This window comes from Zingiber officinale, chromosome 2A (genome assembly GCF_018446385.1).
Source record: "Zingiber officinale cultivar Zhangliang chromosome 2A, Zo_v1.1, whole genome shotgun sequence".
NCBI classification, from domain to species: domain Eukaryota; kingdom Viridiplantae; phylum Streptophyta; class Magnoliopsida; order Zingiberales; family Zingiberaceae; genus Zingiber; species Zingiber officinale.
This window is the reverse complement of record NC_055988.1, coordinates 157,255,679-157,399,857: the sequence shown is the minus strand read 5'-3', so window position 1 is coordinate 157,399,857 and position 144,179 is coordinate 157,255,679. Positions and strand designations below refer to the sequence as shown.

The 144,179-nt window shown below is 37.5% G+C and overlaps 3 protein-coding genes across 17 annotated transcripts; 1 reads left to right on the top strand and 2 right to left on the bottom strand.

The window, feature by feature from the left end:
• Window positions 1-9,523: 9,523 nt before the first annotated feature.
• On the top strand, window positions 9,524-24,778 carry LOC122042875 (cyclin-T1-5-like). 14 transcript variants are annotated; one of them, XR_006129380.1, is made up of 7 exons: window positions 9,524-10,175; window positions 10,302-10,383; window positions 22,441-22,575; window positions 22,689-22,864; window positions 23,327-23,380; window positions 23,512-23,663; window positions 23,755-23,913. XR_006129380.1 is itself a non-coding variant. In XM_042603249.1 (6 exons), the coding sequence occupies exons 1-6, from the start codon at window positions 9,643-9,645 to the stop codon at window positions 24,549-24,551; spliced, it is 1,104 nt and encodes a 367-aa protein (XP_042459183.1). In that variant the 5' UTR covers window positions 9,524-9,642; the 3' UTR covers window positions 24,552-24,778. The 14 variants fall into 14 exon arrangements, 7 of the variants coding, with proteins under 7 accessions (XP_042459183.1, XP_042459187.1, XP_042459184.1 ...); XR_006129382.1 differs by having other exon boundaries at window positions 23,327-23,466; window positions 23,553-23,663; XR_006129378.1 differs by lacking the exon at window positions 23,327-23,380 and having other exon boundaries at window positions 23,795-23,913.
• Window positions 24,779-31,691: 6,913 nt separating this feature from the next.
• Window positions 31,692-99,991, bottom strand: LOC122042874 (bifunctional aspartokinase/homoserine dehydrogenase 1-like). 2 transcript variants are annotated; one of them, XM_042603247.1, is made up of 12 exons: window positions 99,771-99,987; window positions 99,485-99,638; window positions 99,095-99,172; window positions 98,740-98,855; window positions 98,589-98,642; window positions 92,244-92,331; window positions 92,072-92,164; window positions 84,094-84,134; window positions 79,284-79,337; window positions 79,044-79,207; window positions 64,965-65,034; window positions 31,692-32,038 (listed from the first exon to the last, which is right to left on the bottom strand). In XM_042603247.1, exons 1-12 carry the CDS (start codon window positions 99,909-99,911, stop codon window positions 31,913-31,915), a joined length of 1,179 nt encoding a protein of 392 aa, XP_042459181.1. In that variant the 5' UTR covers window positions 99,912-99,987; the 3' UTR covers window positions 31,692-31,912. The 2 variants fall into 2 exon arrangements, with proteins under 2 accessions (XP_042459181.1, XP_042459182.1); XM_042603248.1 differs by lacking the exon at window positions 99,095-99,172 and having other exon boundaries at window positions 99,771-99,991.
• A 12,076-nt stretch (window positions 99,992-112,067) lies between these two features.
• LOC122044168 (transcription factor IBH1-like) lies at window positions 112,068-119,027 on the bottom strand. Its single transcript, XM_042604701.1, has 2 exons — window positions 118,638-119,027; window positions 112,068-112,169 (listed from the first exon to the last, which is right to left on the bottom strand). The coding sequence occupies exons 1-2, from the start codon at window positions 119,025-119,027 to the stop codon at window positions 112,068-112,070; spliced, it is 492 nt and encodes a 163-aa protein (XP_042460635.1).
• Between the last annotated feature and the right edge of the window lie 25,152 nt (window positions 119,028-144,179).

Sequence of the window (144,179 nt, the reverse complement as noted above, 5' to 3'; positions counted from 1 at the left end):
ATCTATGCAAAGAGTCTTGGATATGTTTCTCTTTTGTGATTTCATGGTGGCAAAGGTAAATACGTTCGCTCTTAGCACCTCTGCCTCTGCCAATCCGTCTCAGTGACTAACATGGAGGAGGTAAATCACGGACGGTTACTAGTCTTTGAAATAGTGACTAGCACATAAGGGAGATATTTATCTTGACTTTGTCAAGATTCGAACCCCAGAACTCATGATGACAATACTTAATATGCTAGCCACTAGACCGTCCCGAGGGGATCCTCTTTTGTGATTTCATATAATCATGGTGTGTTGTTATTTGATCCCTTTGCTAAGTTAGAAATTGTTATTTGTTAAGTTTGACAATAAGCGTGCAATGAATACAATTATCTAGCATGTGAGAATGTACCAAGAGTTGATATGGACTCAAATGTGAGCAGATGATTGAAATATTGGTCTAATCAATTGAAGGTAACTAATTAACAGGAATAATGTACACTCAATTAGCATCTTGGTTTTATAGAAGAAAAGGTTTTTATTGAGCATCAATCAACTAGATAACTTGGTTAATCAGTTGAAATATATAGAATCAGTTAAGCGAGAACATTTTTTAGCTGATTGTGAAAATCTAGTCAATTAGACTATGTTGGCAATAAAGTAGAATAGTATAGGGAAGAAATTCCTCCCACTCTTAATCATTCGACGGTTGATTATAAGTTGATCTCATGATTTACGAGACGGGTTATGAGAGATGCCTAGGTGAGCATAATCACTTTTTGCTACAATAAAATAGAATAATAAAGTTCAGATTTATTCAAGTGAAAATTAGAACATGGTACATAATCTCTTGTAGATGTTATTTTGGGCATGATTCTACTAAGCATACTCCATTTAGCTTTATGAATCATTGCTAAAATGATATCCAAAATTTTGAATCAATCTCAAAGCTTCTCATTATTCAAGCTATATCATTTACTCTTTTCTCACCCTTGTATTTCTATTACATCTTTTTACATAGAGATAGAGATTAAGGAGTTGTTTAATTTCTCGTGCTTATCTTATCCTTTTTTTTTTGTTAAGGTCGCTTATTCCTTGGGTTTTACAAACTATTTTGTTAGTATTTCTTGTGTTGTAAAGATTTCTCTAGGTCTTGAGTTCTCTACCTTGTGAAATCTTATTTTCCAATTGGAAATCATGTTAAAGTGAGTTGAGATCTCTGGCTAGTGATATTTCATTCTTGATTTATGGAGTCTTATCCCAAGTTTTTTTAAATTTCATTTAAAGATCCAAATTAGGATAATTTAAAGGTGATGCACCAAAAACATTATAGGCTATGGAGGAATAACATCTTCAAATTATGTTATATTTGTGTGTCCACATTCTTGTATTTGTATTTTGTAGTTTTTGCATTTTATATATTGATTCAGCTAACACAATCATTAATTGTCATTTGCACACACATTTTGGACTAGTTATTTCATTTAAGTGTGGTTAGTGAAAATAGTTATATAATGTTGGACCCCGTGGTAGTTTTGATGTGATCAACCAAGTTAGTTAGGTCCTGTGTTTTGTCTGACCCCTGTGTCTGAGTATGCAGGAACTTAGGAGCACAGGAAGTCGAGCGGAAGACGCAGCTAGCGAGAAGGACGGCACGGGAAGGGATCCGACGAGCTCGGTGCGTCCGAAGGACGAGAGACCTGCGGAAGAGTACTCCGGTGGAGCGAGAAGAACGTGCGCGGTGTTCGAGGGACGAGAAGCCGGACGGAAGCCTGCTCGAGGAGAAGGCCGGAAATTGGGTTCGGGTGAGCCCTATTCCGGTGGGCCACAATCACCCAAGGAGCCGAACCGGAGCAAGTCAACTGGAGTTGACTTGTCAACGGTTCGGTCGACCGATCAATACCGAACCTATTGATCGGTCGACCGAACACTAATCCTCAGAAGACCAACTGCTGGTGACACGTCAGAAGCCACGTCAGCAAGCCAGCCGTTGGAGGACTGATCGGTCGATCGAACCTCTTGATCGGTCGACCGAACCCAAGATTATCCAGAGACTGAGTCGAGCGCTTTCATCGGGCCAGCGCAGAGGAAGACTGTTGATCGATCGGTCGACCGAACAAAAGGATTGGTCGACCGAACCTGAGCTCGATCAACAGAGATTGCACTTGGATGGAAAGCTTGGCAGGTACAGCAGGTTCGGTCGACCGAACCTGGGGATCGATCGACCGATCCCTCTCGAGTCAAACCTGATCCCGAAGGATCAGGTGATCTGATAAGCTCGAGAACCCCTATATAAAGAGGGTCTCGAGTAGCTTTATAGTATATCGAATACGAATGAATTTCAACTCTTGTACTGTCTAGTTAAGCAATAGTTCTGTGCTCTACAAAGTGTAAAAGGCTTCTCCGCCTTCAGAGAAGGAGTTTCTTAGTGCGCTTTCATCGCCATGGATTAACAACCTTCTTGGTTGTAACCAGGTTAAAATAGCTGAGTCTTTCTTTTCTGTTCATACTTTAAGTTTTGTTTCATCTTGTAGCTATTGCATCTATTTCAGTTTAAATTGGTCGAGGAGGGTTTAGTTTTTACTTGCAGGCAATTCACCCCCCTCTTGCCAGTCTCCGCTGCACCAACAAGTGGTATTAGAGTCCAACAGCCTCAGAGGGACTAACCGCCATCTGGAGCACAAAGATCATAACAATGGCCGGCGTGAACATCCATCCCCCCGAAGTTCGACGGAGATTTCGCTACATGGAAGCGAAAAATGGAGGTATTCTTCAAAACAGATTTTGATATTTTAATTACTATGAAATATGGTTTTGCAGCTCCTAAAGATAAAGAAGAAAACACGTGGAGCAAGCCGACTTCGTCGCCAACGGAAAAGCGGAATTCCACCTCCTCAGCGTTCTGCCACCTCAGGAGGTAAACCGAATCGGAAGTTACGACTCCGCGAAAGATCTCTGGGAGAAATTCCTGGAGCTTCACGAAGGACATCCTAAGCGAAGCTAGCTAGGCGCGACATCCTCCGGAACCAGTTGACGAACCTCCGGATGAACCAAGGCGAGAAGGTAGCGCAACTCCAAGCAAGGATCAAAGAGCTGATCACGCAACTAACCAATCTTGGAGAAGAGGTAACGAACCGGGACTCAATCCGGTATGCGCTCAATGCCTTCCCCAGAACTCCAGAGTGGGCCTCCTTAGTAGATGCATACTACATCTCTAAGGATCTCGAGGTAAGTACTTTAGAACAATTATTTTCTACTTTTGAACTTCACGAATCTCGAGTTTCAGAGTCCAATGGAGTAGAGAAGTCCAGTCAGAACATTGCCTTAAAGGTAAAAATGAACAGTTCGGACTTCGAAGCCTCGGTCGACGAATCAGAAGCAGCACTTCTGGTAAGACGCTTCAATAAATTTTTTAATACTAATAAGTTTAGATCGCAGAGGCATCAACGAAAGAAAAGGACGATTCATTGCTACAACTGCAACGAAGAAGGGCACATCAAGGATGACTGCCCCAAATTGAAGTGCAAGCAAAAAGAGGAGACAAAGACCAAGTACAAGAAACCAAATTCCTCCAAGCACAAAAATCTGAAGGCGACATGGGACGACTCTTCATCCTCCGAGTCAGAAGTCGAAGAATTCTTGGGACTAGCACTGATGGCCAACCATCAGCTAGAAGAAACATCTAGCTCAGAAATGAGCATTGATGAAGGGGGAGGAACATCAGAAGAAGAAAGCAGCAGTGAAGGGGGAGCGTCACCAAGACAGGTAAGTAAGGTACGCAATTTAACCCCAACTCAATCTTTTAAATTTATCAAGTCTCTTTCTAGAGAGTTAGATCAATTAGAAAAAGAGAATGCTGAACTAAAGTTGAACCTAGCAAGAGCATGCCCGTTAGAAATGTATGATCATCTAAAATCAGAAAATGATAAACTAAAATTAGAAGTTGAAAAATTGAAAACTGATGCATGCTTAAATAAATTTCCAAAATCAAAAGTTAGAATTTATGGAAAATTGAATTGGTACATTAAACAACATCAGAGTCAACTTAGGAAAATTCCTAAAAGTTATATACCCCCTATGTTTTTAAAGAATCCTGTAGGAAGGAACCTTTACTGGGTTCCAAAATCTGTACTTGATTAATTTTTTCAAAAATTAAAAGCTTACCGTGAGATAATTAAACTTTGAGTTTCTTTATGGAAGCTTTGTCTAAGGAAGTGGTTGTTGCTCCAATAACCAAGAAGGCGTAGTGCCTCGCCACGACCTGGAAGCCGAAATATCGAAATAAAAATGTTTAATTAACCTTCTGATAAAAGCATTAATATTAGAATTAAACAATGCTTTAAAAAGTTTTTCCTTAGGAACTCTTTAAAGTTTTTCCTTAACTTAAAAATTTTTCCTTTAAAAATTCTGAAAAATTCATCTTAACTTAGAATTTTTTTTTTTTAACATTTAGAAATTTTTTTTAAGTTAAAACCTACTTCAACTTCTGTAACTTGTTTGCCCCCGTTTTTGCTGTGATCAAAAGGGGAGAATAAAGAAAAGTACAAGTTTAGGGGGAGTTAGGAGGAGTTAGGAAGGTTTAAATTTTTAATATTCTTTCTAAATATTGTTGCAATTTTACTTATTGCAAAACTTATGCTTAATATGCTAGTTTAGTAATTTTTCTTTAAAATTACTTCTTATGTCTGTTTTACCCTAACTTGAACTTGGGTTGATGCACATCAAAAAGGCGGAAATTGTTGGACCCCGTGGTAGTTTTGATGTGATCAACCAAGTTAGTTAGGTCCTGCGTTTTGTCTGACCCCTGTGTCTGAGTATGCAGGAACTTAGGAGCATAGGAAGTCGAGCGGAAGACGCAACTAGCGAGAAGGACAGCACGGGAAGGGAGCCGACGAGCTCGGTGCGTCTGAAGGACGAGAGAGCTGCGGAAGAGTACTCCGGTGGAGCGAGAAGAACGTGCGCGGCGTTCGAGGGACGAGAAGCCGGACGGAAGCCTGCTCGAGGAGAAGGCCGGGAATTGGGTTCGGGTGAGCCCTATTCCGGTGGGCCGCAATCACCCAAGGAGTCGAACCGGAGCAAGTCAACTGGAGTTGACTTGTCAACGGTTCGGTCGACCGAACCTATTGATCGGTCGACCGAACACTAATCCTCAGAAGACCAACCGCTGGTAACACGTCAGAAGCCACGTCAGCAAGCCAGCCGTTGGAGGACTGATCAGTCGACCGAACCTCTTGATCGGTCGACCGAACCCAAGATTATCCAGAGACCGAGTCGAGCGCTTTCATCGGGCCAGCGCAGAGGAAGACCGTTGATCGATCGGTCGACCGAACAAAAGGATCGGTCGACCGAACCTGAGCTCGATCAACAGAGACTGCACCTGGATGGAAAGCTTGGCAGGTACAGCAGGTTCGGTCGACCGAACCTGGGGATCGGTCGACCGATCCCTCTCGAGTCAAACCTGATCCCGAAGGATCAGGTGATCTGATAAGCTTGAGAACCCCTATATAAAGAGGGTCTCGGGTAGCTTTATAGTATATCGAATACGAATGAATTTCAACTCTTGTACTGTCTAGTTAAGCAATAGTTCTGTGCTCTACAAAGTGTAAAAGACTTCTCCGCCTTCAGAGAAGGAGTTTCTTAGTGCGCTTTCATCGCCCTGGATTAACAACTTTCTTAGTTGTAACCAGGTTAAAATAGCTGAGTCTTTCTTTTCTGTTCATACTTTAAGTTTTGTTTCATCTTGTAGCTATTGCATCTATTTCAGTTTAAATTGGTCGAGGAGGGTTTAGTTTTTACTTGCAGGCAGTTCACCCCCTCTTGCCGGTCTTCGCTGCACCAACATATAGTTGTCTATTCATATTGGTGCAATCATGCACAAAGTTGTAGTTTCGATGTTTGAACAAAAATTCAAGTTAGGACTATATTTTAATTAACAATGTGATACGTCAAGTATACAAGTGCAAGTTATTTGATATTGAGAGTGTAGGTTAAATGAATAAAATCCAAATGGATTGAAGTTGACTAAACACTTGTCAATTAGAAGAAGCCTAAGTAGGTCCAGAATTGAATACGTGACAAGTGAAAGTCAAACAAGATACAAATTCTATTTTTGTAGTTATGAATAAATTTTCTAAAATGACTCCTTTTATTCTTTGCAGAAAAAGAGATGAATAACCATATAGTTGATCTATTTTTAGAGATATCGTGCAACTTTATGGATTGCCAAGGAGCATTGTTTTAGATCAAAATGCCAAATTCCTAAGCTACATTTTAGAAGAGATTATGGAGCAAGTTGGGCAGATATTATGGAGCAAGTTGGGTACAAAACTTTTATTTAAGAATTTGTATACACGTACTTGTATCTTCTTGAATATTAAATCTATATTAAAACTCACACTCTTAAACATGTTAAGATTCCTTATCATCCATACATAGTGAATCATGGATTACATGACAAGGTGTCACACCTTCGTCAAGCTACTAGTCCCAGGTAGTGTTGTTTAAAGACTCACATCATTCGTTAATATGTGGACATCTCTTAGTGCATGTGTAGCCACCATTTGATTCTGATTTATAGTTCTACAAGTGAATAACATTTGAAAAATAGATGTTCTTGGGACTCCTCCATTGAACCACAGAAGGTTCATCTCTTGTCCTCAAGGTACTTATTTTGTTCAAAGGATGTCCACATATCTCTATAATGACATGATATTATCCATTTTGGGCCTAGATCCTCATAGTTTTACTCTTGAATTCTATCCAAAAGACCTCATTCCAATGAAGATATCCTATATCTTTTTAAACCTATGATCTTTACCAAATCTTTCCAATATAGGACTTTAATTGAATCCTAACGGTACTCTTGCTTATCGTGGGTAGGTCATGTGCTAACATCCATAGTATGGAAGTGTGGCTCGATTGAAGTTAGATTTTTCATATTGTGATTGCCCATAGTCCATAGTATGAAAGTGTGGCTCGATTGAAGTTAGATTTTTCATATTGTGATTGCCCATAGCTTCTTGGTACATAGACCCTGAAGAAGTTATAAGCCTTCTTAACTCCTCTTGTTGTAAACCATTAGGCCAACCACTGTCTTGCAATCTCTGAGGTACCAATTGAGGCTAAATTGATGTCCCTGATCTGTAGGAATTTTTTAATCAGTAGAGAATTGGTATGCTTTACTCACCAACCTCATAAATCAGTGAGCCTGAGGTAAGTGTGATGAACACATCTAATCTACCATGTGCATGTTTTGCTTATCTGGGATCTGTCATAGTACTCTAGTTAGCTATGTAAGATTCCAAGCTTTCAGATCTCTAAATCCCAAGTCTTCCTTCTCCTTTGGCTTATACATTTCTAACCATGCAATTAGAGGATGTTCTGTTGTTAACATAAAAGTCCTATAGACATTATAGTCTTCCTTCTCCTTTGGCTTATACATTTCTAACCATGCAATTAGAGGATGTTCTGTTGTTAACATAAAAGTCCTATAGACACTATAGATACGATCAATTATACCATGTGCTAGTGACAGAATGGACATCCAGAAACACTCATTACCTTGGATCACTGATGTGATTAGTTGAGCTTTCCTTGCATAGAAAATGGTGTTCTTTGGTTATGAATGTATCCTCTTGATCAATGAGTCCATAAGTGATGAATAATCAACAATTCTGAGCTTTTATGAGACCAGAGGGATCCTCAAGTATCTAAAAGGCACGCCTCCCCCAATAAATCCTGTGATAGACATCAATTGCCTGTTAGTATGCTTGTCTACTCCAACTATATATATGTTTGAATTTTTTGGGTTAGCTTTGATGCCAACTCTCTCTCCAAATTGCTGTATACATGTTACTAATGTGGTGACAGATGGTACATCTGCTCTAGCTAAGAGTATAAGGTTATCAACATAAGTCAAATGTGTAATCCTCAACTACTCACAGTTGGGGTAAATGAAAATCAATCCGCAAGATATGCTAGTGTAGCAAATGTGCCATATATTCCATACGAAGACTAAAAAGGTAAGGAAATAAGGGATCCCTTTGCCTTGGTAGTTAGTCCTGTCTATCTGAAATGCCCATATATCCCTTTTTTTATTGTTTGTAAAAAGGAAGTCGTAGAGATACACTCCTGAATGAACAATGTAGATCTCTTGGGGAACCGTAGATTAATTAGGATATCCTAAGGAAGTCCCAATACATAAAGTTAAATGATTTCTAGAGATCAACTTTCAGCATACATCTAGGAGAAGTATAATTCCTTAGTACTTCTTACGCTAGGTATATGTTATTTGTAATAGTTCTGCTCTTCACAAATATAGCTTGTGATGGATGGAGGTAATCAACTACATCTGCATCTGACTGTCAATAGCTTGGATGTAACCTTATAAAAGATGATGCAATGATATCAACCTATAGTCTTTTATCTTGCTTGCATGACTTGATTTCGGTCAAGGGAGTCTGAGTTTATTGTTTGAGCAACCTTTCATTATTGAAAAAAAAATTAAAGAACAATAATAAAAGAGTAAAATTAATAAAAATATATTAGTTATAGCAAAGATAAAGTTGTCACCTTAACTATTCCTTCATGATCACCCCACACTTTCTAGAAAATGATAAATCATGGAGAATATTTCTCCTAACACAACAGTCTTTCGCATAAGGAATGTTAGATATCTAATGAGATATTTTTCATCTATTAAAGGTTAATGTCAAAATTTATTGGAATAATCATCCATGACTAATTACAAATATTAGTGATTATAGTGTGATGGCATGTTAATTTTATTTTCATCTATGGCGCAACAAAAAAGTATTTAGTAGACTCCTAAATATCTATGATGCATGGTAGAATATTTTTTTTAGTGGATAAAAAATTTAAAAAGTTGACTATTTAGATGTGGATCCATTTATCCTTATCTGACGGAAGAATTTGGAGGAAAGTCGTCCCTTTCTAAGATTAATTGAGTCCAATGTCAGACACTTTGATTATTAAAAAATAATAATATGTAAATTGAAAACGAAAAAGAGAACTAAAAGAGAGCGAGTCAACCAAAAAAAAAAACCATAAAGATTAGTTAATCAAAGAAGACGTGCAAGGAATCCAAAGGAGATTATGCTAAGACGTTGGATTTAGATTTCTGTAGCTTTTATTTTACTTTTGATTTGACGTGCAATTTAATCTGGGAATGAACCGATTTGGGAGGGCGGAATGACTTGATTTGCTTTCGGAAGTTTTTGGAGAGGCATTTCGGAAAGTTGACATTGAAAATATTGTTTGAGCATTTTGATCTTCAGGTGTTCTTTCAGGTAGGTTCAAGGAATTTACCATTTGCCCCATAGATTATCCAGTTGGTTAGCAACTGTACAGACTTACTATAATTAAGTGAAATATCAATTCCCGTAACACATGCTTTCCAAAAAAAAAAAAAAAAATCCTCCATCTCTTAACTATTTAGAAGTCGGCTTTAAATTGAATCTGGAATTTATTTTTTCTCACCTAACGTGGGATCTACTACAAAGAGTTTGTCAATGTTTTTTCTCACCACCTAATCCATGCCCTCTATTTTTCTGTCACTCGTCTCCTATAAAGTTTATCCTCGCCTCGAATTCTCCTCCAATCCTTTCACCCTGTCGGACCACTCTCCAAGTCAAACCCTAATTCATGGCTGCCTCCCAGCCCTTTGACGGCGTCTATTGCCACAGATCCGTCTCGAATTGCGCTTCCACCGGACCCTATTCAAGAACCGCCTCCATCTATGCTGTCCTTCACCCTGCCGCTCCATACGACCCCTTAACGAATCTTCCCTTTTCTAGAAGGCAACGAGATCATACATTTTCAGACTTCTATGCCGCTTCAGGTGATCAGCCCCCGACAAAGAAAAGGAGGATCATGCCCGACGGACTCGTGTGGGACGCCGGCGCGGACGGTAATACGGTGTTCTCTAGTTGCTGGTCCCTCATACAGTCACCGAGGCGAGAAGAAGAAAACACGCGACGCCGTGCCCTGAGCTATGCGCAGCCCCACGAGCGATGGGAATCCGTGCGTTCGGAAGCGGAGGACGCACTGCTTGTTACCAGGAGCGAGATCGAGATGTGCTCCCCTTCAAGGAAGGACGGCATCGATTGCCTGCTTGAAACACAGTTGCGGTACTCCTACTGCTCGTACCTCCAGCATCTTGGATTCAGGCTCGACCTGTAATTTCGATGCCCTTAACTTCTCTTTGGTTATTCTTATTTCTATTTTTTATTTTAATTTTATTTTCTTTTTTAGATTATGTTGCGAGGCTGTCAAATTTCTTATGACATTTTTTTTTTTTGCAGGCCACAAACTACAATTGGTGCAGCGATGGTCCTTGGCCACCGGTTCTTTTTCCGGAGATCTTATGCCTGCAATGATAGATTTGTGAGTATCCCACATCCCATGTTTGTGCCTAAAATCTGGTGGTCTTTATCATGGTTTGCCGGAACGGTCGTGGAGGCCATCGCAGACACCACCGTTCTAGTTCCAATATCATTTCACAGTACGGTCGTGGCACGAATTTATAAAAAAATTAGAGAACTAGATAGATAACTAGTAATAAAAAAAATAAAATACATAAAGCCATACAAAATCAATACATCAGTACGTATTTATCATACAATAATATAACATAATGAGAAAAATACAATGATAGTTATACCTTATCACAAAGAGTGATGAGGAGGAAGCAAATCTTCATTATATTCTCTTTGAGTATCATGCTGATTAAATTGATCTCCAACATATGGGTGTTGATATAAATTAGCATTAGATTGTCCATATGGATATTCATTTGATTGAGTTGACGAAAGATGTTCAAAATTAGATGATTGACTTTGAAATAATGTTTCATCATGATCACGACCATGATGTCCAATAATGCTCCGATGAGATGTTGAATAATCAGGAATGACATTGTGCGCATTATCAAAATAACCCTCAAATTCATGATGTCTAATTCCACTTGTATAGGATGGTGATTAATTAGATAATCTATCAGATGAATCATATCTAGGTTGATTGATACCATAGTATCCATGTCCACTTGATTGATATCCAATTGAACCATGGACAGTATCTTGAGACTCCTAATTATAACTTCTTGATCCATAATCATCTCTTACTGGAATTTGTTGGTTCCCTTTCAAAATCAAATATTTCATATGTTAGATCCAATCAAATGTTCTTTATCATCGACATCAGGAGATTCTGATAAACTTGCCAAAAGTGACGTTGTTTCTCCATCCCAAGCCAATACGCATGATTAGCATCTTGTGTTGCATAATAATTTTCATGACCTTGTGCCCATGTCATACCTGTGTCATGTTGATCATCTTGATGACTTTGATGAACATGATGCTCACCATGACTTTGTTGATGATTTTCATCATATGAATTATCTGACATCACTTTCATCACTATCTGCACTCATCTCTTGATAAAAACCTTTTTTCTTTTCAATTGTGTTGACTTTTCTACATTATTCTTCTTTCTTGAATGACTTTGCATGCTTATAGTTGTGTTGTGTTCTTCGGCATCTGATGCTCGAAGTGCTTGATCTAACCATGCGAAATCATCATCTTCTAAAACTGGTGGTTCATTATTTGTTGTCCATTCATTTAAGTCATCATCATGAAAACCATGATTGAGGTCTATTGGGTTGTAAAAGTCATCATCTTTTTTTTTGCACATCATGTTTCGTACCCTAAGCCACATATTGTAGTGAACATAAACTAATTTGTGCAACTTTTTGATAGCAAAGCGATTACAAAGCTTTGTGTGTATAAGAAACCAGGTTCTCCAATTTCTTTCACATCCTCAAGACGAGCATGTTTGATTTAGAACCGTTATTGCAATTTTCCAAAGGTGTGGGACATCTTCACCAAAATCGCTCTGCCATTCAGTTGATACAAAAAAATCAATATCATATATATTTTTTAATTTTAATTATTTGTAAAATTTAAATTACAAACCTGGGAGAGTTTTTTTAATTGCCATTTTTGCTAGTGGAGACCTAAATTCACCTATCTGGTTTGTGAATAATTTAATCTGAAAATTATAAGAAAAAACAAATAATTATTGTTTATTTTTGGAAAAAAATATAGGAACATAAAAAAAAAATTACGTCATTGACAGTTGAAGCTTGTGCGTTAGTTTGGCTCTAATCTCTTAATTACAACTTTTAATTCTCATTTAACTTCATCATTTTAAACACAAGTTCCAAAATATTGAAGTAACGGGTTTAGGAAATACACTGAAATATCAATAAGATAAGAAATGAGGAATTTATAAATGATTTTGATGACATACTTTGTACTCTACAATTTAAATAAATAAATTATATGGTTACCTGCAACATGTAGATGTAGGTGTAATTGATTGTACCATTGATTATCAATAATATCCCAATATGATTCCAATCTCTGGTATTATCTTTTATTGCTATTTTTGCTCTATCCATTGCTTTATAGATAATTGATATTGTTGGTTTTTGATCTTGGTCAACTAATTTCAAAACTTTTACTAATGATTCAATTGCAACACAAATATCATGAGTACTTTTCCCAAAATCTTCCATCCATTATGACGCTTGCAATTTTTTCGGCTTCTTTCCTTCTTTTGCTTATGTTATTGTATGTTTTCCCATCACTAGAGGTGTACATTCTTTTTAAATCTGAAGAATGTCGAACAAGACTTTCAATTGAAATAAATTCTATTGCAAATCGAGATATTCTAGGTCTCAATAATTCACGGTCATTTGTAAATGTTTTCATTAAATTCACAATTTTATTGCTATTATATATATATGAAGATCGTTATTTGCTTGGCTTTTTCAACACAAATTTTTACTTTTGTCATCTTGCCAATATTTTCTAGCATGGGATTAATACAATGTGTTGCAAAAGGAGACCAAAACAAATGTTGCCTTTCTATCATCAATTTGGCACCGGTGGCCTTATTTGCGTCTTTTCTGTATATGACCACATACGTAATATTTTCCTCCCCGATTTCGTTAATAATTTTATTCAACAAAGATAAAATCAAATCAGCTGTCTTTGCTTCTTTGCTTTGTTGGTGCAATCAACGAAACTATGAAATACCATGTTGCAGTCATAATATATCATAAAATTTATGATTGGATGTTTGTTGTGTGTGCTCATCCATACTTTGACTATTTTGATTTTAAAGTGCTCAAATATCCATTTGTCCCATCCACCTTCTCTTGTAAATAAACACTACCAATTTGACGTCCTATGAGACCTTTTATTCCTATTCTATCCTCGACAATAATGTTTATCATGGATTGATAGTATAAACCACTATCTATTGCATTAATTGGAATACCATTATATATGCACCATTTTGATATAGCCTTATTAACATCTTTTACTTTTTCAACACGAAACTAGTTTTTGAGACTTATGTTTCATGGGAAACATAAAAGAGCTAATTCTTTTTGATGGTAATCGAGAACTGTCTCTTACACTAAAAGCTTCGAGACATCCTTTTTTCAAATCGGGATCTAAGCTAGATGAAGAACTAGAAAATCTTACAATTATAAAATTTGGAGTAGTTAAGTACATTAAATTAATAAGATATATACACACAAATTTAAAATATTATTTATATATTTTACCTTGCAATAACACATCTCCTCTTCAATGACTTATTTTACAACTTTCTTTGATGACTTTTTGTAATTCTCGATTGTTTATATCTTTGATGTCATCTCCACCACTACTACCACTTTTTGACACGTATGTTTTATGCAATTGAATCAAGGCTATTGTTTTTTCTTTGCATTGAACTTCTACTTGTCTTAGAGTCTTAAAGATGTTTTCTTAACATTGATGATATTTCCTTAGGAGCTTTGTGACATATTTCGACATTTCCAGTAATATGTGTAATATGTTGTTTTAATCTTTTAATTCCTCAAGTTATAACTTTTTTACAAAATTTGCATCGTATTATTTTATGATTATCACCCATCATTTGACGAAATTGCCGACCAATATCAGGGTTTGGTGTCATTCTAAATAAATAAATAAATAATAATGAATAATTTTGACTTAATGATACTGATAAAAATCATGAAAATGAGAAGGAAGCACATAAAAATGAACAATTCTAATTTAATATATTAAACTAAAAAATTATAAAACTTACCTATTTGCGAATATAATGGAAATGATAGAAGAAATCAATTAATCAAAAGATGCATATACTCAAATTTATTCTAGATGCTCAATTAATATGAAAAATTAGAAAACTTACCTTGTTTATGAATATGATGGAAATGATAGAAGAAATCAGTTAATCAAATGAAGGAGCTGATGATGATAGTCAAAAGATGCAAATACTCAAATTAATATTAGATGCTTAATTAATAGAACTGGAGAGTACTTATGCAGTCATGTATTATTAGCAAGGGGTTGAAAAAAAGCGTGATGTGAATAACTTAGTATATTAAACTAAAAAATTAGAAAACTTACTTGTTTGTAAATATGATGGAAATGATAAAAGAAATTAATTAATCAAATAAAGGAGCTAATGACCGTGAGTCAAAAGATGCATATGCTCAAATTTATGGTAGATGCTCAGTTAATAAACAATAACAACCAAGTCTTTTCTCACTAGGTGAGGTCGGTTATATGGATCCTTTTATACCATTGAGTTATATCTCTTACTATATCATTATTTATACTTAAATAAATTTTATCTTATTTTATTATTGCTAACTAAGTCTTATTTGGACTTTTTTTTTCCTCTTTTGATATGCGTGTTTGTCATAGTTTCACATCGCCTAACTAGAATATCTATTGGTCGTCTAAGTACATGTATACAATCTTAAATATGTCTCTCGGAGTTTTCTCTCAATAGATGCAACTACGACTTTCTCTCTAATGTTCTTATTTCTTATTCTGTCCATTCTCATATATCCACATATCTACCTATATCTTCATCTATGCAACTCTCATCTTTTGTTCATGTGCTTGAGTCATAGTCTAACATTCAACTCCATATAACATAGTAGGTCTAACTGCAGTTTTGTAGAATTTTTCTTTAAGTTTTAGAATTATTTTACGGTCATATAAAACACCCGACGCTCTCTTCTATTTCAATCATTCTGCTTGTATTCTATGTAAGACATCTCTCTCAATCCTTTCATCATTTTGTAAAAATGATCTTAAATATTTAAAGCTCTTGGTTCCGAGCAACTCGTCATCTCTTATCTTAACAATTGTCTCATTATATCTAATATTGTTAAATTTAAATTCTATATATTTTATCTTTATTCTAAAACCTTTCCCTTCTAATGTTTTCTATTAAAATTCTAGTTTAGTATTTACTCCTTCATGTTTTTCATCTACCAAAATAATATTATCTAAAAACAATATGCATTACGGTACTATGTCTTGAATGCGTGCAGTGAGTTCGTCCATAATTAGTGTAAAAAGATAGGGACTTAAAGCTTATCCTTGATGTAATTCTATCTTTATTGTAAATGCTTCAGTTACTCCGCCTGAAGTCTTTACTCTAGTCGTTACTTCTTCGTATATATCCTTAATTAGTTCAATATATGTTATGCTAACACCTTTCTTTTCAAAAATTCTCTATATAATTTCTTTTAGGACTTTATCATAAAGTTTTTCTAAGGCAATGAATACCATATATATATATATCTTATTTTTTCTCTCGATATTTTTAATTAATTGTCTAAGAAGATGTATAGTTTTTATTAATCGATCTTCTAGGCATGAACCCAAATTGATTTTTGGTCATTGTGGTTTTCTTCTTTATTTTTTTCTATTATTTTTTCCTAAAGTTTCATGGTATGACTCATTAGTTTAATACCCTTATAGTTTGCACAATTTATACGTCTCCCTTGTTCTTATATAAGGGAACTAAAGTACATATCCTCCATTAATCAGATATTTTTTCATTTTTAATATCATGTTAAATAATTTTATAAGTCATTTAATACCTTGTTTCTCTAGGCACTTCTATACCTTTATCGGAATATCATCTGATCCAATTGTTTTTTCATGGTGCATCCCATTTAAAGCTTGTTTTAAATTTGAATTGTACGATAAAAATTTAAATTTTTATACTTAAGTTACCTAAGTTAACTTGGTTATCTAAACTTTAATTAAAAAGTTGATGAAAATATCTCTTCCACCACTCTTTTATTTCTCCATCGTGTACTAGTATCCTATTACATTCATTTTTAATATATTTTATTTGGATAAGATCTCTTGTATTCCATTCTCTCATTTTAGCTATTTTATAAATGTCTCTTTTCTCTTCTTTTGTATCCAATTTTTGATATAATCATTCAAAAGTTTCGTTCTTTGCATCATTTACTACTCTTTTAGCTTCTCTCTTGGTTGTTGTATATTTTTTTAAGTTTTATTCGTTCTTACAAATATATAATTGTTTATAAACTATTCGTTTTTTTCACTTTCTCTTGTACTTTCTCATTCCGTCACCAAGATACTTTATTTAGTGGTGCATGTTTCTTTCTCATTACACTCTTAGCTACTATTTTCAACTTTGATATCATCTTATCCCATGTTATATTAGAATTATTGTGTATTTCATCTAATGTTTGTACTCTTTCCTTCTCATTAAATATATTTTGCTTTCCATCCTTTAACTTCCACCACTTAATTTTAGGAGTCGCATATATTTTCTTTTTATTGATACTATGTTTGACGCATGTATTGAACATTACTAACTTATGTTGAGTAGTTAAGTTTTCTCCAGGATGACATTACAATCTTTACAAATCTTTCTACCCTTCTTCCTAACCATAAGAAAGTTAATTTACGATTTATTATTCCCACTTTTGAACGCAACTAAGTGTTCTTCTATTTTCTTTAAAAATGTATTAGTTAATATAAGATTATATGCTATCGCAAAATCTAATATAGTTTTTCCTTCATTTATCGTTCCAAACCCATAACCCCATATATCTTCTCATATTTCTCATTTTTTACTCCGACATGCCTATTTAAATCAACTCCTATTAAAATTATTTCATTTGGCGGAATATTTTATAATATTTCATCTAAGTCATCCTAAAATTTTGATTTGATAGCTTTATCTAATCATACTTGCTGTGCATATACGCTAATTATGTTCATAGTTTTTTTCACAACTATTATCTTAAGGGCTATAATTCTATCCTCTTTCTAACTATTTCTACAATTTCATTTTTAACAAATTATCTATAACAATACTCACTTCATTTCTTGCTTTACTCTTTCCTATGTATCATAACTTAAACTCGAGTTCTCTATCAGTTTTGCTTTCTCGTCAACCCATTTTGTCTCTTGTACATACAAAATACTAATCTTTCTCCTAATCATTGTATCTACTACTTCTATTGGTTCCATGTTCTAAATATTAGATTATTAGTTTCCCTATCATATTTATTCTTATCCAACCTATGATATGAGAACTCTTGCTTATTTAACACTACGCTTAAGTTCTCATGGAGATTTAACGGTCCTTGCTGATACATTATAGTTGCAACGTGAACTCTTGCATATTTAGCAATACACTCGAGTTCTGGAGATGTAGCGGTTCTTGCTGAGACATTACAATCGGATCCTGCAACGCGTTATTCTCAGGGAACAACCTAGTATTAGCATAATAGTTTAATGGATCAATTCATTGAATATTTGTCATAGTTTTAACATGCCGACAACCTAACGCAACCCTCTTTTATCCGGGCTTGAGACTGACCATGGTTGGTTCATCACGGGCGTTTGTTAAGTTTATGATAAAAGAAATCAATTAATCAAATGAAAGGAGCTGATCACATTAGCTAAATGATGCAAAATTACAAATACTCAAATCAAATTAATAGTAGATGCTCAATTAATATAACTGAAATTAATAGTAGATGCTCAATTAATATAACTGAAGGGTACTTGTGCAGTCATGGATTACTGGAAAAAGGCTAAAAAACATGATGTGATGTTTTTTTTTTTCAATATAGACAAAACATTAAAAGATTGAATGAAAAAACAAAGTTTGTAGAAAATGGAATCCAAAGCTTCTTATCAATTAATCCAGACTTCCATTGAATGAAAAGCAAAGTCAGATAGTAAAACATGAAATCCAATGATTCTTAATTAAGTAATCAAGTCGTCCGTTGAATGAAAAGCAAAGTCACATCGTAAAAAATTGGAATACAAAAGTTCTTAATCAATCAATCAAGATGTCCGTTCCGGCCGTTTTGTTCCGGCCGTTATAACATCGAGGAACAACATCCCAAAGCAAACCATGTTATTTGCTGGAACTTTAGAACGGCGTGGGGTATTCCCGTGCAAGAACCCCCATTCCGGCTGTTCCACGTCCGTTCCGATGAACCATGGTCTTTATAGTGGTTAGCATAATTGGAAGAACAGAGGGAAACAATTCTGCACCTCTTACCTTAAGTTGAATAGCTACATTTTTAATGTCTAAAGATTGTGAACATTTAATTGAACAATAACTTTATTCAACCTGATTAAAAATGGTAAAATTTCTAGAACAATTTTGTTTAGCTGATAAAAGAAGATTTCAAGACAAGTTAGATACTTAGATTTGTATACCAGGAGATTTTTAAATAAGTTTCAACTTGCTTGTTCCTTTTAATTTGGAACTGATTTCGTTGAACTGCAAGTCACAGGTAATTAGTGTCCTTTCAGCTTGGCCCATTAGGCAAAAAGTGACATAATTACTAATTTGCTTGTTTGTATAGAGTAGCTGAGAACCTTCTCATCCTCAGATTTAAGATCTTTCAAGACTCAGGAGAGTATAAATGTAGCAGTTTGGTTTCAACCCCTTATCCATCAAGATATCTATCTTCCATGCCAATCTGTATGATGTCAGAATCTACAGCCAAGAAGAATGAATTCAAGCTGAGAGCACCGTTGTATCTTTGATAAAACTGAGAAAATTCAATATCTCATCAACTGCAATGCTGTGTTTGTATTTGAGTATTCAGCTAGATAAAGGTGACGAAAAACAATGGTTGTTCTGGCTATACTCACCGCACTGTCCAATATCACAACTGTGCCACTCTAATTGCTCCAATATAATATCTTATCTGTCACAAAAGACTTGATGACACAAGTAAAGGTTTTCGTTTGAAGGATTTATTTTCTTTTAGTGGAATACGGTGACACGTCATCAACTATTTATAACAATGATTGCTGCCACTTATGATGACAAATAGTACGTGTTTTTCAATACACTTAATCCCTTTGAGGAAGCATCATTTGGCTCTATTGCCATGTAAAAAGGGCTTGGTGGAAGAATCTTCAAGGCAAATTGGTGCTCTACATGATCTATTACACTAAGCTGCTTATTGCTTATATGGTTTCCAATGCCAAGGTGTGCTGGATGGCATGGGAAGAATTTATGATTGGCACTGAGATGACTTCGAGACATGGTGACACCTAAGAAAGGAGGACTCTGCGAGAGAAAGGAGGGAGATGAAGAAAGGAGAATAGTACGATGGAAATCAAAGAGGGAGAGGGTGAGAAGAAAGAGAGGAGTACGTGGAGGCAGGTGGGTGTCTGCGATTGGCCGCAAAAGGTGGTAGCTTGCACAACGATAGCCAGGCACAACAGTAGACAAGCACGGTGAGGTGGGTAGGGGTGGGTACAGAAATGAAGGTGCGGATATGAATTGGGCAATAGGAAAAGGAAAAGAAGAAAAAAAGAAAAAGAAAATAATTTCTAACCTTTTAAAAATACCATTATCTAATTAAATATATTGAATCATATTATTATATATACAAACTTGGATGATTTGGTTTGGAACTATCAAAATAAATGCATAGTGTTAACCATTTGACTTTAATCACCATGATTAAAGTCAAATCATCCAAGTTTGTAATTATCATTAATGGCAATTGACTTTATCAGGTATTTTATAGCCATCTTCATGGCAATTATCATTAAGTCGTTTATAATTAAATATCATTCTAGACTGTCCTCTCTTTTGTTCTGCTCCTTTATTAACAATGAAGGCTGGACTTCTATGTCTAGATTCAGATCGTTGTATGACTTTTAAAGCCAAAAGTTGAGTAATATGCATTTTGCATTCCTTTGTTTCCCAATTTGAGTATTTTAAATCTTGAGATTTGATAGTTAAGTCTGGATTAATAATATTAAGTTTAGACTTTATCTTTTTCCCGGTAATTGGTTGGATTTTCTCCAATAATTTCAAGTTTTTCTAATCTAGAGATAACATTGTCTAAAGTATCTTGTTTACTAAGAAGAGTATTTAAATAAGAAGGTTTAAAGCCATCTTGATAATAAGTTTCTGGCTCAGAATCTTCCATATCTGAGTCATTTGGGCTCTCAAAGCCAAGTATTTCTAGTTTTCCAGTAGTGATAGCGTTACTTTGGGATTTTAGGTGTACATGGACAAGCCGTAGAAGAAGATGTGGGATTACAAGATTCAGCTGGAGGGGTGCCACCACGGATCCCAGTGCGGACCTCTGATGGATAAGCAGAAAGAATAGGCGAGATAATAGGAGTGGAAAGAAAGACAGCATAGTCTTTGGTTAATAAGAGAGCACGATTTGGGGAGATCAGAAAATTAAGACCAAGGATAAAGGGAATGAATTTATGAGGCATAGGCCTAATCCAAAGTTGAGATAAATTTAATGGAGGACTGAAAGTTCCGCAATTAGTAAAGAAACGAAGATGAACATTTTTCATAAATTTATGACAACTTAATTGTTGCCCATCAAATTGTGTACTTAGAAGAGGAGTATTAGTGGTTTTAATGAGCGAAGGAGGTAGAAAAGATAGTAAAAGTGTTTCATCAATAGTGGAGGTGGTAGCTCCGCTATCTAAGAAAGCATGCAAAGTAAGTTCATGACCTTGAATATTCAGGGTACATTGGACTCGAATATCTATAGTAATTCCAGTATTACAGATACTAGGAGTTTGGACAAAGACAAATTCAGGATTGGGTGATGTTTCTTCTGTAAGAGGACTTTTACCTTTATCTAGATAAGGATCCTACAAATAAGTTGAGGGACTTGGTTCCTCCGGAAGATCTGGGCCTTCCCTTAATAAGGCTAATTCTGTTTCTAATAAATTAAGACGTGTTTCTAAAATAGAAATGCGAGATTCTAGTAAAGTATTTCTCTTACTTTTACGAATGTGTTGTGTAGGTGGAATGATAATCTGAAAAAGAGTATTAAGACATAAATTACAACATTGTTTATGGCACAATTTACAAGTGCCTCTTTGTTGTAATGAAGGATAATATCCACAAGCAAAGCAGGGAATATGGTCAGATCCTTGTTTAAGTTGCCAGTCATGAGTACAAGTTCTTTGATCAGATCTAACATCAGTAAGATTTTGTGGAATAAAATGATGATACATAAGAGTTAAGTGTTGAAAATTTTGAAGAGTATCAGCAAATAAAGGGTCTGAGAAATACTCTTCTTCCTCAGAATCAGATGTATAAGGAGTGTCTAAAAATGAGTTGATTAAAGAATAATCTTTTGGTACAGGAGCTGGTAAATCTTTAAGGTCTAAAACTGATAAGATAGAATAAATAGAAGAAGTACTAGAGACATCATCTTGAATATCAATTAAGTCTAAGTTTGTATTACCTACTACTTCAGCTTCTCTACTATATAAGTTTTTCCTTTCAGGACAAGCTGAAGATAAATTACCTAGTTTATGGCATGCAAAACAAGTAATAGTATTGGCATAAGTCTTTCTTTGTGCTAGGAGCTTTGTTTAGGGTTCAGTGAATTAAAATATGCTTTGCATCAATGCCACATGCTTACTTTGAATCAATGAAATATGCTTTCTCCTTTGGGATCATGAATGATCTATCCGCATTTAAGTGGGTTTTGTGGGCATATCCATTTAAATGGGATTTGATGACGTGGATCAAGTCCTAGAGGCCACAGCATTTTAAATGTTTCTTCTTCCATTTTCCCCTTCTTCCACAATTCCAATTTCTCCATTCACAAAATTTCAAGCATACTTGTGCTCCTATGCTTCCCTTAAGCTTTTCATGGTGCTTTTCAACATTAGTCACCCTGCATTCAAGTACATGAAGGAAAAACAGCATAGACGATGTGGAAACAACTAAGATTTTGAGGAAGACATTGACCATCTCTAAATCCTCTAAGTTCTGGTATTTCTTGTAACTCTTTTATGCTTTACTTTACTAACCAGCTTTAATGTTTTCATGGTTTCTCTTCCACCTCTCCTTCACCTTTTTGTTTTATTTTTCATATCTTTTATCTCTTTCTTATTCTATAGACAAAAGAAAAAAACATTATGTCTAAATCTTTTTTACATTGTTGTAAAAAAATTGGTTTTGTTTTCTTGTTTGGGTTGTATGCCTTATTTCTATTTCTTTTAAAAATTAACTTATAATATTCTTTATATGTTTTTCGCTTAGTTGATTGCCACAGCAGCTTTGTTCCTGGCAACTAAGTCTGAGGATACACCATGCTTATTGAATTCAGTGCTCAGGTCATCGTGTGAAGTTTCAGAACTTCTCAGAATTCCTTATTATCCATATCTACATCATAAGGTAATTGTTTTGACCTATCTTTTGCTGCTTTGAAATTATTCTCTTGACCTTTATTTAGTTTCTTTCTCATTTTTTATTCTAACGCATGTGAAACTTGGTAATCTACCATGTAGGATTGGTTTGAACATTATCGTGAACAAATTATTGAGACTGAGCAAAAGATACTGACTACTCTGGATTTTGAAATCGAAGTGGAGCATCCTTACGCTCCTCTGGCTTCTGTTCTTGGGAAACTTGGACTCTCACAATCTGTGCTTCATAATGTGGCTTGGAGTTTAGTTAGCAAAAGGTATGCCTATTAGGAACTCAGTGTTCTTTTTTGTTCTCAACGTGACCATTATTGTCTTTATTTTATTATAAAATGTCTTGCATCTAAGCATTATTATTTATTAGTCTATTTTTTAGGTTTTCTTATATTGACAATTCTTGCACCGCACCCACACGCACGTTCAATGTATAAAATGTCTTGCATCTAAGCATTATTATTTATTAGTCTGGTTTTTAGGTTTTCTTATATTGACAATTCTTGCACCCACATGCACATTGGATGTGTATTTTTGCTATCAACTGAAACCAAAATTGTCTTATTGTTTTTCTGTTCTTCAGTAATGTTAATAAATGAACTTCATATTTACAGATTTAATAAAGCATAGAGCATACTACTCCATAAAGTTAATGTTCTAGCTTCCCGCCTTAATGATAATGAAATGTTTTTTTGATTTTGTTTTCTTGTTTGCATGAACATTAACAGAGTAGGTTGTTTGCAATGTCTTGACATCTGAAAATGTTGCTTCTTCTAGTAAAGGTACATTTTTATACAGGTGAAATAATTCCTATCCTAGTTCCGAGATGTCTAATTTTCTAGTTCAAGGAAAACACGGTCATCTCCAGGTGTGTTCAGGATTGAGGTTGATTGCTAACTAAAGTTTTCTATAGATATCTGGGTTGGCTTTCAACAACTGCATGGTGATCTGCAGTTAATTTCCAAAGTGATATCTTGCCTGCAAACATTAGTCTGGCCCTTCTTACAGATACATAAGGACTGTCGGTTAAGTTAATTTATGGACTTATTGTTTTATCTAAAAGAGGTAACCATTCCTTCAGTGTATTCATGTTTCTTGGACATGTATTGACTATCCAAAAGGAGCATACGCATCTATATATTTTTGCATAATGCAGGAAACCTGATTAGTTCATCTTTGATATACACTGTAAGCAGAAGCTACAAGCATCAAGGAGAGAATTGTTCTCTTCTTTGTTTCCCAAATTTATACTATCCTGATTGAATAATGGATTATGGGAGGGGGATACTGGAGTATTCCTGGTTACGGGAATTGGTGCATGATTCAAAAAGACATGCTATAGTTTAGCACTAATACAGAATTTCAACTGAAGATTCTCAGACCATGTATCAGATGGACTGCTGCTTTGATTTTGGTAAGGAGTCTTTGTATGTAGGATCGTATGCTGTGCTTTTTCATCCTGTTTTTCTTGTATCTTTCTATTTGCCATCTCATCTTATATGTTTATTTGAATTCACTGAGTAAAGTCACGTAGCATTGCCAATTATACTGCTAGGGAAAACATGTTGGCTGTTAGCTATGTTAGTTTCATTCGATGGTACTTGGATTATAGCAGCGACTTAACTATCCAATGCACTACTTACATCTTTTTTTTTTTTCTTTTTGGAACTGCAGTTATCGAAGTTCACTTTGCCTTCAGTTTAAGCCTCGCCATATTGCTGCTGGAGCTGCATTTCTTGCTGCCAGGACCCTAAACTTCGACGTAATTTTACATCCAAGTATTCTGTACGAGTTTCAAACTACACCATTTATCCTCCAAGGTAGCTAGCTTAACTCTGTTATCATATGATTGCTTTGATGTTTTATACCTTTATGGGTTGGCGACTAATCTTATGTTTCATTCCTTTTGTTGGAGCTGCAGATGTTGCCCAACAGTTGATGGAGCTTTCCTGACTGGCGGCAAGACGTCTTATTCTGCTTTATAGAGGCTGTATCAGGAAAAGCTTTTGCCTTCACTTCTAGGCTGTCTAATTGTCTATCAAGGTTGCTCGCGTACTTTCCCCTAGGGAGGAGGCGCTATTAGTTGCTAAGTTGAATTCTAACTTCACTTTCTTGTGTTAATATCCCTCTGCTAAATTGTAATCAGAATTCTATATGTATTTGGTTAAGATTTTTTTTTAGATTGTCTTTTAAAATAACATTTAAAATACAAAAAGTTAGATAAACAAATATTTAGAATTGATTTTTTTAACACCTAATATTTATTAAAAGTGTCATTAGATATTTATTTTTTTAATTTTAATAATTAGTAAAAATTGTTTTATTTATAAAATTAGCAAATAGAGTATGTTTTGAATTTTTAAACTGGCATTCTATAAATACCAACATCCGAATTTATATCATAACTTTGTCAACGCTTACTATTTTAAAAGTTTGGGATGCGTGATAATTTGTAGGCGTATCAACAAAACTTTCCAGAAGATAAAAGCAGTTTGGTACGAAGACTTGTTAATTATTTTATATATTGGGTTTGTAATTATTTTACTTGTATATATATATATATATATATAATTATATATCTCTTAAAAAAAACTTTTTCTTCACATACGTTTATCCATCTGACAAGTGATAACACATTTAAAATTTTAAAAAAATAGATTATGTTTTATAGGGGTTTAAAAATATTGATTTTTTTTTCTTTTGAAAAAAAGTTAAAATTTCACAGCGTGGTAAATACAAGTTGGAATTAAGATTGGAAAAATATGATTACATTTAGCAGAGTCTCAAGAATATATTGCTTTTAATTTGGATCAAATTTTGATAAGTTTTAAGTTATTAGTAAGTTTTGGTTAAAATTTACTTATAGTGATTTGGATCAAATTTTCAAATCAAGGTAAGAGTTTTTTGAATTTCATCATGTTTTCTAAATTTAGTTTTTGCTAGATAGACTGTTATGATTTGAGTATATAATATTCACTCAGTAACAATATTAATGTGTTATTAGAACTCTTCTGATTTTGACCATATCTAAAAATTTAAAACCTGGGCACTTTATTATCATAAATGAGTTTTAGTTAAAATTCACTAATAACTTTGTCTACATCCAAATTATTCTAAATTAGGATCAATGAACACCTAGTAGTCTTTCAAGTTCCATCCTCTCCAAATTTGGTTTCACACCCTATATATAAGTTATTGTGATTTTTAAAATTTATATAATTTTAAATAAATTTGTCACAAACTTATTATAAGACTTAGACACATCATATTCATTTATCAATAACACCAAGTCTTGAGATTCTCTTAGCTTTGACAGTTCCTAAAATTTTTTTAAAAAATCTGGATATTATCAATTATCGATGAATTTTGATCAAAATTCATTAATGACTTTAGCCACATTTATATAATTTTTAATAAATTTGGCACAAGCTTACTCTAAATTTGGCACAAATATAGGTTAGGTGTCTATAATCATTGAGGTGAAACTGTAATCTAAAATCCCCTTGTCCCCATCATACTTTCTCTAAAATCAAACCCCACTCTTCTCTTTTTAACTCTTGGAAGTCTCCTTTCCTTTATTTTTCTTTCCTTTTGGACAACTCACAACCCTAATGTTTAGTCTAGATAGTAGATTGGCTTAGTAGACTACTATTTGAATATCAGTTCTTATGAGATCAATATCCTTTTTTACTTGACAATAACAGCGCACTTGCTATTTATACTGATCAAGTTTTGACGTCGTTGTCGAGGACCGGTTTAGTTGATCTTAGTTGAACTATAAATTGATTGGATTAGACTTCTTAGTTTAAAATGGAGCTTTTGTAGAGGCTGTAAGTTGATATTGTTCCCATTTTCTTTGCGACATAAAGCCAAGACTTAGACTTCATTTACTTCCATCTGAGAGCATTGTGACATGGGACCAATGTGAGTTACAATTCTTGAACAAGTTTGTTCCTCCCAACAAAACCGCCCACATGCGACACCTTATTACCAACTTTGTGTAAAAGGATGGAGAATCGCTTTTTGGAGCATGGGAAAGATATAAGAGCTTGCTTCAACAATGCCCATGCCATAAACTTGAAAGGTGGTTAGTCATTCACACGTTTTACAATGGAATCTCATATGCTACAAAAGACTAGACTCTGCAACCAGTGGAGCACTTATGAACAAGACTCTAGATGAGGCTGGGATATAATTGAGAGCATGATATTTAATCATCACCAATGGATTACTGAGTGAAGTGTTCCAATTCAAGATCCCGGGAAATACTCGGTAAACTCTATTGATTTGTTAGCTGCAAAGATGGATGCGATAAGCAATCATTTGGATTTGCTGAACATAAATACTGTTAATGTTGCTAGTGTTTCTTGTGAAATATGCAGGATGACTGCACATATGGGAAAGAATTTCTCTGCATTAGCAACCATTTAGAGTGGCCCAAATGAACAAATGAATGTTATTAACAATTTTAACTCGCAATCAAGCAACCCATATTCCAACACTTGTACTTCTGGATGGCATAACCATCCTAACTTCTCATACCAAAGTAATCAAGATCAATTTCAGAATCAGGGGAAGTATGTGAAGAATTCCGGACCACAACAACCTCCACATAAATCAAAATTAAAGCAAATGATGGAGCAATTTATAGCATACCAGAACGAGTTTACTAAGGAGCTCCGACAGCAATATTCATCGCACGATGTGATGTTAAAGGAATTGAAGTATTTGGTTGAGTCCCTTACAAATCACCAAGATGCTGGAAATTCAGATAGCCCAAGTGACAAATTGAATAAAAAGCTCCATAGTAGTTGACTGACGTCTAAAGGAGCATAATAAGTTCAAGAATTGACTTGGACAGTCAATTTAGATATAGAGCAGTCAACAAATGGTTCAGATTAGTCAACTATTGCTACATTTACATTTGAAATGGAGTCAAAGATGGAAAGATCAACGACACGATGCAGATAGAATTTGAATATCAAATAACTTGTGGGTGATAAAGAGTTGATTTATGGTTGCCAAATCAACCAACAAAGCAGAAGGCTATATAAAGGACTCGAGAGGCTACTAGAAGAATAAGTCTTGATCAAAAACAATCTCGTCCAAGCTCTAGTCTTTTAGCTTTCATTGATATTCTTTTATTATATTTACTTGACTAATTGTAAAAGATTTTTCTATCTTCGATGGTTTATCAAAAAAGGAGAAAAGTAGTAGAGCATGGGTGCATAGGCCTAGATTTAGCAACCTTTGGGAGTCATGAACTAAATAAATCAATAGTGTTTCACTGGTGTGTTTATCTCAATCTTTGTATGATCATTATTCTAAAGGTTAGTAGTCGTTCGTGATTTACCTCCTCCGTATTAGTCCTAAGGCGGGTTGGCGGGAGCGTTGAGGGCGTTGGGGGCGAACGTATTCGCCTTTTACCACCATAACTTATTTTATTATCTCTAGAAAACTAACAATGTAGGCAAAGAGTGGTATTCACCCCACTCTACCATATAGACATCCAACGATCTAACACTTCCTAAATGAATTTACTAACCACATGGAGAAAGAGTTTAAGATGTGTCTTATAGAAGAACTTACTTTATTCCTTGGGCTTTAGATTAAATACACTAAAGAATGAATATACATACATCAAACTAAGTACGTTATGGAAATAATTAAGAAGTTTTGAATGAAAAATGCAAAGGAAATAGTTACCCTAATGTATACAAATACTAAATTAGACAATGCCCCTAAGGAAATGAAGATTGATCCTAAACTATATAGGAGTGTCATAGGAAGAATGTGTATGACTGAATCAACGCTAGAGGGAATATCATATCTTCTTTTTCATATTGTTCTTATCTACAAAGTTAGTTAAGCAATGGAAATATATGTTGAACCCCGTGGTTATTTTGATGTGATTAATCAAGTTGGTTAGGTCCTGCTTTGTGTTTGATCCCTGTTCCCTGTGTCTGAGTGTGCAGGAGCTTAGGAGCGCAGGAAGTCGAGCGGAAGACGCAGCTAACGAGAAGGACGACACGGGGGGAGCCGACGGGCTCAGTGCGTCCGAAGGACGAGAGAGCTGCGGAAGAGTACACCGGTGGGCGAGAAGAATGTGCGCGGCGTTCGAAAGACGTTAAGCCGGGGAGGAAGACTGCTCGAGGAAAAGGCCGGGAATTGGGTTCGAGTGAGCCCTATTCCGATTGGCCGCAATCACCCAAGTTATCGGAGCATCGGAAGCTGAAACAAAGTCAAAAGGAGCTAAAGAGCAAGCTGTAGGCGCCTTAAAGCAAGTGCTGGAGGCGCCTGCGCAGTCCTCCACATTGGAGGCGCCTTCAACAAGTGTTGAAGGTGCCTTCAACAATGGAGGCGCCTCCAACACTGTTGGAGGCGCCTCCAAGCTGGTCAAACTGACCGTTCGAGCACAGGATAGAATTCTATTCACTCACCGAGCTGGAGGCGTCTTGAATCTTATTGGAGGCGCCTTGGACCCTCAAGATAGACTTTCCATGAGCTATATAAAGGCCCCTGGAGCTAGAAAATAAGAAACAACTCAAGCAATCAACTGTGTAGTCTTTCCTAGCAATAGTTCTAAGCTTCCAAAGTGTAAAAGGCTTCTCCGCCTTCAGAGAAAGAGATTCTTCAGTATGCTTTTTCTTACTGTCTTGGATTAACAACCTTCTTGGTTGTAACCAAGTAAATAGCTGAGTCCTTTTTCGTTTCTGTTAATTTATCTGTTATTATTTTACTATTGCATTTTGAGTTGAAAGAACGAGGAGGGTATACTTTATTTTTTTCAAGCAATTCACCCTCCTCTTGCCGGTCTCCGCTGCACCAATAATATATAACAAATAATGGAGAAAGACAATAACAATACCAACTTTTTACTTGGTTCATAACCCCCCATAGTTGTTAAGTCGAAGGCTATAACTCAACGTGAGTCGTATTATTTTTTCCTTTCCGGACACCTTTCGATAGTGGAGAAACCTCTTACAAGCTTATAATCTACAAGCACACAAACACAATAATAATGAAGATAAGAAAAGATCATAAAAACAAGTTTGAAGTCGTAAATCTCTTCTGGACATCCTGAGTGCAACCGCACTCTTCCCATAACCTCCTAGATCATACGAGAAGAATGACATTTCGAGAGCACTAAAGGCGAGTATGAGAATTGATTTGATTGTAATTAAGTGAAGAAACCTCGAGCCTCTGCCTCCCTTTTATAGAGATTAGTTGAGACTTTTCCAATCGCCTAGAAGCTCATATGATGGCCTGGACCTTCGGTGAGTCGGCTGCTGGTATGATCCTCTTCGTCTCTGGAACAGGCTAAGTTTGACATAAGACTCAACTCGATGTGGAATAAGATAGCGTCTGTGATTAGGTGACTAATATTCTTCTCGCTCCCTATACTGAGCGGCGCAGTCCAGAATTGAACATCCTACCCGGTTATAAAGTAGAAGACACCTGGCTCGGACATTTTTCACATGAAAGAAGCAATGGGATAGCTCAACGGTTAGGTAGAGCTTGGACAGGCGAGGGAAAAAAAAAACTGGCCAAAAACCACTAAAGGTTGGGAGTCAATTGGTTCGATGGAAGAGAAAAGTAGGAGGTTACCTCATCAAGAAGGGGTGGAGGGGAAATCCAAGGCCACCCTAGAGCTGGCCTATGAAGAAGGCCACAACTCGATCGAGTGGAAGAGAAAGCAGGGATCATTGTGAAGCGGCAGGAACACTAGCCCAACAAACAAAGGTCCCTACTCTCACACTTATAGGGGCAAGGGGAGAGAGGTGCAACATTTCAAATGTCGAGCAACGAACGACCAAGATTTCACACGCTGATTGGTGCGTGATCTGACAGGTGATGACACAGCCACTTGAAGGGGTGACATCAACCTTGCTCGTGTGTGTTTCAATTAGTGTGTGGGCGAACAGTGTGACACCATTCGACCCATGGACAAACATAACTGAAGCGACATCGGCATGAGCGATTACGTTACAATCGTCAGACAGAGCCCCGCACGGTGAGCAAGTGAGGTCGTTGTTCAATTCCACTCGAGCCTTGTCATTCTTAAGTGGCTCAACTAGGTAGGGGGGCATGATATACCGAGAGATATGCGGGTCTTGCCAAAATCAGGTGATGATCCATGATCTTTGGGAACATCGACACAGCCCCAACGCACACTATAAAAACATCCTCGCAGTTCTAACACACTATGGGAGCATCCTAGGCTAGGAATATCCTGCAGCTCTAGTACACACTATGATAGCATCTTCGACTAGGAACATCTCTGCCAAGTTAGACCCCTCCGAAATAAACATATGCAACCAACAACAAAACAACTTCAAGTAACTAACACCAGATACTGCCAAGTGGCAGTCAACAAAGCTCATCATGATGACAAGAGTACAATGATAGCGCCATCGCCTTTGCCACCGGGCAAAGCCCCATCATCAACGCGGGCAACAAATCAAGGTGGCATTCTAAATGGATGATCAAGAACCCTAGTATAAAGGGGTAGGTAATGGCAAAAATAGGTACTCACTTGCATGAACAAACTCTCATTTCCTTTCATCCCTTCCATCAGTGCGTGAAAGAGGTCACACCACCTATTGCCGACATCCTTTTAATAAATGTTAGATGCAACAAACCCTATGGGAGGCAAAGTGAGATTCCAACTCTACCGGTCAGGAAAAAGTGGTATAACAACCCCATCAGCAAGTATTTTGTAGCCAAAACAAAACATTTTAGACCGTAACTGACCTGGTCATTAGGCTGGTCAAAAGTAGTTCAGCCCACAAGCACCCTAGATGCCAACCCTAGCCTATCTATTTTTTTTTAGAAAAAAAATATATATATCAGAAAAATATAAAAAAATCAATATATTTGATTTTAAAATACTCTATTGTTTTTATTTTTTATGTAAACTTTTTAATAAAATATCAACATTTAGATTTTTTTCCCCCTAATATTTTTCTATTTTTATTATTTTCTATAAAAAGTAGATTAAACTCAAGCTCAAACTTGAGCCAGCTCAAGTGCAATTCACAGCCCCAGGTTAGGCCGTCCCTAACCTGTCGTGGCTGTGACAACAACCCGTGCTAGTGAAAAATGCCAACCAAGTAGACCTATTTTGACATCTCCGAAGTTTATCCAACCATAGATTCTACAATCAGAACCAAACTATGGATTGCAAAATTTCCAGGCAAGAGTGATATTATATCCCTGTGTTTCCATATCAGTCAGCGAGATGTGCCCAAGAATGACAGTTCAATGCGCCAACATGAAGGCCACGGCAGATTCTATCGACAGATGCATGAAACTCAATGGAAAAGATCTTGAAGGTCAACGATGTCAGCAAGGACTCCGGCTGCTGTAGTGTCATTGCCTGCTCCGGCTCCCTGAATTACCATGGGAGATTTGTTGTAACACCTGCTGTAGATTTCCACCTGCAAGAACGTTGCATCACCATTGAAATTTAATTAATTCATAGTATAAAACACATTATCGTATCATTAGCAGCATTTGGGAAAAGATACAGACAGGGTAAGCCCATCATTATCTCCATCCAAACTAGAGCAAGGACTGCTGGAAAGGCAATATTCAAAACTCCGGGTGCAATATTTTTCATAATATTTTTCATATATATGGTGCATCGGCTCTAGCTCTGCAGTCTAGAGTTAGTTGTGTCCCGCACGAATTCATGCTTAAGTGTATAAGTCGCCCCATGCAATGTTTTAATAGCTACAAGCATCCAAAATGAGAGCAGCAAAAAGGATATTTCATTTTCAAGTAATATGAAGTGTTCCTTTTGTCAATCTGAATACCTCCTTTTCTCGCCGGATCCGATTACACTACAATATAATCGAACTTGATTGTATTGATTCAAACATCCGAAAGCGGAACAGGCTGACCAATTTTTTACTATTAAATAATCTAACTTCTATTCAAAAACACTATTTACACATACAGTGCAGTGACCAAGTCTTTCAAAAGTTAATCAGGAATCTAAAGATTGAATCCTAGCTGCCTTATATTATAAGGATTTTCTTCGAGTAGGATGGCAATCATAAAAATGTTGACCACTTGGATGAGTCTTCAAGAGTGCTTCTCGATTTACGCTAATAGTCCGTGGGATCGGATTGATCACTTTCAAAATTCATCTGTTTGAAAAACTACATAATTAAATTTAAAAAATCTGATATTTTTTCTTTGTATATTATCTTTTTGTCGAGCTTTATTCCTCTTTAAAGCTGCCCCCGAACCTTTCATGCTTTTTCTCTAATCATCCCCTTGGAAGTCCATGTTTGTTTCTTGTTATTATTTTTAGTTTTTTTTTTTTTTTCTGGGTCTTTTCTGTTAGTAATATCTTTTTTATGTTCGTTGTTTTTCTTGCTTTTTCAAGAGAACATGTATCATTTTCACAAATAAATGTGTACATATAAAATTTCATATGCAAGCACATGGCGGAACTCAAATTTCACATCCAAGCATATTATTGGGCCCACTACATCTACTTATACTTTTTATCTTCAAATTTTACATGAGGCGATTGACATAGTTTGGGTCTAAATTGCTCAATGTTATAATAATTTTGAATAAAACTACTACAACGGCATATTCTGCCGTAAGACTAATTAAGTTGCCATATCTAGGCTAATTTTTTCACAAGAAAGCACATGATCTAACTCCATAAGACCAAGGGTGCCATTTTGTGTAATCTCTTATATCCATTTTGATGACAGTGAGATGATCTAGTAGTTTTGACCAAAATCGCTCCAATGATAAAAAGTGATCAAAATTTATAATAAAGCTCACCATTAAACCCCTACAACTCATTGTGTCCATCCATGCCTTTAGTGTCCAAAATTTAATATTTGAGTAAGCCACATGCAATAATTTTGGCAAAAACGGTTATAAATTATAATAATTTTGAATAAAACTACTTCAAGTTGTAGTGGTTTTTGATAAATTATCGTATCATTATCATTAGCAGTAGTTAGGAAAAGATACAGACAGGGTAAGCCCATCATTATCTCCATCCAAACTAGAGCAACGACTGCTGGAAAGGAAATATTCAAATCTTCGGGTGCAAGATTTTTCATATATATGATGCGTCGGGATATAGATCCCATTGCTGCGGACTCATAAATACACTGTTACAAATCATATGGTGCGTTGGGATATAGATCCCATTGCTGCGGACTCATAAATGCACTGTTACAAATCATTTTATTCCGATAGGGAACACTTTAACACAACGGTGAAAAAAAATCTGTGGATTGTGTTTATGCAAACTGCCATCATACTCTGTACAACATCCCAAGAATGAATGAATAAAAATACGTTCTTATTTTTTAGACACTAAGTATCCAACTCTTCAAACCGATTAATCCTGAGATGATCGGTCTGACCTTATGGAAGTTTTCTACCGACCATCAAGGTAAATTGGGAAGCACTCATGGAGGCCTAACATTCTTAAGCATGTTTCTCACGAGAGGAAAAAAACCCTTACAGTGCGATGTAACTGAAATTCGAATCTTAGATCCCTTGATTATGCCATTAGAGGGTCTAACCATTGCACCATTACTTCCGAGGCAAAAAAGAAAACAAAAATACATTCATATTGAATTGATTAGAAGCTGCTTTGCACACCTCCAAACATTAAATCTTGTTAGTCTACTTCAATAGAATTGTTAAAGTGAAAGAAGATATTGTATAATGATATTGTAAAAAGACAATTTATATGGTCTTATTTATAGGATCCAAATTAAACTCTAAACTTGAATTATCTAATGTAGGACTAAACCCACTACCCTTAGTACGTTTATCGCTCTCCGTCAATTTGGAGCATACGTATTATGTCTTGTCTAACTAGTAGCGTAAAACAGAAAAGTACTCAAATCAGAAGTAGATCTGGCGATGAATACAATGTTGGAGAGGATTCAACTATATATGATGTAACAAGCTGGAGACGCGTGGATGTCAAAAGGAAGGGAGAGAAGCTCTGAAATGGAGATTCAGGAAGCAGATAAACTCTCTGGTGTCTCCAGATGCACACCAATGACTTCAGAGTACGTGTACAAGGGCAAGAAGCAAACTCACAGCAGAAAAGAATCACAGAAGGATAGCAGATAGGAAGTTTTGGCAAAGAAAGCAAGAAGAAATTCAGCAGGGGACACATCTACTCAGAACATTTGCATCAACAACACTATTCCAAAGAAGGGCAAGAAAATCTGTGAAATGCAAAAAAAGATTTTTGGAGGAAGCAGTAAGCAGAGAAAGAGGAAGGAGATACCTACAACTTCGATGAAGAACATAGCTCATAGCAAAAGAAGATGACACACAATTCTGAATAGAGATGATGGCCAACTAATTTTTCTTTGAGGCAAAGGCATTGGTAATGTTGCCCTTTGGAAGTGATGCCGATAGAAGGATCAAGAGAAGGGATCCTACACAGCATGAATAAAGAGGTACATTGAGTTACATGCTCCACAAGGGGCAATGGACAAATGAGCGACCACATGGAATGGCAAGCTCCAAGAAGTTGAACACATCGTCTTTCATACTAGGTCATATCTTACTAGGTGGGATTGATTTTATAGATCCTTGTATGTCATTGGACTCTATCCTCTATTATATCATCTTTAACCAAGTTTTCTTTTGCTTTTCCTCTTCCTTTTCCCTGTTTAATATGCGTATTTGTCATAATTTCACATCGCCAAACTGGATCATTTATAAGCGTTTTCCCTCAATACGTGCAAGCCTAACTTTCTCTCTAATTTTCTCATTTCTTACCTTGTCCATCCTCATATGTCCACACATCCACATTAACATCCTCATATTTGCAATTCTCATCTTCTACTCTTGTACTCGAATTATAGTCCAACATTCAACTCTATATAATATAGCAAATCTAATCATCATTTTGTAGAACTTCTTTTTGAGTTTTAGAGATACTTTATGATCACAAAGAACATTTGATAATATCCTCCATTTCAATAATCCTATTTGTATTCTATATAAGACATCTCTCGTGTTGGTTATGGGCGACCTGGCAGGGGAGTTGGAGGCTGAGGCTTCGCCTTTTTTTCCAATATATATAAGGCATCTCTCATCCTTTTACAAAAATGATCTCAAATATTTAAATCTCTCAGTTACATATAACTAATCGTCCCTTATCTTAACAATTTACTTATTAAGTCTAATATTGTTTAACTTAAATTTTATATATTTTATCTTAACTCTACTAAGTTAAAATCTTTCACTTCTAGTATTTTCCGTCAAGATTCGAGTTTAACATTTACTTCTTCACATATCTTATCTATCAAAACAATATATCTACAAATAACATGTACCATGATAATGTATCTTAAATGTGGAGTTCATCCATAATTAGTGTAAAAAGATAAAGACTTAGATCCTTGATATAACATTATTTTTATTAAAAAAATACTTTAGTTAATGTACTTGGAGTCTTCACTCTTATCATAACATCCTCATACATATATTCTTAATTATTTCAATATACATTATACTAATACCTTTGTTTTCTAGAATTATCTACATAATTTTCATCAAGACTCGATCATAACTTTTTCTATGATACCATGTGTAAAATCTTATTTTTGTTCTCGATACTTTTTAATTAGTTGATTAAAAAGATGTATAGCTTATATTATTATCCTTCTAAGTATGAATTCAAATTGATTTTTTGTCACCATAGTTTTCTTCCTTAGTCTTTTTTTCTATTACTCTTTTCTAAAGTTTTATGATATGACTTATTAGTTTAATTCTTCTAGAATTCACACAATGGATGAGAGAGACGACCTCTTTAAGTGGTTGCTATTGGAACCCCAAGGTTGTTTTGGTGTGATCAACAAGTTAAGTTAGGTTCTGTGTTGTTTTAACCTTGTGTCTAAGTGTGCAGGAGCTTAGGAGCACAAGTACTCGAGCGGAAGACGCAGCTAGCGAGAAGGACGACACACAATGCGTCCGAGGGATGAGGTGCTGCGGAAGAGTACCCCGGTGGACGAGAAGGAAGCGTGCGGTGGTTCCAGGGGACGAAAGCCGGAGCGGAAGATTGCTCGGGGAGCAAGAGATACAGCTAGCGAGAAGGTCAGCACGGGGTGCAATCGAGGGACGAAGATAGCGGATGAGTACGCTGGTGGACGAGAAGGAAACATGCGGCGATTTCGAGGGACGAGAAGCCGGAGCGGAAGACTGCACGAGAAGACCGGAACTTGGGTTCGAGTGAGCCCTTTTCCGAATGGCAGAGATCACCCAACCGAGTGGATTCGGAGTTGAAGACCCGGACCGAGGTGAACCGAACCAGAGCAGTGGTCACCGGATGAAAAAGTCAACAACGGTTGACTTTAGGCTCCAGGGCGCCCGGAACAGTCCGGGGCGCTCTGAGCAACCCGGGGCGCCCGGACCCCTTCCAAATGCCCAGACCAGACTTGTTGACCAGATCGCGTCAAACGCGATCTGAACGTTGGGGGATAAAGTTTTATTCCCCAGAGCGCCCGGAACCCTTCCAGGCGCCCCGACTAAGGCTATAAATATAGCCTTGGTCCAGAAGCTTTTCAACGAACTCCAGTAATTCATTTCCAACGCTTGTGTGCTTTAGAGTTGTATTCAAGCTTCTATTTTCTGCGCTTCAACGTTGTAAAGGCTTCTCCGCCTGAAGGAGTATTCTAGTGCGCTTAACCTTCCTTAGATTAACAACCACATCGATTGTAACCAAGTAAATCTTGTGCCTCATCTTTTTAATGTTTTATTTATTTGCTTTGTTTATTTTACAAGTGTAAGCTTAAAGAGTTCGAGGAAGGGTTGTTCGTTTTTGATTTTGCAGGATATCCAACAATCCCCCTTCCAGTCGGCCCCAACAGTCCTACAAGTGGTATCAGAGCCGAGACGCCTCAAAAGGACTAACCGCCGTCTGAAGCAACAAAACGATGGTCGGAGCTAGCGAATATCCACCAGCATTCGAGGGGGAGTTGTCTTCATGGAAGAAACGAATGGAGGTATATCTTAATTCTGATTTTGGTATTTCTTTAATATTAAAATTTGGCTATAAAGCACCAAAGACAACGAATGGAGAAGAATTCGATCTACGCCTCTGGACCAAGAAGCAACGTGACGAGTCAATGGCAAACGGTCGGGCAGAATTTCACATTCTAACCATAATACCAAATGAAGATCTCAATAGAGTTGGCGAATATAAAAGCATGAAAGAACTTTGGGAGAAGTTCTTGAAGCTTTACGAAGAACCTTTGGAAGCCGACAACTCCATGGACACCAAGCCGCCGACAGAACAGTCCAAGAATGAAGAAACTGGCGAAACAGCCGAAGCCCATCCCAAAGCCACAGAAAGCTCATCCCAGATGAGCATCGATGAAGGGGGAGAGCCTTCGGAAGAAAGTAATTCAACAGGGGGAGAACCAACGACCACCGAGGTAAGTAAGGTATGGCCTCAACCCTCTGAACAATTGATTAAAACAATCGAAAAATTGCCTAAAGATTTTTTCGAATCAGAAATTGAATCATCGAAAGAGTTTTTCGAATTAGAAAATCAATTGTCAAACTTGTCTTGCAAATTAAAAATATTATCAAAAGAATTATTTGAATTGCAAAATATTTCGATGAAAGATTCTTACGAATTACAAAATATTTTGATAAAAGAATTTTGCAAGTTAGAAATTTTGTCAAAAGACTTTTGTAATTGCAAAACATTTTTTCGAAAGAATTATGCAAATTAGAAATGTTGTCGAAAACTTTCTTCGAATATTTTTTAGAATTACAAATTACTTTCTCGAAAGAGTTTTGCGAATTAAAAACTAAAGAATCATTAAATAATAATGAGTGGAAAGAATTTCGAACAATAGCTTGTCGATTAAAGATTCTCAACAAACTAATAATGGAAATTAACATGATACAATTTTTTGCATGTTTAATACTGTTTGCTTTAAATCTGAGAAATTGTGATCTAAAAAATAATGAAAGATTAAAATGGAAATTTAGATATGTGGCAGTAACTTGAGAATGAATTCTGCTTAAATATAAAAAAAAATTTATTATAAAGAATAAGTCAAAAGTTATTTTCTGCCTTAATTTTTTAAAAAAAATTAGAAATCTCTCAAATTGTTTTTGTGAAAAATTATTTAACTTAGAAAATTTATCTGATATTTTGAGATTGTTTTTGTGAAAATTTTCTCAAAATTTTCAAAATTCTCCAAAAGTTCTTAATGACTTAGAAATTATTCTTGACTTAGAAATATTTTCCAGAAAATCAGTGAAATAGATTTTCAATAAATTTTCTAAGTGTCAACCCTTAGATTTTTCTTGCAACCCCAATTTTTTTTATGTGATCAAAGGGGGAGAAGAAAAAGTATAAGTCTAGGGGAGGTAGAAATTGAAAATTGGAATTTTTGAAATCTAATTTTTTTCTATCATGTTGCATGTTATTGCAATTATTTCATTTTCATGTCTACTTTTGACCCTAGCTTAAGTTGGGTTGATCACAACAAAAAGAGGGAGATTGTTGGAACCCCAAGGTTGTTTTGGTGTGATCAACAAGTTAAGTTAGGTCCTGTATTGTTTTAACCTTGTGTCTAAGTGTGCAGGAGCTTAGGAGCACAGGTACTCGAGCGGAAGACACAGCTAGCGAGAAGGACGGCACGCGGTGCGTCCGAGGGACAAGGAAGCGTGCGGTGGTTCCGAGGGACGAAAGCCGGAGCGAAAGATTGCTCGGGGAGCAAGAGACGCAGCTAGCGAGAAGGTCGGCACGGGGTGTAACCGAGGGACGAAGAATGCAGATGAGTACGCTGGTGGACGAGAAGGAAACACGCGGCGATTCCGAGGGACGAGAAGCCGAAGCGGAAGGTTGCTCGAGAAGACCGGAACTTGGGTTCGGGTGAGCCCTTTTTCGGATGGCAGAGATCACCCAAGCGAGCGGATCCGGAGTTGAAGACCCAGACCGAGGTGAACCGAACCAGAGCAGTGGTCCCCGGATGAAAAAGTCAACAGTGGTTGACTTTAGGCTCCGGGGCGCCCGGAGCAGCCTGGGGCGCCCGAACCAGACTTGTTGACCAGATCGCGTTTAACGTGATCTGAACGTTGGGGGATAAAGTTTTATCCCTTCCCGGGCGCACGGAACCCTTCCAGGCGCCCCGACCAAGGCTATAAATATAGCCTTGGTCCAGAAGCTTTTTAACAAACTCCAGTAATTCATTTCCAATGCTTGTGTGCTTTAGAGTTGTATTCAAGCTTTTATTTTCTACGCTTCAACATTGTAAGAGGCTTCTCCGCCTGAAGGAGTATTCTAGTGCGCTTAACCTTCCTTGGATTAACAACCACATCGGTTGTAACCAAGTAAATCTTGCACCTCATCTTTTTAATGTTTTATTTATCTGCTTTGTTTATTTTACAAGTGTTAGCTTAAATAGTTCGAGGAAGGGTTGTTCGTTTTTGATTTTACAGGATATCCAACAACCCCCCTTCCAGCCGGCCCCAACGGTCCTACAGTTGCAACCTCCTTTTTTAGAGGAAAAAACTAACTTGGAAGAGAGGCTCTAAAACCATATTAAAGTGGGAGAATGGAAATTTTATATTGATGCAAAGAGATATTATATGCATTATGATAGCAACTCCTGATTCTCTAGGAAACACAATCCTTTTGAATCATTTCTTCACGCTTACCCAAAGTAGCATTCAAGTGATGCCATTTAATTTCACATGTTTTAGCCTGCACCTTATAAATTGCGTCAACACAAAATAGGATACAATTCTTCAATGCATACATGGTGGTTGAGTTCACATTTCCATCATCTTTGGTAAAATCAAGGCTGCCATATAGACAGTTCTACCATTTAATGTAAAAATTCATGTAATTATCATTTCATATATCATTGCACATGAAATTTCAAGCTTTTAGAATGAGAATGATCTCTTAATATTCCACTTCATGTTTGTCTAAAATTTCTTTGAATGTTAGCAAGGTTCAAAAATTCACTAGGCGCTAATCAGGCGCCAAACCAACACCTAGCGCCTAGGCCGTCTAGGCAGAACTAGGCGCCACCAGGCAGATTCCACTATATCAACATAAATTACATAATAATTCACATTCTATAACTTCAACACAATAACATCAAATTTAAAATGAGTTCAAAGTTACACAACTAATAAAATATCACAGACTTATTCTACTTCTTCTCCATAATTTTCAACGTAGTTCTTTATCGGACACAAACTCAATATCATCATTGTGATCCTCTTCTTCTTCGGATGCAAAATCATCTTCGTGAAGTTCTCTCACTCTAGAGTTTCTTCCGGGTTGTAGATTTGCCAAGTGATCCAAAACCTAGTTCAGCTTTATCATCTTCCCCACCATCTACAATCCAACCTTGTGCATTTGAAGCATCTTTTGTAAGAAGGACATCACATTCCTTTCTTTCTCTCTTTTTGTTTGTTCAACAACATAGCATTAAATTGGACAAATACTTGACATCCTACCTATTTCTTTTCTTGTTAGACCGAAGTTTAGGGCTTATAAAACTTAAGCCCAACAAAAAAAAATGTTACAATTTAGTTTTTTTGTAATTGAGATTTAAATTTAAAAGCCTAAACTAAAAAAAAAAAATTAAAACCCTATACTATTTCCACAATGCTTAGACAATTCGATCGATTAATCGGTGCCTAGGGCCGTCTAATCCTGCCTAGGGCCAAGGCAACCTAGGTTGACCGACTAGCATGTTTTCGGTGCAGTTGGCTGGCGCCTAGCGCCTAAGCCGCCTTGGCCGATTTTTAGAACACTGCATGTTAGCGCCTATATTAAATAACTACTTGGCTTAAAAATTCACCAGAAAAGTTTTGAAATAAAATTTGAATTTTTTAGATGGGAAAAACTTCAAGCCCCTTAACCTATTAGTCTGTTCTCTTAACTTGAGTTTTCAAATACTTGAACTTATGATGAATGTGATAGTTCACAACTATAGCTGAAGAAAGAAAATGACTGCAGACACCCTAATATGGGAAAGGTAAATTGAAGAATGATTTTCTCAATGTTCTCCGAAGAGACAAAAGGCACGATAGTGGCCTCTGCAGAATTTTCAAACTAACATGTTTGGACATTGGTGAATGTTATAAATTTTTGGAGGGTATATTAGTGACAATGCAGAATGTATATATGGTAGTAACAGGTTGACCAATCTGCAGAGGTACGAGACTGAAAAGTAGAGACTGACAGATGAGTCAACAAACATGGTTGAAGGAGGATGCTCTGTTATTTTTACAAATACAAAACTCCATTAACAACGAGGGTGATTGGTCTAATCAATCACTAATGGATATCTAGATTTCTTGTATTTTGGAAAGGGGAATAGTTCCCCCATTATGATGTGTCCAAGCCTTTTATCGTGCGGAAAAATAAGATAGGTCCTTTACAACCTAATAGTCCCCTTAACACAAAAGTAAAGGAGTGGGGTCAAGCAACTATAATAGGAATCTTGATACTTGATGGCAGGAATCAGAAGGAAGGAGGTAGGAGGTATTGTCTGTCACTATTGTCACGAAACGAGACATATGAAACATGATTGTAGGAGATTGCAGAATAAGAAAACACAATCAGCCAACATTGCACCTACTAATAATAGTTCTGGCCAATCTGTCATGATTTCTACTGATGAATATGCCAAATTCACTCAGTATCAAGAATCATTAAAATCTTTATCCATGCTAATTACTTCCATTGCAAAGTTAGGTAAAATCATTGACTCTTGTGCCACAGATCATATGATTATTCATATTATAAAGACGAACTATCTTTACTCCAGTTAAGATAATTAGAATCATTAGCTTATGTTTATGATTTTTGAAAACATAGGGGCAACATACGATACAACTACAAACTTTTTCTCAGTCAGATCACCAAAGAGCAGCAAGAACAAAAGAAAACAAAGAACTAAATCTGAAATACAAAAGAAATTCAAAACTTGTTGCACAAAAATGTCCCACACCTAAATAGATGCTGACTCAACCAGATGCGCAAAGGTATTCTATGGAGCAGGGCGAACGGATTAGTGACAACCAAAGAGATTTCCAATAACGAATGCACTTGCACATGTAGACGTGTGGGACTAGACTAGAAAATTCATAGCAACACATGATAGCTGGAATCTTGTCAATGATAAATTGCTCCTAGGCTAACGGCGAATAATGAAAGAGAAAAGCAGTCGGTATCAATCAATAATGGAAAAGAAGAAATGACAGCTAAGGCGTTGGATGACAGGTAGCGTTTGGAGACATGGCTAGGGTTTACTTTGTTATCATGTTAAGAAATTTTAGAGGAATTAAAATGTGTTATTATTATCCCTACAATCAAGGTAAATTAAACCCATATATTTTCTATTTTTATTTATATAATCTATAGTAGGTTTAAAAATCTAGCATCTCAAATGACCTTGTCCCATAACTTTGTCATCTACAGCGACTAGTGCATCCTAAAAGATGTGGAACTGATCATTCAGAGCCTTTTGAACGTCCCCACCTTCTTCTAAAGCCCTAGCTATCTTCGTAGGTCAATTTGAGGGTGATCTTTGTTTTCCCATCCCAACCTTTTATTAGGGTCATTTCCTTCAAAATCCACTATAAACCAATTTGCCCCAACTCCTTCCATGACCTAGCCGGGACCCCTCCAAAAAACTGTCTAAAACCTATCATGTCGAGATTTGTTTAGGATTGGATGTTGCCGCCGTAAACCTCAATCCCGAATGATGCAAAGATAAGAGTCAAGACGTGACACTACGGCATAAGGACTTGACGACTAGTAATAGTGCATGCATGATAGATGATGGAGTTGAAAATATGTAAGCTTAAGTTGATACCTAATCTATATCGAAGTGCGTATAAGAGAAAGGAGTGAAAGGGTCGCATTAAAGCTAGACTTCAAGCATGAATTGGTAGAACACATGAAACGATAACTTTGTTCAAAACATAGTCTGCAGCTTGAAGTTTACTAGAATAGAAATTTATGAGTTGGATTTTGATTACCACCAAAGAAATATGTGTACATTAGATCTAATGAAATATGAGAGAAAGGACTACGAAAAGGTAGTCTCATAATCGGAAAACAATCAAGTGTGAAGGAAGAAGGACGAAGCTCAAGTCGGTCCCTAATCAGATCGAGTGTGAATGTAATGCCAGTACCTCCGATTCGATATGTATATGTAAGGTCGTCTAATCTTATTAGATTGTTATAAAATTCGGCACATAGATCAAGATTGATTGTCTGGTCACAAAAAATAAGTTTAGATAAACCATAGTGAGCTATGATTTCGATAATGTCCGGACAATGATTGAAAAAGAATTGTCGATTTAGATATCTAAGAAGCATGAGAATGTAGGTGTTTTGTTCATAGTTAAGCCTAAGGTCCTCAGAAAGAAAACCACTAATTGAAGGATGAGTTGACACCTCAGTGGATCTACGTCTAGTTCTAACAAGAAAAAGTTAACCAACTAATCATAAGAGAAGAAGTTATTTCATAAAGAAAATAATTACCTAGACATGACAATTGAGAGAGGAGAATCTTGAATTTGAGACACGAATTGAAGATGAGTTCGAAATAGACTTGAAACCGAGATTTGAGAGAGGAAAAGAGTTTTGTATGAAAAACGACGACTGTACGCGGTTGCATATATAGGTTCCTACGATCGACCGTGTAGGGTCCCGGTTGATTGTATGCCTAAAAAATGTATAAGTATGATTTGTGGAGTCAATTTAACGGTGTTAATACGATCGACCGTAGGCCGATAAGATCGTCCGAATCTAATTTTTATCGAGGTTTGGTTAATTCAGTTTGAATTTTTCGCGATTTAGTACCCAGGCGCTTGTAGACAGTCAACAATGTTGACTTTTCAAAATTTCTATTTCTAGCTAAGTTTTTCAATCCTACCTTAAGTTCAGATGTTAAATCTCCAAAAATAAGTTAACATGCAATTGAAAAGTAACGAAGACATGGAAAATGATATTTATGAAAATACTTAAGTTTTTATGAAAATAAAATTTTCAAACCATTTTTGAAACGTCCAACTTTGATTTTGGGCTTGACTATAGAAGCTTTCAATCAAGTTAAGAGTTTTCAGCTTAATCTTATGAAAACTAAGCTATTAACATGTGGAAATTAAGTAACTTTAAATGTAAAATTTTTTAGACTCAATTCATGTTGATGCAGTGATATAAGCATCTAGAATCAAAGATGTTACTCTAAGCATCTCATGCCTTTTTATGTGTCTCAAATACAAACAAGTTATACCCTAGGTATGTATGAGATGTTGGCTGCTTAGATCTATAGGTACATGTAGTCTACGGTAGGGCCTAAGGTAAGTCCATTTTGTAAAAATAAAGCAAATAAAATATGTGAGAATAATAATATTAAAACAAAAGTTAATTTTAAAATCATATTTCAAAAGTGAAAAATATCAGCATGATTTGTGTCGATCCTAGTCTAAGAGATCTAAAATATCAGCATGAAAAATATCCCCTTAAGTTGGAGCTCTAATATATTTCAATTTAGCATTGAAATTAACATAGCAAGCATTAGGATTTATCACATGTATATGTTATTTGGGTATTCAATAACATTTATTTTCTACTTGATTAACTAAGTATGATTTGGGAACCAAGCAATCTTACTTTTAGCATTTCTTTTGACTAAGGTAAGATAAAAAAACATGATCCCAAACATCATATTCAAATATTTAGATCCAGATGTGAACTTGCTCAATGAAGACTTTAACTCGCTAACTTGTTTTTCAAATCAGAGTGCTCTTTCTCAAGTTTCGACACTTGAGTTGAGTTCCAGCTTGACTAACCTAGTCGGTGAGTTCAAGTTAGTTTTTCCTTAAGGTCTTTAACCTCCTAAGTAAAGTCTTAATCTTGAACTTGTATTTAGCTAGGGTCTTAATCAAATAAGAATTAGTACTATACAATTTTTTATTAAGTGGATCTATTACCTCATCCGAGTCACTGATCTGACTTGAGTCTGATGTTGAATTATAGTCGAATTATGGTCTGACTCAGACTTTGAACTTGATGCTTCTCTGATTGCAGAGTAGGTTGACTTTGTCTGAGTTTTATTCTGATTCCGATAATGATTCATCCCAAGTTGCCTTTAGGGGCTCTTCTTCTTCTTCCTCTTATCAGGTTCCTTCTTCTTTTCTTCTAGTAAAGGACAATCGATTTTGAAGTGACCCTTCTTGTATTCGAAACATCGAATTTTGTCAAATCCTTCTTAGAGATTTTCATTTTGATGAATCACCAAGTGAACTTCCATTGGATCATCCGTTTAACTAAGTGTGTGACTTCATAAGATAGGTCATCTTTATTAGTTGTTGATTTAGACTCGGATTCTGACTCAAGTCTCTTCTTTAGATTTGGACTTTGGCTTGGATTTCCCTACAATCAAAGTTATATCCTTCTCTTTCTGATCAAGATTAGCCTATTCATGGAGTTCAAAATCACAAAAGAATTCATCTAACTTTATAATAGACAAATCTTTGGAGACTTTGTACGCATCAATCATTAATGTCCATATGATGGTCCTTGAAAATGCCTTAAGTATATACCTGATCAAGTCACAATTTTCAACATGTTCACCGATTGCGTGGATGCCATTTAGGATTCTTTGAAGCGACTGCGTAGCTAACTTACCTATTCATTTTTTTCATTTGGATGCTTTGGAGCCGACTTAATAGCAGATCTTTTTTATTAATTCATGAGTCAGCAGAACTTTTGAAACTCGATTAATTTTTCCCAAAGTTGCTTAGCGTTCAATTTTACTTGGTTATTCCTGAGTTAGCCCACATTGCAATGTAGTTATGGCTCTACATTGGCTTGAACCTTTTTTTATTGTCACTTGTCTAATTTGTGAAGTCAACTGGGTTGCCATTTGAATTTGTAGGTAGTTCAAAGCCTACCTTAATTATAAGATAGTTCTCAATATTTTTCATGAGATAATATTTCATTCTTCCTTCCCAATAAATGAAATTGTTATCATTGAAGAAACTAGAAAGGAGGGTGGGCTGTTTTTCCAAGATTCTTACAAACCTTGGGTCAATACCACAATAATATATCATACAAATTTGTTCAAGTTATATTAAGGTCTGGATGAGGATATGGGTTGGGTATGGTTGTCGTTAGGGTTTGGATTAGGCTAAGGCTAGGGCTAGGCTCGGATTGTGTTAGTCAATTTAATTGTTTATTCCGTCTCAAAGCATAAAGTTCACTCTATGTTAGGTTCAGATTTTGCTTTAGGCTAATAGAACAAGAGTTTTCTAAATTACCTTCTAGATAGTAGCGTAACATAGAGGTCTTCTTGATCAGAAAAATGACCACTTCCTAAAACAAAGCTAACTTAAGAATCTAGTGCTAAATCAACTTTAATACAATGTCTTGTCTAACTGGTTAAGAGTGAGGTGAGTTAGCTTCAACTAGTTCCACTTGACTAGATACACCATGTAGGGTGCTCCTTACCCAGCCTAGACATGCACTTAACCAGGCTTTCTTAGTTACTATTAATTCAATCTACTCTAATACCAAATTGAAGGATCGAGCTCTACACTAGAGGGGGTGATAGTGTTGTGAGCAGATAATATAATTGAATCAATAGAATAGCACAGCGAAAATAAAAATTACTTAGATTGATTTAATCAAGTATAACAAAGCAATGTAAGCATGCAAGGACTTAACAAGTGAGCATGCAAGTATAAAAATATGATTCTTATTTCTAATTTCCCTTTCCAGAAAGCCTCTAGAGGTGGGAAAACTTTATAGAAAAAAATCTAAAAAGTTAAGCGCAAATACAAAAACATGATGAGACAAAAATAAATGAAATCTTACTTTAGGTGTTGCCGATTAGAAATGAAACGTGAGTTGCAACGTGCCGCAGCATAGAAAGCGAGAGAGCACTTGAGCATGAGTACAAGAGATTGAGAGAATGAGTGATGTTCAAACTCTGCCTCGAAGTTCTTTTTGTAGCCCTCTATAGTTGCTGGATAGGTGCTGACATGACTACAACTTTTATCCATTAGATAACGTTAACGAAGCTCTCCAATCACCTGGAAGCCCTCTGGTCGCCTAGAGAGGGGTCAACCTGATCTTGACCCGACTCGCTCGGCTTGCTAATAACGTTAACTCACTTGGAAGCTACTCTAGTCGCTCGTATACTCCGAACGCCCAAACTCGATACGGCCCTCTAAATTTCCTTGTCGAGATTTATCACCAGCCCGGGCTCCCTCCGATTGCTTGGAATCATCGAACATTGCTTCTCTACAATTGTTATACATAATGCGTGTTATAGAAAATGTAAAGTTGTTCGTACTTACATTGGGTCTAGACGTTCAACCCTTAGCTGACTCATCTAGACTGAGTTGTCAAGCTACAACTCCCGACTAATTCCACTTAAACTTGTTTGCAAAACTTCAGCTCCCAACTTACTCCACTTAAACTTGTGCACCAATCTTCAGCTTACTCCACTTAGTCTTTGTTCGCCAAGCCTTCAACTCCCAACTCCCAACTGGCTCCACTTGGACTTTGATTCACCTAGCACCCAGCTAGGGCTTTCTTGCTTGGTTCAAACCAAAGCTTAGCTCATGTCTAACTCCCAATCATGTCTTCAGTTGCTTAGTTCCACTAGGACTTAGTCACTATCTGTAAATTGTTAGATCACAATTAACTTTAACATTATTCATACATCAAAACTCTAAGTTAAATGTTGTGCTCCAGCACCAACACATCCCTTTCACTTGATCAGTTAAGCTCTTCAAGATTAAATGTTTAGCATCTGCCTTCTTGATGATCGCTTCCAATACCACTTAGCCTGAGTCCTCCAGTGGCCGAGTTGGACTACTCTATAGGTAGTTTTTCCCCTTCCCAAACGTCAACCACACTTGCTTCACTTTTCTCATCCTTCAACACATTTTTGTTGCTCCTTATTTCTCTCTCTTTTTTTTTTTGATTGATACCTCTTGATCCGGTAGTAAGAGCGGGCCCCCCCCCTTTTTGCAAAGTCAACGCCAAGTGAAAGTCACCGGAGCAGCCGCCCATCCGAGGAGAGTGTGGTCCGACCGGACGGACGACCGTAGACGGCCGGCCCGACCGGACTGCCGGCCGGCTCGCACTTATGGTTGGAAGACACCCTGTCAAATCGGGGTTCCGACGCTCAGTTAAAAAGGTCACGGACCGAGCTGACCTTTTGACCGGCCACAGTCATAAAGCGCCCCTGTTTTAGTCTCCACAAAGCACAGGTAAACCACTGCGTATGTCTGGTCGGATGTTGAGGGAGCTGTCCGCTCGGACGACAAGTTTGGAGCAAGGAAAAAGACCCGAGGATTTCTCCTCTGACAACCGGTAGGTTTCACGTGTGTGTCATGCTCCAAATCTTGTGACAGGGGATTCTGCTGTCCCATCGAGGGCATGCTTTGACTGTAGCGATATGGGTCAGGTAAGTTTTCTGACAGCCGCATACCTAGGAAAGGACAGAAGACACGTATGCACCTAGGTACGCGTGCCCAGACCCTTCATAGCTCTATATAAAGAACCTCAGGTTTCGCCGGTGAGGTACGTGTTCTGAGATTTTGGACGCCACTTTGTTCATCGTAGCTTATTCGTCTTGAGCGTCGGAGGGCCGTCGCGGGACCCCCCCCGGCTGGTTTTGAGTTCACCGGAGCACTCGAGGATCCAGCGAGGCGCCCGCGTCCCGTTCGTTGACTCTTGGTTGAGCAGGATCAATGGCGCCATCGTGGGAAGCACTGCATTCGAACAAGAACAATGGGCGAGGCGGCGACAACACACGCGGTGGCGCTTTCAGCGGAAGAACTCGATGCTCGGTCGAGATGAGGGCCGCAAACTTATGGAGCAAAACAAAAGCATCGGTGAACGGAGCAACAAGCAACATCTGCGTCAGGGTGGCCGAACGGACGCACCTCAAGCCACCGCATTCCACCGGGCCTTATTTCGCACCCGAAGCCGCACTAGCTCGAAGAGATAGAGGCTCTTCTTGACGAAATGCCAGCGGGATGATAGAAAGAAAGCCCGCGGACTCATCTCCGGCGGATCAATCGCCAATTTTGGAGGCTATTCTACAGACCCTCGCCCAAGCACTACGTGGCTCGACGATCGGCGAGTACAACGGAACAACGGACCGGATGATCATCCAGGTAAGTTTGATAACTGACTACACTCCATCATATACGGATGGAGTAAAATGCGCGTCTTCCTTACAACTCTCTCGGGATCGGCTCAGCGGTGGTTTCGGAGGCGGACGGGTCCATCACTAGCTTCAAGGACTTCCGAACGGCCTTCCTCCACCACTTCGCCATAGCAATCGGCGTTATCGAAGACAAGTGTCAGCTTGTTTGTCATCAAGCAAGAGTCAAGAGAATCGCCGAGCCTACCAGCGATTCAACCAAGTGGCGATGGATATCCCAACGGCCACATCGGAGACGATGATGAATGCCTTCACTCGGCCTTGTGGATGGGGACTTCTTCCGGTCATCCGAAAGCCGCCCGAGATTATGATCATATGCTACATCGGGCCAACGAATACATAAACGTGGAAGAAGCACAAGCCGCCTGAAAAGAAACTCCCACCGGCGGGCACTATTCACGCCGAGAAACAACACGCCGCTCGGCTGACCACCTAGAGGACCGAGAGCTGAGCAATCCGATCCCCACGCCGGTCGCACGTACTGAAGTGGCGGCCGCCTGAGCCGAAGAGGTGGACCCATGTTGCACCTTCCACCGGACGGATCGCCAACACGAGGGATTGTCAAGTCTTCCTTCGTGGTCAATCCGTTCGGAAAGCCGAGCGACGGTCTCCTCCCATCGGCGGAGACAAAGGACCCGTGAAGCCGGCCGGACCCGCCGGCGACATCAGCAGACACCCGATCGGCGGATCTCGAGACGGAGAATCGCGGGCGTCCGAGAACGGTCGCGGTCCACTCGGGAAGAGGAAAACAGGAGCAATACTTCCGGGCGAGATCAACGTTATCTGGAGGGCCGACCGGAGGAGACTCCAACCGAGCCGTAAAGCGGGCGATTAGAGATCCACGCAATCGGGTGAGCCAAGAGCGGGCAAGTGGACCGAAATCACTTCGGTCCCGGAGACTGGAAGGAGTAGAAGTGCCACGACGCTCGCTCATTAAGCGGTAATAGCAATTATACTATTCACGCGTATTTGTTGACACGAGGAGCTCGGTCAACATCATATTGAAGGCGTTCGATCATGCAAATTGATCGTGCCGCCACGACGACCCGCTCTACGGGTTTACGGGCAATCGGTCGGACGGATCCGGCTGGCTACCTCACCGGGAGAGGAGCCGCTCAGAGGACCAGGACAATAAACTTCGTGGTGGTCGACTCTCCCTCGTCCTACAACGTCATTTGGGACGGCCCGCTCGGCGAATTCCGGCGATTGTCTCAACTTTCCACCGAAGATAAAGTTCCCGTGGAGGACAAAGTAGGAGAATACGTGGAGATCAGCTAGCAGTTCGGCGGTGCTATATAGAGATGGTCCGAGCTATTCCGCTCCGAAGGCGCCCGAATTGAGGTACACGCCATAACCGAGAAACCTCCTGCTTTAATTTACGATGAAAAGGAGGAAGTTCAGATCCATCCGACCCGATCGGAGGCCACGACTTTATCGCCTCGATGGAGGAGGAGCGGAAGGAGGAGCTGATCCAATGCCTCCAACGAAATCATGATGTTTTCGTCTGGTCGACACATGAGTTGCCGGAATTTCGCCGAGCCTAGCGCGGCAGTTGCATGTCCGGACTCGGCGATGAAGCGGAGAAAAAGGACTTGAGCGAGAATACCATCATCCGGCGGTAGAAAAACTCGGAGGCCGCCACATCAGGTGATTCGGTGGCAACGTGGTATTGGTCTCAAGCCGGCGGCAAGTGGAGAGTCCGTCGACTTTGGGACTTAAACAAAGCATGCCCAAGATTTTTATCCCTTGCCGGATAGATCAGGTGGTGGACTCTACAACCGGTTGTGAATTGATTTGCATGCTCGACGCATACCAACAAATGCTGCCGCTCGCGAAGATCAAGAAAAGGTTAGCTTTGTATGCAGGATTGCTATAATGTGATGCTGTTCGGATTAAAGAATGTGGGGCCACCTATCAACGCTTGATGAACAAAGTGTTCAGGAGCAAATCGGGAGGAAGTCTATGTGGACGACATTCTTATTAAATCCGTCCGGCCGATCTTTCAAGGATATGGAAGAAACCTTCCGAGCACTGCGCAAATATGGAATCAAGCTAAATCCTAGAAGTGCTGTTCGAGCCAAAGGAGGCGTTTCTTGGGAGTACATAGTGGCGGGGAATCAAGCAAATCCCAAGGTGAAGGCTCTGCAAGACATGCCGCCCAAGAAATACAAGAGAAGTGCAAAGGTTGACCGGTCGGATAACTACTTTGTCGATTCATCTCCAAAACCGCCGACCGGAGCCTTCCATTCTTCAAGATTCCGCAAGGCTACTAAGTTCCAGTGGGATGAAGAATGTGATCGAGCGTTCGGAGAATCAAGACATATCTTAATTCTCTGCCAGTGTTAGCCAAGCCGATCGGGGTGAGTCACTTTATATTTATTTGTCGTCAACCGAGCATGCTGTAGGCTCAGCACTTGTGAGGGCAAGCGGTGAAGAGTATTTCTAAGTCACATTTTAAAAGATGTCGAATCTCGTTACACCGGGCTCGAGAAGTTGGCCTTGCTTTGGTTCTAGCCGCTCGGCGCCTTCGACCGTATTTCTTGGCTCACACCATCGTTGTCCGGACGAACAGTCCACTCGGAAGAGGACTGTTAAATCCAGAAGCGTCCGGACGGCTCATCAAGTGGACGACGGAATTAAGTGAATTTGACATCCAAGATCCCCGCTCGGCGATCAAAGCCCAATCCTTGGCTGATTTTGTGACCGAAGTGCAAAGGCCAGAGCCTGGAGAATATATGTGGATGAGTCCTCCACTCGGCTCGGAAGTGGGATTGGAATATTGCTGCTCTCACCTCAAGAAGAGAAGATGCACCTATCCGTCCGGCTGGATTACAAAGCTACCAACAACGAAGCAGAATATGAGGCCCTCATAGCCGGATTGCAGGCAGCCCGGCATGTGGGTGCCGGTCGGGTGACTCTCTATTCGGATTAACAGTTGGCCGCTCACCAACTTTCGGGTACCTTTAAAATTAACAGCGCTCGGCTTAAGCTCTACGCTGAAGCCTTTGAAAAACTCAAAGCCACTTTCCGAGAGGTCCTTATTCAAAAAATTCCCCGAACGGAGAACCAGGCAGCGGATGACTTGGCCAAGCTAGCAAGTTCTATAGTGCCGGTCACCATTCAGCAACCTATTGAAAAAGTACTGCTGGTAGCACACGTCGACCGGATGGAAAGCCTTACGTTTCCCAGCGACTGGAGGACACCTATCATAGAGTTCCTTCGCTCGGGAGTCACACCGGCCGATCGGGATGAAGCCCAGCTGCTCAGGAGGAGGGCCGGTCGGTTCACACTTATCGGCGATCAGCTCTACAAGAAGGCTTTCTCTCGCCCATTGTTGAAATGTGTGAGCTCGGAAGATTCGGCTTACATCCTCCAGGAGGTACATCAAGGATCGTGCGGAGGACATCCGGGCAGACGATCACTAGCCAAGAAGATTTTGCTAGCTGGATACTTTTGGCCGACCTTACAAAAGGACGCCGCTCGGACAGTATCTACGTGCCATTCATGCCAGAAGTATCACAACTTCTCTCACCGACCGGCAGAGGAGATGAAAGCATCAACCGTTTCATGTCCGTTCGATCAATGGGGAATGGATATTGTGGGTCCATTTCCGATGGCGACCGGGCAGAGATTTGCTGGTAGCGGTCGATTATTTCTCCAATGGGTAGAAGCCAGCCACAGCCGGGATCACCGAACGGATGGTCAAAAATTCATATGGCAACACATCATCTGAGGTTCGGTATCCTCACCGATTGGTTTCGACAATGGGCGGCAATTCACGGGGAAGGTGTTGGAAGATTGGTGCAAAAGCTACGACATCGAGCAACATTTCACGTCCGTGGCTTATCCCAAAGCAACGGCGCTCAAGTAGCTAATCGAAATTCTCCGTATTCGCGCTCGGCTCGGCGTGGGAGGAAGTTGGCGGATGAAGTCGGGTGTTTATGGGCCATCCGGACGACTCTAAAGGAAGGCAGGCGTTACACCTTTTCATCCTGTATGGCGGTGAAGCGGTCATTTCAGTTGAAGTCGGCGTAGAGTCCGGTCCAGTGTTATGATGAAGTCAACGCCGAGCGGAGGAATACGGAGTGGATATGGTTGACGAAGAGCGTGCCAAGGCATCCATTCTGATGGCGCACCGTCAACGGATGAGGCAAAACTACAACCGTCGCGTCATTCCCCGATCCTTCCAGGTCGGCGACCTTGTCTGGAAGAAAGTCAAGCCGGTGGCGGCGTCGTGAGCTTGAAGCTCCGGTCCCTTCAAAATCATCGAAAAGCTCCGCTCGGGCGCGTATTATTTGGAAGATGAGGACGGTCGGCAGCTAGATAGGCCGTGGAGCGCAAACCACCTCCAGCCTTACCGGGCGGGGTGAAAGGTGTGCCTATGTAAATCATCCTGTGTACGTCTTTCGACTGAATACTCGAAATGCAGAAATGAAAAGTCAAAAGAACGAATATAAGGCATCGTCATCAAGGAAAGAAGGCCCCGCGCCGCTCGGCCGGAGGTAAAAAGGTCGAACCGAGCACGCGAGCATCGAAGGCCCCGTACCGTCTGGACGGAGGGAAATTAGCCGAGCCAAAGTGCTCGACGAAGCAGATCCTGAGCCGTTCGGCTAAGCGTACGTTCTCCAAGTCGGGCGAAAGGTGCGCTAAATACAAATTTATATACTTTTTGGTCGCCTATGTACTTGCGATGCAGGAAGTAGAAAAAGGAAAGCACATTGAGTATTCTCTGCTGAAAGGAAGGCCAAGGTCGCTCGACCTGGCGAGGAGTTAGCCTTAAAGCCGTCTAGCCCAGACGTTAAACCGTAGAGCCGCGCCGACCGGCTATAAATATCCGCGGCGAGCTCAGTGGTTAAAGATCAAAAGACGAGCGTCTATAAACCCTCGGCGGAAGGCGAGCTCAGTCGTTAAAGATCGAGAGACCGACCGGCTATAAATACCCGCGCCGACGAGCTCCGTCGTTAAAGATCGAGGGCCGCGATAAACCCTCCGAGCGGAAGACCGACGAGCTCTGTCGTTAAAGATCGAGAGCCGCCGCGCTGACGAGCTCCGTCGTTAAAGATCGAGACGAGCGGCGTCTATAAACCCTCCGGCGGAAGACCGACGAGCTCCGTCGTTAAAGATCGAGAGCCACCGGCTATAAATATCCGCGACGAGCTCGTCGTTAAAGATCAAGAGACGAGCCGGCGTTATAAACCCTCCGAGCGGAAGGCGACGAGCTCCGTCGTTAAAGATCGAGAGCCGGCCGGCTATAAATATCCGCCGACGAGCTCGTCGTTAAAGATCGAGACGAGCCGGCGTCATAAACCCTCCGAGCGGAAGACCGGCGAGCTCCGTCGTTAAAGATCGAGAGCCGACCGGCTATAAATATCCGCGCCGACGAGCTCCGTCGTTAAAGATCAAGAGACGAGCCGGCGTCTATAAACCCTCCGAGCGGAAGGCCGACGAGCTCCGTCGTTAAAGATCGAAAGCCTCGCCGACCGGCTATAAATATCCGTGCCGACGAGCTCCGATGTTAAACATCAAGAGACGCGTCGGCGTCTAAAAATAATCCGAGAGGAATATCGTCGACGCAGCAATTACCCGCAGCCGATAGTTAGACCGACGCTAAGTTCCGCTCAGACTCGAGGTATAAAAGGTTCTGGTCGGCCTATAACGAGCGAGTCTTGCTAGCAACACAGAATGATATTCGGCCGCACGGAAGGGCTGGGGAAAACACTTACAAGAATGCACCTCGAATGCCAAAGGGGTGATAGCGGACGAGCGGACATCATGGGTATTAGCAAGTGGACAGTGCAATAAGATAGAGTACACGAAAGGAAAACATTTCATTAAAATTAAAAACCTTAGGCCGAGTGGCCTAAGTACAAAAAGATTCATGTTCAGCAGAGCGGCGAAATTACAAGAATTACTCAATGTAGTCGTAGAGGTCCTTCGGAATGTTGCTCAAGAGCTCCATTTGATCGCCGGCCGGAATATTGGTGGACGCCGGAAGGAGGCCCTTCGACTTCAGATAGGTCATAGTAGCCGTCATGGCCAAGTCGAAAGCCGAGTACATTCGCTCGCAAATTTTCTCCGAGAACTCGGGCGATCAGATGTGGCTTTGTCGGAGAGCGGCGACTCGGCTCGGCTCAGCATCCTGGTATTCTTTGAAGGTCGCCTGGGAGCTTGTGAGGGCCTCATTCAGACTTTCAATCTTCTCGCAGTCGGTAGGCGGCTGCCTTCTCCGGTCGTGCTCCAGTCGACTCCTTTATCTTCACTCGGGCCCCGGGCCTCCCGTTTCTTCTCCGGATCGGAGATGGCCGTGTTCTTCCGAGTGGTGGCGGAGTTATCTTCGTGTCAAGCGACTTGACTTGTCGCTCGGACTCGGCTAGGCGTGGGCACAGGTCACTGTTTTCTTACCTTTCGGCCACCCGGTGAGTTTGAGCTTTCTTGACTCTTTTGCATTTCCGGAGTAGGAAGGGCCTTGGAGCCGCTCGGACCACTGCCGCCTTTAGTTGCCTTATCTCTTCGTCTGCCATGGGCGGTTGGAAACTGCTATCTCTTCCACCCATCTCGAAGTAAGAAGGCGCAGTTGTCAAAAGCCGAGCGGAAATATTATGACAAAACTTCAACAAGCTTACCCGTAGCGCTTGATGTGGCTGTTGGCTAAGTTCGGAGGGGATCATTGCTACGCGCGCCCAGCTAGGGGCCCTTCAAAGTAATGGTGTGCTCGGGCACGGTTGGTGGCCACGGTAGCAACTCTTCATTGGAAGATGAAGAGTAACTCGTGTGTCTTGGCCGTGACTGTGGATCGCCCGACCGGGATCGGTCGAAATTCGCGAATGGACGGTCGAGCATTGGGTGAGCAGCGGGGAGAGTGTCGACCGGAGTAGTCTCAGAGTAGTCAGCTCGTCCCAGTCGGAAGGCGTCCGATCGGACGAGATGGTCTCGCACCGGCGCCTTGCCTTTAGCGATCGCGTGGCAGTCGGGGGTTGGACATGAGGTAGCGAGCGTGAAAGTCTCCACCGGCGCCTCTTAGGCGGGCATTCCTCCTCCCGACGGATCCTTCCTCGGTGGCGTTGGTTCCTGGAGGCAGCTCCGCTGGCTGAGAGGTCGGGCGGCCGATTCGGCTGGTGCCGCTCTCTCCTTCGTGTGAACCGACCGCTTAATGCCCAGCGCCTCCATTTCCTTGGCCGCCGCGGCCTCCAGGCTGCTGTTTTTCTCTTTAGAACGCCGGCGAGTCCATGACGATTTCAGCTGCATGAAAAGAAGAAGAAATCGGTTAGCAATTAAAGCAAGTGCCCAAGCAAAATTCTTACCAAAGTCGGTCGGAAGTGGGGTCCGTATAGGCCCAAAAATGTACATCACTCCCTCGTGAAGAAGTTTGTTGATGTCGAGCCGCAGACCGCCAGTACATTTGTGGCGTGAAGATAATCCGTCGGGTCTTGAATTTCTTCACTCGGGAGTAGGAGGTAGACTGACCGCCACTGGGTCGGCTGACTGGGCATGCGGATGTAGAAATAATAGTCCTTCCAATGTTTATTGAAGTGGGTAGTTTATTGAAGAAGACCAGACCGGGCCGGGCTTGGAACATAAAGGTGCCCGGCTCGGCTTGTTTAGGATAATAGAAATAAAGACCTCCGATCGGAGGGGAATGTTATGGATCTTAAACAAAACGACAACACCGCAGAGGAGACGGAAGGTATTTGGTACTAAACTTCCGAGCGGCACGCCAAAATAATTACAAACGTCTACTATGAAAGGATGCGGGGAACCATGACCGCGATAAATTGGTCGCGGAAGACAGAAACGGTCGGTGTGGCGGCCAGGACCCGGCTAAGCGAACTTGAAATCCTCGAATTTCAAATTGTCGACAAAATATCAAAATCCGTTGTTGAAACGGACCGTAGTGGTATACCATGGGCCTGTGGATTGTTCTTGGGGTGAGAAGAACCGCCATGATCCAGACGGAAAGCAAAGGAAGTCTCAAAGCGAAGAAATGGAATTTCAAAGGAGCTAGGGAAGAAAGCGGTCGATCACAGAAAGGAAGGAGGAAAGCTCAAACCTTCTTGGAGGAGATGGATCGAGGAGGAGGCGCCGAGGCACAACAAGATCGTGGGAGCTCCGAGCCTTGAGAGAGGTAATGGGCGTGTGAAGGTGAAAAGGAAACGAAGAGTTTATAGGGTGAGGGCCGGGCGGTCTCCACCGTGGGTCACGGAATCAAAGCACACATCTAGCCGTTTATTTCAATTGCTTCGATCACATCACAATATCATGCAACCGCCTCCGTACTCTGGTGGCCTTGCTCCACGTGGCATATCATTCGGAGCATTTAATGAAGGTATGATCGGCCTTGATGGCGAAGATTGGCGCAGAACGCGAGGAGATCCGGTGAAGGCCATCGTTGATTCATTCAAGGATATTTCTACGGCTGACCGAACGGAGAGTATTAGCATTGAGGAGCCGTTCGACTAGACTCACAGTCCAGTCAGTTGGACTATTCGCCTCCTTCGACTAGACTTGAAGGGGAGGCAAGTGATCCGGTAGTAAGAGCGGGCCCCCCCCCTTTTTGTAAAGTCAACGCCCATCCGAGGAGAGTGTGGTCCGACCGGACGGACGACCGTAGACGGCCGGCCGGCCGATGGAATCGAATACCCGGATGGGTCCGGCCGGCTCGCACTTATGGTTGGAAGACACCCTGTCAAATCGGGGTTCCGACGCTCAGTTAAAAAGGTCACGGACCGAGCTGACCTTTTGACCGGCCACAGTCATAAAGCGGCCCTGTTTTAGTCTCCACAAAGCACAGGTAAACCACTGCGTATGTCCGATCGGATGTTGAGGGAGCTGTCCGCTCGGACGACAAGTTTGGAGCAAGGAAAAAGACCCGAGGATTTCTCCTCTGACAACCGGTAGGTTTCACGTGTGTGTCATGCTCCAAATCTTGTGACAGGGGATTCTGCTGTCCCATCGAGGGCATGCTTTGACTGTAGCGATATGGGTCAGGTAAGTTTTCTGACAGCCGCATACCTAGGAAAGGACAGAAGACACGTATGCACCTAGGTACGCGTGCCCAGACCCTTCATAGCTCTATATAAAGAACCTCAGGTTTCGCCGGTGAAGTACGTGCTCTGAGATTTTGGAAGCCACTTTGTTCATCGTAGCTTACCTGACTTGAGCGTCGGAGGGCCGTCGCCGGGACCCCCTCCCGGCTCGGTTTTGCTGCAGGTTCACCGGAGCACTCGAGGATCCAGCAGGGAGCGCCGCATCCCCAGCGTTCGTTGACTCTTGGTTCGAACAGGATCACCTCTCATTTGATACAAATGACATCATGTTTAAGTCGGTGACTTGCCCCGACTCCAATGAAGTAACACAACCACCCCCTCTGATTAGGATGATCCCTAATGTGTCATTGGAACACTTTTTGATGTCGCTCATGTGAACGAAACAAAAGGAGGCTTAGGGGACTCACGCCCCCTCTACTTATTTTGTCCCTACCGCCCCTCCACCATCGACTCCCTCCAATACACAATTGAGGTTGCTTGCTACCGATAATTGGTCGGGCAATCCTCAGTCGAATGGTCTACAACTTACCATCAGGGAGCCAGACTACCACCCCATCATCATTCACATTGAAGACGCTCCCGATTCGGAGACAAGAGTTCCCTCGCTCTTGGTTCGTCTTTTGATCCCACTCCTGAAGCACCGCCCTCACCACTCTGTGTTGACAACCTAAGAGCTCAATCCCTTGAACAGTCCATTGAGAAACAATGGTTTGTTGGAGTGGACACCCTTATTGGACTTCGACTAATCACTTATACATTTGGATATAGCCTTTGTCCAATCACCACATGGCTAGAAACCTCTATCCAAGTGAGAATCCTCGCTATTGAATTGTTGGTTGATATCACGATAAGGAGAGACAAGAAATAAGTTCGTAGCAGTCTCACAATGATGACCAACATCATTGTTAACTTCTCCATCCGCACAACCCCCATGCGAAGATGACTAATATGGTATATTGGCTTCTGAACCACTCCTTATTGAAGAATAGAACTAACCGCTACGTTTCTTATTGCCAAATACACCCATAATTATCCTCTCGGAAGAGGCCTTGATAATCAAATAACTCGAAATCTCCACTCGTCTAACTCCAAAAATACATTTATTAGGGTTTAGCTTTAACTCATTCTTTCCAACAATCTCAAAGGCTTCCTCTAAGTCAGTGATCAAGTTGGGCTGCAAAATTCACCAATCTGATATCCACGTAATCTTTCACATTTCTTCCTAACTAAACACCTTGTCCATTAATTGTTGATATGTGGCTCCCACATTTATGAGGACAAAAGACATGTCCATATATCAAAAAGTTCTGATGTGATGAAACTACTTTGTCTTGACCTTCACAAGCTAAGGAATCTGATCATACCCCTAATAAGTGTTCATCATGCAGATGACCTAATGCCTGGCCATCGAATCCACTAGTTGATATATCCTGGAGAGGGGATAAAAATCTTTCGAGCAAACTGTATTACAATCCCTAAAGTCCGCATATCCACCATTGACCCTTGGCTTTAGGAACTAGCACCGTATTAGAAAGCTAGGTGGGAAACTGCACTTCCCAAATATAGTCCGCCTTCAATAACTTCTCGACTTCGGACAATATAATCTTATCCTTATCTAGACCAAAGTATCATTTCTACTGCTTCACTGGTCAGAACTCCGGAGAAATATTAAGGTGGTGTTCCATCAAGCTTGAGGAGGCTCCGACCAAGTCTTGTGGTGACCAAACAAAACCATTGCTTTTGCGAATGAGGCATGCATCCAACACCTTCCTAACTTTTGTTCAGGTGATTTTTTCCTAGTCATCCAGGACAAGTTGGACAGATTTGAGCTCTTCCTCTAGCATTATAGTGGACTCCGCTTCTTGCAGCAAATGAACCTCCTAGCCGACACATCTTCGAGCTCGTTAAACTTTCCCTGCCCTCGAGTGCGTTCGTTTGCACCATCTCCACAGCATCTTTGAGATGCCTGTTGACTTCCCTAAACATCTCTGATCTCTAAACCCATCAGGAATTTGATATTCTGATGCGTGAAAGTGCTTAAGGTAGGATGCGTCAAGATAACACTAAAAGTCGAAGGAGCATCCACCACCGTAAAAAAGTCATGGCAGTCTTCTTGAGGAGTGATGTGCGTAAATATTATGATCGTTTATGCATGTTTTAACGCACATTCACTTGTTTTATACGTATATATTCTTTGCATGATCGTCTCTTTATCATATACTCATCATAAATACTCTTTTGTTCGGAGATCTGCTCTTTGTTTGATTTTGTGTTGACAGAGAACTTTTGAAGTAAAAACAGCGATTGTCGACGCACCGGAACGAGGCAGAGAACACGACCGTGCAACCTCGCACGACCGTGTGCCAAACAGAGGAAGAACAGTGCACGGCCGTGCAACTCTTGCACGACCGTGTGGCCAAACAGAGATGGATCCGTGCATGGCCATGCAAACTTGCACGGTCGTGCCCCCCACGACCAGTAGCCAAGCCATACACGGTCGTGCAATCTTGCACGACCGTGTCCCAGGAGCAGTGCCCTAGATCCACATGGTCGTGCCAATTGGCACGACCGTGCAGCGCGGCCAGAGGCAAAAGAAGGCACAGTCGTGCCACATCTGCACGGCCGTGCCGCGGCACCATGCCCTAGCCTATAAAAAGGGTTCTAACCCTTCTCCTCGAGGGAGGAGCGAGTCGTAAAAGGGAGAATTGTCTTGGTGCCATTCGACGCCGTCCAAGACCTCCGTCCAGCGATCCTTTATCACCACATCAACTCCAGAAGCAAATGATTGGATCCGAAGATCACTCGTCGTCGTTGGATAAGCATCCTTTCTCTTTCTCTCTTCTTGTTTGAGGATTGTATGCTTAATTACATTATGTCTTCGGGTTTTTCTCCGGCGTCTATGAAGTAGCTTCCTTGTTTTAGGATTAAGGAGTAGTTGTGGATTGGTTATGATGTAAGACTCATATTTATGTCTTTATTCATTGGATGATTTCGCTTGCTTTGTTTCAACTACTATGCATGAGACTTGTTGCTAGATTTCTATATTGTATTAATTGATTGTGTAGGAATTGCTAACCTCATAGAGACAGTATCTTAGATCGTATACCCGAGAGGTCCTAGTGACAGGGGTAACCCGTTCACGAATATCTAGGGTATTTCCTCGAAAGGAGAGACAACTTCTCCACAAGGAAGTAAGAGAACAAACCAAGCCCTTATTTTTATCCTTAATGACACCAATTAGAGTTGCGTTCTTGTGATCTACCGAGGCGCTCTAGTGACAAGGGTTAACCGTAACAGGATTTCACAGGGATCTTCTCTATTTAGTGCTTAAGGATAGTTGCTTTAGCTTTCGGCGAATGCATGTTGATGGACAATGAGTAAAGGATAGAACGTAATACATCAATATCACCACAATGAAACCGAACTCCTAGAACTCTTCATAAAACAAGTTAATTACTTTCTCTTTACTAGTTCTCGTTCCTGCTTCCCAATCTCTTTTCTTTAGATAACTTACAGCAATCGATAGTTTAGCTAATCCTAAGTGAACCATTGCTAGTGCTTATAACCAGTCCTCGTGGGATCGATAATCTTTATTACTGACGACGAATCCGTGCACTTGCGAAATCGTAACAAGGAGCTCCTCCTCTAAGGACAATGGCAAACACATTTGCCCCAACGACTACATGGGTCGTAACCAACATGCGCAATCCTACCTCCTCCATCTACATTTGCTCGAGCATTTTCTTGAATAGGAAGTTCATGAAAATGCCAAAGTCAATGAGCACTCGACCAAGCAACGGTGACTCGAATGACCAAGGCGCCCTCAAGGCCACGTGGCTAAACCTGATGATGGGTATGTCACAACTTTTGGAGGTCCCACCAATCACCAAACTCTCCATTTGCTCGTGTGCCTTATGAGGCCTATTAGAATCTCTATTTGTAGCTCACTTGGTGATTATATTGATTACTCGACTTGTATTTGACCCACTCAAGCGAGCTCTTTTCTCATCACACCGAGGGGAAAACCGTGGGCCTCGACCTCTACTCCTCACTTTTGTCGGTCCACTTCAGGGATCTCGGACGATAGGGATAGGGCGTTGCCACTGCTCAAAAGCCCCTTTTCCTGAAACCAAGAGATTTGCTAGTTATTAGCAATTACCCGCTTGATCATAGTGAAACCCCTCGCACTCCTAAGTAGTGTGCCAATTTAGTGGAAAGAGCAGAAGTGATCGAACTAAAAGTTCTTGGGAACTGTTGCATGGACTTGAGGATGCTGCAATACCTATTCTCCTCATAAATCTGCAGAATCTTTTCCTTTGATACCTTGAGCAAGGTGTAAGGCATAGAGGCTACGGGGGCTAGACTCAAAATGGCAGCAGGCAATAATCTACCTGGCTCTCCACCTTTTCGACTGGGTGGGTAGCAATCTTTTGTCCTTGGCGACAAAGAATCTTCGTAATTGTTGCTGCAATAATCTATGTCAATTGCCCGCTCGGTAGGAGTTCCGTTACAGTGTTCCGAACAACAATAAGAGTTTGTTGTGCGTCCGACTCCTTTGGATTCCTTCTTGTATCACAATTCTCAACGTCTTAACTCTCTTTCCCACGGATGACACCAAAATAATATATCCAAAACTTGTTACCTCGTTGGACAGTGGAGGCAAGGCTTCTTCCACCAACTTGATCGGTCCTTCTAGCTTGTTGGAAGTGCATCAATTGATCTACACTGTCTGGTAGGAATATTCCTGAGTATATCAATACATGTTAAAGGGCGTCAAAGTTGTTGAGGCCTCCGGAACTTAAGTCATATGAGCATTCACAGAAAAGGAATGCTTTGAATTCAAGAGTTTTTATTCACGAGAGCAGAAAGGTTCACATATCTTTATATTTGCTAGCAAGATACCTACGGAGATCATGGCAGCCATCCCCATGAAATTTGAAACTGTTTGTCTGTTATAGTGGCCCACTTTAGCATAACTACCCTTCCAATATGGTGTCAATTACTCAGTCATTACAAATCAAGGATTAATATATGGAGTAGCCACCTTTTGGAGTCGATCAACAGAGCAATGGTTAAGGTGACCATTCAGCTAAAGTAGATGAGTCCAACCCAAGTAGCTGAATCACATAGGGGAGTCGTACTACCGAGTTAATATGGGAGCTCATACAACCAAGCCATCTGAGCTAATGAGGTCAGTGAATTGCTCAGACTGCCGAGTGTCTGTGCTCAAGCTCTCAAGCATCTTACCTGCTTATTGATGTGCTTGGCCATGTGTACTTTGGTTTACTAGCATGGTTGGGGATTATTCCCCGGATATCATCTCTTAAAAATTTGGTTTTTTGAATTGGTTAGAGTAGATGCAAGAGGGCAAAGGGAGACACCAAAGAAAACTCTATTGAATGTAATAATAATGAACTAGTTGATTCAGATATTAATAATATTCCCTTGCATGTAGTTTACTGCTTATTGATGTGCTTGGCCATGTGTACTTTGGTTTACTAGCATGGTTGGGGATTATTCCCCGGATATCATCTCTTAAAAGTTTGGTTTTTTGAATTGGTTAGAGTAGATGCAAGAGGGCAAAGGGAGACACCAAAGAAAACTCTAATGAACGTAATAATAATGAACTAGTTGATTCAGATATTAATAATATTCCCTTGCATGTAGTTTAATGGAGAGGTATGATTTATGTAACCCACCTCAAAGAGTCAGAGTAAACTCAGCTTGATACCAAATGATGATAATATAGCAACCACAGCAAATATGAAGTTTCATCCTTAACTCTTCTCTATAACATGTCATAAACACATTGTCACAAGTTCAGCAATCTATTGGAAAGTACCTAGCTACCTATGGCTCTAACAACTGTTTCCTGATTTCGAACTGTTTTAAAAAGATTTTAAATTAACATAATATTCTCCAAAATCTTAGGTCCATTTCAATATCTTTTGGTAGATGTTATATTTTGTTAAACCTTTTCAGGTCCTCTATCAATCTGCCATTGATATAGATTAAAATGCATTAGCAAATCATAAACAAAGCATTTGCACATACATAAGGAAACATACCACATTGTCACTTCCTCTCAATCTTCCCAATGGAGAATCTTTTGGAAGCTCTTGAAGACCAACCTGACACCTGCAATGAAAATAAATTTATTTGCATTAATTACTAAATCTATCACAAAGAATTAAGGTTTTAACAAATCTATCACTAACTTTCACTTTTAACAGATATGCAACACTTAATTTTATAATAAATCTAACACAATTTAAAATTATTGATTTTCAACTACTAAGAATTTTCAATCTTACAACCTGATATCTAAATTACCTCCTGCTTCTTTTGGGATTTCTAGTGTTGAGAGTCAGGCTCTCCTTCATAGGCTTCCTTAGATTTGTGTGATTCCAGATCAGTGCTACTTCTTCAGCATATCGCTCTTATTTCTGCTTAATTTCTTCCCAGATTCCTACTCAATCTCGAGTTTCTCTTCTTCCATGCAACTTTTTGTTTTTGATACAGCAGGATTATTATTTCAGTTCCTAGATTCTACAGCTTATTCCCAGATCTTGCCACCTCTTTTCTGATCAGCCATTTTGTAAGGAAAGAAGAAGGCTTTCCTTTGCTCATACATTATTACTTCATATGGGAGTCCATCTTTAGTTTTGGGATAATGTCGTACTACCTAATAAGGTTTTATTTAGTTTGTCATGATGCTCTCTATTTACTTCCACCTTAAAAATTCTTGGAGGCAACCTGATACCTCAAAAGAGCAAGAAGCACAATATTATGGCTAGAGCTAGTGCAAAGGCGAAGTGTAAAGTTACAGCTCTTGCTACATATAAGCTTACCTGGTTCAAACAGTTGATAACTACGTTGGTTAATATTCCAAGTGACCCGTGAATGTTTTCTAATAATCAAGCTACTACATTACTTTCAATCCTAACTTTCATGAGAGAAGAAACATATGGAGAAATCATTTGTCACTTCCTCTGAGAAAAGGTACAGTTCAAATATCTTCTTTTATTATTTCCAACAATTAGCAGATTTGCAGTCTACTAAGTCTCGGCAAGGTCCTAAAATTGAATATAGGTACCTTTCCCATGACTGTTTCTAATATTTTTAAACTAGCTTGAGGGTGATGAAGATTTATTATAAATAAAAAATAATTTAATTGTAAATATAAAACCCTTAGGAGTGTAATATGAAATAACAATAATAAATTTATATTAAAGTAGAAATCATGTCTTAAGTGGGCATGTCCAACTTTGGATTTTGATGTTTGTACAAAGGGTTTAAGTTAAACCTTATATGTTATATTTGAAATGTGTGTTTAAACCTTATATGACGAACGAGTCATGATCGGTCCCAAGTCTGGATAAACAAGGAGAGTTGCGTTAGGTTATTATCCAGTGTTAAATTATGACAAATGTTTAATGAATAAATCTATTAAACAATTATGCTAATGCCAGGTTGTTCTCCGGAAGGAACGCATTACAAGGTCCAACTGTAATATCTCAGTAAGGACCGCTATATCTCCAAAACTCGAGTGTGGTACTAAATATACAAGAGTTCACATTGCAGGGTCCGATTGTAACGTATCAGCAAGGATCGCTATATCTCCATGAGAACTTGAATGTAGTGTTAAATAAATAACAGTTCTCATACCATAAGTTGGATAAGAACAAATATTATAAGAAAACTAATAGTCTAAGATTTGAAACATGGAGAACTCTCACTGGTAAATCAATGGAGGTAATAGATGTGATGATTAGGAGAAGAATTAATATTTTGTATATACAAGAGACGAAATGAGTAGACGAGAAGGCAAAGATGATAGAGAACTCGGGTTTTAAGTTATAGTATATAAGAAAGAGTAAAACAAGAAATGAAGTGGATATTGCTGCAGATAGTTTGTTAAAGGATGAAGTTGTAGGGGTAGTTAAAAAAGGGATAGAATTATAGTCTTAAGATAATAGTGGTGAAAGAAACTATGAACGTAATAAGCATATATGCACCAAAAGTAGGATTAGATGAAGCTACCATATCAAGATTTTGGGACGACCTAGATGAAGTATTACAAAATATTCCGTCAAGTAAAATGATTTTAATAGGAGGTGATCTAAATGGACATGTCGGAGTGAAAATGAGGAATATGAAAGGGTACATGCGGTTATGAGTTTAGAACGAGAAATGAAAAAGGAAAACTATATTGGATTTTGCGATAGTATATGACCTTATATTAGCTAATGCGTTTTTTAAAAAAAGAAAAGAACACTTGGTTACGTTCAAAAGTGAGAATAATAAATCCTAAATTGATTTTCTTATGATTAGGAAGAGGGATAGAAATATCTGTAAAGATTACAAGATCATCCTTAGAGAAAGCTTAACTACCCAACATATGCTAGTAGCGTTAGATATACACCTTAAGCATAGTATCAATAGAAAGAAAATATATATGTCTCTTGGAATTAAGTAGTGAAAGTTAAAGACAAAAAAGCAAAATATATTTAAAAAGAAAGTAGGAGTACAAGCATTAGGTGAAATATATAGTGACTCTAATATGACATGGGATAAGATGGTATCAAAGTTGAAAATAGTAGTTAAGAGTGAACTTGGTTAGTCAAAGAAACATGCACTACTAAATAAGAAATCTTAATGGTGGAATGAGAAAGTACAAAAGAAAGTGAAAGAAAAATGAGGAAAAAAAGTAGTGAATGAAGCAAATAATGAAGCTTTTGAACAATTATATCAAAAATTGAATACAAAAGAAGGGGAAAGAGACATTTATAAAATAGCTAAAGTGAGAGAGAAAGATAAGAGATCTTATCCAAATAAAATGTATTAAAGATTAATGCAATAGGGTATTAGTAAACGATAGAGAAATAAAAGAGCGGTGGGAAACGTATTTTTATCAACTTTATAATGAACGTTTAGGTGATCAACTTAACTTAGATAATTTAAGTAAGTCAAATAAGTATAGAAATTTAAATTTTTATCATAGAATTAAAACTTCAGAAGTAGAATGACTTACAAAATTATTAAACAAGATGATATTTTGATAGAGGCATGGAAGTGCCTAAGAAAGTAAGGTATTGAATGACTTACAATATTATTTAATATGATATTGAAAACGAAAAAAATGCGTGATCAATGGAGGGTAAGTACTCTAGTTCCGTTATATAAGAACAACGGAGACGTACAGAATTATGCAAACTATATGTGTATTAAACTAATGAGTCATACCATGAAATTTTGGAAAAGAATAATAGAAAAAAGCTTAAGAAAGGAGACTACGGTGATCGAAAATCAATTTGGAATCATTCCCGAAAAGTTGTCAATAAAATCTATACATTTTTTTAAACAACTAATTGAAAAATATCGGAAGCGGAAACAAGATCTACATATGGTATTCATTTACATAGAAAAGCTTATGAGAGATTCCTAAAAAGAAATTATATGAAAGATTTTAGAAAAGAGGTTTTAGCATAATTTATATTGAACTAATTAAAAATATGCATAAGGATATAACAACTAGAGTAAAAACATCAAGCAAAGTAATTGAAATATTTTCAATAAAAATAGAGTTACATCAAGGGTTAGTTCTTCGTCCTTATCTTTTTACACTAATTATGGATAAACTCACACATTCAAGACACAGTACTGTGGTACATGTTGTTTGCAGATAACATTATTTTAGTAGATAAAACACGTGAAAGAGTAAATGCTAAACTAGAATCTTAGCGAAAAACACCAAAAGGGAAAGGTTTTAAGCTTAATAAAATAAAGACAATATATGAAATTTAGGTTTAGCAATATTAGACGTAATGAGAAAATTGTTAAAATTGGAGATGACGAGTTGTCTGAAACTGAGAGCTTTAAATATTTAAGATCATTTTTGCAAAATGATAGAGGGATGGAAAGAGATGTCTTACATAGAATACAAGCAGAATGGTTGAAATGGAGGAGAGCGTCGAGTGTTTTATGTGATCGTAAATTACCTTTAAAACAACTTAAAGGAAAATTTTACAAAATCACAGTTAGACCTGCTATATTATATGTAGCTGAATGTTGGGCTACAACTCGAGAATATGAGTAGAAGATGAAAATTACAAAAATAAGAAAGTTAAAGTGAATGTGTGGACATACGAGGATGGGTAGAATAAGAAATAAGAGCATTAGAGAAAAGTCAGAGTTGCATCTATTAAGGAAAAACTCCGAAAGATAGGTTTAAGATAGTACGAGCATGTACTTAGACGACCAAGAAATGCTTTAGTTAGGCAATGTGAAACTATGACAAACACACATCAAACGAGAAAGGGGAAGACCAAAAAAGATTTGATTAACAATAATTTATTTAAATATAGATAATGATATAATAGGGGATAGAGCCCAATGGTGTAAAAGGATCCCACCCCACGTAGTGGGATAAGGATGGTTGATATTATTGTTGTTGTGTTTAAGTTGTGCAAGCTTAGAGAGCTCATAACTCGACGAGGTGTAGTATTACATGATGGCTTGGTGTGGCTATGGCAACACGCTCAATAATATGGAGGTTTATGGAGATCTGAGAAGGTTGCATGAGGTGCATGGGGCCACGAAGAAACTACATGATGAAAAGCACTAAGATGGTTGAGAAGCCAAATGCCAAAAAGAGACTTTAGTCTTATACTCCTAGGAGAAGGTACTATTCAAGTTAGCCGAAAGTTGATCATTAGCATGATTAGAATTAGCGTTTCAATCGACTGGACTCATTAGAGTTGAATCTAATCGACTGGAGAATTAAATCAACTAAAGGAGTCAACTTAGATTGCTTAGCCAACGAAAAGTACAATTTTGTTCGAGGCTGAGTGATTGAATAGTCGACTAATGAAGAATTTAAATTGGTCGATGCTACAATAGAAAAGTCAGAAGGAACCATTAATCTAACAAAGATGCATTGCAACGATCGGATGACTAGAGAGCTACAATCACCCACTTGAATAATAGTGGAATCTAGTCGACTAAAGTTGTCATTGGAAGACTCGGGCTAAAGCAATTAGAGGAACAGGAGGATTTAATTAATTTATTGACAAATTAACTAAATAACAAGTGAATAGAAAGGGGATGAAAGCTATATAAAGGGGAAGAAGGTAGACATTTGAATGTCGACAAAATATAAATTAACTAGATCATGATATAAAATCTCGAGTCATGGAGTTTCGATTTATAAACAGTTTCGGTACCATATTATGTCAATACCATATCGTATCATGCCAATATGATCTCAATATTTTTTAAATATAAATTATATTAATTAAAAATAAAAAATCTAAATATTAAAAAATAACAACAATAAAAATAAAATATGTTTTAAAAAAATACGAGATCATGACGCCTCCAAATTGTAAATAAATATATATTTAAATTTTATTATATATTAATTATATATATATATTGAATTAATAGGACAGTTTTATTAGGCTTCAATTTTGTTTAGATTATTCTATTATAGTTGAGAGTTGATTGAAATTATTAACCTAAGTTTTTTTTTTCCTAATTTTTTTTGTCGCGACCAATGGAGGCTGCGGAGGACACGGAGATCGCAATGGCCTCACTACGACTAACAAAGGTTATGGAGTTCACAACAACCTCGCTGTGACCCGTGAAGGTCCCCTCCGTAGTGGTGCTAGTGTCAGGCAGCTAGCGAATCTGTTTCACCCGACATGAAACGAAATTTTAATCCATGGACTAAATCTTAGTGACCTTTCCATTATACTATTAGCCTCCTCTTGATTCTCTTATAATACTTACATGTTTGAGAGGTTTATCAACTTCCTAAGGTTATACGAAGGAGTGGACTTTCAGAGAGTAAGTCACCAACGAGTAATAGGTCGTGGTATAGGAACGAGGGTTCCAAACCACGTTACATCCCTTATTAGCAATGGATATGCATTGAATTTGCAATTCCTATGTTTTAATTTCCACCACATAGCTTATGTTGTTTGACCTTGCTAGTGTTATAACAAGAGTCCAAAGAATTTATTTGCAGGTATAATCTATTCACCCTCTCTAACATACTAGTCATTCATACACATTTGGTCCCAAAAAATGATATCATAACCCAATCACCATAAAGGATTAACCATCAACCAATCAATGAAGAGTTGGCCAAGATGGTGTCTGAAGTTTTACCACATGACGAAGATTTCAGTTTTGGAAAAGGTTGGAAGCTTGGTTCAAAACTATTTTGGAATGATTCTCAGTATAAAGTTGGGGTTTTAGATTCCAAAAGACAAGGGAGAACCCTCAAAAAGAAAAAGGGGATGGAGCAATAAGTCAAAATTGGTGAAAGTAATAAGAAAGGTACATGCGCTTCGCGATTTACACTGGTGGCCGGTGGAAAATTTTTGTGAGATCGGGTAGGTCACCTCCATGATTAGTCAGATCGTAAGAGTTGAAGATTACCAAAAAACAAAAGAGTCCACATCTATAGAGGCGGAAATATTAGAAACTTAATCCTCAAATTAAAGAAGCGTATTGTCTGTTTTGGATGCAACCAACAGGAACACTATAAAATAAGTGTCCACTTACCCAAAATGAAGTAAAGAAGGTAATCCTAAACTTGATAAAATTATAACCTAAGTTGTAGGAAAAAGAAGAGAAAAGAAAATCCCACATTTGCTTCACTTGGAGAGAGAGAGAGAGAGGGGTCACTATCACATACAACGTCTAAGGAGGTAGATAGTGAGGAAAAAGAAGCCAAGGAGAGAATTAAAAAAGTTGGAGGCTCAAATCAAAGCAAAGCTCCAAAGGTAAAGAAGAAGGCATTGTCTCATAATTTGACATTAATTCCAATATTAATTCTTCCATGCAATGCATACTGTTAATTAATATTTTCATCTGCATATGCATTATATGGCTTTAAATATCAAGATAGGTCTAGGAATAGATTTCACGATGTTTCTACTTGGCCTACAGATAGGAAAGTAGATAAGAATCTAGGAAAGCAACCTAAAGAGATAGGCATATACCTAGATGTAAGAACATCCAAAGAAGACATCACATATCTAGGTTGAGGAAACTAAATTGGAAAATCAAGGGAAAAACATGAAAATTTGGCAAAACCCCTAGAGAAATTCACAAATGGACCTAAAAACTTAGAAGTCATGTTAGGAAGACAAAGGTTAAAGAGAAGCATAATCGATTGATTAAAGTACCATTATATGCTAAAGTAGCATTTGACTGTGGTATGGGTGAACTATCTAGGTTGAGAAATACCAAGAAGGTATTTATGTTGGTGCAGTGGGGTCGGCAAGAGAGGGGTGAATTGCCTGAAAAATAAAGTATACCCTCCTCAAGACTTTCAACTCAAAAATGCAACACTAATAAAATAAAAAGCAAAAATAAAAGAGGAGAAAGAATTTTGACTTGGTTACAACCAAAACGGTTGTTAATCCAAGACGGTCGAATAGCTCTACTAGAATATCTCCTTTACTGTAGGCGGAGAAACCTTCTTTACACACTTAAAATGCTCAGAGGTTGCTAGGAACTTAATACAGAGTTGAATCATTATTTCCTAGCTCCAGGGGCCTTTATATAGCTCAAAGTATACATCTAACAGTTGAAGGCCTCGAAGGGGTTTGACCGCAATGGTTCGACCGGATAAAACTCTATCCGATTAACGACCACTTTGGCGGGTCCAGGCGCCTCGATGCCCTCAAGGCGCCGATAGCGCCTTAGGCGACTCCGTTGAAAGCGCCTCGCTTTTCCAATGCTCCGATAGCTTGGGTGATTGCGGCCAACCGGAATAGGGCTCACCCGAACCCAATTCCCGACATTTTCCTCGAGCAGGCTTTCGTCCCGGTTCTTGTCCCTCGAACGCCGCACTCGTTCTTTTCGTCCACCGGTGTACTCTTCCGTAGCTCTTTCGTCCTTCGGACGCACCGAGCCCGTCAGCTCCCTTCCCGTGTCGTTCTTCTCGCTAGCTGCGTCTTCCGCTCGACTTCCTGCGCTCCTAAGCTCCTGCACACTTAGACACGGATCAAATAACAAACAGGACCTAACCTAACTTAGTTGATCACATCAAAATAACCACAGGGTTCAACAATCTCCCCCTTTTTGATGTGCATCAACCCAAGTTCAAGTTAGGGTAAAACAGACAAGCAGTAATTTTGAAGAAATTACTAAACTAACATTTTTAAGCATAAATTTGCAATTAAAAAAATTGCAACATAAAATTTAGCTTTTGATACCAATTTTTGAAAAGAATATCATTTTACAAAAAATTCAAAACAGAATTTGAAAATATTTCTAACTCCCCCTGAACTTGTGTCTTTCTCTCCCCCTTTGATCACAGCAAAAATGGGATCGAAAACATAAGTAAAAATTTTTAAAATATAACTCATTTTTTCCTAAGTGCAGTAAATTTTTAAAATATTTCAAAATGATTTCTCAACAGAAAATGTTAAAAAAATGTTTAAGTAAAACTTTAGACTTTGATTCATGTTCAAAATAATTTCTGAGTAAAAACAATTTAAAGTAGAAAATTTTTAAGTTTCACAAAGAAACTCTTTTAAGAATTTTCTAAGTTTAAAAAATATATTTTTTAATGAATTTTAAAAAAAATATTTTAATAGAACCTTTCTAAAGCATTATTTAATTCTAATTTTAATGCTTTATCAGAAAGTTAATTAAATATTTTTATTCCAATATTTTGACTTCTAGATCGTGGCGAGGCACTAGGCCTTCTTGGTTATTGGAGCAACAACCACTTAAGACAAAGCCTCATAAAGAAATTTTAATGTTTAATTTTCTCGCTGAAAGCTTTTAAAATTTTTATTTAAAAAAATTTAGTCTAGAAAAGAATTTGGAACCCAGTAAAGGTTCCTTCCTACTGGATTAATTAAGAAATTAGGGGTACATAGTTTCTAGGAACTTTTCTAAGTTGTCTCTGATGCTTTCTAATATACCCATTTAATTTTCCATAAACTCTAAGTTTTGATTTTGGAAATTTAATTAAGCATGCATGATTATTTTTTATTTTTCAATTTCTCATTTTCTAATTTTAAATTATCATACATTTCTAGGGGCAAGCTTTTGCTAATTTCAATTTCAATTCAGCATTTCTTTTTTCTAATTTTGCAAGATCTTTTCTTTTTATAATTTTGCAAGATCTTTTCTTTTTCTAATTTTGCAAGATCTTGCGTAAGCATTTTGATAAATTGAAAAGACTGAGTAGAGGTGAGATCACATACCTTACTTACCTCACTTGGTGATGCTCCCCCTTCGTCGCAGCTTTCTTCTTCTGATGATCCTCCCCCTTCATCGATGCTCATCTCCGAGTTGGTTTCTTCAAAAAGGTGGTTGGCCATCAGTTCTACTCCCGAGAAGGCTTCGACTTCAGATTCCGAGGATGAAGATTCATCCCATATAGCCTTCAAACTCTTACGTTTAGAGGGTGTCGGTCTTCGAGACTTTTCCTTGTCCTTTTTCTTTAATTTGAGGCAGTCATCCTTGATGTATCCTTCCTCGTTGCAGTTGTAGCATCGAACCGTCCTTTTGTTGCGTTGATTCTTCCTTGACTGCGATCGAAATTTATTAGTTTTAAGAAATTTATTGAAACGTCTTACCAGTAGCGCCGCTTCAGTTTCGTCAATCGACGTTTCGGAGTCGGGATCGTCCTTTTCAGCTTGTGGGGCAATGTTGAGGTTTGATTTCTCTACTTGTTTAGGCTCTGCAAGTCGAGACTCGTGAAGTTCGAAAATAGAAAATAAACTTTCTAAACTACTTACCTCAAAGTCCTTAGAGATGTAGTAAGCATCTACTAAAGACGTTCACTCTGGAGTTCTAGGGAAGGCGTTGAGCGCATACCGGATAGAGTCTCGGTTCGTTACCGATTCATCGAGATTTGTCAGTTGCGTTATCAGCTCCTTGATTCTCGCTTGGAGTTGCGCTACCTTCTCGCCGGTGTTCATCCGGAGATTCGTCAGCTGAGTCCAGAGGATGTCACGCCTCGCTAGCTTCGCTTCTGAGGTGCCTTCGTGGAGCTCCAGGAATTTATCCCAGAGGTCTTTGGCGAAGTCGTAGCTTCCGATCTGACTTACCTCCTGGGGCGGCAAAACACTGAGCAGGTGAAATTCCACCTTTCCGTTGGCCACGAAATCGGCCTGCTCCTTCTTTGTCCAGTTGTATTCTTCTTTGTCTTTTGGCGCTGTATATCCATATTTCATTATTAAAAGGATATCAAATTCGGTCTTGAAAAATACCTCCATTTTTCGCATACATGTAGCGAAGTCTCCATCGAACTTCGGGGAATGAATATTCACTCCGGCCATCATCTTGATCTTTGTGCTTCAGTTGGTGGTTAGTCCTTCTGAGGCGGTTCAGCTCTGATACCACTTGTTGGTGCAACGGGACCGGCAAGAAGGGGGGTGAATTGCCTGAAAAATAAAGTATACCCTCCTCAAGACTTTCAACTCAAAAATGCAACACTAATAAAATAAAAAGCAGAAATAAAAGAGGAGACAGAATTTTGACTTGATTACAACCAAGACGGTTATTAATCCAAGGCGGTCGAACAGCTCTACTAGAATATCTCCTTTACTATAGGCGGAGAAGCCTTCTTTACACACTTAGAATGCTCAGAGGTTCCTAGGAATTTAATACAGAGTTGAATCATTATTTCCTAGCTCCAGGGGCCTTTATATAGCTCCTGGAAAGTCTATCTCGAGTGTTGAAGGCGCCTCCAAAGGGGTTCAAGGCACCTCCAATGATTTGACCAGATAAAACTCTATTCGATTGCAAACGACCACTTTGGCTGGGTCCGAGGCGCCTCCAATGCCCTTGAAGGTGCCTCGGATTGGGTCTGAAGCACCTTCAAGGTGATGGAGGCGCCTCCAACCCTACAGGCAGCATAGGCACCTTCAACACTTCGTTGAAGGCGCCTCCAGCTTACGTTCCAGCTCCTTTTGACTTCATTTTAGCTTCCGATGCTCCGATAGCTTGGGTGATTGCGGCCAATCGGAATAGGGCTCACCCGAACCCAATTCCCGGCCTTTTCCTCGAGCAGGCTTCCGTCCCGGCTTCTCGTCGCTCGAACGCCGCGCACGTTCTTCTCGTCCATCGGTGTACTCTTCCGCAGCTCTTTCGTCCTTCGGACGCACCGAGCCCGTCAGCTCCCTTCCCGTGCCGCCCTTCTCGCTAGCTGCGTCTTCCGCTCGACTTCCTGCGCTCCTAAGCTCCTGCACACTTAGACACAGGGATCAAATAACAAACAGGACTTAACCTAACTTTGTTGATCACATCAAAATAACCACGGGGTTCAACAATTTAGACTTAGAAAGGTGACTAGAAATGATAGCTCTAGTGAGAGCCCTATAAGCACATTTGGGAGTCATGGTCATTGGATCCCAAGGAAGCCTAAAGGGTTCTATAGTGTAACACTGGGTTTAGAATGAGTAGGAACTCAATCCTAGGAACATTGGCATATTAGAGATAGTCTCATATCAAGTAACATATGAGATATGTTTAAGCGACATGAAATGGTGTTCACTTATATTTGATGTCAAATAAACTAATGTAATGGGAGTAATTCAATTTGAGTTTGCCAGATAAAATCGTTTTGTGATGGTTTGGTAAGGGAACCTTGATGCAACGTAAAGTTGTTGTCGTGTAACCTACTAGTCACAGATTTGAGTCACGAAAATAGTAGCTTGTAATGTAGGGTGAGGCTGCGTACAAAAGACCCAATGTGCTTCGATCCTTTCCTAAGACCCCGTATTGGCGGGAGTTTTGTGTACCGAGCTACCTTTAGATATTAGTAAAACAAACTTCTATAAAATTTGATATATTTGTACTGTTTGTAGAATTTCTAATGCATTTCAAAAATTGACACAATTGATTGTTTCAAGTGCAAAGTTGATTGTGCTATGTATTAGTTGACTAGTTTGGTTTTCAATCAACTGGTCTAGGTAGATAGTCAATTGGGTTTGTTTATAATCAATTGGACTATATAAAGAGTAGACTGAAGCAGTGCAAAAAGTTTAAAATTTGAACTTTCAGCATGGGGATATTAGAACTTGGAATCAATGTTATAGTTCATTGTGGAATTATGAATACAAGTTAAAGACCATCATAGATGCATGAGACCAATAAAAGGGAAATTATTGGTGCACCTTTTTTATATATGTCAAAGGACGAGAAGAGAGAAAAGATTTAAACTTATTCTCCTCAAGTTGAAATTTGAGGGAGAAAGAGAAACTATCAAGGGAAACCTTGTTCTCTTTTAATGGATGATATAGATTCGGGGGGAGAAGAGAAATAGTAAAGGGGAGGTTGTTATCCTCTAAATGGAAAATTCCAAGCTTTAGGGGAGCTTAGGCGTAGGAGTCTAGGTTTAGGTCCCATCACATTTATTGGCATTTGTTGATTTCCCTAACCTAAACTGATTATCAAACATCAAAAGAGGAGATTATTGGTGCAATTGTACCCTATGTGATCTTTCCAAATTTGGGTTTTAATGTTTATGCAAAAAGTTTAAGTTAGGTCTTGCATGTTGTATATTTGTATTTGATATGTGTGTTTGAGACATATGTGGAGCTTAGAGAACTCGTAACTTGACAAGATAAGTGGTATGGATGACGACTTTGCACTTGGAGGTCTATAAAAATCAAAGAAGGTTGCATGAGGCAAAGATTGCAAACGAGAAACACTAAGGTGGTGTTAGAGCAGCTTGTGAAGCATGACTTAGCACGACCGAGTTGACAACTCGGTGGCTCAAGGTCCATAGAGATCGGAGAAGAATGGTACATCAAAGGGACCGCAAGATGAGGAGCATTGAAGTGCAATATTAATGACAGCTAGAGAAGGCAAACTGCATAAGTGAAGCATGAAGGTTGTCACATAGAGCAAGTTGAGCGATCGATACATCCAAGGGACAAGCAACTTGATGAGAGATGGTCGTGGTGGTGAGGTCAAGCTACGAAAGGTAATCTCTAATTATAAGCTATGAGAGATGAGAAACTTGTACTGTCAAGGGTAATCTTTAACTTAGGTGAGAGTTGATTATTAAGATGATCGAAATCATAGTTCCAGTTGAGTCGATTGGAGAGTTGAGTCCACTAAGGAGTCTACTCAAGGTGATCAGTCAATGAAAATGATGTTTCTATTCGAAGTTGAATCAATTGGAAACTGAGTTGTGGTCAATCGACTGATGAAAATTTCCAAATGGTTGATACTATAATAGGAAAGTTGAAAGGAGTTATAAATCTGAAAAAGTTGCACTACTATAGTAAGATTACCTAAAGGATACAGTGGCCTTGACGACTGATGGTGGAATCTACTCAAATAGAAGCTAGCACTTGGGCTAAAGTGATAAGAGAAACTAGTCGATTGATGGATGGATCTAGTCAGTTGATTAGCAACAAATCAATGAACAACAAGTGAAGATTGAAGAGGTATGAAGGCTAAGGTGGATGTTTTAAATGCTAGCAAAATACATATCGACGAGATTTTATTGAACCTTTCCTTGTACTCTTAGCCTTCCTCTTAATTCACTTGTAATTCTTGCATGTAAGAGGTTTCTCCATCTTTGGAGGTTATTCGTGAAGTAGAAAGATAGTGGTCTTTCCAAGAGTGACTCACTAACGAGTTATAGGCCATGGAATAGGAATCATGGTTCTGAACTACATTATATCCCTTGTTAGTGATTGGAATGCTTTGAATTCTTATGTGTTTATTTCGTTGCATAATATATTTTGTGTGACCTTGCTAGTATTGTGGCAAGAGTAGAAATAATTTATTCTAGCATAAATTTGGTCCCAACAAAAATTACTAAGGAAATAACCTCAATAACTTTTCCAATTCTATCATGTTAATCATAGTAAATTCGATGATTTTAATCATTGTTTTTGGAATAGACTATTTTTTACAATTGGTCAATGATGGAAACTTTAAAAGAGACCTCAATCTCTCTTTCTATGTTATCCTTCTAATATCTTTTGAGTTATCTTCATGAGTTTGATTTTTCAATTCGTTAGTTCTGTTCCTTGTAGTATTACATTAAACAGCCTAATGTGACATAAAGTTGACATGAATCGGAATCTTAAATGACCTATTTACGGAATAACCAAGCAGATTGGAAGTGTTCGTACTGTGACAAAACTTACCTTGACCCTTTAATAACGCAAACATATCGAAGGACTTTACTTCTGGATGAAGCTGCATTAGCTCTTTCTTGAATACCTCTATCGAGTGAAAGAATGCCAGTTCTAAGGAAATCCTCCGTGGACATTGAATTTGGCCCAAGTTCCTTCGGATATAAACTTTCTACCTGCATATTATTAATTGCAAGTACAATTATTACCATCATTAATATTGCAATTTTCCAGTTTTAGCACAAGAGAAACCTGTATGTCATCCATGTCAATTCTCCATCCAAGAAGTCGAGCAAGTATTAGTGCCTGTTTCACAACCATGCTAACCATCATCGATTAAACTATGGCAAAAACAAAATATCCAAACAAGTTTAACTTTAAATATTAATATCCTATTACAGGGATGAGTTTAAGATCAGAAGCATGGTGAAAATTGGCATTCTTGTTTCACTCAAAACAATAAAGCAAAAGCAGTGTCCTAAATTTCGGGCAAAGTGGCCACCTAGGCGCCTTCTAGGCACTAGGCTGTCAACCGCTCCGAAAAAGTGTTAAGCGGCCGCCTAGGCGGCCTTGGGCGTTGCTAGGCGTCCTGTGCACTGCTAGATGGCCAGATTTTTTTTAGCCTTTTGGGCTTTTAAATCTAAAAATCCAATAAAAACTAGGGTTTGTCCTACCAATTAAAAGCCTAGTTGTCTGCGCGCTATAATTAAACGTCAACACAGGAAACAAGAAAAGTATAAAACTAAAAACCTAATCTGTGCTCTACTATTTCTCTAAACCATTTCTGATTTCTCTTCTATGGAATATCGTTTCATCTTCACCGTTGAACCATTCTGCGATCCTATTGATAGTTGAAAAGGTAAATTTGTTCCACCTTCATTTTTTTCTCTCATGCTTTTCAATATTTTTCATGTTAATCTTTGGAACATCCAAATCTTGGAACTTGGAAGAGAAAACTATATGCAGTGTAAATGTTGTGTTGTGCCGCTGAAACAAGCGGTATTTACCGTTCTGGTGTGAGAGCGAAACTAGCACAGCACAAACATAAATTTCACGTGTGTCATCCATGCGTCACCGCGGCAGAATCATGAAAAAGCGTCAATCACAGGAAGTCTTGCGGGTCACTTCTAAGGTCACCTCGCTGGACCGATGCACATGACGTTGCATTCCCTATTAAAAAAAGATTTAATTAATTCAAATAATTTTCAACTAAAGTGTGATATTTCAAATAGTCTTTTATAAACTCTAATTAAATTTTTCTAATAAAATATATAAAAATATATTTAAAATTAAAAAAATTAATAAATTTTATTAATTGATATTATGATAATTCTTTTTTTACTATTTAAAATTTTATTTAAATTTTTTAAAAATTTTTAAAAAATCTAATAAATCAGATGTATATTCTGCTTTTTTTTTTATTATTTTATATTGTTTTACTGTTTAATTGATATTCTAATATTTTTTATTATTTTAATATACATTATTTAAATTAATAATTATTAAATAATTTATTTATTTAATTATAATGTAAAATTTTAATTTGTGTTATTGATAGATCAATTTTTAAAATTAATATACAATTTATTTTAAAATTATACACAATACACATATTTATCTAATAATTGCTATATATAAATAAAAAAAAATATTGAAACCGTATTAGCACAGCACAATACTATACCGAAACTGTATCGTTCTGATCTGGGACCGAAATCTAGGCACAGGTCGAGATTTTAAACCTTGACTGTATGGCTTGTTTTTTTAGTTCAATTTCTTAATCTTTCCTAGTGTTTTTTTTTTCTTTTTATATGACTATCTTGTACTTTAGAACCATGGGAGACTATCATATTTCGCGTAGGTTCTCTGTAGAGCTTTGCTATTTTGTACAGTATAATTATATCTTAATATTTCATATATAATTACATCTTAATTTTTTGATATATAATTTTTTCTTAGACTTGTTAATGATTCTAAAGTTTCTAAATTTATTCTTAAATCACTTTTCAGGTTATCACAATTAAATTATTAACAATAGATTACAATGGCAAGCAATCCATCTTCGACCACATCCGTCACTCAACCCGAATCCGGGATTCTTAGTAGAAAGTCAAATGACATCGGATGGGAGTTTGGGATGTTGATTGATCCTAAGAACCCTGACAAAGTTCAAGGCAAGTTGTGTGGAAAAACGATGTCGGGGAGTGTATAGGATCAAGGAGCACATAGAAAATATATCTGGCTGTTGAAAAGCATCTTAAGAAGATAGAAATAAGTACAAACAGACTATTTTAGAAGGGAGAAACAGAATAAAGTTGTAGAGCAGAGGTGACTATTTATCTAGACGAAAAAAATGGTCCTAAAGTTGAAGGAATAGATGGATTTAAAAAACCTCTTCCACTTGGTCCCATGGATAGATATGCATCAGTAATTGCTCCAGAAAATGTAGGTTCAAGTGAAAGTGTTTCGTAAAAAAAAATATAAATGAGGCTCTTTTCAAAGAGGGAACTCAACAAATTCAATAATATATTGGGAGATGGGTTTATAAAAATAGAATCTCATTCATTACTATTGATAATGATAGCTTCAAGCAACTAATGGAGGCAGTGGGTCAATTTGGATCAAGATTTAAACCTCCAACTCAATATCAACTCATGAAGCCATTATTGAAAGCCGAAGTTGAAAGAACAAAGCAACTGAAGAAACATGAAGAAGAATGGCAAAGCATCTTAAATTTGTGTATTAATTGCAAGAAGGGTACTCCATTTTTAGAGTCTCAGGAGTCTTCAGATGAGGCATATACAGCTGAACTTATTTTTGAGTATGTTGACAAGTGTGTTGAACAAATAGGAGCCTATAATATTATTCAAATTGTAACAAACAATAGCACCAACAATATGGTTGCAGCTAAATTGATAAGACAAAAACGACCTAAGATCTTTTTAAGTTCATGTGCAACTCACTTAATCTCATACTTGTAAGTATTAACAAGCTTCCACGATATAAAAAGATTATTGAGCAAGTCAAGTCTTTTACCATTTTCATTTATGCTCACCATAAAACTTTGTGATTAATGAGAAGTTTCACGAACAAAAGAGACATAGCCCGGTCAGGAGTTACCAAGTTTGTAACAAATTTCCTCACATTGTAAAGTTTGATTGAAAAAAAAATCTAATTTAAGGGTCATGTTTACAAGTAATATGGGAGAAATATTTGTTTGAAAATATTTGCTTCTTTGGTAAAAGTTCTTCGATTGTTAGATAGAGATAGAAAGTCAATTCATGTGCAACTCACTTAATCTCATACTTGTAAGTATTAACAAGCTTCCACGATATAAAAAGATTATTGAGCAAGTCAAGTCTTTTACCATTTTCATTTATGCTCACCATAAGACTTTGTGATTAATGAGAAGTTTCACGAAGAAAAGAGACATAGCCCGGTCAGGAGTTACCAAGTTTGTAACAAATTTTCTCACATTGTAAAGTTTGATTGAAAAAAAAAAATCTAATTTAAGGGTCATGTTTACAAGTAATATGGGAGAAATATTTGTTTGAAAATATTTGCTTCTTTGGTAAAAGTTCTTCGATTGTTAGATAGAGATAGAAAGTCATCCATGGGGTTTTTATATGGGGAACTTTTTCAAGCTAAACAAGATAACAAGGTGGCCCTGAACAATGTGGAATCAAATTATTAGCCAATCATAGTGATTATTGAGTGAAAATGAAGGATAGACTATACATCATTGCATACTATGTTTTTTTATTGTAGAATCCCTATGTTTACTATAAAGATAATTTTATTGCTCTTTATGAGGTCATGACGAAGATTTTTAAATACATGAAAATTTTGCATGCCAATGAATTTAATCTACAAGATACAATTATTAACAAAAAATTTACAAAATATAGATACAAGACTGGTTATTTGGAAAAATATTGGAAGCAAAAAATATATAAAAAAAATGATGATACTTTTAATCCATGTGTATAGTGGAGTACATACGGTGCTCACACACCCAACTTGCTAAGAGTGACATTGAGGATACTTTCATTAACTACAAATTCATCTAGGTGTGAAAGAAATTGGAGTGTATTTAAAGGCGTAAGCTTTAAACTTTAAGTCTTTAATTAAAGTATTAATTTTAAAGTTTATATTCATATTACTAACTATAATATTTACTTTCTCTTTTTTTTTTTAAAGATTCATACAAAGCAAAGAAATAGGTTGGATGTTAACAGGTTGAATAATCTAGTATTTGTCCAATTTAATTCTAGATTGTTAAACAAAAAAAAAGAAGAGAAAATGAAAAGAATGTTGATGTCCTTCTTGCAAAAGATACTTCAAATGCACAAGGTTGAATTGTTGATGGTGGAGAAGATGATGAAGTTGAAGTAGGTTCCAGGCTCATTTGGCAAATGATTGATGAAGCAAGTAGAGAAGATAAAAATCTACAATCCTGAAGAAGCTCTAGAGTGAGAGAACTTCACGAGGATGATTTTGCATATGAAGAAGCAGAGGAGGATCACAATGATGATATTGAATTTGTGTCCAATGAAAAATAAGTTGTTGAAAATTATAGAGAAAAAGAAGTAGAATAAATATATGATATTTTATTAATTGTGTAATTTTGAACTCATTTTAAATTTGATGTTACTGTGTTGGAGTTATAATACGTGATTTATTATGTAATTTATGTTAATACCATGGAATCTACCTAGTGGCACATAGTCCCTGCCTAGGCGCTAGGCGTTGGTCTGGCGCCCGACTAACGCTTAGTAAATTTTAGAACCTTGAGCAAAAGTTAGCTACTGTCAAACCAAATAAAATTCACAAATTCCACAAATAATTCCATTGTCTCTGCCTTTTTTATAGTAGTAAGCCAAAAGTCTTAAGCTATAGGCAGGCAAATAATTGAAATACGGGTGAGCTTTCTTAAAAAGGGTTTTAAGAGAAGAATGTCTTAGAGAATAAACTGCTATGGAGTTTATGCTGTCAATAAGGAAACATTTAGTAAAAACACAAGAAGAGTAAGAACCAAAACAAAATCATGTCGAAGTCAAACCTTTCTGGCAACATCCATCCCGCTAAGGTCATCACGAGGATCTGTTAGGAATGTACAAAGTAACTCAGAAAAAAATAATAAGAAAAACCAAACATGACAAGCATAAAGAAAAGATCAGTTTCTTACAGTGTCATGCCCAACCAACTTACTAAAAGGGCATATTGATTTCCGTAGAAAGTAACTCAGAAAAAAATAATAAGAATAACCAAACATGACAAGCATAAAGAAAAGATCAGTTTCTTACAGTGTCATGCCCAACCAACTTACTAAAAGGGCATATTGATTTCCGTAGATACTACTGCTATCAGTGGATGGCTAGTACAACTGGTTATACTGGAAAGCAACGACCAAGTGGTATAGTTTCCCTCATAACTGGCTGTTCTAAAACCACTAAATAACAGACAGATCCACTCTAAATTAAGTCGTACAATTGTAAACAACTGACTTGTTGGTATGATGGAGATTCTTCTTTAGATTTTCAAAACATTGACTAATTGCCCCAAGCAACACGTAATGACAACAACCAATTGGCAGAGTAGCACTCTAAGATCTCAACTAGAAGGGTATGATAAAGAATAATATTTCTATGGTTGAAGAATATAAAATGGCACAAGATAAAGCCATGAAGAGAAAGAAAGACATAATTTTTTCAATCAAATTTACAGTACTAAACATACAATTAATTGAAGAGAGATAATCCATCATTGTTTTAGCAAGAAAAAAATGATTTGAAGCAATAAGAAAACAGATTCTTAGAAATAATGAATGATGGCAACTTCTAATAAACTCATACTCAAATGTTCAATACATTACAAGGAATAATACTTTTTGTCAATTCATGGAAGTTCACTTTCCTAGATACTACTGCACTTCATTATTTGCAGGAACTTTAACAAAAAAGGAATCCAACCTTAGGTCAAGGATGTTAGGGCCCCGAATGATTAAGTGAGAGATCGCTGGAATCCCAAATGATGTGGACCACCATAGTTTTGATATTTGGTCAAGTAACTTAAGTTAGGCCTTCTTAGATTTCTAATATGTTTTCTAAGTATGCAGAGACTTAGGAAAAACACAGGGTACCTGATGACTTAAAATTCAATGGAGTAAGGTGAAGAATAGTATGGGGCATCAAAGGCACCAGAAAGGACGAGGAGTATCGGAGACGAGACTTAGAGCAAGAGACGCAAGCATGCAAGAAGAATGATACAGGAAGGGAGCCGACAGACTCAGTGCATCTGAGGAACGAAAAACTTGGAGGAAGATATTTCAGTGGAGAGGGAAGGACGTATAGGGAGTGAGCCAAGGAGCTCAGTGCATCCGAGGGACAAGAAATAAGGAGGAAGAATATGAGGCAAGTTGGTGAGCTAAGTTAGTGAGTTGTATTTCGGACAAGAGTAGAAACACTCAACCTATGCGAACTTAATTTAGAGTTCCAAGCCAGAATTGGGTTTCTGGAGACTAGAACTATAAGCGACAAGAATGGATCCAAGCGACCTATGCACTGTGTACTTATATGTCGAATAGGTCAGGGCATCTAGAAGGACATCTAGATTGACCGCATGTCCGAGTGACTTGAGATGGTCTGGGCGACTAGAAGGATGTCAAATCAGCAAGATCGAATAAAGAGTAACCTATTCTTGGATGAGGATGATAAGTAACTCAATAAGGCCAGGGTGACCGAAAGGGCTTCTGGGTGACCAAAAGAACTTCCGGGAGACCGGAGCATTGTCACGTAAGCAACTCAATGGTTAGAGACCAAAAACTATAAAGGCAGGCTTGAGGCTCAAAGAATAGTAACCACGCTCGAAAATTAATTGTTCTATTTTCTATACAAGCTTTTACTTATCTCTATTGTACTCAATCATTGTTTAAGAAGTTTCTTCACCTCGGACACCTTACCAAAAAGGAAAAAATTAGTGGACAGTGTTATGTGCATAGGCCTTGGACATAACCCTTGGGTGGTGTGAACCAAGTAAAAATTTTATATCATCTTTATGCTTTGTTTATTTTTCTAATGTGTGTGTGGCCTAGCTAAGTAATTAGCAAGAGAAAGAATATTTTTTAATTGTAGATTCGCTATTCATTTTGTCCCCTTCTAATGATTCAGAGTGTCTGCTGCACTATCAAAGGTGGACTAATCTCTATTTTCCCTACTTAATCTTCAATTTTCAACAGGGCTGCCTAATATTTATTTTTCAACATGATCTAAAATTGCAAAGAGGGTATCAAATCTTTGCTTACCCTCAATAATCAACAATCTTTTTTTATTCCGACAATATGATATCATATGATGCTTAGACTAATTCCAAGGTCTAAAATAATATATTCATCTTGTATAGTAGCTTGCTAACTTCACCAATCATTCTACCTTAAAGGTGAGGAATATTTATTAAATACTGATTTTTATTTAAAATAAATAAATAAATGATAATAATAATAATAATAATCGAACCAGAATGTCAAAAAAAATTAACATTGAGTTGAAGGGCAAATTCGGTTCGAGTAGGTGCAGAGATTAGAGTTACGTGAGTTTGACCGAGATTCAATTTGGGTTAGATTTAGTCAATTTATATTAATAAATCTTAAGTAGGATAAACTAATTTAATAGGTTTAAAACAAATTAAAATTTTTTTACGATGTTAGCGATAATTTCCCTCACTCTTCGCTAGTTCTTTTCCTCTCCCATGTGACTTCTTCCCATGATGCATGTGTCGAAATCTCCATGCGCTAGCTTCATTCCTTCTCTTTCTCCCTTTTCTTTTCTTCTCTTCACCCCCCTCTCTTCTTGCAGCCCTCTCTTTTTTTCTTCGTTTCCTCTTCTTCTCAGGTGGTGGATAGTCACATGTGCTTTCCTCTTCTTCTCAGGTGGTGGATAGTCACATGTGGACGTCTTGCAACCACCAGCACTGTTGGTCGGACATATGTAAGTCATGGGAGAAAGGGAAGGGGAGCAATAGGTGTGATGAGTAGCCATAAACGGTTGGTAGTCACAGATAGCAAGTTAGTGAGTGCAAGTTGCAGGCGACCATAAGCATACGAAGGGGCATATATATAGGAGTTGCAAGCAAAATAGATAAGGAGGGGAAAAAAAAGAAAAATAATAACTCTAAAATATAACCTTATTTAATTAAATAACTAAATAATTCATGACCTTTGCAAAGTACAAAAAAAAAATCATATTTCCCTATATATAAATTTGATTTAATTGTAAATTAACTTAAATAAATTTAAATTGAATTGGATTTAAACTAGCATTATCTTAATTACCATATCTACCTATAAACTTTATTTAAAATTAACTTTTACATGATTATAAAACTCAAAATATTAATTTTATTTAATTTACTTAGATATGCAAACAATTTTAAAAAGTAACATAAAATTTTAAATAAAATAAAATTTAGTATTTAATATAAGTAAAGAATTTTGTATTCTAAGTTTTGTAATGTAAGTCTAATTATTATTGCAATAGATGTGATTTAATTAGATAAGATTAATTTATTTAAGAAAAAACTATTTTTAAATTAAAATTTAATTTTATCAAAAAATCTTAAATTTGAAAATTTTAACTTTAATTCAATCGAGTCCGAATAAGAATAAATATTATAAGAAAACTTATAATTTAAGATTTGAAACATAGAACATAGGAACCCTTACTGGTAAAGCAATGGAAGTTAGTAGATACGATGATTACTAGAAGAATTAGTATTTTATATGTACAAAAGACCAACTAGGTAGGTAAGAAGACAAAGATGATAGAGAACTCGGAGTTTAAGTTATGGTGCATAAGAAAGAGTAAAACAAGAAATGGAGCGGGTATTGTTGTAGATAGTACATTAAAGGATGAAGTTGTAAGAGTAGTTAGAAAATGAGATAGAATTATAACTCTTAAGATAGTAGTGGCGAACGAAACTATGAACGTAATTAATATATAGTGGCGAACTTAAAATGAGGAAGGCACCTTCGATCTCTCATGGAAGGCGCCTTCAAGTACCTTGAAGGTGCGTTTAGATGACCGTTAGCCAAATATAAAGTTTTATCTTCGGCAATAAAATTTGTCTCGTTAAAGACGCCTTGGACCACCTTGAAGGCGCCTTCAAATTACGGATAATATTTTCCAGGAGCTAATAAAAAGACCTGGACCTAGAAATTAAACAACAACTAAACTACAACAATTGTATTCAATTTCCTAGTGATTTCTGAGCTTAGAAAGTGTGTAAGAGGTTTCTCCACCTTCAGCGAAAGAGTAACGTCCAGTGGAGCATTCTTCAACACCTTGGATTAACAACCACCTAGATTGTAATCAAGTAAACAACCGTCTTACTTTCTTTAGTTGTTCAATTTATTTCTGTTTTATTTTAATTGTACTATCTAACTAAGTCGAAAGATCGAGAAAGGGGTTATTTCTATTTTGCAGATAATTTATCCTCCTCTTGCCAGTCACACGGGAATAACAAGCAAGATCAACGAATGGTCAAGTATAAAGGTTGACCATATTCCAAACAACCAAAAGCAGTCCAGGCGACCGGAAGCTTGTCGTTCAATCATCTAGGTCCATTGGCGAAACGGATCAGAACGGCCACGTTAGCAAACTCCAGGCAACTGAAGAGTCTCAAGGCGACCAGAGAGCCTAAGGCAACTAGGAGCTGAGTCATCCAAAGTTGTTATAGAGTAGTCGTCGAAGCGGATAAAGGTTGATGTCGCGTCAGCAAAGATCCAGTCGACCAAAAGGCTTTCAGACGCTAATAGTTCTTGGACTAGTAACTCATGGGTTGCAAACCGTAAAATTTGTGTCACTTCTTTCTCTTTATGCATTACTTATTTTGTTAATGTATATGTGCCCTTGCTAAATCATTAGCAAGAGAAATAAGAGTTTTGAATTACAGGTCGCTATTCACCTCTCCCTTCTAACAATCCGAAATGCTTCCACAACGCCTACAGTTGGGAGGACCACGTGTATTCCTATAATAATAGTTATTATTTTGCTATTCAAAATGAACCTTTTGAGATACTCTATGACAGCATGTAGATTTCCTACCTTACAGAGGTAGGTTGTAGAGCATCAATTATTAACAAGATGTTGAGCTAGTACGAACTATTAACATAGAAAAACTTATTTTAAAAATTAAAATGGATGCTCTAAATATCTCTTAAGTTGATACTTGTCATTCAATTTGTATGATATTATATACTACTTGATGATATAGATATAGATACTTGTATTCTCATAGCTCTAATATGAAGGCCCTATGCTCATATATAATCAAGTAGAATTGTTTATATTAAAAAGTCGATTTAGGTTAATCGTTCCATTGAGAGATAAACCCAGAATAGATTAACGGTAGTAAAAAAAATTAAAGTAAAATAATAAAGATGTTAAATAAAGCAAAGAAATACTAAAATGTGAAGACTCTTAGTCTAACCTTGTACTAGAGAACCTACTGCTCACACAAGGATGTGGTACCGAGGAGTCATGCACAGTTAATATTTATTTACGCAACGATGCTATATTGTTGTATACCACCAATGAGGGCTTTTAGTCCATACGTTAAATGACATTATCACACTAATGATACTAACTCTATTGATTTACATTTTAGTGGATTTACAGGTAGTTGATTTATAATATATCATGGATGATATTTATACATAGTGATCAAATAATTATAATTGCAAACTATCTTAATTTATGATAAAAGATGATAATAATTTAGATTAACAAAAGTAAGAAAAAGTATAAAAAATTGTTGATAAAATGTGTAGACATCTATATGAATATACATCAAAGGACAAAAATGAAATGAAAAGTTCAAAGTTATAATATAAAATTTGGACTTGGATGACTCCTTGATCTTTAACGAATATTAAATTCATATTCATCTTTTGTGATTACGACTTAGCAAATTTACATCTTTTTGATATAATAGTTTGTTTAAGCTAATTATAGAACTACTTAGAGATGTCGACCTACTAATTTTTTGTTTGGTTTTATTTTAATATATTTCCCTTTAATTCATATAATCTTTTGTTTTATACAACTATGTTATATTTTGCAAAAAAAATTATATAAATAAATATATGAAGTTGGCTAAATTTCTTTGTTATCTTGATTTTGTGCCTATATGGCTCGTGGTTCGTTTTATCATCCTATCATCAAGTGGGTACCTCTGATGAGTACCTCATGGCAAGTGAAAATTACACCCTCAGGCATGACAACATTATGTCCTTACACATATTTTGGAGATGATCTTGGTCCTATGAGTATGTTTTTATTATGAGCGTGGGATGACATCATCATTTTGATTTTTGCTCCTTGAATTCTACCACTATTAGTGCATGTAAATCCATGATTTAAAATTTCAAGCCATATTGAAGTTTTGATTTATGAAGATATGATTTCAGTATCGTATCATGTAGTACCCAATACAATTTTGATATTTTTAAAATATAACATATATTAATTAAAAATATTATTATAATATTTCATTACTATAAATACTTAGTATTAGGTTAAATTAATATTTTAAAAAGTAAGATTGAGTAAAAATTAATTTAGATTTATCTAAAGTATCGACACAATGATTAGGATCAATTAGATTTAAATTAAATTAATTTAATTTATTTTAATCAATAAATTTTTTCTTGTGTATTTAAGGAGGAAAGGAATAAGAAAAAAAATTAAAATGAAATTTTTTTCATATGTTTAAGGATGAAAGAAATTAAAACATGGGGAAGAAGAAGAAAGAATTAAGAGGGAGAATTAAACGTTAAAAAAAATAAAAAATTAATGGTAAAAAAATAAAATTGAAAAAAATAAAATTGAAAAAAATAAAATTGAAAAAAATAAACTCAATTGAAAAAAAAAATAATTGAAAAAAAACTATGTCAACAATGAGGCCTCACACGAGGTGTCTGTGTGGCTGCAGCCCTCCGAGCGAGGAGTCCACACGACCGCAAGGCCTCCACATGAGCGTCCGCAAAGTCGCGGGGCGTGCCAATGTCGGCGTCATGCCAGTCGGAATGATTTATTTCGTCCCATGCTGCATGAGATTTTAAACCATATATAGATCTCAATAACAATTCCCAAATATAAGAAGCACCAATAGATAAAGTTTTAGTTATTTTTCAATGTATTAATACTAGAGTTGCTGCCAAATTATTTTTTCAGATAATCAAGAAAGGAATAAATAAAACTAAGAATAATGCACAAAGAGACTAAACATATAAGAATAAGGCTCTATATTACGGCGAGTTAATGCAATATAACATAGGATCTCCATATCATGGAAATAAATAGTTAGATTGGACTATGCCAATCACAATGGCAAATTCAACTTTGAAATACAAGCAATTGAACATAGAAATCCTACAAAATTTCCAAGTAACTAGTGAAATAAAAAAACATGTGGTGTAAGTAGGAACTGATATTAAATAACCACTATTGAAGTTGAGCAAAAGGGAAGGCCAATAACTGCTGCTTTAAATAAGGAAAGAAATTTGTTGATTCAATTAGGACAACTGGAAAGAACCAAAATGGAAGTCTGAGATATTTATTTTAGTAGATAAGTTAGCAAAGAGTTTGATAAAAAGAAGTAACTGGTGTCTGAATAAGACGGTTTGAAGTATAGGAATTTAACTGTTACAAGATTGTTACAAGAGCATTCTCTCTATCTTTTTAGAGGAAGAGAAGTCTTTTGGCAAAATACCCTTGGAGGAGACAGTGTGTGTGGTCAGAGTGAGTTCCTACCAATGTAGGATTTCCTCATAGAATAAAAAACTCAAAACAAATTGTAAGTTAATATGAATTAGTTTTATTAGCGTACAAAGTAAAGTTTTAGAAGAAATAGAAAAATCCATAAAAATGAATGAACATTCCCACTCCACACTGAACAATATGGATATCCAAAGTTTAACTGACAATGAAAATCATCAATCACATATTAGTGTTTAAACTAAAATCTCAAGTTGTAGTTGATACCTGGTTCTGTGTACCCAAGGGATTTAGCTGCTAAAACAACTTCACTAAGTAGCTTACCATCCTCTATTTCACTCATAACATAACCAAGTGTACCTATGCACATTTCATGGAGAAAAAAATAGAATGTCTGAAAACAGTCTATAGAATTGAAGAGATTTTTTTAAATAGATACCACTTAAACTTCCAATGATACGATAGATGGGATCTCCAGATCCAAGTACACGAGTAATGGAAGCTATTATTGGAAGGCCTGCTCCAACCTACAAAAAATGCACTTGAGCATAGCAACAAATAGAGCCAAGGATTGGACATTTAATCTACAAGAAACACAGGAAAACAAGCACAAAAACTATTCACCTCATGCAAAAAGCCAAAGAAGATTAATGTTTAATATTTTCAAAAATAGAATTTTCTAAAAGGTTTTCTAAATGTTATACAGAGGAACAAAAAGAGGAAGCATGATATGATCGATCCCACATGAGGAAATTGGAAAGAAAGGAGATATATATTAATAGGATTTTCACTTGTTATATAGAAAGGATGTTTGAAATAGGAATTAGTGGTGGAGACACATTTATGTGCCTCATACAATTCTGGACACTAGCATGGATATGATTTGCACATGGTACATGAGGTTCATGTAACGTAGTTGATGCTTTCATGGTGTACAAACAATGGTTTAAAAAAATTGTTTAGTGCTAATCATGACGAACAAAATTTTTTGTTCAACCCACTAATCAACATTCAAAAAGCATGATTCTGCCTGTTCCTTGGTGGATCCCAAATGCGAGTTCTCATTCCTTTGCGAACGATGAAAACTAGGGTTTCAAATGGTAAATAACTTCCCTCCATTCTACCCTTTCCTCCTCTTCTCTTTCTTCGCCTCTTTGATATTAGGGCAATCAAGAAGATTGTGCAGACAATCATCTTCCAAGAGCTTGACTCAAGTGGAGGTTGTTGATGCAATCGTACATGAGTTGGTTTTGATATGGTTGGCTAAAAACAAGTGGCATAAATTCAAGTTGGTTTCGTTTAATCAATTTGATAGTTTATCATCTATTTAGTTTGTAGCTTGGCCATATTGGCAAGTGATGTTATGAAGGTAAGCTCCGGCATGTGAAGTCCTAGCAGTGTGGCCAGTGAAATCCTAGAAGTGAGCTACTGATAGATGAAGTCCCGGCTAGATGATGATTGTCTTCCATGTCTGAAGGGATCCTAGCCCAATGGACCCAGATTGAGAAAGACTCTTAACTTGGAGGCTTGTTGAGATGACTCGAAGGATAGAACATGGTTGGAAGACATGTGAGATAAGAGATCGAGTGAAGTGAACTATATTTTGAATTTTGGGTAGAATTCTTTTATTTAGGCATGAACTTAACAGCAGCCATGTGGTATAGTTTATCATTTATTTAGCCATATTGATGATGTTGTCAGCTAATCGCTCATTGCTTGAGAATTGAAATGGCATCTATTCTGACTTGAGTAGATTAGATGGCAGAGATAGTCAATTGAAGAACCTTAGTCAATTGATATGTACGAATCTGACCAAAATGGTCGTATTGACGTTATCTTTGTGTTGGAAATCCTGTCATCATTAAAATCAAAGATATACAAATCAGGAAAAATAGAAAATGATCATTTGTCAACTATTAGCTTTAATTAGTTTCCTTGTTATTTAATTTCCTTTTCATTAGTTTCCTTTCTATTGTAAATTCTCTCTATAAACAAGAGAATCGTGTACCTATTCTTTTGTATAAGAAATTATTTCTTCCTCATTTTCTAAGTTGGTATCAGAGCTATGTCAAAAGTCACGTCCAAAACCACTACAATCCCTGCCACTATGGTAAAACCTTCTGACACCCTGCAACAGCATTTCAACTCTCATTCAGTCCAGATCACCAGCATCTGCCTAAATGGTGACAACTTCCTCCGATGGTCACAATCCGTCCGAATGTATATCCGTGGGCAAGGAAAAATCGATTATATCACGGGTGACAAAAAGGCTCCTGCTCTTAATGATCCGCTGCATGCCATATGGGATGCTGAAAACTCCATGGTCATGACATTGCTAGTCAACCCCATGGAGGAGGATATAAGTACCAATTGCATGTGTTATCCTACTACAAAAGAAGCCGACTCAGGTCCCTTCAACAAAGAGCAGATGGATGAACTCTTGAAGCTAATAAAATCCAACTTCTCATCTCGTATTCCTAGTGTTTTCTTGGCACAAATAGGTAGCAACCCTAAAGCTCTCCACATGCCTAAAGAGCTCTCCTATTTAAACTCCTCTCCGTGGATCATAGATTTTGGAGCCACAGACCACATGTCTAGTTGCTCTCACCTATTTGATACTTATTCCCCTTGTTTTGGAAACGAGAAAATTGGAATTGCCGATGGTAGTTTTTCACCTATTGCAGGAAAAGGACTCATCAACTGACCGAACAATTTCATCTCGATTCTGTTCTTCATGTTCCTAAATTAGGTTGCAACCTTTTGTCTGTTAGTAAACTATCTAAAGATTCTAATTATTGTATTATATTTTTTGAATCACATTGTGAATTTCTGGACTAGAACTCGGGGATGATGATTGGGCGTGCTAGGATGATTGAAGATCTCTAAAACTTGGATGAAATACCAGTTAGTAATAAAAAAACTCAGAGCCTTAACAATATTAGTGCAAACTCAGTTCGAGAAAAAATAATGCTATGGCACTATAGATTACGACATCCTAGCTTTTCTTTTCTAAAAATCTTATTTCCAGAAATATTTAAAGACATTGATTGTTCTTCTTTACATTGTGAAACTTGTCTTTTTGCAAAATTTCATCGTTCAACTTATTTGTCAAAAAATTACCAAGCCTCCAAACCTTTTTACTTGATTCATAGTGATGTTTGGGGCCATCAAAAATTACTACTCTTTCTGGAAAAAAATGGTTTGTAACATTTATTGATGACCATACACGTTTATGTTGGATTTATCTAATGAATAAAAAATCGGAAGTGAGAAATGTGTTCAAAAATTTTTACACTATGATTTAAAACCAATTTCAAACCAAAATTTGTATTTTACATTCTGACAATGGAACAGAATATTTTAATGAGCACTTGGGTGATTTTTTGAATGAAAAAGGTATTTTTCATCAATCCACTTGGCGAGATACCCCTCAATAAAATGGCATTGCAGAACGAAAAAATAAACATTTACTTGAAGTAGCATGTGTCATAATGTTTTATATGAATGTTCCTAAATATTTATGGAGTGAAGCAATTTTAACAGCCTCTTATTTGATAAATAGGATGCCTACCCAGGTATTAGAGTACAAAACATCTCTTGATTGTCTTAAAAAAAATTTTCTTGAAATTAGATTATTTTTTGATTTGTCTGTCAAAGTTTTTGGATGTACTATCTATGTTCATGTTCCATGTCAATTTCGTTCAAAATTTGAACCACGTGCTATAAAATGTATATTCTTGGGTTATTCGTCAAACAAAAAGGGGTATAAGTGTTTTGATCCTCGAACAAAAAAATTTTTTGTGAGCATGGATGTGTCCTTTTTAGAAACAAAACCCTATTTTTCTAAAAAATTTCTTCAAGTGACGACAAGTAAAGAAAAAGATAATTTTTTGGACATTTCTAACCCACTTCCCAATATCATTTTTCCCGACAATCTTGAAAATAATCACCCACCTCTAGTGCCTAGTGTTTGAAACTCTCGATCAAGGGGAGAAATACTACAAACTGATCGTCGCGATCTGAATTCTGAACTTCAGGTTTATACTAGGAAAAGATTTCATCTGAGGAATAAAAAATCGAATCTCAAGCTTGCACAACACCCGTCTGAAAAACCGAGCTCTGGCTTCGAAATTTCAGGTAACCCTATCACAAGTCCAGCTTTGATTCCTCTTATTGTGTCTAATTCTTCACCTACTATTCCCGATCTTGATGCTCCTATTGCAATTAGAAAAGGTGTTCGAAATTGCACTAATCATCCTATTGCAAATTATCTTTCCTACCAAAGACTGTCAAAAAACTATAAAGTTTTCATTTCTATAATTTCACACTTGTTTGTTCCAAGGAATATACAAGAAGCGTTGGATGATCCGAGTTAAAATTTAGCAGTCATGGAAGAGATGAATGCTTTAAGGAGAAGTGGCACTTGGGAGATAGTTGATCTACCCAAAGGCAAGAAACAAGTTGGATGTAAATAGGTGTTTACAATAAAATGTAAAGCTGATGGAAGCATTCAAAGGTGCAAGGCTAGACTGGTGGCTAAAGGTTTCACTCAAACGCATGGGATTGACTATCAAGAGACCTTTGCTCCAGTTGCTAAGATAAACTCTATCAGAATTTTATTATCTCTTGGAGTAAATTCACATTGGCCTCTACATCAAGTTGACATTAAAAACGCATTTCTCATGGTGATCTAGAAGAGGAGGTGTTCATGAGTCTAACGTCAGGATTTGAGAAGGGACTTGGTAGTGAAAAAGTGTACAAATTAAACAAGGCATTATATGGACTCAAACAGTCACCAAGAACATGGTTTGAACGCTTTGGAAAAGCTGTTATTAGTTATGATTTTTTGCAGAGTCAAGCATATCGCACAATATTTTATAAACAGTCAAAAAGGGGTAAAGTTGTTGTTTTAATTGTTTACGTTGATGACATTATCTTAACCGGTAATGATGAAACAGAATTAGCAGACCTAAAGAGGAGACTCGTAAAAGAGTTTCAAATTAAAGATCTAGGAGCCCTCAAGTATTTCCTCGAAATGGAATTTGCAAGGTCCAAGGAAGGTATATTTGTTAATCAAAGAAAATATATTCTTGATCTCCTTGGAGAAGTAGGTTTGCTCGGGTGTAAAATGGTTAAGACTCTAATTGAGCCTAACTTGAAGTTACAAGCTGCTAGGGCTGAAGAAGTAAAGAACAGGACCTTTATCAAAAACTCGTAGGAAAATTGATTTACCTGTCTCATATGCGGCCTGATATCGCTTTCGCAGTTAGCATGGTAAGTCAGTTCATATACTCACCAGGAGCAGAACATTTCGAGGTTGTTTATAGGATATTGAGATATTTGAAATAACTCCAGGAAGAGGTTTATGATTCAAGAAACATGGGCGTCTTCAAGTCGAAGTCTACACAGATGCAGACTGGGCAGGAGTGTTATGGATAGGAGATCAACATCGGGTTACTGTTCCTTTGTTGGTGGGAACTTATGTGGCGAAGTAAAAAACAAAATGTGGTAGCCAGAAGTAAATGCTAAAGCAGAATTCAAAGTTGTTACCCATGGAATCTATGAGGTAATGTGGATCAAAAGAATTCTTGAGGAATTGAAGCTTTCTTACTCAACTCCTATAAAGGTTTATTATGACAATAAAGCTGCTATTTCCATAGCTTATAATCTTGTTCTTCATGATTGCACAAAGCATATATAGGTGGATAAACGTTTCATCAAAGAGAAAATCAACACTGGAATAATATGCATGATATATCTTCCAACAAATGAACAATTAGCTGATGAATTAACGAAGGGACTACACAAGAAACAATTTGATAAGTTGACTAGCAAGCTGGCTATGGAAGATATCTACAAACCAGCTTGAGGAGGAGTGTTGGAAATCCTATCATCATTAAAATCAAGATATACAAATCAGGGAAAATAGGAAAGGATCATTTGTTAATTATTAGCTTTAATTAGCTTTAATTAGTTTCCTTATTATTTAATTTCCTTTTCATTAGTTTCCTTTCTATTGTAAATTCTCTCTATAAACAAGAGAGTCGTGTACCTATTCTCTTGTATAAGAAATTATTTCTTCCTCATTTTCCAAGTCTTTGTAAAACATGTGGAAAAGAATATCAGTAACCTGATAACGCGGTGTAAAAGCCCATTGTTATCTAATGAGTCAACTGTTACAACTTAACATTTGCATTAAAAAAAAATCAATTTGTTGTGAATGTGGGCTATTCTTCATAATATTGGGTCAATCACAATTCTTTGTATCCAAAAAGAAATTTGTTGGACTTCATTGCACACGTGTTAGTGGGCTAAAGCCTTATGGAGACTCATGACACATCTCAAGGTTGAGATTTTTAAGTTTGAGCAAGCTACATTCAGGCACATTGATTCCCTTTTTCAATAAAAGAATATGCAAGGGAATGTATGCAAGGCACATTGATTCCCTTTTTCAATAAAATTTTCATTCAAAGTCTTTCCAACAAGACCAAGGAATATGAGCAAATCTGTCCCATATAGAAAAACAGTAGATAATTATCAAAAGAGTACTAATCAAAATTGTAGCCTAATTCAACTTCAAAAGGGTAAAGAATAGAGAATAGATTGTAAGAATCAGAAATGACATCATTGCTTAAGTAATAGGAGGGAATAGATCAAGCAAGTGCAATGCTTATGGAAAGAATGCAATAGCCTCATCAATACAATCAAAAATTATATATTTGAAGACAAAGCTTAATTCATATCATTTTGAAAATGAATAATCTAAAACGAAATAGGGGCATACGGTTGATTCAAATCGAATACGGCGTATGTTTGAAATTAGACTGTCATAATCCTCCTGAAATAATGCATTGACATTAAGAACCACTTCCCATGATGAGAATCATCTAAAGAGATAAGATGAAATTGCGAGAATATGCAAAAATTGAACTTACAATTGTGCAAGTAAGTGGTTTTTTATTTGCCAGTATGATGCAACAGCCAAAGTCAATGACCTTAGTTAACATGTGCACTGTCTCAGGACTAGCAGTACAATCAACAACTGATAAGCCTGTTTGCACCGATGAATCATAAAATTTGATATAAATAAAGATAGAGCTGACAGTGGCAATTTAGGAAGTAAGCATTCAACATCAGCAACTTTGGTAAACTGGTGGTGGTGCATGTTCCAGTATATTGCTGTATTTAATTAACTCTTCAAATATAGATCCAAATTGATTAACCAGACAACAGAAATCCATATCATATAAAACAGGAAATGCAATATATTGGCTCAGATACTATACTGACCAGTTAATTTTCCCAGTAGACCTGCAACTTTGATAATATTAGTAGTAACTTCTGCACCCTTAACTAATTGACAACGTCCTGAAATCCAACATCCAAGCACCAATGATGATATAGTTCAGTTATAAGGAAAATACGATGATTTACTGATGTGTTACTCAGGGGAATAATAGTCAATCGTCAATGGTAAGTCCAAAAGCTAGCATTTCAAAAGCATTGGAAATGGCTCAGAGATCATGTATCAGATGGTGTACCAGAGTTAGAAATGGCCAATTTGGTTAGTATAATTCGTATGCATTCTTCCTAGTTCAAGGGAAATTTATTTACTGTAAAGCCAAAGTGTGTTTGCAGAATGACGAGTTAAGGAGAAGAATATGGCAAATTAATACGAACCTAGATCATGAAGGTCCGAAAAAGATGAACCTGAAGAGGATTTTAGCCGGAAAATCTCGGTCAATAACGCATCTTCAAAGCCCCCGGTAGCAACATCGTCCACCAAGAGCAGAGATCGGCTGTCGCTAACCCCCACCACTCGGAGGACCAACCCCTGATGAAGGTAGAGAGAGGGGCGATGTTAAAGGGACCAATCACGATAGCATTCCAATTCCATCGATGGAAAGGCCGTATCTACAAGGGATTTTGGAATAAGAGAGCAAAAGACGGTTTGGAGAAGACATGCCATCTTGGAGTGAAGGTCGCGGCAGGCGACGATGTGGTGTAGAAGGTGGCGGCCGACGCCTCCACAGCCCAACAGCAAAACGGGGATGGTGATGCTTGATGTGGCCTTCGTCATCTCGCTTCTCCGTGACACTGTCGCCATCGGCTGGGTCGAACTGCAAACTGCGCTAAACGCTTGCAACTTGTAAATCAGGTAGCGAATTTCAGGTGGCGTTGGTTTAGCTGTTTGGGAATCTGGATTTCCAAATCTTGTGTTTACTGGTGCGAATGGAATTAAAATTTTAAAAATAAAATCTAAAAATTAAGGGAATGTTTGGTTGATATCAGGAATAGAAAAATGGAATAATAGTAAAAGATAGTATTTAGATTGTGGGTTTGAAAATGATAATTTGGGAATAATTTCTAGATTTATGGGAATCAACCAAACTCATATAATGAGTTTCATTTTTATTTCCATTCTCATTTTACTTTACTATCAAACTTATATCTATAGTCATTCCCATCATTTAACCAAACGTCACCTAAGAGTATTGATGAAACCTCTTCTCTTTGGGTTTTAATATGAATGAGAATGAAATTAAGTTTTGAATAAAAATATCCTTAATATATTTATTCATTTTTATTTCATTTCACTTTCTCTTTCATTAATTTTTCTATTAATATTTTTTCTCTCCTCATTCTCTCATTGTACTTTCTCTCTCAACATATTTTTTGTCTTCTTATTCTCTCTCATCACATATTTTCTATCACTTTCTCCCTGTATTTTGTCCTATCACACACCCTCTCCTCATTTTCTCTCTCTTCATTTTCTTCTATCACACTTTTTCTTCCATCATACTTTTTCTCCCATTACATAGTCTCTCCTTATTTTTTATCATATTTTATCTTTCATCATACTTTCTCTCTTCAATCTCTTCTATCAGACTCTTTTTCCTCATTTTCTCTCATCACACTTTCCCTCTCTTTATTCTCTCCTATCACACTCTCTCTTCTCATTTTCTCGCATCACACTATCTCTCTCGTCATTTTTTTCATCATATTTTCTCTCTTATCATACTTTCTCTCTCATCATACTTTGTCTCTCCTCATTTTCTCTGATTACACTTTCCCTCTCTTCATTTCTCTCTCAGCACACTTTCGCTCTCATCATACTTTTTCTCTTAATATCTCCTATTATGCTCTCTCTCCTCATTTTTTCTCACCAAACTTTCTCTCTCTTTATTTTTTTCTCATAATATTTTCTCCCTCACCACACTTTATCTCTCATAATTCTCTTTCATCATATTTTTCTCTCACATTCAACTTTCTCTCACATCTAATTTTTTTCTCTTATTTTCCTCTAAGGGTAAAAAAGGAAATTTAAGTTCATTCCAATTGAAATATTTAACTAACCAAATATTATTTTTTAAGAATGATACTCAAGCTAATACTCATTCCCATTCCATAATATAATGATACATATTCTCATTCAAATTCTTAGGAGTGAACCAAATGTCGCCTCAGATCCGAGGAGAAGGCGTCTACGAATTCGAGTTTCAGATGTCGCGATGTTCAATCCATTGGATCTCACTTCGGTTGGTTCAAAATTCAATTCGTACTCTTTCAAAAAAAAATCACTTCACATTATCATCAACTTTATAGAAAATATTTGGACCAAAAAAATAAAAGAGCACTCTTTTGTATTTAAATCGTCAGAATAAGCGCATTACTATTTTTTTAACTAGTCTTACTTATAGTATTATTGTAACGACTATAAATTCATGTCTACTACAAGTAGCTATGATCTAGTGACTACTGTATAATTATAGCAGTTATGACTTTATAATACATCATAAGTCACCTGACACAATACAAATGGTCACTGTACTAGACGAAACTTATCGTGATTTATCTCCTTTCCATATCACGGGGGAGAATTTTGAGGGGCCCATCGGTGTAAGGGTTATCACCTTTTTATTACAGTATTTGCTACAAAATAAACACTTCAACTCTAGTCAACACTTATAATATTATGTTTTAACAGCTATAGTTCATAGCTTCTATAATACAGTCACTTCAAAAAGCTCTCCCCGCATTAGGTAATTATAGTTTCCCAATTTATTGCCTCATAGATGGTCATGGGGCCAATCATGTGGAGTTGCTGAATGACAGATTCCATCTTTTACTACCATATAATACAGTCACTTTATCTCTATTTAATACTTGTCAATATTATATTATAGTAGCACTTTAATTTTTATCAATATCAATAACACTAATGTAATATTTAGATAACTATTATGATATGAGCACTTAATCTCTCATCAATATTGATTAGCATTGATAAACATTATATTATAGTAGTTATAAATCATAATTGATACTTTATTTCTAATTAAAACAATCAACATTGCATTATAGTAGCTACGGTCCCGTAACTACTGTAATTGTATAGTTATAGTAACTTTAAAATCGTAGCCTATAATTATGTAATAGTTATGAAATTATAGTTGTTATAATTGTATAGCAGTTATGATCTCGTAGCTACTACAATAATATAAAAATAAATGTAGTTTGGAAACAAAATATATTGATGTGAAATGTAGTGCTCTTTTGATAATAAATGAAAAAAGAGACATTCTTTTGATGATTCCAATAAAAAGAGTGTCCTTTTGACTTTTGATTAAAATATTTTTAGAAAAAAATAAAAAAAGGGTATCCCAAATTATATAAATCGTCAAAACGACATTTTTTTTTTCTTAAAAAAAGGGCAAATGACACCCCATTTTTTGAGAATACCCTTTTTAGCATTTTTTTTTAGCAACTACAATTAGTTTCTATAACTAAAAAAGTTGCATAGTAACTTCTACAATACTAGTATTGTAGTATTGAAACAATTATTTAGTAATTTCTATAATTATATAATAGTTATTTAGTAACTTCTATAACTGCATAATAACTACCTAATAGCTTGCACAACTGTTTTAGAGTGATTTTGAGTAAATTAAAATTATTTTGATAAAGTTTAAATAATTTTGACTAAGTTGATAAAATGTATTTTGATATAATAGTATTTATGGTTTAGGATTTAAAATTCAAAGTTTGGGGGTTTGGAGTTTAAGATTTAAGGTTAATTTATAATTGTGTAGCAGTTACTTAGTAGTTTCTACAACTGTTTTAAAATAATTTTGGTCAATTTCAAGTAAGTTTGATGAAGTTTAATTTTTTTTAACCAAGTTGATAAAGAGTATTTTGATGTAATAATATTCAGTGTTTAGTATTTATGGTTCAAGATTATAGGATTTAAGATTTAGAATTTAGCTATAATTTTGTAACGGTTATTTAGTAACTTTAACAATTGTGTCATAACTATCTAATAGCTTCTATAGCTGTTTTAAAGTAATTTTGATCAACTTAAAGTAATTTTTATGAAGTTTAAGAAATTTTGACTAAATTAGTAAATAATATTTTGATATAATAATGTTTTATGTATAAAAAATTTGATTTAAATGTAATAATCATTTTTTTACATTGTATCTGCTACAACAACACTAGAATAAAAGGTATTTTGGATACAAAATATCAGATATACGTCCTTTTGAGAATACAATATGAAGCACAGTCGCTTAGCTATTTGAGTTTATGATTTTGTGTGACTTATATAGATTATACTAATTTTATGTTTTTGTAGTAAGGAAATTATATTATTAAATGAATTTCTTGTTATTAGTTTTGATTGTTACTAAATGAAATCATAATATTTTTATGTGTAGTATTTACATGTGGTATTATAATTATGTGTGATATATGTATGTGGTATTATAATTATATGATGCTAAAATTGTTTGAGTTTTGATTTTATATTTGTGTGGTGCTGATAATTATGTCGTTAATATCACATCCTAACAGTACCATACATTGTGAATACTCTTAATCACATCACGCAATATACGTTGTCGATGTCTTATGACTTTTAACAGCTTATAGTTGTACACTGTGTGATGTACACTGTGGATAGAATAATTATAAAATATAGAAAACCAAATTTGTTGTAATGTGAACACAATACTAAGTAAGGTGGGCATGCATAAGTAAAAAAATAATGTGATTCTTATTTCAAATCCCTCATTTCTAACAAATCCTCTAGAGGTGGAGAAATCTCAAAAATAATCTAAAAAATTAAATGTACAAAAATGAATAACAAATGTATGGCACCAAATAGAGATTACAATTAGACACCCTTAGTTGCTAATGATCGTTAGCATTCGTGAGTGCAACACATCAGCACAAAGCACAAAAAGAACTTCAGAGAGCACAAAGAGAGTTATCGAGAGAGATTGATACTCAAACATGTGCCTCGAGCCTTCTTTTATAGAGCCAGAGTCGATGTTGAGTTGACACTACTCTAGTCGACTAGAAACTCTCTCGTCAATTGGACAATGATGACATGGCTGCAAATTTTATCTAATAGATAACATCGTCCGAGATCTCCAGTCGACTAGACTCCCTCTAGATTGCTGGATTTCACCATCTTTGGTTGCCTAGAAGTTATCTCTGGTCACCCAAATGTAGAGGTCACTTGGTTCCTTGTGTTAGATATGTCACTTAAATAATAATTAAATAATAAATGTTAATTAAGAAACAATCATATAGGATTTTTTTTTTTAAGAATTTTTAGAATTTTTCAAGATTTAAACTGAATTTGTATAACATATTTAAAGGATAAATTTATTAGGCTTTGAGGAAACTTGTTTAGAATATCACTTAAGTGGAACTTGATTTAATTAATTAACTTAAGTACATAAATTAAAACCTAGGTTTCATTCTCCTCATTTCCTTACCTGAACCCTATTTCCCAATCCACGCCCTCTCCCTCTCATGTCACCGCACCACCCTGATTCGCCCAACGCCGTCATTCCCGCCACACCACCGATCGATCCACTATTGGCCTACCCGTGGCCATCTCCCATGCAGTTAGCCATTGCTGCCCCATTCGTGTGAGGCCAGGGCGGCAACGCCACAGCCTAGGGTGGATATTCGGTTAATTCGGTATTAATTTTATATAAATTCTTTTTATTATCTTTTTAAATAAATTTGGTTAATTCGGTGTTAATCGAAATAACTGATTTTAAATTTGATTCAGTTTATTCGATTTTAGTAAAATTTTGATTCGATTCGGTTAGCCAATATTAAATCGATTTTCAGTTAATTTGATTAATTTATGGACTGAATTAACCGAATGCTCACCCCTAGCCACAGTTGTCGCCTCACATTTTGTCCGCCCACCGTGGTCGGATGCGGTCAATATGGCCTGAGGCAGGCGACCAGACAGAGCTAGTCATGGCCACCGCTGCCAGCCCGTAGTCACAACCAACTCCGCAACTACCAAGGCCAGCCCAATAATTCTCGCGGTCAGCCAGATGCTACTATCCCTACTTTGTCAGTTGTTGCTCTATCGGATAAGAGCCGTCGTCGTCGGCCCACAACAGACTGCCACATCCCATAGTGTGTTGGATTGTAGAAGTTGTTATAGGGGGGTGAATAATGATAAAAAATTCGTTATCGAATTAGAGTAAGCAGCGGAAAAAGCAGAAAACACAATGCTAACGCAAACCAGTTTTACTTGGTTCGGAGCCTTCATCGACTTCTACTCCAAGGCTCACACTCGTCGAGTGCTTTCGTTGGGCAATGCACTAGCAATTCAAAAAATATTTACAAATGAAAGTACAAGGAATCGTTAAAAAATATATCGACAATAATTAAAAATAACTTGAGCTGCAAGTTGTCGGAGAAGCGTCATCGCGTTGCAGGAGCAGAGCGCAATAGAGCAGTCGTAGGAAGCAGTTATGTTCATAGCTTTAGAGGAAGGCTCCTTTTATAGGAGTGCTCCGGGCGCCTGGACTGTAGTGTTGGCCTAGCCAATCAGTGACCTCCACGTTGCGATGAGGATAATTTTTGCCTTTCGGGCGCCCGGACCAACTTCGGGCGCCTGGATCCCTTCCGGGCCCCCTGGACCACCATTTTCTAGAAAATCATTTTCCTACAAGAAAATGTTATTCCAAGGCAAAAATATAATTTATACTACCCTGAAAACAAAGTGTTAGCACAATTATATTCAAACAGAGTAGTAATTATTTTCTGTCTCCTCGAGATCAGAATCTAGTCAAGATCTCAACTTAGACTTCCAAAATGGATCTAAGTTGGATCAATATCTACTATTCCCTCGGACGGGGAATGCGTCCTCACCAAGTCACTCCCCTCTAATGACTTACCTTAACTTACCTGCCAGACATTCGGTCAGCCCGTCGACCTATCTGATCTTCGTGCTAGCTACCTGGTCAGCCCATCGACCGAGCTGAACTCCCCTGCAACATTAAGTTAGCGCAATAGATAAGGCAAAATAATGTTAACATAATTTAAGTATAACCTATGGTTGTCTCCCCCTAGGGTTGTCTAACTTCACTTACTAGGACTTCCATTATCTGGCTTCACTCACCAGGACTTCCTCCACCTAGCTTCACTCACTAGGGTTGGGCTTCACTCACTAGGACTTCCACCACCTAGTTTCACTCACTAGGGTCTGACTTCACTCACCAGGACTTCCACTACCTAACTTCACTCACTAGGGACTGGCTTCACTCACCAGGACTTCCACCACCTAGCTTCACTCACTAGGGTCTGACTTCACTTACCAGGACTTCCACTACCTAGCTTCACTCACTAGGGTCTGACTTCACTCACCAGGATTTCCACCACCTAGCTTCACTCACTAGGGTCTGGCTTCACTTCTCTCTTCCAAACATCAAGTCCTGTTTGGATTAATCCTTGGTCAATTTGACCAGACTTAGGTATATTGTCAAACATCAAAATCTTAGAGGTCGACTGCACCAACATTGTGTTGTCGAAGAAGAAGAAGAGGGAAAACGAAGTTATATCCGAGTCCAGATAGATTGTATACAACCCTTTGTTTTTCAAGAATCAAATCAAGGTTCTTGGAACTCAAAGTGAATCGTTCTAATGTATCCTTGAATTCTTTGACTTGATCTTTTAAAATCGAATTCTCTTCCTTAAGTTGTTGGACTTGAGTTGAGGTTCCATCTTGGTTAGTTAAGAAACTTAGGTTAGTTACTTCCTTAAGGGCTATTACATCCTTTTGGAGTGACTTAACCGAGATATTAGACTTAGCTAATTTATGCATCAAATAATTTATCAAATTATACAACTTGCCTACTTGAGGGGAACTCACAGTATTGTTTGGCCCTTCAGAAATAGATACGGATTAGTGGCTTCACTCAGACTCAGCTTCTGATTTATACTTGGACTTGGTTTTGACAACTTAAGCTTGTACCGGTAGAGAAAGGAAGCTCACTTGAGCTTGTTCATCTTCATCCGACTCTTCCGATGACTCGGACCATGTTGCTTTCAGAGCCTTCCTTTTTCTTTGCTTTTTTAGAAATTTTCAAACTCGGCTGACTAGTTCAAAAGTGATCTCTTTGTTGTCTTCTAAGTGCACATTAAATTCTTATTTAGGTTGGAATTTGGATTTCAACTTCTAAGTCTTGAATTTTCCTACAAGTAAAGCAATATCTTTTTCCACCGGGAGTGCATTAGTATATTCTTGTAACTCAAAATAAAAAAATAATTCATTTAACCTAATAATTGAAAGGTCCTTGGAAACCTTGTGTTGTGACCAAAGGATGTCTACATATCTCTATAATAGCATGATATTGTCCACTTTGGGCCGAGACCCTCATGGCTTTGTTCTTAGGCTCTACTTAAAAGGCCTCATGCCAATGGAGATTGTCACGCCCTGGGAGAGTCCCCGCCGGTAAAATTTCGACAGCATCTCCCCTGTACAGGTGACAATTTGAAACTTGTCTACAAGCCCTCAGGACCTCTCAATCCTCGGCCAACACAGTCGGAACATATACAATAATTAAATAAACAATCCACATAATTTATATAGTATAGCCTCCCGCTGACAATCATAACCACACAATTTAATAAAAACCTACTCCACTACAACAAGGAAAACACAATCCATAACGTAAAAACTACCGCAGCAAAAAACATGGGCATCATACCCGAATCACAATATAAAATCCACGAGTGCAAGACACACGCATCACCAGTATGTATATACATAACGAGAAAATAAAGACTGAAAATAGAAAATCGTCACAACACGGAGTGGGGACTAGTGATTGGAACCTCCTGACAGTTTCAACCTGAAATAGGAAATAAGCAACGGGGTGAGTTCAAAAACTCAGCGGGTATCAAACTGACATACATAATAAGATATAACTATCAGTAATAATCATGGAGTACAGTCTCTAGATAAATAACATGAAATGAAAAAACTAAACAAGGGGAGAAGCTGTACTCACCATGACCTCTTATCCGGATATAAGGGTCGTCAGACCAAATATCTCATGTCTCCTGTGTTAGAGTGTATACTAAAAGCCTAGCTTTTGTATAAATATTTATTTAGAAATAAAAAATCACAATGGTCAAATACCTACATTTATTTGTTAAGTGTAGTTGTTCAATTAATTTATATTGTAGATAACATGGTGTGTGGTGTCACACACAGAAAATCATGTTATCAGTTATTTATAAATTATAAATAATTGCTCACAACTAAGATGGAAAGGAACAAACCACTGAAATAGTCGTAGTGTAATTATGTATTAATTTATCTTGACTAATAAATTACACTAGTACACTCTAAGTGTATTGAGTAGGACCATTTTAGGTAAGTTCTTTTTATACTGATTTGATAAAAGAACTAGACCTTAGTTATTATGTAAGTGTGTGCTCTTAATCCTAATATAATAACAAACACATATATTTAGTATTTGTTTCTTTGACTTATCAATGGGTCAGATTTAGCTCGATAAATCGATAAGCACGATAAGTTGAGAAATGATATTACTTATAGTGTGTGTTGTTGATTATAGAATGAAACTATGTCTTAGTAATCTAGGTTGAGAATGACCCCAAGAGGAGCTCAGAAGGATTGTTATGTTAAACCCTGCAAGTGGACTTAGTCCGACATGACGATGAGGTTGAGTGGTACTACTCTTGGACTAAGATATTAATTAAGTGAGTTGTCAGTAACTCATTTAATTAGTGGGCATTCGATATCTTAAACATAGGGAGACTAACACACTCATAATAAGAAGGAGCCCAAAATGCCCAAAATATAATTTGGGATTGGTGCGGTAGTTCAATAATAATTCTTTAGTGGTATGAATTATTATTGATGAAATTAAGTTGTGTATTCGGGGTGAACACGGGAAGCTTAATTTCATCGGGAGACCAAAACCAATTCCTCCTCTTGGTCCCTATCGTAACCTCTTGTATATAGAGAATTATACCCATTTCTTACCCATCCTAATGGGGCTGGCCAAGCTAGCTTAAAACCCAAGCTAGGGTCGGCCAAGATCAAAGGATTGAGCCAAGTTAATTGGTCAGCCATAGCTTGGAGCCCAAGCTTGATTGGTCGACTATATTAAAAAGGATTTTATTTTTATTTAAAATTTTTTCTTAATGTGGATATCATGGTTTTAAAAGAGAGTTTAAAATTTAAATCTTTTCTTTTATAGCATTCTACAAAGGATTAAGAAAAGATTCGAAATCTTTCATTATTTGTAGATTGAAAGGTGGATTTTAATTTTAAGAAAACTTTCCTTTTTAACCATGTTCATGATTTAAAAGAGAGTTCAAAAAAATTAAATATTCCCTTTTATAAGTTTCTACAGAAGATTAAAAAAAGATTTGATATCTTTCCTTATTTGTAGATTGAAAGGAGATTTTAATTTTTAGAGATAACTTTCCTTTTTGGAAATCATCCACATGATTAAAAGAAAGATTTTAATTTATAAAATTTCCTTTTTACAAACCACCATGAAGGAAAAAATTATTGGAATTTTTTTTTATAAATTTCCGAAAATAAATTAGAAAGTTTTAATTCTTGTGTTAATTAAACTCTCCTTGTTTTGGAGTTTATAGTGGCCGACCATGATATATGAGAAAAGATTTTTAATTTTAATTAATTAAATTTTCTTTTTCATGGCAAAAGAATTAAGGAGTTTTTATTAAAATTTCCTTATTTGCCAAGGCCAAGGATTATAAAAGAGGGGGTAGAGATGTCTTCATGGCTAACGACTCTATTCTTTTTTCTCCTCTCTTTTCCTCCTTGGTGTGGCCGGCCTTAGGGTCTCTTCTTCTTCTTCTCTTCTCTTCCTCCTTTGTGGCCGATGACATCAATACAAGAGAAATCCATGGTGGCCGGTTCTAGCTAGGAGAAGAAGGAGAGAAAGGAGTTTTTGTTTCTAGCATCCCTTGGAGCTTAGTGGTGGTGGTCGGACCTCTACTTCTCTTGGAGAATTATGGTGGCCGAATCTTGCTTGGAGAATAAGGTGGCTTAGGTAGATTCTCATCGCGGTAGATCGTTGCCCACACAACGTCCGGGATAAGAAGAGGAATACGGTAAAAGATCAAGAGGTTATTTGCTTACAAAGAAAGGTATAACTAGTAATTGTTTTCCGCATCATACTAGTTTTCTTTCTATAGTTATTTTTGGAAATACCAAACACAAGAGGCATATGATTCTAGAGTTTTCAAATTTGTTTCGAAGTTGTATTTCTTTTCTTTTATTTTTCGAATTTGTGATTCGATTGTTCTTTTTGGTTAAACCTAGAATTATTTAAGGAAATTAAATATTAACTTTCCTTAAAAGGCTTTGTCTAGGTGGTGGTGGTTGCTCCCATATCCAAGAAGGTCATGTGTCTCGCCATGCAGTCTTGGAAGCCAATTTTGAAAATTAATATTTAATGGAATTAATAACATAGGTGGATTTGAATCAATAATGTTAAGTTCCGCTTGCGATTCAAATCTAAACCATTAAGAACAGATAAGTTAAATTTGGAATCAATGATGTTAAGTTCCGTCTGCGATTCCTAATTTAACTTCTAAAGAACACAATAGGTTATTTAAGGAAATGTTCGACACTTGTACAAAATTTTTGTACAGTGGAACCGGTATGATTTTCCTAGGACTAACCAATATCCTGTATGCATGTCAATCATATGCAACCATCAAAATGCAGCATTCAAAATACAGCAATCACAAGTAATAAATGTAATCCATGCATATGATGCAAATGTCCTGGTCACCCCTGATGCAGTCAGCCATCTCAACGCGATGGTGAGACCGAGTGGGTAGGGCTATGACAATTGTGCACTCTGCCATCACTACTCCTGAGTGACCAAGTAGACAGGATGTTGTCGGAGTACACCTATCCTCTTACCCCAAACATAGTGGGGGAGCCGAGGCACTCATCTCCCTATTTCATAGTCAAGAGAAGGGATCCTTGCCCGCTACCACGCTAAAGTCATCGCTACCCATAAGCGGACCAGCGGAGCCCTGACAGAGCAAACTGCAAACACACCCTGCCTGAAATACTACTAACCCATGAGTGGTTGTGTGTGTGCATGTCATGTAATTGGCGATGTGCACAACAACAATGGAGCCGACAATCGCACAGCTTGCAATCATGCAAAATGGTGCATGACACTAAGCATGTAAATCCTGAAAATACCAGCCTCCTCATAATGTGTACCAAAAAGGAAACTAAGTCCATAACAATGATCTAGGTACACATGCCAGATGATAAACCTAGGTACACATGCCAAGTAATAAAATTGGGTACACAAGCCAAGTATATATAATAGCTAGACATGTATCCGGTAACGCATTGTATGTCACTACATAAGTACACATGGAAAGAATCAAAAAGGACATACACATAAATGCACAACAGATAACAAAATAGGTATACTACAGGTATCAAGTAGTGACATACCAAATAGATATAGATATAATTATTACTACTAGTTATAACCTACTAAGCATATCAGAATGATAATATCAAAAGATAAGTCAAAGGTACCTGCCTTAAAAATGGAGATCGTATTCAAAAGATTTCACGTGAAGACTCTTGTCTCGAATCAAAGTCCTGCAAATCAAACGTATAATTTAGCTACTCTAATATGTATCTAGTAGCTAAATCAAATTCCTATTAAACTAAAAAACCTTAATTCATTCATTGATCTTGGTTAACTAAATAAATCGGATCCATCTTGAAGCCTAGATTGAATCCAACATATAACCTCAATCGTTCTGAAACCACATGATCAGCTATCCTTAACCATACCAGCATTAATTAGGATTAAGCTAAAATAAGAATCCAATTCCAATAGCTTACCTTATTACAAGTCTTCTCTTGTTGACGCACCGCCAGGAAGATCAACTGCTAGAAATTGCTAGCCGGAGGTACTTGCTGCTGGAGAATGATGGTCCAGGCTGTGGATTGCTCTCGAACAGTGATGCCTGGATCTACAGTGGAGTTGCTAATCTGCAACATAAACGTCCCAAACCAGCAGTAAGTATAAACAACACCTCACATCAAGCTATCACAGATTTTATCAGTGTATAATTCAGATTAATCAATTCGTTACCTATTTGGCAACACACGACTCGATGGTTAATCGGAGAAGAAGGATGGTCGGAGTCGCGGCGCAAGAGTGAAACTAGGGCAAAGGGGAGGCGCTCGGTGGTGAAGATGGGAGAGCTCAAGCCTCCAGTGGCCGATGATCGACTGGCGCCAATTCAGTGGCTGATGTGGTGTCGAAGCATATCAGGGCGAAGAAAGGGGGATTCGGGTGGAAGCTAGGGCACATATCCTCTCCTTAGTCGAAGATGACTCCGAGGAAGGAAGGAAGAAGCTTGGCCGACGGTGGCATCGGAGTGCGTCCGTGCGGAGATGGCCGAGGAAGAAAAGAGGGAACCCGCAAGGGAGAGGGCTCGGGCGATGGATTTTGTACGCGTGGGAGAAGAGGCGTCGGGAGGTGGCATCGTCGGTTGGGGAAGGCGATCGGTTGGGGAAGAGGAAGGGGTCGGCATGAGGTGGAGAGGATTCAGCGTCACGAGGGGGAATCGACGTGGGGGAACCTAGGGCATGAGTAAGGAAGAGAAGGAAAAGAAATGGAATGTTATAAAGTTAAGGTTTTTAATTAAATCCTAGGTTAAATTCCTCAATCAACTCCCATTTTTGGGTATTCCAAATATGCTTTTCCCAATCTTATAAATTCATCCCCTTAAACTCATCATACGAGCTCCAAAATATTCTCAAAAAATTCTTAAAAATTTCTAAAAGTTCTGTTAAGGTCATTCGTCTATTAAACCTTATTATTTAATTATTACTTTAGGTATCATATTTTACAGAGATATCCTATATCCTTTTTAAACTCATGATCTTTACCAAATCTTTTCAATGTGAGACTTTGATTTAACCCTAACAATACTCCCCTCAAATGAATGACCACAATTACTCTCATGGTCTGGGACTCCCCGTGAGCATCTATTTACCCTGACCTGCTCTGGGACTCCCTGCAAGCATCCACATCCGGTCACTTTGACCTACTCCAAGTCTCCTTGTGAGCATCCGGTCACCCTAACCTATTCACCTCCCCGCAAGTATCCGGTCACCCTGACCTGCTTTGAGCCTCCCCATGAGCATTAGTCACTCATGACCTACTTCGGGACTCCCTGTAAGCATTCGGTTACCCTGACCTACTTGCTCGATCTCCTGTAAATATCTAGTCACTCTGACATGCTTCGAGCCCCCTACAAGCATCCGATCACCTTGACCTGCTCCGAGCCTACCCTCAACTTTGTTCAAGGCCATCCCACATGACATCTGGTCTGGACCCTAGCTCTGATACCATTTGTTGCATCCAAAGGATGTCAATATATCTTCACAATGGTATGATATTGTCCACTTTGGGCCTAGACCCTCATGGCTTTGCTCTTGAGCTCTCCTTAAAAAACCTCATGCTAATGGAGATATCCTATATCCTTTTTAAACCCATGATCTTTATTAAATCTTTTCAATGCGGAACTTTGATTGAACCCCACCACCTTGTAGGCATCTACTACAGATGCCCATAAGGTATTCCTAGGAAAGGCTTGTAGTGTATATCTTATAATATCGTGATTCCCCACTTTATGTCCAATCAAGTAGAGTCCGTTTAGATCTTAGGTCCGGGCGTGTAGTTAACTTACTGATTCTCCGTTATGTACTTTGATGTTATATAATTTATTTAATAACAGATCTTTCTTACATACCTTAGCGTTGAAGTTTCCTTCGTGAAGTTCAATCAACTTTTGCCAGAGATCCTTTGCGTTGTTGAATGGTCCAACTCAATTCAGCTCATCTTTGGTTAGTCTGCATTGTAAGGCTCGAGTCGCCTTGGCATCTACCTCAATCTTTTTCATCAAATGTGTGTCCCAGTTTTAACATGAAATAAGTGCTTCGGTGCCGTCGACTAGTAGGGAGAAGCTTGTTTGGATGATGATCTACATTTCTACCTAGGTCTTCAGATGTACTCCATCTGATCTTTTCAGTATTTGAAATTCTCGTCGGAGAAAAGAGGCAGGCATGCGGTACTGTAACCTTCTTTGTGGGCCATTTGAAATCGACGATCTTGCAAAAACAAAAATCAATAAAAAGTGTACCAAGACTTAGTCTTGGATTAGTAATGTGGTATAAAAGACTTATGAAAACCTAAAGAACTTGAGTGGTCTTACACCAACTTCGAGAAACGAAAAAACTCAATTAAAAGATATTGATCGGAAGGGGTGATAACACAGATGCTGATCTAATCTGAAAAACTCAAGATGCAAAACCGGAAAAAAAGTGTAAGAATATTTTTAATAGCTAAAAACATGATTTTTTTTACTCGAAAAATGATTTCACCAATTCAGAGCGACTCTACTCTGATATCAATTGTTGGATTGAAAACGTTAGAGGGGGTGAATAGTACTCATGACTTTTCACATTTTTCGTAAAAGACTCGGATTAATTAAAGTAGTGGAAATAAAAGAAACAATGCTAACATTTTTTTGTTTTACTTAGTTCGGAGTCTGTGACGACTCCTACTCTAAAGCTCGCGATCAACAATAGCTTTTGTTGGGAAATTCACTATCAATTTAAGGTATTACAAAAATAAATACAATGAGATAGTAGTTTAAGTGCTATAAAAAATTATACCGACAACTTAAGGATTCAGAGAGTCATGCTTTCGGTTGTCGGATCAGTGTTATGGCTTCGGAGAGTTGTCTTGGGAGCAGCGCGCAAGAATGAAGTTGTAGCACAAGTCAAATTAAAGTCTTGTTGAGTTCTTGGTCGAGCACTGCTTTTATTAAGCGTTGAGGGCGCCTCCCATTGCATTCAAGGCACCTTCAGATGCAAATATTGTTGGGGTTGTAAGGTTGTAAATATAATCCCATATTGAAAGCACATGGAAAAGATCATGTGTTTATAAGAGAAAAGATATTTTCATTAGCATGAGACCTTTTGGGGAGAACTCAAGAGAAAAGCCATACGAGCATAGGCCTCTTTATCCTCTAGAGGGTGCCTTCCAAGCGCTTCGGGTGTCTTCCATGCGTTCCAGGATGCCTTCCTAGAGTGAAAACCTTATCCCCAAGGTTTATCTATGTGAGGGCACCTCCGCCCTATCTAGGGCGCCTTCCACCAGATCTGAGGCGCCTCCAAGCAACTCTAAGGTGCCTCGAGCACTGTTCACTCGAGGCTAACTTATGTGTTTCAACTCCTACAAAATATGTTAATCCAAATATACAAAGATACCCTGCAAAATAGAGTTAGCATTATACCAATATAGTATTTATTAATTTGACAGTCTTTGGACTGTCAGATTCTGAATTTTGGATTTTTCGAAAACTCTATGTCGAATCGACGCCTATTTTTCCCTCAACAGGGAATGCGTCCTTACCTACTCCTCTTAGGAGAGTTTACCTTTTGTCAAATCAGTCCTCTAAACTGTTTAAGCTTTTGCTCAGCATCCGAGACATTAGGACTTTCTGCTGGACGCTCGATCCTCGATCCATCCAGTTTTCTGCTTGGTGTCTGCGACCCCCAGGACTTCCGCCTAGTATTTTCGACCCTAGGATTTCTTTCTGACGTCCTCAACCTGTCAAGACTTTGCCCAGTCCCATGAACCATGACTTCATTGCCTAGTTGCAACTAGAACTTTCCACCTGCCTAGTGTCTAGTAGGACTTTCCACCTGTCTAGTGTCCGATAGGACTTCTTTGTTTAGCCTCAATTAGGACTTTTACTTTACCTAAAATTATTTAAGATTTTTTTTATATACTCAATTAAATTTGTTAGAATAATAATACAATTTAACTTTAAATCTGTACCAATATTAAATTATAAATTTGATTAGTTAGAGTTTCTAGTACCAACACTTAGGGCATGTTGCAATAATGTGTGGTGAGCAATTCGAGGTTAATGATCATTTGTTTATCAATTGTCCAAGAACTCATAGCTAAAAGATCATACGTGAGTTAGCTGGACTTCCAATGAGGGAAATATTTTTTTTAAGGGTAGCTTTGAGTGCGGTGGAATGAAAAGAATAACAAAATTTTTAGAAAGCAAGATGCTCAGCTAGCTAGGAATCTATTTCTAGCTTGATATATATATATATATATATATATATATATATATATATATATATATATATATATATATATATATACCCGTTACAATACCTTTATTATAATTTTAAACTCAACAATAATGTAATTGAAATAAAAAAATTAAAATATCATAATACTTTTTATTTTAACTACTATTATCTAATTAAATAATATTAATATTTATATCTTAAATTTAGGATATTACTAGAGCCAATTGTGCTGAATATGTTGATATACTACTATTAACTGAGTATGGTTGCAAATTAATAAACGATTAATTCTAAAGATTATTTATATTATTTTAAAAATACATGAAAAATGAATAAATAGAAAATAAAAAAAATAAAAGACCAAAGTTTATTTTGTAGTTTTTCCAATGACATTTAGAGTTATTTGAACAAGTGTAAAATCATGTTATCAAAGAATTATTCTACATTTAATTGACTAAGACTGAGTTTATGCAAGATAATTTGTCTTTTTGTGATTGAAAAAGTTTTGCAGTTTGAAATACTTGAATGTCAAATAAAAATACAAACGATATCAGATTTTTAATATGGCCGCCTTCTGCACATCAAATAAAAAGAAACTTCCTCACAAGTCTAAGTAACTAACCTAAAAAAATTCATCAATTTTTAGTAATTTATTTTAAAAAATATTAGAAATCATGATGTTTAAATTTTAAATTTTATAAAACAAATTTAACTTTTACATAAATTTTTATTACAAATATTTTCACAAAAAGTGGTGATTTGCAAATTGAGATTTTTATTATTTTCTGAATTAAATTTGGATTTTATAAACAATCATTATAACTTATCATGATTTTCAAAATGTTCTCGGCAAAGCTTAGGAAAAAATGCCCTCCCCACACTGGTCAACTACAACTTTCTAATTTATCTCCTCACAGATAGTCATGGGGGTGACCGTATGGAACCGCTGGGTAGCGAATTCCAGTACCTTTTGCTACTATTATTTTTAAAATCTTATAATAGCAATTCTAATATTTTAGAAATTAAAATTATATATTTTAATACAATTCATTGTGAAGACTTAATTCTCACAAATTCAAGTTATACAAAATAAAACTTTAAGAATTTATAACTAAAATTCAACTTTGATAACATTTTTTTTATAAAAATGAAAGATTTTTGTTGTTATGCTAATTTGTATGCTAATTTTGGCTTCATGTATTAAATATTTTTAGAAATCTAGCGGATAAATGAAGACTTATAAAAATGTTGAAATTGCTCAAAGGAACAAGCATAGCTTTGCAACCAAAATTTAATAAAAAATGGTTAGTAATTAACTTGTTGTGCAAGTTGCCTTCTCATCATGACACTTAACCAATGCATTATACTTGACATACGGACGAAGAAAAGGCACCATAAATTGGCAAATTAAACGATCAATAACTTTGTAACATTTTTATTTTTATCCTATATATCGCTCCATAATAATAAACTAGCACGAAAATAATTCAAAGGACCCTCAATTTCATCTTCCATTTCCATTATGCTATCAATCAACAAGTAGTTAACAAGTCAATTATCACAATTATATATATATATATATATATATATCTAATACTGATGGATATTACACCATTATCATCTCTATATGCTTGTTGGAAATAAGAGTGGAATTCAAGACACGCAGACATCACTGGTGTACTAAATAAGTCCTGAACTGAGAAATGATGAAGGAACACCATCAAGTGAAGTTACGAAATTGCAAAATGAAAGTATGTAGGAACAAACAGAATTTAGAATATATTCTCTCGTGGGGGGGGATCTTTCTTGATTGTTAGGCACAAGATTGAAGATAGGCAATTGTGACATCTATCTCCTTTTTTTTCTTGTCAATATTGATTCTAACAACTATTCATAAAGTAATCTCAATCACAAGAAGAAGCGTTAGACCCAATACAGTCCAAATAAGATATATCAAGCCTTCCCAATTGCTTCCCTCACCTCAACTATATATCTAACCTACAATATCTTCAATTTACGATGCATCCATCCATCAGAATTAATTAAGAAATATATGCACATAACTGATTAAACATGACAGAAATCCAGTAACAAAATAAGCCTAAAGTAGTAATTGAATCACAATTCATTTAAGTTATATGTGTTTGTAGATTCTCATCAAGTAACTGATTTGGTGACTTATGCACTACTATATCTTCATACCGTTCAGTATTCATCACACTTCTCTCTGTTTTCTGCCTGGACTTCTTTTAATAATTCCAAGATTGTAGCTTAAGACTTAGGATTGAAATTTAAAGAGATGACGTTTACGATCGATCGCATGAGAGACACTTGCTCTTCGAGGCACCTGATGTAATCTGCCGTCTCATCCAGCAGCTCGGCAGAATCCATGCCGTCACAGCCAGGCACCAGCCTCCGAAGCACATCTGCACCATCTTGACAATCCTCTTCCAACCTAACTGCCCTCTTCCGAGGACGTTGGAGGATGACAGTGCGCTTTCTCAAGCTCCCTCTTCGGGGCTTCTGGCGAAGCAGTGCCCTGCTCCAGGCGCTGTGTGCTCCGGTCGACAGTGCCATGGACGTGTAGGCAGCGCACCGAATCCGGTGGCACCGAAAGACAAAGGTGGAGTGGGTGGTGGTCTTCTGGATATGGGAGAGGGCTCCGAGGAAGTGGAAGGCCATGATCATCGGCTTGGAGATGGAGGAGTTCTCTGGGTCCATGTTAGGGTTAGGGTTTGCGAAGCTTACAGTGGATCTATATCTCTCTGAATCCACGTAATATATAGTGAGAGAGAAGCTAAAAGTATGGGAATAAAGAGGAAGCTGATCGCAGTGAAGAGAATAGAGAGAGAGAGGGAGGCAGAGGTGGGGCTTTTTAAAGCTAGCGAAGGGGGTGTTTGTGTCTTAGGATTGCTGCTTCCCTGACAGGCTAGAGGGGCCTCCTTCAATCTCTCTTCTCTCTCGCTCGCAAAATAACAAAACCAATTCATGATCAACATGTATGCATGGAGATGTTAACATGGAAATTAAAGAGGACGCTTGAAAAGGGAAAGAAAGAGGGAAAGGAGTGGCGGTGGTGATTCTGGTGATGGTGGTGGGGACAAGGGAAGGCAAACCACCACGTGAGTGCACATGGAAGGATGACCCACTTGGTGTGGTTGATGGGAACATCATCTTCTTTGCTTTCTGCCTTTATCCTGGCACTTGTTTCTTGAGTTGTTCTCATGTCCATACCATGCCGATCTCTTTCTTCCCCTCGTTAATTATTGCTATATATGGGCTAGTTATATGTGCAAATATTAGAAACCTATATGATATATGTGCTTAATTAGAGGTATAGCATCGAATCATATTCCATTGCATTAGATTATATGTGTATACATATACAGTCCTAGATTAATTTCGTTGGAACTCACAATATTCGACTTTGCTGTAACCCAAGTTACATATTGAAAAGTTGGATATAAATATATTGGAACAACATGGAATAATATGCCTGGGAAATTAATACAGTGATATATGGTCAGTTCCTTATTTTATGTGGTATACATGTACAGAGACATAAATATCTGCAAGTCAAATTCATAAACAATCTTAATCAATGATTTGTGTGAATGAGTCTCATTAGTAGATGTGAAGATACTTGATCGTGTGAGTCACTGGATGAATATGAAAGAAGTACAGGTCTTCCTATACATAGTAATCTAATCCTAATTAGGTAGAGAGCTGGAGGGGAGGGATGATTAATAGCTTCATTCGTTTTTCATGGTGATTTGTAGCGGAAACTTGAAGACAAAGACTCACGAATACTAACGTCTGGATTTTATTTGGTATTCGTCTTCTTAAGGTGACTAATCCAAAGGTCTACTCCTCACTCATAGCTACACTATGAGAGCCTCTTTCTTAGAGACAGACAAATCTCGTACAAGCTCAAATATGAGAATGTAAACAAGAAAACACATAAAATTACATAAGAAATCGAAAATGATTTTAGAATCTTGCTTTGCTTGCTCTTTTCTTGTTTTGATCTACCTCTTGATGCTTGAAAAGTACAATAATACTTGTCATCAAAACCTTAAGAACCGGCATAAACAACTGTCTATGAAAACCCCTATTCTAGGGTTCCTTCAAAGCCTCCTAATTGATCAGGCTTGCCTCTAATATATTGTCACGTTAGCTTGACCATTCAAAATCTATAGAACGACTTTTTTTCGAACTCCTAATCAATTGGTGAGTCATACCAATCAATTTCATATCTTCTAATCGATTACCCAATCGATTTCATTTCTATTCTCTTGAGAAAACATGACTAATCGATTATCATGAGTCAATCAATTACCCCAATAGATTCTTCACCCTTCTGTTCGCTCAAGAGAAAGCACTTGATCGATTATCTTAATCGATCATAAGACCTACTTGATTAGCCAATCGATTTTAAGTCTTATTGTTCTTTGTGAAAAACCCCCAATCGATTAGGCAATTAGCCAAATCGATTCAGCACATTCTTTTTTTTCGCAAATCAACCTCCCAATCAGCCTAATCGATTGGAACATGCCCCAATCGATTAGGCAATTTGCCAAATCAATTGGTCTATATCTTAATTGATTGAGCTAATCAATTGTCCAATCCTAAACTCTGAACTCGAGTTTAGGGTTCCTTTATCCACCTCTAAAGTCATCCATGACTCGTTGGGACTTTCTATTGTCTAACATCTGGTCAACCTTGATTTACCAGGATTTTTTCACCAAATGTTCAGTTAACCTTTAACCCACTTAGACTTTTCATCATGTGCCAACTTCCGTTAGATTTCCGATCACCAAGTATTCGATCAACTTTTGATCCATTTGGACTTTTTCCTTACCTAGCCTTGCTAGGACTTCCACTACCTAGTTCCCAACTATGCCTTCACTACTTAGTCTCGCTAAGACTTCCATTGCTTAGTTCCCAATTAGGTCTTCATTGCCTAGCCCCGCTAGGACTTTCACTGTCTAGCCCTGTTAGGACTTCTACTACCTAGTTCCCAATTAAATCTTCACTACCTAACCTCACTAGGACTTCCATTATCTAGTTCTTACTGGTGCAATTGTCCTTAGGTCAAGGTTGATTAGTTTGACAAAACTCAAGTTGTCTCAAACTTAAGTTTTGATATTTGACAATATGTGAGTGAGAAGTCAAGTAGGTCAAAGGATGACTGGATATTTATTTGAGAAAGTCTCAACTAGAGGTTAGGCGATGGAAAGTGCTAATTATGGTTAGGTAAGGGAAAATCCTAACTAAGGATAGACATGGTGGAAGTCTACCGAGTAATTAGTCCTAACTAAGGTTATGCAAAGGAAAGTTCAAGTGAGTTAAGGAGGATTGTGGATTGGCAAAGGAAAGCTCTAACTACAATTAGGCAAGGAAAAGCCCTGACTGAGGTTAGGTAGGGTGGAAGTCTACCGAGTGACTAGTCTTAATTAAATGTTAGGTAAGAGGAAAATCTAAGTAGATTAAGGAGGACCGCACTTGGTGACCAGAAGTCGAATGGAGAGTTGGCAAGGGAAAGTCCAAGTGGGTCACAGAGGACTAGACACTTGATGAAGAAGTCCCACTAGGTCAAGGTTGACCGAATGCTAGATAATCGAAAGTCCTAATAGGTCAAGGTTGACCGAATGCTAGATAATCGAAAGTCCTAATAGGTCAAGGTTGACCGAATGCTGAGCTTAGGATTGAGTAATCAATTAATGTAATCAATTGACCCTAAGCCAATCGATTAGGTGAAATTGATTGGGATGTTTTTATGAGAGCATAGCGAGGCTGGGAATCGATTGGTCAATCGATTGGGTTGAAGTTTAATCGATTGAGCCAATTATTAGCCTGATTTCACAAAAGCACAAAAGGGCTATGAATTGATTAAGATAATCGATTAAGCTTTCTCCAATTAATTGGGTTAATCAATTGAGGCTATTTTCATGAGAGAACAAAGAGTTTGGGAATCGATTGGGACAATCAATTAGGATGCTTTCTTTTGCGAACAAGATACTTCTGAATCGATTGAGACAATCGATTAGAAGTTATCGAATCGATTGGGATGACTCACCAATCAATTATGAGTTTGAAAAAGAGCCGTTCTATAGATTTAATGATCGAATGATGGCATACCAATCGATTGGGAAGAAAGGTTAATTGATTAGGAGGTGAAAAGTAGTTCGAACAACGTCCATATAAAGGGGAGCTCATCTAGGGTTTTCGCCGCTAATTCTTGGGTGTTTGGAGAAAAAAATGCTATTGTATTTTCCACCACTAAGAGGCAATCCAAAGAAGCAAGAGGGCGAGATTTTATTATCCTAAATTATGTTCAATTTCCTTTATATTTGCTTGTGTATTTCTTGTTATATTTTTTATGTTGAGATTATACGAGGCTTCTCTGTCTCTAGGAAGGAGATTTTTATAGTACATCTATGAGTGAGTAGAGTAGACCCTTGGATTAGTAACCTCAAGGAGGTGGATACTAAGTAAAATGAAGGTGCTAGCATTGCTTCGAGTTTTCTGCTACAAATCAACCTCAAAGAGCGAAATGAGCTATTCACCCCTTCTAGCTCTCTACATGTCCTAACAAGTGGTATCATCGCAAGGCCGATCTTTTTTGGACTAGTCACTAAAAAGAGCAATGAGTTAGAGGAAGAAGAAGAAGTTGGAAGTTTGAAGCCCTAAATTTCAACAAGTCAAAGGACTTATCATCAAAGGAGCTCAACTTCAAAATAGATTTCCGAGATAGGTTCAGATTTAACATCTGGGCACCTCTATTATTCCAAATGGGAAACTTCAACATATGGAAATCAAGAATGTAGAGCTTCTTGCTGATGGAATGATGGATATAGAGCAATGGTTTGCTCTAATGGAGAGTTTTGAAGCTTCAAGAGATCCAAAGAGCAAATGGAATAAGGAGCAAATCATGAGATGCAAGACAAATGACAAGGTAACTAAATTGTTAATTAATTTATTGTCAAGCACTATCTTGTGCAAAATTTGAGAATATCAAGATGCCAAGGAGCTATGGAGTAAGTTGACAAAACTTCATGAAGATCCAACCTTGGTGCAAAATTAAGTTAAATCCAAAAAGGAAAACCCATTGGATTAAGAACAAGAGGTTTTGGAGGTTGAGAGATGCTCAACATCCAAGGATAAAATTAAAAATACATATCCACTTCAAGGATTAAGGGGGAGCATAGTTCATTAACACTGGAACAAGAAGAAGTTTCTACATCTGGATCAAATGAAAATTATGTGCTACCCCTACAACTCAAGGAGGTAAAATAATTTTAATTTGTAAAAATAAAAAATATATCATATGTTTGAGTGTAGGGAGAATTGATACTATAAGAGTAAATGCCCAAAATTAGCCAAGAAAAATGTTTAAGAGGCACCCAAGGTCAAGGAAAAATTAAAAGAGGTCGGAACTTTAGTATGGAAGGGCAAGGAGCATATCATGTGTTTCTTGTGCAATCACAAGTGACATGATCAAAATCAATGTCCAAAGAAGAGGTCCTCAACTAAGAACAAAGGAGGAAACTCAAGTCAAGGGGAAGCTTGCAAGGGCAAAACTAAGGAACCATTAGCTAATGGTACTTATTTAAATCATGATAAAATGTATGCTAGAATAACTTTAATCATTTTAGTACTATTTATCATGAAAATAAAAAAATATGAAAAACCTAGAGAAAATTACAAGTCATTTCATACTAGAACTACCTTACCTATGTATAGGAAGGCAAAAACCCAATTAGGCAAGAACTCTAAGGAAATTAGATATATGCCTAAAAGGAAAAATATCCAAGGCGATCAAGTGTACAAGGGAGGCTATCTCTAAAGTTGACTTTGAGGAGACTAATGTAACTAAGACTTTTAAGAAGCCTAGGAAAGTTATTATAAAGGTATTAAGGAAAGTTATCTTTAATGAATACTTATAACACCTAAGGAGGACCAATAGATATTGGATTTCTAAGAGTGTATTCTCTACATCCTAGATGAGTTTAGAATATATTCACTCTAATTGGAAGGGTAGTTAACTCAATCACGGTGAAATTGACACTTTAGAGAATTTTTAAGGTATTGTGATATCTTAAAAATGAGAGTTTACTTTTACTCTTGAAGAGTAAAAGTGTACCAATTCAATTTTAAAGTATTGAGCCTGATTAAAATGATACAAATAAGATAGAATTTTAAAAAATGTCAAGTTGAGATTTTGACATTTTTCTAAAGGAGATAAGGGTAACTTAGGCTTAGCAATTAGTTTAAAAATACTTAGATAGTAAATCTAGGTAGTTTTCCTTATGAGTTTTAATTGTCATGTTATTGTGTACCCTATCACATGCCATGACATCATATACTACATTTATATTTTTATAAAAATACTATATGTCATGTCAAACATACATTATTTAGCTATGATAATTTTTTTCTTTTGAAAATATACATTTTGATGTATGCCATAGCCATTTATCATGTATTATTTTAAACTGCTTGTAATTAAGAACAATGACATAAATTGACATCTTAGATAGGATGATCAAAGTTAAAATACCTAGATAGAGATGCATGATCCCTTAGTTTAGGGAAAACCTATTTTACATCTCACAAATACTATAGACTTGTATGTGCATTGAGACACATTAGACACAAGTGAAATGTTAGGACGATGAACAAAACTCAAGATGTTGATTTAATACATATTTTTAAGTTTTATTTTAATCAAAATACATGGATTTGTTGAAGTCCAATCATGGGGAAAGTTAATGTACAAGTCATGTGCATTTAACCCATAGATCATGGTTGAAAATTTATTTTCAAAATCATTTCAAAATCATTTTAGAAAACCTTGGTGAAATCTATTTATTGATATAAATCTGTTGGGTTTTTCGGGCCGTGAAAACCGCTTTTTCGCGTCGCGGAAACCCCGAAACCCCCTAGCCATTGGATCCGTGCGAAGAAAACTTTCGAAAATATGAGTACGAGTTTCAAACTATGATCTACAGTAGATCTACAAAGGAAAAATATTTTATACCTTTGAAGCGTGCCCTCGCAAATCCCGCTCGTCCAACGGTACGGCGGATCTCGAAGTTGTCAACGTAGACAACTCTCTAGTGATATCCACACGAACAAGAAGTGTTCTATAACACTCAAGGATGGAGAAGAGAGCACCACAAGTGTGCTAGCACTCTCTAGGGCTCTCAGGTAGGATTGGAAGAAGAAGAAAGGAAAAAAAGAGAACACACTCCTCTAAAATCTCTATGTGACTTTCACTAACCTTTCTTCTTGGATTAGATTCACTCTCCTTTATTCTCCCTTGCTTGAAACCCACGACCAAGAGAAGAGAAGGAGCAAGAAGAGAGCTTAGGAGGAGGAAGATCACTTGAATGAGAGTTACACTAGCAAAAATGAAACTCTTTTCATCTAATTAAGTGGTTTGTAACCTCCATGGGATACCAAGAGTCACAACTCTTGGTAACTCCCATGAGGTGGCACTTCACTTAAGTAACCATGATGATGTGGAGCATCATCATTGGTCCACTTAATGCCAACTCACCAATGAGGTGGCATAAAGTCAAGTCAAACTTGACTCTTCATCTTCCTCTCAAGTCAAGTCAAACTTGACTTAATCTCTCTCATGGTTGATCTAATCCAACCATTTAATTCAAGCCAATTTAATATAATGAATCTAATTCATTTAATTAAATTGATTCAATGAGTCATAATCTAAATTAGACTCATTGAACACATGAATCAACTTGAGTCCAACTCAATTAGCTCAATTAGGATTACTCTTAATCTAATTTGATTCATCAAATGAATCTAATCCTCTTGGTTCATCATATGAACCTAATCTCCATCCACTTGTTCTTTGTGTGTGACCCAATAGGTTCTTGTAATATTGGCAATGCCCCTAAACTCATTTAGAAACGTAAGTAATGAGCGGTATCTAGCAATACATCATTACTACCCAAGTTACAAGAATGTTGAGATCCAACATCACCTTGTGACTACTAATTGTGACTCCTCACAATATATGACAAGTGTCCTTCTATCCTAGACATCTAGATTGATCAATGTGAGGCATAGACCGTGTCATCCTCTAACCAATCTAAATCTTAAACTCCAAGTAGACTCACTCAATCAAATGAGCTCAATATCTCATATTGACTCATTTGGGCATGGCCATGCACTTCGTGGTCTCACTCTATCAAGAATACCGATGTCTCTCCCGTCATATAAAAGGGATAGATCCCATCTACATCACTCACATCCCTCCACATAATTTGTTACATACCCAGTAATCGCCTTTATAGTCCACCCAGTTACGGGTGACGTTTGACGAAACCAAAGTACATAACTCCTTATATAGGGAACCATGGTGACTTCAGGTCTAAGGACTAGTAGTCATACTAATAGCCACATGAGAAAGTATATGACGCTCATATAACGATCCATGATACTTTCTCATGGCGGGTCATTCAGTATACATTCTCCAATGCATACTCATGTGTCAACTTGATATCTCTATATCCATGACTTGTGAGATCAAGTCATTGAGTTGACCTACATGCTAGTCTTATTGCATTAACATTGTCCCTGAATGTTAATACTCGACTAGGAATGATTAAGAGTAGTGTTCCCTATATCATCTCACTATCGGTTCAACTAACCGATTGATATAGGTGAGAACCTTCAACTCAAGGACGTTATTATACTTAGTTTATTTGGCACCAATACAAGTAAGTATAATAACCAAAAACCAAATGCCTTTATTTATATAGAATATGATACAACAAGTCCAAAATACAATCATCAAATGATTGGCTCTAGGGCTCTAGCTAACAAAATCACCATTTATTAGTGAGACACTAAGTTAGAGTGAAACATTAAAGTTTTCAATAATTTTTAATTTTGTATCAATCTTTAATAATGGGATATATTTTCATAGAAATCTATTTTTTCCTGATAGTATATGATATAAGTAATGTTTGTTGGTGCATGAAGCATCCAACGATTGAACCTATGTTTTGATTATGTTAAAGTGTTCAAGTTAAGTCGTTTTGTTATCTAATGTGCTTGAGAGCTTTACAGGAAAGTCCTAAGTGTTCTTAGGCAAAAGTCCTAGCTGCGGTTAGGCAGGTGAAAAACCCTAGGGAGTGACAACCCTAGGTCCTAGGGGGTGGTAACCCTAGGTGGAGGAAAACCCTAAGGGGCGGCAACCTTAGGTTCTAGGGGGTGGTAACCCTAGGTGGTGTAAAATCCTAAGGGGGGTAACCTTAGGTCCTAGGGGGAGGTAACCCTAGGTGGCGAAAAACCCTAGGGGGTGGTAACCCTAGGTCTTAGAGGGTGGTAACCCTAGGCGGAAAGTCCAGTCGGTCTGGAGGACCGGACTGGGATCAAGTATGCTCTCCTGAGTGGAGTAGGTGAGGACGCATTCCCCGGAAGAGGGAACAGTAGGCGTCGGTTCGACCTAGTTTTTCCGATTGGAAATCCAAAGTCAGAACCGAGCAGTCTGGTGACTGTCAAACACTTATAATTATGCTATTATTATGTGCTAACTTTGTCTTGCAGGATATGTGTTTGATTTTGGGACTAACATGTCTTGCAGGGTCAAAAGAACAAGGTTTGCCTCTGATGAACAGTATCCAAGGCGCCTCCATGGAGCTTGGAGGTGCCTCGGGTGCAAAGTGGGCTGGCTGTGCAACGAGCTTGGAGGCACCCTCAAGGACAGCTGAGGCGCCCTGGACTCTGGCTTGAAGGTGCCTTGGACTAGTGATGGAGGCACCTCTAGGCGGATAAACAGCAGCAACGCGAAGGCTTATCGCAGCGGTCAACTCGGGATAGAATTTTGGTTTGAGGCGCCTCCATGGGGCATTGGAGGCGCCCTCAACGGTCTATAAAAGGCTGTCTCGAGAAGCACTTCAGTGTATCACCTGAAAATCCATCTGTTTTCAACAAGCTGCTAACGAGACGTTTCGGCCAAGCTATGACAAGCCACCGATGACCCAGAGCTTCAGTTTTAAGATTTCTTGTTGTCGGTATAAGTTTTCAATACTGTAAAATTGTAATACTCTTGCACACTTTTGCGCTATATAGTTGTTACCCACTGAAAGCGATTAATGATCGTGGGCCTTGGAGTAGGAGTCGCCCAAGGCTCCGAACCAAGTAAACACTTGGGTCTTTCTGTGTGTTTGATTTTATTTCCTCTGCTTTACTTGTCGAATTTTCGATTACGAAATGCGTGAAAGCCATGAGCACTATTCACCCCCTCTAGCGCGATCTCGATTCAACAATGTCTACATTAAATTTCATGATCTTTTAATAATTATAAAATTAGTTATGAGTTTATGAAATTGAATATAAATTTGAATTTAGAAATCAGAAACTCCAATCGATTCAGCATTATGCCCAATCAATTGAGACGTAGAGTAATCGATTGGAAGCCAACTCCAATTGATTAAGACATACCGAAATTGATTGGTAGCTGAAACCAATTGATTGGTAGACTATTTTTAGTTGAAATGGTTTGATTTCAGTCAATTAATTCACATTTAATTAAGTTAACTATTCCTAACCTTATGAAATACTTTGATAAGAAATTAAGGGTAATTTTTTTATGGAAATAAGGAAAAATGGTTAAAGAGGACTAATTTAGGATTACAGAGGAGATTTATATTCAAGATTGAATCTTTAACCTCATAACTTCAATTTTGAAAATTTCTAAATGTTTAGGAACTCCAAATCATTGTTGGTGTAATGATATAAGTTGGAGAATGCTTTGAGAGAGAGGTTTTCCTTAAAGACATGATTTGATTTTTTTTTTAATGAGGAGACAATAGAAGGTTGAGAACCTTCATTGTGATAAATATATATTAATGTTGGGCATAGGATACAATGAAAAGTATGAGACTTTCATTAGGTTGTTTGATATGTGTTAAAGGAGTTTTTGATGTATGTCAAAGGAGGAGAATATAAGGTTTAAGTTAAAAAAACCCTCGTTCATGCTTTAGCATGAGATGAAAATGGAAGTTTGAGCTAATGGTTTAGACTAACTTAAATATATTATTAAACATCAAAAAGGAGGAAATTGTTGGTGTAATCATCCTTAGGTCAAAGTTGACTTATTTGACTAAGCTGTAGTTGGCTCGAGCATGAGTTTTGATATTTGATAATATGTGAGATAGAAGTTAAGTAGATCAAAAGGTGACTGGATACTTAACTGAAAAAGTCCTAACTAGAGGTTAGTTGATGAGAAGTCCTAACTGCAGTTAGGTAAGGAAAAGTCCTAACTGAGGTTAGGCAGGGTGGAAGTCTACCAAGTGACTAGTCCTAATTGAGGTTAAGAAAGTGAAAGTCCACGTGGGTCAAGGAGGATTGCACGTAAGCAAAGGAAAGCCCTCACTACAGTTAGACAAGGAAAAACCCTAACTAAGGTTAGACAGGGTGGAAGTCTATCGAGTGACTAGTTCTAACTGGAGGTTATGCAAGAGAAAAATCCAAGTGGATCAAGGAGGACCACACTTAGTGACTGAAAGACCAACGGGGAGTTGGAAAGGGAAAGTCTAAGTGGATCGTGGAGGACAGGACACTAGGTGAAGAAGTCCTGGCAGGTCAAGGTTGATCGAATGTTAGGCAACAGGAAGTCCCAACAGTTCATAGTTGACCGAATGTTGGATAAGGGAACCCTAGACTCAGATCAAATAAGTTAGGATTAGGCAATCAATTGTCCCTAAGTCAATCGATTAGGAGCAATTGACTGGGTGGTTTTTGTAAGAGCACAGTGAGGCTAGGAATTGATTGGTCAATCAATTGAGTTGAAATTCAATCAATTGAGCCAATCGATCAGCTCGGTTTCACTAAAGCACAAAAAGGTTGTGAATCGATTGAGGTAATTGATTAAGCCTATTCAAATCGATTAGGAGGGCCCTTTTCATGAGAGAACATAGAGTTTGAGAATCGATTGAGGCAATCGATTAGGCTGCTTTCTCTCATAAATAGGAAACTTCTGAATCGATTGGGGCTATCGATTAGAAGCTGCTGAATCAATTGGTATGTCTCACCAATCGATTATGGATTTTAAAAAGAACTGTTCTATAGGTTAAACAGTCGAATAATGATGTGATAATGATTGGGAAGAAATGCTAATCAATTAGGACAAAAGTAGTTCGAATAATGTCCATATAAAGGGGGTTTGTCTAGTATTTTCACTGTCAGTTCTTGGGTGTTTGGAGAAGAAGTGCTGCTACATTTTCCACAACCAAGAGATAATCTAAAGCAATAAGAGAGCAAGCTAAGCAAGATTTTATTATTGTAAATCATGTTCAGTTTCCTTTGTATTTGCTTATGCGTTTCTTATTATATTTCTCATGTTGAGATTGTATGAGGCATTTTCACCTCCGAGAAGGAGATTTTCATAGTGCATCTGTAAGTGAGGAGAATAGACCATTGGATTAATCACCTCAAGGAGGTGGATACCAAGTAAAATGAAGGCGTTAGCATTGCTTTGAGTTTTGCACTGCAAATTATCATCAAAGAGCGAATCAAGCTATTCACCCTGCCTAGCTCTCTAATAGTTCCCAACTAGGTCTTCATTGTCTTACCATGCTAAGACTTTCACTAACTAGCTTCACTCACTAGGGTTTTTCCATTGCCTAACTTTTAGTAGAACTTCCACTGCTTAGCTTCACTCACTAAGACTTTTTCGTTGCCTAACCTCTAGTAAGGACTTTCCATTACCTAACATCCAATTAGGTCTTACCATTCCTTAACCTCTAGTTAAGACTTTTCTAGACACGTATCTGGTCCTCCCTTGACTTACTTGACTTCTCTCACATATTATAAAACATTGAAACTCAAGCTAGAGCCAACTCGAGCTTAGTCAAATTGATCAACCTTGATCCCAAGGATGATTGCATCAATAATCTTCCTTTTTTGATGTTTGACAATATGCTTAAGTTAGACAAACTCATATTAGCCCAACTTCTTTCTTCATCCTATGCCAAAGCATAAATGAGAGTTTCCTAACTTAAACTCTATATTTTTCTCTCCCTTTGACATACATCAAAAATCTTCTCCCCAAGATTCATCCTTTTATCATTCAAATTTCACAATGAAGGTCTCATACCCTTCCATTATCTCCAATGCTCAACCTTGAGCATCCATCCATAATCATACCTTTAAGGAGAATCTCCCCTTCAAAGCATGCTCCAACTTCTATCATTACACCAACAATAATTTGGAGTTCCTAAACCTTTAGAAAATTTCAAAATTAAAGTTATGAGGTTAAAAATTTAACCTGGAATCTAAACCTCCTCATTATTTCTATTTAACCATTCCTTTCTCATTTTCATTAAGTAACTACCCTTAAATGCTTACCCATGCACTTCAAAGGGTTAGAGATAATTAAATTGACTAAACATGGCTTAATGGAATGAAATCAGACTATTTCAATCAAAAATAGCCCTGCTAATCGATTGATTTTAGTTACTAATCAATTTCGACCTGTGCTAATAGATTGGAGTTAGCTCCCAATCGATTACCACATGGGTCAATTGATTGGTAACAGTACCAATCAATTGGTATATTTGATTTGTTAAGATCAATTTCAGACTGAAATTTAAAAATCTATAAATAATTCTATATTTTTTCAAATATTATGAAATTTTATGTAGACATTATTTATATCATATACTACTAGGGAAAATAGTTTTTTTTTTAATGAAAATAAGTCATATTTTTAAAGAATGACATAAAATTAGAAACCATTGACAACTTCAATGTTTCACTCTAACTTTGTATTGAACTAATTAATGATGATTCCTATCAACAAATAGATTTCACGAAGATTTTCTAAAATATTTTAAAATAATTTTAAAAATAAATTTCTAATTATAAATGCACATGACTTGTACATCAGCTTTCCTCATGATTGAACTTCACATAATCATTTATTTTGAAAAAACTAAAACTCAATTAGATGTACTAAATCAGTATCTTGAGTCTTGTTCATCCTCCTAGCATCTTACTTATATTTAATATATCTCAATATATATACAAGTCAATTTTATAGTCTTTGTGAGATGTAAAATAGTTTTTCCTAAACTAAGGGATAATATATCTCTATCTAGAATTTTTAACTTTGATCATACATCTATGATGTCAATTTATGTCATTGTCCTTAATTATAAGAAATTTAAAGTAACACATGATAATAATTATGATATATATCAAATGAGTATTTTTTTAAAAAAATTATCATAGTTAAATGATATATGTATGACATAACATATAATATTTTTTTATAATAATATGAATGTAAAGTATGATGTCATGACATGTAATAGGTGTAAGTACCCCAGGTTGATTTTAATGTTGTCAACTAAGTCAAGTTATGTCATATTATATTTTGATCCTTGTATCTAAGTGTGCAGAAATTTAGGAACATAGGAAGTCAAGCGGAAGACACAGTGGATAAGACGGGTGGCACAAGAAGCGAATCAACGGGCTCGGTGCATTCAAGGGATGAGAAGCTATGGAAGAGTATATCAGCGGATGAGAAGGATGCGCGTGGAACTTGTTGGATCGTGAAAGTCGATAGAGGGGGGGGGGGGTGAATATCGATTTAAAAATTCGGAAAGAAGATCGAGTACGTAGCGAAAAAATTGAGGGGCTTCTCGAGGAGAGAAGGCCAGAGATGAGTTCGGGTGAGCCCAATTCTGGATGTCCGAACAATCATCTAAGTGCCGGAGCAGCAGTTGGATAAGTCAATACGAAGTTGACTTGTCTAGGCGCTTGGACAAAGTCCAAGCGCCTGGAGTCTAGGCGCTCGAACCAGGTTTGGGCGCTAGGACTAGTTTGGTGTAGAAGAGGCACCCCCGCGTAGCTGTTGTAGTGTGGTCCACGTTAGCAGCTATCCGGGTGCCTGGACCTGTCTAGGCTCTTGGGAGTGGATGAATGACTAATCACTTAGCTGTTACAAAACAAATTTAGGCAACTAGCTAGGGGCGCTCGGACCTGATCGAGGTGCCCGAAATGCACCACATCATCAAATAGTTACTTCGACCAGTGAAGCTATAAAAGGAGGCTTGGGGCTTGAGATTCCATACAACACTTATTGTACTTCAATTTTAATTCTGTCTTTTATATTTGTGCTTTTAAACACTGTACGGAGTTGTTGGTGCAGAAAGTACCAAATGATTGAATCTAAGTTTTAATTATGACAAAGGATTCAAAGTTAAGCTGTCTTATGAACTAACAAGTGTAACTGAGTGTGCAGAAAAGTCCTAGTTGAGACTAGACAGGTGGAAAGTCCTAGTTGTTGTACGGCAACAAAGTTCGGGTTCGGGGGACTGGGCAAAGTCTTGGCGAGTCAAGGACTTTGGGCAAAATCCTAGAGTCTAGGACTTTAGATGAAAATCCTGGGGGTTGTGGACACCAGGTGGAAGACTGGATGAGTCATGGAGTGGACGTCTAGCATGAAGTCCTAAAGTCTCTGACACTGAGAAAGACTTGTTGGTTTGGAGGACCGATTTAACAAAAGAAAATTTCTCTTGAGAGGAGTAGGTGAGAAAGCATTCCCTGAAGAAGGAGTAGTAGGGGTCAGTCCAACCTAGAGTTTCAGTAAAACTCAAAGTTGTGATAAGACAGTCCGGAGGCTGTCAAAGTTAATTTTTATATACTATTTTACCTTTTATTCTAACTTTATTTTGCAGGAAGACTAACGTATAAATCGGTCGACTGAACCCCAAAGCAAAAAGATCATATACTAGCTCACAATGAAGTTTTGACCAAGGGATCGATCGATCGAATAGGGAGGCTCAGTCAATCGAATGGTGGATAAACAACAAGTTGATTATACCAGAAAAGCTAGTGAGGATAGCAAGATCGGTCGACCAAACGATAGGATCGGTCGATTGAACAAAGACTTTATCTGAAGCAGTAACATCTGGATGGGAAGCTGGGCAGATTCAAAAAGTTCAGTCGACCGAACGACTGGATCGATCGACAGAATGGTTGGATCGGTCGACTGATCAATGTTGAGTCAAACACTAATCCCAAGATCAGTGGATCTAGATCATGTCCAACTTGTCTATAAAAAGAGGTTTGACCAGCAACTTCAACAACCATTCATTCAGAACAACTTCAGCTCCTGCGCGTGCTCCGAAAATAATTCAACAATGCCCAAACGTTGTTTCGACGACGATCACGCTAAAAGATCAAATTCTCTAAGTTGTTGGTAACAAGTTTCTTTTTATGCAATACTTGTGTGTTTCAACTTTGTAATCTAAACTTGTAAAGATTTTTCGATACTAAAGTAGTTGCCCAATGAAAGCGATTAACTATCGCGAGCCTTGGAGTAAGAGTCATCATAGGCTCCGAACCAAGTCAACTTTGAATTTCATCGGTGCACTTTACACACTTCAAGAGTAAAAGTCAACTTCTCATTTTTAAGATGTCAAAATATCTTGAAAATGCCCTAAAATGACAACTTCACCATGGTCGAGTTAACTACCCTTGCAATTATGGTTGATATATCCTATATCTATATAAGGTATAGATAACACACTCTTAGAAACTTAATACCTATTGGTGCTCCTTGAGTGCACTAAGAACTCACTATGGATAACCTCCCTAGATACCTTTTTAATGACTTTTCTAAGCTTCTTAGAGGTCTTAGTTACACTAGTCTCCTCAAGGTTAACTGTAGGGATAACTTTCCTTGTAAGCTTGGCTTGACTCCTAAATCTAAGGTTAGTTCCATAGCCATATGGAACTCCATGGTAAGATGTCATGCTTTCCTTGGACTTAGGTTTGTGTCCTAAACCTTTTTTGCCCATAGATGACTCTTGTCTTTCTAAACCTAGGTTTTGTTTCTCAGACCCCATTTGACTCTATTTGTCATTTTCTTATTTCTAATTTATCAAGTCTTGAACTCAAGACTTGATTTCCCATCATTAAATCTTCAACTTTTGATTTTTCTTGATGGCCTTGGATTTCCCTTTTTTCTAGGTATATTTCTAAATTGCTTAGGATTTTTACCTAGATTATTTTCTATCTTCCTATTCTTAGGTAAGGTCGTTCTAGCATGAAGTGATTTATAATTCTCCTTAGAATTATCATGCTTTCTATTTTTATGATAAATAACATTAAAATGATAAGACTTATTTCAAGCATGTTTGTTATCATAAAATGAAGAATACCATTAATTAATGGTACCTTTATTTTGCCCTTAGAAGCTCCTTCTTGACTTGAGCTTTTTTCTTTGTTCTTGATCAGATTCCTCCCCCTTAGACATTGATTTCTATAATGTCTTTTTTGATTACAAGAGAATCACATAATGTACTCCTTGTCATTTTGTATTATGGGCCAACCTCCTTTAATTTCTCCTTCGCCTTAGGTACCACTTTAGTCTTCTTCTTAACTAATCTTGGACACTTGCTCTTGTAGTGTCCATTCTCTCTGCACTCAAAGAATATGATATGATTTTTATTTTTATAAATTAAAATTGTTATACCTTCTTTACTTATTGGGGTGGGACATGATTCTTTATTTGATCCGGATGTTGAGGCTTCTTTTCATTTCGGTGTCAATGAACACTTCCCCTCAATCATTGAGATGGTTCCTCTTTAACTTCATCCTCGGATGTTGAGCATATCTCAATCTTTGAAACTTCTTATTCTTGATCCAATGAGTTCTCCTCTTTTGATTTGACTTCATTTTACATCGAGGTCAGATCTTCATGAAGTTTTGTCAACTTGCTCCATAGCTCCGTGGCATCTTGATATTCTCCAATTTTGTACAAGTGTTTGTTAGCCAACAAATTAATTAATAATTTAGTTACCTTATCATTTGCTTTGGATCTCTTGATTTTCTCCTCGTTCAATTTCTTCTTTTTGAGGAGCTTCCCTTTGCCCATTGAAGCTTAAAATCCCTCCATTAGAATAAACCATTGCTTTATGTCCATCATAAAGAAATTCTTGACCCTTGATTTTCAAAGATCAAAGCTTTCCTTGTTGAATGGTGGAGGTACCTGGATATCATATCTTAATCCATCTCGAAAATTCATTTTGAATTTGAGATTCTTTGATGATGAGTCTTTAACTTGTTGAAATTTAGGGCTCCAAGACTTTATCTTCTTCCTCTGGCTCTTACTCTTTTTGGCGAGTAGTCCAAAGAAAAGTAGTCTCACTCCGATATCACCTATTAGGGCATGTAGAGAGCTGGGGGGGGGGGGGGGGGGGGGGATAAATAACTTCATTCGCTTCTTCAATAATAATTTACAGCAAAAACTTGAAGATGAAGACTCACCAATGCTAATGCTTGGATTTTACTTGGTATCCATCTCTTAAAGATGACTAATCCAAGGGTCCATTCCTCACTCACAACTACACTATGAAAACCTCATTCTTGGAGGTGAAGAAGTCTTGTATAAGCTCAAATACGATAATACAAAAAAGAAAGCACAAATAAGATTACACAAGAAATTGAAAATGACTTTATAATAATAAACCTTATTTTGCTTGCTCTTTTCTTGATTTGGTTTACCTCTTGATGCTTGAAAGTGCAGCAACACTTGTCGCCAAATCTCAAGAATTGGTATAAATAACTATCCACGAAAATACCTTTTCTAGGGTTCCTTCGATGCCTCCTAATTGATTAGGCTTACCCCTAATCGATTGCCATATCAACTTGATCATTCAAAACTTGCAGAACAACTCTTTTTTGAATGCCTAATTAATTAGTGAGCCATATTCGACAACTTCAAATCAATTCTGAAGTATTTTGTTCTCTCGAGAAAATATGGCTAATCGATTATCCTAATCGATTTCCATGAGCCAATCGAACTTCTGTTCACTTGAGAGAAAGCCCTTAATCGATTACCCTAATCGATTACAAGGCTTAATCAATTAGTCAATCAATTATGAGCCTTACTATTCTCAGAGGAAAGCCCTCAATCGATTAGGTAACCAGCCTAATTGATTCATCACCTTCTATTTTTTGTGAATCAACCTCCTAATGGATTTGGCAATCAAGCCTAATTGATTAGCCTTGGGCTTAATCAATTGAATTAACCAATTGCCCAACCCTAAACTCTAAACTTGAGTTTATGGTTCCTTTGCCAAACCCTAAATTCATCCATAACTCATTGGGATTTTCTGTTGCTTAGTATATGGTCAACCTTGACCTGCCAAGAATTTTTCACCAAGTGCCCGGTCATTCTTTGATCCACTTGGACTTTTCATCTCATTCTAACTCCTGTTGGACTTTCGATTACCAAGTGTCTAGTCAACCTTTAACCCACTTAGACTTTTCCCCTGCCTAGCCCTGCTAGGACTTCCACTGCCTAGTTCTCAACAAGGTCTTTATAGTCTAGTCCTGCTAGGACTTTCACTGCCTAGCCCTGTTAGGACTTTCATGACCTAGTTCCCAACTAGGTCTTCACTGCTTAGCCCCGCTAAGATTTTCGTTATCTAGTTCCCAACTAGGTCTTTACTACTTAACTTCGCTAGGACTTCCACTGTTTAGCTTCACTTATTAGGATTTTTCTATTGTCTAACTTTCAATTAGGACTTCCACTGCCTAGTTTCAATTACTAGGATTTTTCTGTTGCCTAACCTCCAGTTAGGATTTCTCATTGCCTAATCTCCAATTAGGACTTTTCTACATAAGTATCCGGTCTTTCCTTGATCTACATAACTTCTATTACATATTTTTAAATTTATTGAAATTCAAGCTCAAGTCAATTCAAATTTAATCAAACTGATCAACCTAAATCCAAAAAATGAGTGCATCAACCAAAGCCACACAAAGAATCTTTCACAAAGAGAGCTCATGTAAAGTGCAAGCTAATAATTAGAAAGAAACTCACCTTCAAAAGGATTATAATGTAAATATGTAATCCACATTACTTAAGAAATATAAAATATGTATCATTTGATAATTTATTATATATGAGAATTTTATAGGGTATATAAATTTGAAGGGTAAACACATAAACTATTATTTATATCACCACATTAAAAGATTCTTAATTATCAAATAAATATTCTGATAATTTTAAAAAACAAATAGGTATGCTTATATATTAACTTGTAAGATATTATCAATAGCCACTGTTTATAATGTTTGACTATCATTTTTTTAGGAAGATAAATAGTTTATATATATTACATAAAAGATACATATTAAATGCACGTAGTGTCTCTAAATCGTGTGGAACATCCTCTCAATAATCAATATCAGGGACATGTCCCTCATATTAGCACTGATTAGGCTTGCCATAGCAAGAAGATCATACAAGATATGCCCAAGTATCTAGCTCAAGTTAAGTGCCCATTATCATAGTATCTTTGGAGGAAGGCTTTTAGCATCCGCTTAGAGGTGCTCATATCGTGTCTAGGTGAAGCCAAGTCTTCACCTTGTCCAAAAGAGCGGCCCTAATGGGACACTGGAAGAAGATGTAGTCCAATGATTGATCATCCTACTTACATAGTGGGCATATTTTGCACGGCTTGTGTGTTAGCCCTGTGACAGGTTGGCGGGGGCGCTGAGGACGAGCGTATTCACCTTTTGCCACCATATTTTGCACAGCTCGTACTCTAGCTTGTCCTTAGTGCATAGGCAACCTTGTTCAAGGAGCCATAACGAAATTGATGCTTCAGCATGAGGTAGGGCTTCCATACCACTTTCGTCCACATCTTGGGCTCACTTTGAGGTTAAAAAAAGTCATACAAAACTATTGAACATAGTTGGTATTGGTGCAGAAAGCACCAGACGATCTAACCTATATTTTGATAATGACAAAGGATTCAAAAGTTAAGATGTCTTGTGATCTAAAAAGGTTGATTGAGCTTGCAGGAAAGTCCTAAGTTGTTTTAAGCAAAAGTCTTAGTGGATTCTAGGCAGGTGGAAAACCCTAGGGGGAGATAACCTTAAGTCATAGGGGGTGGAACCTTAGGTGATGGAAAGTCCTACCTGCGGTTAGGTAGGTGGAAAATCCTAGGGGGTGATAACCCTAGGTTCTAGGGGTGGTAACCCTAGGCGGAAAGTCTTGGCGGGTTGAGCACTTTGGGTATAATCCTAGAGTCGGGGACTCTAGGTGAAAACTCTGGTGGTCGCGGACTAGGTGAAAGTCTGGACAGATCGTGGAGAGGATGTCCAGCATGAAGACCTGAAGTCTCGAGCGCTGAGCAAAAATCCAGTCGATCTGGAGGACCGATCTGACAACATGTAACTTCTCCTGAGAGGAATAGATGAGGACGCGTTCCCCGTTGAGGGAATAATAGGCGTTAGTTAGATCTAGAATTTCTAGAGGAAATATGAAGTCAGAACTGGACAGTTTGAAGGTTGTCAAGTTATTTATTTACATATTATATGCTATTTGTCTAACTCTATTTTACAGAAAACTAACAAGTTTTACAGGGTCAGACTTAGCTTTGATCGGTCAACCGAACAACTGGATCGATCGACCGAACCCCAGTACAGCAAGATCAGATTTTCAGATACCAGACCGGGTTCGATTGAGGGATCAGTTGACTGAATCTTGGGATCGGTTGACCGAACCGAGAATAGACAGGGACTCAGTCGAGGTGGGTTGATCAGATCGGATGAGATGAAGATCATCAGCTGATCGGTCGACCGAACGGCGGGATCGATCGACCGAACGAAGGTGCTATCCGGAGAGGCTGCATCTGGACGGAACGCCAGGAGGATTCAGCAGGTTCGATCGATCGAACTTAGGATCGGCCGACTGATCCGAGTCGAGTCAAAACTTGATCCTGAGATCAGAGGATTTGGATCAAGTTTGAAGAGGCTATAAAAAAGGGTCTCGGTCAACACTTCAGGAATATCGAAAAATAGACTACTTGCGCTTTTGTGTGCTGCTCCGAACGCTTCAACAACGCTCAACTGCTGCTCAGACAATCAACGACTCTTTTACTCATCCTTATATTGTTAGTATACTTTGTTTAGTTTTGTACTTATATATTTGTAAAGAATTTCGGATCTATAGTGATTGTTCAACGTAAACGATCAACGATCGCGGGCCATGGAGTAGGAGTCATCACAGGCTCTGAACCAAGTAAAAGAAACCTGTTAGCGATTGTGTTTGTTTATTTTCTTTATTCTGCTACATTACTTTGAGTTTTCCGAAACAAACGAACTAACCACGAGTGCTATCCCCCCTCCAAAACATCATCGATCCTACAGTTGGGTAGAACCGAATGAATAGGCTAGCACCTGTTATTTTGAGCTTGTTAGGTTTCACAAAATGTCACTGAGTTGCAATAGTTTCTTGATCAAAGGAAAGTCAGAGGACTTGAAATTCCAATCCTATAAGTCAGCGTGCTTAAGGTACTGATGATGGATCAATTTCACTCAAAGTGAGTCCTTTTTCTATTACAACGTATTTGTAGGAATTTTTCTCTAAATGGAGAACGTAATCAAAGAATGTTGGGCGTCTGGCCTGGCCGCCGCACACTTTTCTTAATTTATCTTGGTTGTCGATGGAAAACTTTCGTAGGACTAGACCGATCATTTCAGAGATAGTCAATGAGATTAACTAGAATTATCATTTGTTTTTTCCGCTACAGATTCTAAAGGGATTTGCTGAGTAAACTGAGTTCCAAACTCATATGTCTCGAAGTCCATACCCTCCCTTGTTCTTGGCTAAGCACATTGTGCCTCAAGAGATAGGTGGGTGTTTTGACGTCCAAACAAAGGGATGACAGATAGCATATTGCTTGTCAATGACTGTACTTGGAATAGCAAGATGGAGAGACAAAAGCATTTGACGCCCTACAAAACAAGTTTGACCAGCTCAAGTTTACTCACGTCGAGAGTTTATGTAGAACGACTTCGGTCAAGGTGCCATAGTTGCAGGTCCATTGTTTCTCTATGGCCAAGGGAATTTGAGGTTTCAGAATTAAAAGGTACCTTGCTGGAATCCGATGAGCTATAGTAATTTGTCATTGGTTCGATCATTGACGTCGACATGGTAGATACTGGACTCGCTGAGATTTGGTTGCAGCCCCTAGTGGATCCTAGGGGTGGGCATCGGCCGGTTTGATCCGATACCCTACTACGGTTTTATTTTTTCGGTTTCGGTTTTAAAGATTTTTGATCCAAAACCAAACCATTTTATTACGGTTCGGTCCGGTCTTTATTGCAATACGGTCCGGTTTATACGGTCGGTTATATACGGTTTATACAATGAATTAAATTGATTTGGTGCTACTACAAATATTAATTTAGAGACAAAGAAAAAATATCAATTTATTAAAATAATTATGAATTTAAAGTAATACTAAAATTTTGTTATTCGGTAACAATAAGTAAATATAAATATATAATTTGATTATGCTATTATTATAAATGATTAGAAACTAATCCACTTGTATGATCCAATATCCATAAAAATAATATTTTAAGTATAATACGGTCGGTTTAGTTTTTTTGGTTTTTTGGGAGTCAAAACCGTAAACCGAACCGAATAACCGAATTTTAAAAAACTTAAATCGAAACCGGCCGAAACACCAAAAAAATCGAACAAAAAAATTTGAAAATTTTCGATTCGGTTGGTTTTTCTTATTTTAACCGAATTATGCCCACCCCTAGTGGATCCAAACTCCATAATGTAGTCCGTAAGCAATCTAACTGTGATTAATGTTGGTGCCCAGACACATCTATTGATAGTGGAAGTCAGACCACATTGTTGTGACTTGGAGAGATCTCGAGAGACTTCTAACAATAATACAAAGAGGAATGGAGATAGTGGATCACCTTGATGGAGGCCTCGTCTATCTTTGAAGTATCCATACATAGCCCCGTTGATTCCCACATAATAAGATACCGTTGTAATGCATTCTAAGATCCAAGTTATATATTGATGTAGGAATCCAAAGACACGTAGGGAAGCCAATAGAAAATTACAATCCATCATGTCAAAGGCCTTTTTGTAGGCCAATTTTGACGACACACTTTGGAGAGATCCTTTTGTGTGCGTATTTCTGTAGAAGTTCCCGAGCAAGGTGTATGTTCTTCAGTAAAGATAGGTCTTCAATATATGCCACTTGTGCCGAATCCAAGAGACTTCCGATGTTGTTCCATTCTTATGGTTGAGATATTTGAAATGAGTTTGTAGACTACTGTGCAACATGAAATTGGTCGGTAGTCCAAGACATTTGGGGCATGGTTCGACTAGGGGAGGGGCACCAATAGGGTATGATTCCACTGCTTGAGAAGGCGGCATGCTGTGAAGAATTCCAACATAACATCAAACATATCAAACTTCACTGTGCCCCATGCAGATTTGAAGAACTTGGCCCTGTGATCATTCATCCCTGACGCCCTATCATTGCCAATGTCTAGCAATGCCTTTCAGACGTCTTCAAGGGTGATCAGGCTAATCAATTTGTGATGATCAGTGGTTGAAAGAATCCGTCCTGTTTGGAGAGTGTTGTTGTCGAATAGCGAGAAGTGTGCTTGCATGCTAAGGAGGTTCTCGTAGTAAGCCACAAAAACCTCCACAACTTCCTATGTGTTGGTTGTTCGTTCGCCCGATGAGTTGGTAATAGCCACGAAGGTACTGCGCTTGTTGTTCTGCTTGACAAGGTCATGGAAAAACTTTGTGTATCTATCTTTGCTTGAGGTACATGCACTTGGCTCGTTATCGATAAAAGGACCGTTCCGCCTCACCGAGTCTCGTGGCTTTAATTTGTAGTAATTGGAAAGTGTCTGGAGGCTGATCACTCAATATTCCATGTTGTATCTTTAAGCTCCTCATTTTCCTGCAAGGCCTACTGAGAAATCTGTTGGAAATACACCTTGTTGAGATCTCACAGCGGAGGCTTAGGTGCGTGAGTTTCTCTTTTAGTATGAACTACCCAGTCCCATAAATCCTCTCAGTCATGGCTCAGCAACTAACTCTGGGAAGCTATCATGAAGTGTCCACATGATATAGAACTTGAAAGGCCGATGTTCTCGCTACTCGTTGTTTAATAAGGACACAATGCAGCATGAATATTCAAATAGACAACTCGGTGGGATAAACTTCACAAAGATGTGGAAATCTTCCGTCAACCAATGATGATTGATCAGTGCTCTATCCAATTTGCATAATACTGTGTCATTCATCCATGTGAATCGACAGCCCACCGATTGCAAATCCACCAAGTGACAGTTGAATTGTTCTTTCGAAATACTGCAATTTGTAGTGAGTGACCGGTGTGCCTCCAACTTTATCTCCGGCTGATAATAGGGAGTTAAAGTCCCCAACAACCATCCACGGGTCACTGATTTGCTCCCATAGTTCGAAGTCTTCCCTAGAAACTAATGAATAAGAATCTTATTTTGGACATATCAAGAGACATTAATTATCTTAGCCCAAAAATAGTTTGGAAGTGAATATACTTTTGACATTTGACATTGTCTAAGCTGTTGGATGGGATAACGGTTATCTTGTAGACTATTGAATATATTGATTTATGTACGAATACCGAAAATAATCTTTTACAACTTGTTGATTCAAAGAGTAATATCAGGAAATAAGAAAATAAACGTCAAAAAATATTATTAAACCTACATCAACTTAAATAATTATTTATATAGATTCAAAATCTAAGACACAAAGAAAGAAAAGATATCCTAATATTTAGACCCTAATTTCTAAGATGCAAAAAAGAAAAGAAATCCTGACAAAAATAAAAAAATTCTTAACAGACTCACACTTCTAAAATACCTAAACATATTAAAATTTGAAAATATAAAAGATGAAAACTACTAAAAATATCTTAAATATAAAAAAAACTAAAAGTTAATAAAAAATAAAAAATACCAATAATAATAATAAAAATTTTCAAATCC

What these genes read in the sequence shown, in the direction of transcription:
- LOC122042874 (XM_042603247.1), bottom strand. Translation starts at nt 99,911, where the DNA reads ATGGCGACAGTGTCACGGAGAAGCGAGATGACGAAGGCCACATCAAGC. An exon ending in CCTTGGGTACACAGAACCAG is followed by an intron (nt 84,135 to 92,071) that starts GTATCAACTACA and finishes CATTCCTAACAG; the next exon opens with ATCCTCGTGATGACCTTAGC. An exon ending in TGCGTTATTAAAGGGTCAAG is followed by an intron (nt 65,035 to 79,043) that starts GTAAGTTTTGTC and finishes TTTTCATTGCAG; the next exon opens with GTGTCAGGTTGGTCTTCAAG.
- LOC122044168 (XM_042604701.1), bottom strand. Translation starts at nt 119,027, where the DNA reads ATGGACCCAGAGAACTCCTCCATCTCCAAGCCGATGATCATGGCCTTC. An exon ending in TCAGGTGCCTCGAAGAGCAA is followed by an intron (nt 112,170 to 118,637) that starts GTGTCTCTCATG and finishes TTTATGTTGCAG; the next exon opens with ATTAGCAACTCCACTGTAGA.
- LOC122042875 (XM_042603249.1), top strand. Translation starts at nt 9,643, where the DNA reads ATGGCTGCCTCCCAGCCCTTTGACGGCGTCTATTGCCACAGATCCGTC. An exon ending in ATGCCTGCAATGATAGATTT is followed by an intron (nt 10,384 to 22,440) that starts GTGAGTATCCCA and finishes TTTTTCGCTTAG; the next exon opens with TTGATTGCCACAGCAGCTTT. An exon ending in TGGAGTTTAGTTAGCAAAAG is followed by an intron (nt 22,865 to 24,272) that starts GTATGCCTATTA and finishes TTGGAACTGCAG; the next exon opens with TTATCGAAGTTCACTTTGCC.